This window comes from Zosterops lateralis (assembly GCF_965231275.1).
Source record: "Zosterops lateralis genome assembly, chromosome: 3".
Classification (NCBI taxonomy): domain Eukaryota; kingdom Metazoa; phylum Chordata; class Aves; order Passeriformes; family Zosteropidae; genus Zosterops; species Zosterops lateralis.
This window is the reverse complement of record NC_139764.1, coordinates 59287344-59431522: the sequence shown is the minus strand read 5'-3', so window position 1 is coordinate 59431522 and position 144179 is coordinate 59287344. Positions and strand designations below refer to the sequence as shown.

The window sequence follows — 144179 nt, the reverse complement described above, 5'->3', positions numbered from 1 at the left end:
AATCTAGCAGCAAATGCTAATAAGCAGTGAAAGGATCTCCTACAAGGAGCAGCAGAAGCCAAAATTACCCCAGACAAGTATCCAGTAGTACTGCTGATGACTGTAACAATCAGTTTTGTGTTGCTATTACTAAAAGAGGAGAGAATGTGTTTTGAAGGAAGGCCATGAAAATTCTGTTGTCCTCTTTCTGTTTCCAAATTAAATGTGCGTGTATCAATTTATCACTGTTTTGGTGCAAATTCCCAGCTTCCATGCTAACATGGAAGATGGCAGAGAGCCCACAGAAATGAATATCATTTTGTCCTGAATTTTGTAGCGTTAACTAGGAACACTGTATTCTGTCACCCAGACCATTTACTGTATCTATCTGCACAACTCCATGCCAATCACCTCACTGATGCCCTTCCAACCTCCCAAGATACACCAAGTATCAGAATGGGAAAAAACGTCTTCCATGCTTTCTTTTGCTCTCTGTGAAGATGGTTCTTTCAAAGCAGAAGCCAAAACCCGAGTGAATTTAATTACAGTAAACAACAATTTTGGCATCTAGCACAGCACAATTCAGACACACAAAAAATGGAATGTCAGTAGGAGCTATGTCTGGGTTCTTCCTGGGTAGATACAGAGAATCCATAAAGAGCAGGCAAAGCCCAAAGGAAACCAAACAGACTCCCAAAGAAGCTGCACATGAGTAAATACCATTATACTAAGATGTCTATGGAATGGAAAATACCAGTCTATGGAGAGGCAAGAGTTTCCTTCTTTTAGTGGACAAAATAAATACAGAAAAGGAATTCCTAGATCCTGCTTAAGTCCGTGTATTGACTCATGCATAGGGAATGAAGGGGCTGAATAACCACTCTACACCTGAGGGTGGTATTCCATAAAGAAAACTGACCTGTAAGGTTATGTTTCTTAGTAAAGAATTGATTGTGCAGAAGGCCCAAACTGAGGCAAATCTAAATCATTAGGATTTACCAAACCACATCTGAGGCACTGAAAACCAAAAGCAATACTTAATGACCCACAACATAAAATTCCTAGTAGTATCAATTTATGCTCTTTGAAATATATCTGCAATTTACAAATACCTATCCAAGGAGAAAGATAACACTAAGTCTTTACCTATTGCTATTTGTCAGAGGTAATGGGGGGAACCCATGCAGATAAGTGGATCAGTCTGGCAATAACAGTCGTGTCAGGTCCTGACAGTCTTACGTGCTTTTGGATTTAAACGTCATATAAAAACCAATGCTTGCCTTCCAGTCATGCTCAGTAAAATACATCGCAATGTATGAGACAGTGTTGTGCTGTAGCTTCATGCAGAGACTCTGAAGCAAACCAAGTAGAAAAGAGATGTTACCTTAGTCAGGGTTTTCTTCTGTACACACATTAGCCCTTTTAGGCAGTAATCTATTATGTAACCACAGGTGGGTTGGCTTCGTTTTCAGTGTAGAAGACTGATATCCACTTGTTTTGCATCAGTAGATGTCACATTTTGAGCACTCAAAACTCTGCTTTCAGCAAAAGAGGTCCTATTACCTGTTCCCATGCTAAAGTATAACCAGATTTGTTTTTCCATAGAGAACAGAAAATTGTAAAGTTAGAGAACATTGCCAAATCAACTACAAATCTTGCATTTCTGTGATTTGTTCTTGCAGTGAAGGATTGTTTGTTTTCTGGCATTTCTCTTTTTTGATAACAAGATTTGTTGATCTGGAGATGACTTAGAAATTACAAAAAGGACTGCTTACGAAAAATCTGACAGAAAGCATTGTTCACCTCAGGACTGAATTTATTCAATGGTATTGCTCGAGTTCTCACGAAAATACTGTACAGGTGTATTTAGCTGTAATAAGCTATATAATTTCACAGTACATACAGTTTGATTTACAAGAAAGTAAATAAAGGAAATTCTTGGAAATTCTTTCCAATTACGGATCAGAATATTGTTAGAGGAGGTAGTGTGAAGAGTCAAGACTTCTCTCTGCAGGTGTGCTTTTGTCCTTTTTGTATTTGTATGTATTTTTAGGCTGAATTTTATACACTGATGTTTATTTTCCTTCTTTCAACTACACTGCTTATGAATATATCTTCTTTTTCTTCCTCCAAGTCCATGATGTGTCATTTTCCTCTGTCTCACTGGTATCAAGGATAGATTTTCCTAACTCTTTAAGTCAAAGATCAAAACCTCTGTCTGAGAGAACCAAAATGAAGCTTCTGCAGCCCTTGGAGAGAAAAAGGGAGGGCGAGTTCTGGAGGAGATGCCAGTGGCTTTCAGAGGTCCCCCTGGGATTCCCTGCTCACACACAGAACAGCCCCTGTCCCAGGCAGATTTGTGGGTACTCAAACCACCATTCTAACTGTGCCCAGACCTCTGGCTGGGGGTCACAGTGTGCCCAGTCCATAGGCCAAACTGGAACTGCAGTTTGCTACCCTGCACAGGAGCTTCTGTAGACATGAGCACATTCCCTGCCTCCACCTTGCCTCTCTGGCCCGCTGAGTGGCCCTGATCACATCAGACTTCATCCAGTCAACAACCTTCACACAGGGGCTTTGTTCATTTTAGTAGTGATGTTCCCTGCTCTGTCTTACCATGCAACATTAGGCCCACAGTAAAGTGATTAAAGGAAGGGAAAAAAGAAAACCCACCCAGCAGCCCAGAGAACTATAGCCACTATCATCATCTACTTGCAGACCCCATAACCTAGTCAATTAAAAAGGCAAAGTATAGGCCATTAAATTCCTGCTCTGCTGATGTAATTTGCTATGTTTCATTATGTGGTGTATTATTTTATGTCCCCTCCAGTAAGCCAAATAGATGTGACTCAGATCACATCCCTGAAAAGTAATGTAATTCATCCTCAGTATGATTAAAAGTAGATTCCAATTGCAATCAGATATTAAGGATTAGCCATGTAAAATTCAAGTTTTATTCAGCTCCATAAATCCAGCAGAGAAGCAGAGAAAATGTACGCATTGATTGCATACTTTAGGCTCACTTCTCATAGTTTTACATTTTGTTTGAATTATTGACTGCAGGTCCTTCATAGCATTGATGGCTGCATCAGGAATTTTAAAATGACAGAATCACCTGTTGACCTAGATAATCCAACTTCCAGCTTCAACGTTGGGAAATGCTTTGTCACTGCACAGAAAGGAACGTACTTCGATGGAACAGGCTTTGCCAAAACAGGTAATGAACAACAGTTCTGGTGATAGATAATCAAAGAAGAGAGAAAGAGGAGATTCTACTTCAAAAACTCCTGGTGTTATCTGTGTTATCTAAGTCCTGTTGGCTGGAGGCAAAGTGAGACCAGTACTTGTAACTCTTGCTGATCATTTTTAGTTATCTCACCTGAGGAGAAACTATGTGACTTCCTAGCAAGGCCTTGCAGTAAACACAATTGCCATAAAAGTTATTTACATGATTTCACATGAAATGGAGTGCATTAACAATGCCAAGTTAGTTACTTTGCCTGACTCTCAGTGCAATTTGTGTGATGATTATTAGGAAAAATGTATTTGATGCTTATCTTCATTTTATTGTGCTTCCCCTTTTCTCTCCAAGTTGGTGCATACAGAGTGGGAACAGATCTGCTCGTGGAATTTGAATTCCGTACAACACGAATGAACGGCGTTCTCCTAGGAGTCAGCAGCCAGAAAATGGATGGGCTTGGCATCGAATTAGTAGGTGGAAAAGTGAGTAGCAAAGAAGTTTTGTTTCTTCATAAGCTGGTTTTAGACAGCACAGATAGTTTCAATGCAAGGTTACTGCCACAATCTCAAGATGTCTCAAACAATATCAGGGCTCTCAAAGGAGAGCAACACTTGCACCTTTCCATACATCTAGAGGATCTTACATCTTAAAAAGATAGTTTAAAAGATTCTGTAATACTTGAGTCTCCTAAAACTGCAATCAGGTCTTAAATTAGTGACCATATAAGAAGTTTATAAGAGGAAAGGCTTTGTCAGTACTAATACTAGTTTCTCTTGCATATCTTTTGATTCACAGTCTGGAAAACCAGTCATTATTCTATCAATATAAAGATTTTAGAGGGGTCTAAAACTAAGACCAAAAAATGGGAAAATGACTACCTAGACAGCAATTTTGCATATTTCCACTTGTGTTTAGCTCAGTTATAGAACCCAAATCCCAGGGAGATGGCAATCCACATAGTCTTTGGTGCGTACAGTCAAACCACGTTGACTGCAAACAAAACAAACAAACCAACAAAAACAACTGAACTCTTTTGAACACTTGCTGATGTTCCTGCTGTGCTTTCCAGGTGATGTTTCACGTTGACAATGGTGCAGGGCGATTCTCTGCTGTCTATGAGCCTGATGCAGCAGGCAGTTTGTGTGATGGACAGTGGCACAAGGTTCGTGCAAACAAGATCAAGCACCGCTTGGAGCTGACTGTGGATGGCAGACAGGTGGACACTGACAGCCCAAACAGGGCCTCCACCTCAGCAGACACAAACGACCCTCTCTTTGTCGGAGGCTATCCTGGTGAGCATGCAACAGCTAAATTATGCTTTACTTGGGCTCCAATAGCACTGCCTTGGTAATGCCTTAAATGTAAGTAGGACTAGTATGCTAAAGATGATCGATAAGACAGGCGGAGTTTGTATCAGTTGGCGTGGATGCTCATTTCTGCATTCAGCTGCATTTCAGAACAAGAAGTTCTGCAACAAGGGACTCTCGCAGATACCCCTGCCTCATTTCAAATGTAGGCACTGTCACAGGGGATCAGACAGACTTTCTGCCTTCTGCTGCTCACACACACACAGCCTCTCTCTTAAAACTTTCTGTTTGGTAATAGCATAATAGTTATGTTGCAGTAGTAACAGCATTTGGCATATTTAAAGTTAACTTAGGACCAGCAAATTTTAACCAAAGAATGTATATATGCCTTTGAGGAGGCAGGGCAGTGTGTGTGTAAATCAGCCTGTAAAACCTGAGGAACTGAGGAATAAGAACAACAGCATGCACAGAGAGGGAAGAACACACCCTCTCTTTCTAATTAATGCCTTTGCTTGTGGTCTGCTGGGTTTTAAAGGAAAAAAACGCATAATCTACATTTGCTAATCAGTATTCTGGAAGCCCTCAAGAGAAGTTGTTTTATGCAGACATAATTGAACAGTATTTAGAATTGGGCTGAGCTCTGTAGCTGGCTTCATCTTCCACTAAGCTGATAATGAATGCTAGTATTCATCTCTTCATAGAGAGTTAATACGTTTGCAAAGTACCAATTTTGTTGCATTTGTAATAAATATTCCCTCTAGCTTACAAACCAAAACAAAAAAGTGAAGTGTGTTGGCAGTATGTGTCTGCTCTAGTGCATACTGAGGTCAAAGGCAAGACACCTCTGAGTTAGATAATTCCTAAATTATTTTCTGTAAGATGTTTTCTCACCCATTCTAATGTGTGATACATCTAAAAAGCCTTCTCTCTTGAGCTTCAGAAAAATTGTCCTTGGTACTGACATATGAGAGTTGAACTTTAGTTACAGTTACAATCACTATCAATAAAGACCAATTACTTTGTGCCAGTAGGAATGCAGCTTTGTGGCAGCCTTTTTATAACAAAACAAGATTGTAGCACAGGAGCCAGCACTGAGGGAACATTGCAGATGGAGTTACTATCTCGTTCTGGACTGCACGTCAAGAGGAGAGATGCAAATCACAGTAACACTGCAATCTGTACAAAACAAACCTACACTTACCTCATGTTGAAGGGATATTCATGAGTTCAGCCACATGGCAAGTTATGAAATTATTTAATAAACCTGCTGCATGTGTAAACACTTCACTCTTCTTTTGCTGCCTAGTCTAGCTCATCCAGGATTTAACATTCCCAATACCTAGACAGCTGCATCACAAATTTGAAGCACAGTACCTTGGGATTTTGTAAAATTAGTAAGTATTTGTATTTTCCAGTCCTCTTGAAGCTGCATTAATAGAGCAAAGCAACTGTAAACCAGCTAGAATTAGCTGATGGAGAATTTTCTGTGTAGAGAAAATTTTCACCACCACAGTATGGACAAGAATAGAGATTTTTGGGTACTCTTAAAAGCTGGCATTCATCTGCTGGTATCACTCTTCCCCATGCAAGGAGAGACAGATGGATTCAGCCATCTTATCCTCTGTGAAACAGAATAATGCTGTGGACAGTCTCTACAAGTGTAAAGTTACTTCTGCAACTCACTTGGAAGAAGAACACAGAAACAAGTTGAGCCATGAATTTCAAGCAGTTGAGAGAAATATTTCCAGCTTCCAAATCAAACCACCCTCACTTCCATCCCCTCCTTCATTAGAGATATACTCCAACTCCTGGCTTTACAATCAGCAAGGAAAAAAAAGAATACTTGAAAACTATGAAAACAAGTCTGTAAATGACATCTGAAATCCATCCTGAGAAATTGGCTTCTTTGTGATGTGAGGACTGAGAATTGCATCCATCTTGACCTATTTTTTTCCCCCTCTATTATTCTATGGATAAACACCTCACGAAGCTGAATATCTGCAGAGCATCATGTGTGTATTGTATACACCATTTGCAGGCAGCAAGCTGCATACGTGGGTTACAATGGCAGTTTATGTGTTGGATTCTGCCCCTTTCATAATAGGATAGAAAAAGAAGTCTGGATTGTTATCTAACATAAGCATTCATCACATTTGCTGATAATGTTTGTAATTTTTTAGGAATGAATATATATAGCAAATAAAACATTCATATATTGCTGAGGGCATCTGTTCCTGTGCATGACTCTCAAAGAACAAAACTAAGTATCAACTCAAACTAACATAATTCCTTTCTAATTTTTTTCCTCCCTTCAGATGGTGTGACCCAGTTTGGGCTGACGACTAATATCCGTTTTAAAGGATGTATTCGATTTCTGAAGCTCACCAAGGGTCCTGCAAAACCTCAAGAGATTAACTTTAGCAAAGCTTTGGAGCTTAAGGGTGTCCAGCCACTGTCGTGCCCTGCAGACTGATGGCCACTCAGCCAGTATGGGTCAGTTTATATAAGCACCTCAGATTAAAACAAAAAAAAATCTATATCTTCATTGCATTCATAATAAAATATCTTTGTGCAAGTAGTGTTTGTGGTATCTTCTAATGGCTATTTCAATGTACCTCCCAGGAATGCATGAACTAATCCCTTCCCCCCAGCCCCTTCATTAAGGGAGTAACACAGTAATTTTTATCTATCTCTTTCCTTACAGCTTGAAATGGAAATGTTTCATCATTTTTGTAAATGAGTGAGACCAAAATATTATGCAGGTTGTTCCTTTTCTATGGAACACAAAATCACAAAATATCTCAAGTTGGAAGTGAACCATAAGGATCACTGAGTCCAACTCTTAGAAATGCGCACTAAATGCTTTTGGTGAGATAGATCTCTAAACTTCTATTCCTTTAGAATTCTTAATACAATGGACTTGTGGGCATGCAGAACCTTATCCTTCATTAGCATGTTAACTTGCTTCAAAAAATTATGCTTTGGTCACATCCAAGAGCTTTTACAAAACTTACTGATCATAGTATTTCCCATGAAGTTTCACTGAGAAGTTATATGTGATCTATATGGCTGCTGTCATGCTATGGCTGTGGAACCAAGTGCAGGAAGGAAAATGTTGGTACTTAGTTAATTTATTTGGGATTATTGATGAAAACCTGTTGCACCTAAGATCCCTGCTATATCACTTGGAGAGCATTGAATTTTAACAGAGGTTACATTGTTTGGTGTTGGGACATTGAGTCTCTAATGGTGGGAGTAGAACTGGGTTCTGTTACCTTGAAATAGCTTTAAATGATCCTTAATAAATAAAGTTTGACATTGCTGCTCTCTCCCACATGATACTGAAGTTACACATAGCAAAAAATCACAAAGCAGTTCTTTAAAGGAAGATAAAATTTTGACACTTGGAGCAGAGTAGAGGAGAAGCAAAAGCATTCCAGAGATTATTAGTGCAACATTAATAATGACTACTACTGACCTACTACTGCTGTTATCTATTAATTAAATTCTTACCATAAAAGCAGCTTCCAAAGTTCAACTCTGCTGCTTCTGCCTGATGCTGTCAATTTGGAAAGAATATTGAATGCAGAAGCCACCTCAACTCTTCCTTAAATAAAATTTATAGTGCTATGTGGATAGCAGTTTAAATATAGATGAAGAGAGGAAAGTTGCTTCCTAGAGTCTCACTAAAATGCCAGATCTTAGTGGTTTTCCTTGTGCTTTGTATGTTTTAGAGGACTATGAAACCATCACTGAAGTGTGGGTTGCATTTTCTGTAGATTGTTTCAAGTTGTTAAACTGTAGTTTTGCAAAGGTTGTGATCGGACATGCAGAACAGGTGCTGTAGAAACGTAAAAAAACCTACCTACACAAAAGAAAAAAGAACAACAGAAAAACCTCTGGCAGTAAGGCAGCACAACCATGCAATTAAATGAAAAATGTTTTTTAAATTATTTTCTTCTGCCCACAAAGAACCTTGAATACACATTTTCAGAAATTCTGACATTACTAAAAGAAAGGCAGCTGCAAAATTTGTGCGTAGGCTAGCTGCAAATTTTGTGCTTGCCAGTGAGCACTCCTGCAGGAGTGCTTTGTATTTTTCAAAAGACCTTTTTGGCATACAACATTTCTTTAAAGTGCCATAGGAGGAAAAAATAAAACAAAAACCTTTAGACTGGGAAAGTGCATTAAAGAAATGCTAATAAATGTGTATACTGGCACTCTAACAGTTTGGGGAGTCTACATCAATCAAATACACCTGAAGAAAAAACATCTAACACCCGTGAAGTCTTGAAGTAATTGCCTTCAGCAAGCATTCTAGTTTAAGATGCAACTGGCCTTTAATGTTAAGAAACAGTTAATGGCTGCTCAGTGTTACCCATGTTCAATGTGCTAAGAATTAGTAAAACATGCATTTGTCTCTGAAAAAGCCTAATTATTGGACATGTACTGTCTTCAACATCTTGGTTGTGCTTTTAACAAGCACACTGTAAAATATTCATGCATTTCTGTGTTATCCTTTATGCCTCATCTGTTTACCTATTCTCATGCCTATAATGTTTCAGGATCGTTTGAGCAGCTCAAGAAAAGCAGGCCATAACACTTCAAATACAGTTGAGTATTTCCAAAAGTCTTAAAAAATATAACAAAAGGAAGCCCCAAGACAATGTTATTGTTATGAATGTCTCACAACACACAACAGCCAATTGTTGGCCCACTACACTCCCAGACACATTTCCTAGCCTCTAGATTCTATTCAACATGTTGAATTCTTCTTTAACCCAAACTTGCTTGCAAAGGTTTTGGAGTTGGTTTGGGGGATTTTTTTGTTGTTGTTGTTTTTGGGGTTTTTTTTTGTTGTTTGTTTGTGTTTTTTGTTTGTTTGTTTGGTTTGGTTTGGTTTGGTTTTGGTTTTTTTGGTTTTTTTTTTTTTAGGACAGACTTGAGACACAAGGGAAATTTGAACAACTGAGCCTAGAGTGAGTCAAGCCATGCCCAGCCTCAGAGGAAGGAAATTGTCACTGCTCTGCTCAGTGCTGCATCAGCAATGGTCTTTCACATAAATAGGTCTCTTTGCCTTCAAGACAATTACTGGAGTTTCTATATAAAAGAAGTGGAATGGGAAAAAAAGAAAAAGAGAGGCCTTTATGCTTTTAGCTCTGTTGAATTATTTCTCTTGCGTGACTTTCTGGGAATGTGTGGGACACAGCAAAAACAATGAAACAATGCGCATTATTACATTTCTTGAACTTTCAAGTGGAAAAAAAATCAACCATCTGCTGTATTCTGCTAAAGGAAATACACTCAGTAGGCTGAAACAACAGCTACTTCAGCAAATCAACAAGCTAAAAGGAAACAGAAAAACCTGACCAATTTGTTTTCATAGATCAGTGCGTGGATGCACCCAGTACTGTTAGTAAAGTTTTCTGCCTTTGAAGATTCAGCAGAGCATCTGGGAATGATCCCAGCTCCCTATTACTCCCTTTTGCAATACAAGAGATTAATAAATTGTCAGATTCCAGATAAATATTAAAATTGCCTGAAACCAGCAGGTTGTGAGCTTCAGAGCTGTATGCAGCTGCTGGAGATATGCCACTGCTGACTGTGCTGGGAGCAGTGCAATACCTTTCCAATTCAAGGCTGCAAACCAACACACATTTACAAGACACAAGTATTTAAAACCTTATTTTAGTGGATATTTTGCATTCAGATATCTTTACTGCCATCTTTTCCCATCACTCTTTAAATACTCTACTGCTAAACTTCAAAACAAAAAATCTCACATCCAGGTGTTTTTAAATTGTTCTAAAATTGATCTTGTTGAGCATTGTCACTTTTAGACATTTATTATGAACAGCTACTCTGAACGAGACAAATCCCTCATCATTTAGGCCAATTGCTATGTTGAAAAAGGTTGTGTTTTCAATTTTAAATACAAGCAGTTCTCAAACTCTGTGCAAAGAATAATTTCCCTTTTCATTCTGTTAAATCATACTTTCAGCTCTTTCTATAAACCTTTAAAGAAAATATGTTTCTGGTTTAGTATTTTTATTTAGAATGCACAAGAAAAACTTTTAAAATGCTAAAAAACCCAAAATATTTCTCCCATCTGTCTTTTATTGTAGAAACCACCAGAAATGTCAGTTCTAGGCCTTCCCTTGTTCGGCTTCTGGGCAGTCTGAGATACCTGCTGAAGGGTTTCTCAGTATGTGCAAGTAAAATTTTTCATTTATTTGTTTCTGACCAACAAGAAAAATGTACTTCCTACCTTTCATAAGAACACATTTATCCAAGGACCACCAAAAAGTTCCCAATCCCCACATACACACCAGCTTTTAAACTTTTAAGAGAACCTTGCAGTTTTCAGCTAAGATTTTATGAAAGTAAATAAAACTCTTCTGAAAATATCCTCGATGTATTTTTAACCATTTTTTTCTTTTTATCATCTGCATTTTCTAATGACAAAAGACTACCAGTTCTTCAGTCATCCATCAAGTCATAGAGCTGGGCTGAACTTCTGCTGCAAATGTATAAAAAGGATTATCACTTTCACCATTTCATGCTTCATACCTAGACACAAAACCATACAGACCTTTCTTCAAAATAATTTTTTAAATACACTGCTAAGGTGTCGTGCCATGAAACTGGAACAAGACCCCAGATTATTCAGGTTATATGTTTCTGTGGTGTTATTCTTCACACTCAAAAGTACAAATCATTTCTTTATGAAGTCCCAGATAATTCCCAATATGTTCATCTGTTTCAACTCAAAAAAAAAAAAACCCTTTCCTGTTCAAATTTAGTGGGCAACATAGCATAAAATGACAGCACTTCAGAAACTAAAATATCTAATTTAAGCAAAAAAATAAAGCTGTAGGAAAAATCTCCAGCAGTCAGTGCTCTCATACATGTTTAATGCTCCCACAGGACCAACATCATTCTTTAGCCCAAATCCAACACCCATCTCCCAGTTTTCACTTGACTATGGACTTGACTCTTCACATATTTTGAAGAGAACTGCACAAAACTGTCCTAATGCTAAAGTCTCCTCTTTTTACCCCATCTTTTTTTAAAAGTAAATTTGAGTACAATATTAAACTGATGCTTCCTGCCTGCCCAGCATTTCTCTATTACCCAGTAATGAAAATAATAATGAAAGTAGGTGTCTAGAATTTCAAAGACTATTTTTTATGATATACAGTATTATGAAAAATTCTGCAAGGCTGAATAATCTGCTGTGACATCTCCCCTTTTAAGCATAATTTATTTTGACAACTTTGGTTCTTCTAGTTGGCATGAGCAAGGAAGGCTGACTGGCAGTTGAGGCCCTAGAGTAGCTGCATTTCCTGTGGTTTTCTTCATTATGATTCTGTACCGCAATACAACATGAATTTGATTTAAACAGCCAAAGGCCTCACTTTTCCACTGAGTTCCATGTCAACAGAATGGCTCTCTGGGAGATGAAAAACTGCCCATCTCTCTGAATTGAGGGAATGATGTATATATACTGACATGGAGTCCTATGGTCCCAGAGGCAGAGGGTTTGGTGGAATAAACCAGAGCCCTTTTCTCCACAACTTTGAATTATATGAAGTTGGAGCCATCTTAAGCACTGAAGTGCCTGGAGGTGTAGAGTGGCCTAAGACAGCAGAGAATGATACCCCTACAGTTTGCATCAGTTTAGACCACTTGAAGATCCAGGAAAGATGCAAATATTACAGGTTATTATAGTATTTATTATTTGGCACCTGTTCAAGCAACAGCTCTATTTTATTCCTTATTTAAAGATTCTGGCTTTATGCTGTATTTGCTCCTCTTATTTTTTTTCTTGCCTTGTTCTTCGTCTGCCTTGTGGACAATTATGTTGAGAGGGGAGTAAACCTTCAGTTGTAAAAAAATATTGCTGCTCAGAAACAAATGATGTCATGTCAAACTGTTACTGAGACACCCATCAGACCAGAATTTCTACTTCAAATGACCAGAGGAAACTACAGGCTGTCCTTCACTGTGTCTGAAAACACCACCTCCAGAGCTCTGCTGGCCCATACTGTCCCAGAATCCAAATTATAAGCCTGATCCATCGACTGAACAGCAGGACAGCATGGGCTGACTGTGCCAGCTACAAATAAGCAGCAGATTTTGTTCATTGCAGAAGCTGCAGACAGGCCTGCTGCCACCCTGGGTGTTTTGTTTCACTTAATGCCACTGCTAAAACCTTTCGTCCCAATTAGATGTAGTAGCTCTGCTGTGATCCACTACAGCACACAGCATTAGGGTTACTCTTGATGGAATACAGCACAACTCCAGTTTAGAGAAAAACTTCCAGACTCAGGTAATATCAAACATTGCTAGCTACTTTCCTTTTCCACAAAATGACACACCTAGCACCCGGAGTCACTAAACCCAAGCTACAAGCACAACCTCTTACATCTTTCTCACAGATCTGCAGCATCAAGAATGTGAAAAATAAACCTTGTACATGTGTTCCCTTAAGCCCATTTCTTTCTGTTAATGGCTACATTATTGCTACTATTCAGACCATTTTGACAATTTGAGCAAATCTCCCCATAAAGTAATAGAAGGTTTAACAAAGGAGGTGAAATTAACTTGAATAGCTGATGAGATTGGTTGAGAATCCACTGATACTGAGGCAAATCTAGTAGGAAATCTAGTAGGAAAATCTAATAACTTCTTGACTGCTCTTAAAAAAACCATTGCCTTGTGCAAAGTCTCAAAGGGCCAGGGTATTGTTAATACTCTACTGTACCTCCTCCAGGCCATAGACAGCTGGGCAGAAGAATGAAAACCGCAGACAAAATCTACTTGCAACTGTGGGTTGCCCTAAATTATAAAACTCAACTTTCACCCAATGCTGCATGCAGCTGGTGCACATTGAATAAAAAGGTTGCAACATGCAAAACACTGAAATCACATCTCCATAGAAGAGTAGCATTCGTGCAGCCAAAGGGACCGCAGTGAAATAAGCAGGTCAGGATTATCATGACAGCAGAGCAGAGAAAAAGGTTGCTACAAATAGGCGTAATTCATCTGCAAATCTGCACCAGGGCCAGATACAAACTAGTTCACTGTGGTTTTCTTCTGACTTTTCTTTTAAATAAAGAATGTAAAAAAACCCTACAAAAATTCTACTGATTGTATCTGTATACTTTTGACTGTTTACTCTCCTGAAGATTACAACTATTCAAGAAGCAGTCAATGGTTATGAGCATATATAAGCAGGCTTTCAACAGTGTTTCAAAATTACTGTGGGTCAGAAAATTCAAGGTTGCTTCTTAGGCTATTAAGTTGCTTATTGGCCATCCTACGAAAAGAAAACAGAGGGGAAAAAAAAAACCAAAAAAAAAAAAAAAAAAAAAAAAAAAAAAAAAAAAAACCACCAAAAAAAAACCAAAAAAACCCCAAAAAAACCAACCTGTATCCAGACATTACAGTTGAAAATAGAAAGTAAAGACAGCAGTGTTGCTTTCTAATTTAGTTAAAGAAGAGTTAATCAGTCATCACTGATCAGAATCCAACATACTTACTCTAAACCTGACAAGTAAGGTTCAAGGAGATAGGGTAACCTCAATGTTCATCCACACCAAGGCCAAGTCTGTGAGATGCTAATACATTCAGTGCAAGACTGAAGCAAGCCTGGCCACAATGCACCAGCACACCGTTGTATACATTCTCCATAAGGTATGTTATTTTAAGCTTCAAAGCAGTTTTATAAACTGAACTGCAGCAGGAGTGTGCTTTCAAATACCAGCTGGCAGTGGCATGTTGGGTTGCGAAGTCTCTAAAATGTGATTCCATAAAAGACATTGGATGTTGCTGCTGCTTAGAAACTGTTCAAAGTACTAGAACAGATGGAGAATTAAGTTTACCATTTAGCTGCCTAGTTCATGGAAGGTCTTCTGTTCCCTGTTTTTGAGACTAAATTTTTTTATTGTTTAGTTGGCCTTTCTCTTTTCCATGGTGTTTTTAATAAACCATTTCTCTTTGTAAAATTCTGCTTTTTAGTATATAAAAATTGACAGTTTTGTCTGGTAGTATTTTGCACTGATAATCAGATAATCAGTGACCTTAAGAATATCAACAGGTTTCTTTCTTTACAGATATAGTAAATTTTCAAAATTTAAAAAAATCTTAATTACAAATCAAAAACTGCTTGTCTACCTGATTTTTCTACCATTTATGATGTGGCTGATTTGAGACAATTAAGGAAGCAAAATAATTCTTTTCCTGTACCATAGGGGTTACGGTTGAAAGATGTGTGGTTGGCCCTAGTTCTAGGATAAACCATCTCACAGCAAAAAAAAAAACCCAAACCATCAAAAGCCTCCATCTCTCAGTAGAAAGAGCTTGAAGAGGGTGCCTAGTTCACTCTCTCATATTTGCAGAGCAATGGCCTAGGCAGTAATTCCCCAATTTTACTTGTGCACAATGTTTCTCCTGTGACAATGTCTTTCCCTACAGACATCACTGCCCCATGCCCGTACTTGGCAAGTGTTCCAGTGAGCGGGAGACCAAGGAGCAGAGGAAGAAGAGCTGGGCATGCAAGGATTCTTCTCTCATCTTTTTGTAATTTAGTAATTGCAACTTTGGAGAGATTTCTCTCTCCTGAGCCAGTTCAAGACAGCAGACAGAACAAGCACTTGAGCTCTGTAGCTGGCTAAATGCAAGCACACTTAAGAAAAGGGCAATTTTACAGTCCTGCTTCATTTATCAAACCTGACGTGTGCTGCACATTATGATTTCCATGTAATGGCTTGACTGTAAATTTACCCTCAGCAAGATCCTTTTATACGCGTTCAAACTAATTTACCTCTTGCTGATCGAGTCCTAAGTTGTAATTTGCTTAAATGCAGAGCCCAAATTGACTAAATCAAATGCATTTGCGCAAACTCAATAAGCAGAACCATTATCCACTGAAATAAGCAAGTCTCCTAAGAGCATCAAATGCCTCCTTACAGTGGAAGAGTTGGCTCAGGAGCCAACCACCACTCCAGCTAATAACCATGTTTCTCCCTCTATTTCATTAGCCACTCTGAGGGCTCTAATGTTTTTTCCCCTCTAAACGGAAGGGCAAGAGGCATTCATAGCTTTATCAAGTACTGCAACCAAAGCAACTGAAGCCCATTTTCCAGTGTAATGAAAAGGCACCAGTGAATAAAGACACATTTGAATATCCCTGTTAATGCATATGTTAGCTAGGCCAAAAGTCTCAGCCTCGAAGATCTCAACCACTAAGATCTCAACCACCCAGCATGAGGGATCCATTTGCATAAAATCATTGTGTCACCACATGTTTTATACAGCAGTGCAATTACAGTTGAGCCAAACTAACCTGCCTCTGACTTGGTACTTAGAAAGGAATATTGATTTGCAGTTCCGATATTTAAAAAATTAACACACTGGCATCAGGCAAGAGGGCATTCAGCATCTTTATGAGGGGTGCCCAAACCGGGATCCACCAAAAAGGAATTGAAGGCTCTGATCTACTGCACCAGAGTCTACCTCCAGTATTTCACAAATTTCAATTTATTCAGTGGCTTTGCAATTTAAATATAATAGCGGTGAACATAATGGGCACCAGATCCAGTATTTTTCATCATCTTGAGAATATCTCTCTTGGATTAAAAGTATTTAAAGCTTTGTGGGTATTGGGAATGAGAACTGAGTGGCAGACAGTACCTCACATACTAATGGCTGTTCTGATATGGAGAACTGAGTATTCTCACTGACTGAGTATTCTCACCGGAACTTACTGCCATTATGACACCTTCAAGTTATGATGCAAGGGAAGTTAAACATCCAAGTTCATTCTGAGCTAAAATTCAAACTTCGTGTATCCAGTTGTCATGAAGAAAAAAAGTCCTACCAAAATTAGTAAGACAGTGAAACATTTGTTTGCTGATATGTGTAAAATAAATATATAGCCAAACTGAAAGTCTTAAACATGCAGACTATTTTTGGTAATGACTGCCAAGTTTTTAATACAAAATAATAACAAATCACAGTATTTATACTTGTCTTTAAGATGCTTTAGGAATATTAACTCCTCTTTTTTCTATTAATAACCAAATGTCATAATTTGGGCTTACTGCAAAGATCATATCTATGGCAAGCCCATAAAAACAGGAAATTAGGTTACCCAGTGCAATAACAACACCATTCTATTTTATAGGTTTCTCCTTTGAAACTTCTGCCTTTATTTTCCTGTCTGCTAATTTCCACCAAAGAAGGCAAAAAGACTCTTTTGTGGTTTCCAAGATAACATGTCAAAGAATTATGTAAAGATCTACCAAAGACAGATTTTCCTCAAACATGCTTGAGTAGCTCTGGTGCAGCTGCATATAGATTGGCCCTGAGCAGCAACAGCAATAGTAAAGAGTGTCCTATGACAGAAATTATTCAATGCTGCTTGGGTTATCGACTCGCTCTAGTGCACCTGACAAGAAAATGAAAGCTCGAGGAATTACCAGAGCTTTGTAACTACTATTACTTTTAAAAATATTTCTGTTAAGGATTAATGCACATCCTTCCTTGGTAGTAGAAAAAGTTGCCAAAAGGCAATATAAAAATTTGTTATAATTTCTTCTTTCTTCTTATAAAGATATGTGTATGTGGCCGATCTTTTGTATGACAGGTCCTTGCCCAACAGCTGAGAATAAAAAAAAAAAGGAGGAAAAGGACACTGCAAAGGCAGGTGGGTGAGGGAACAGGAGGTAAGGGTAACTTTGAGTAACAGCAGAGAAAACTTTATGAAAGTATCTCTTCAAACAGCAGCCACTGAGGGAATTCTGTCTGCTGGGCTGAAACCATAGATACCTAAACACTAAAATTAGGAAGTTTGAACACATCTCCTCATTTATTTTGTTTAATAAGCTTGCAGATAATAATTGTCTGTCCTGCTTAAAAAAGGTACATAAATCCCAATCAGGCTACTCAGCAAGATTCTTCCCTGGTAAATGAGGGAGAACAGGATTTCTAAATAATGTGAATAGAAGTTCCTGGGACAAGGTCCTGGTATCTTTAGTCACTTAAGGCTTCTTAGAAAATTGTACTACTTTTCTATACTGAGCTTTCCTCTTTTCATTGTCTTTATATGGAAATCATAGTCCAGTAAATATTATACTATAATACACCCACTGGAATAGATCCAGGTTTAATCACATCTTTCACGGACCCACGTCTCGAAGACTAAATTCTGGATATATGCCATTTGCAATTAGGACAGCTTGGGCACTAGGGGAATTTCATACATTAAGTTGCTATATCCTAAGGAAATAAGTGGTGTAAAGAACCAGCAAAGCCATAAAGAAAGCCACAGCAGTAATTCCTGCTTTGATTCCAGTGCAGCCCGAGGTTTTTCACTGGCAAAATCCATCAGCTGTTGTTCCGTCCTTTATGGAAAACCAGTTACCACTCTCAGAAGTCCCCTGTTCAAAACCAACTCAGCTGAAGCACAAAGGGTGCTATAGGTCTAGAAAACAAAAAAGAGCTGTGGTGTTCTAATCAGTTCCTTTTCTCCTCCAGAGTGTATGCTACCGGCACTACCTTGCCTATTAGAGGCTAAAGTGCCGTGTGATCTACGACTACATCATGAGGCTGGAAATTGTTAAAGGAGCATATAAAGGAGCATCTATTAGACAAGACACTAGAGTACATCTTCAAATATCACCATCTCATCAGAGAGATGATATAGCTGCAGGTTTCAGGAGGTTGAAACCAGGGAGTATGTGTGGGAATGAGGGGGAAAGTGAGGGGTGTGTGGTGTGTGTGTGTATGTGTACTGTTTCTTCCTTCTGGACTGCTGCCAACACTGAAATCACCATGCTGTCATCAGCTGCACAGGCTCTTCAAGCACACAGACATCACATAAAAATGTGACCTCATATGACACAAAAAATTAAATATAACCTCACGGATTCCTCTCCAGTTGTGGGAAGACAGCTGCCAACCAAGTGACTCCAAAGAAGGCTTACATACCCTGCAAACTCTCTTACACTTGTACAGTAAACAGTGATGTGAGCTTAAAAAACAAAATTAATCAAATCCAATTCAGCCCCTCTCTTTCCCCATGTGCCTTTCCACAAAACCAGACATCCGTGTCTACAGCAGCAAACAAGAACAAACTTATTTAGCCATGGTGCATGTTCTTCATTTTTCACAGCAGTTACACATACACACACTGTCAGTCTGTCTATTGCTGATCTGCTTATGGTTAGTGCTGTTTCAAAGTAATAAACAGAATAAATATTCATCACTCACTCCCTTGCCTTGAAGCCCATTTAGTGTGACTGGAGAGGCAAGGGCATGGAGGAGTCAGCCATTGTAGCAATACAGCTACAATCATTCTCTTCACAGCTAATGAGCAATGGCATTAAGGAACTGGTGTTTTTTTCTAGTTGGCTTCTTTCACTGTAAAGGAGACAGCATTTTTTCACATTGTCTCCAGACTCAATTTGAAGGAGCTGATGAAAAACTAGTGTCCCTCCAAGGCAATGATGCAATTAGAGGAAACACTGTGGAATCAAATAAAGAGGCAAATATGTTGGAATTAATTCACTGTGAGCAAGACTCCAGTCAGTAGCAACCATTGTATTATTGCCTTTCTAAATTGTCCTCTTGCAGTTCACTATCAGACACTTTATTCAATCCCCCTATTTTGTTCTAAGAGCTTCTTTAAAGTAATGCCAGCTGACTAAAGCACAATTATTGTATGTACAGCACATGTTAAGCTTGTCACAGTGCTTCTTTCTTTGGAAGCATCAGAGGCTGGATTGGGATGGAACTGTGCAACCAGGCACTGCACTGCACAGCTTGGGTCTTAGTCACCTGCAAGAAGCACACAGTCTGGTTGCTCCCTCCCCTGCCAAGGGAGATTGCTAGATCAATCTCTCCTTCTTAGTTATTAATAAAAAAATCAAACAGAAGGTAATTTATCTTGTGTCTGATACACAGAATGCAAGTCTTGTCTATTTGCCTCTCTGAACTTGCTCAGACTTGGAGGAAGGGAGTAGGCAGAATGCTGGCACTTCTCCAAGTGCACTGCAACAAAGTCAAAGCCACAATAAAGAAGATGGAACTGAAATTTCATTTCCTCCGTTCCACAGATGCTCAGGACCAAGTTTTTTCTTCTAATTTGTAACTGTGTGATACCAGTGTGAGGGGAAGAAAGGCAACAGGTTCTTCTACTGACTTTCCCCCTGCAGAGCCTTTACTGGTGCCACCACTGGCACATTTCTGTCCTTTTCCAAAGCCTGGGACTCCAGGTAAGTCTCCTGGGCTGATCACCTGGAAAGCTATTCTGGTTGGTTAGAAGTGGGGAGAGATAAAAGTGACACAGTGTAGGAGGATCCGTGGATTACAGGGACAGGGAACTCTGCTGACCTGAGATATTCTAGAATATGTGGTTTTATTGCAAGGGTCATGGGTAGAAAGGACCTTGCCTTCAGCAACCAGCCTCAGCTGAAGGGAAGTCCCAAAGAGAGGGAGAAAAAGCAAGAGGGTAAGAGCTAAGAGAGAAGGGAGTGAGAGAGCCAGAGAGAGAAGTGGCAGGGGTCAGAGTGCAGGGAGAAGAGAGCAGAGGTAAGAGAGCAGGGAAAAGAGAGAGAGAGTAGGGGGAAGAGAGCCAGAGAAGAGAGCAAGATCTTTGTTACATTATATCTCTTTTTGTGATGAACATTCTAACTTACAGTGACCAACCAATACAAGACACAAAATCCTATAGAATCTACATACAGCCTATAAGAACTACTACATTACCATACTATGTTATATTTTAAACTCTAAAAACTACTCTTTAGACTTTTTTGTTTTGCTACATTGACCTTTGGATCCCTTTGCCAGCAGAAAGGTATTGTTTAATCAAAAGGGATTCTCCTTCAGCTGGCTAGGCTATTGTCTTTAGGTTATATAGTGACTGAGATTCAGTATCCTACAACTCAAAGTAAGCTTCCATTTCTATTTCGATTGCAGGTTTCATATTTTTAGAATCTTTTGCTAAGCAATCATATTTATAAGGTTTCCCTGATTCATCTTCCCCAACAACACAGGAGTGGTTCAGTGTTCTGGGTACATTAAACTTCTTTATTCCAGCATGTTATGGAGAAGATTCATCTTTCAGCATGAAAATGATTGACATTTCTGTTTCCACCTTCTCTGTCACCAAAGAAACACAATTCAGCACATCTACAGTGGTTTCATTCATGGATCCAAGACTTCATAAGGCTTTTCATAAACAACTACTGACTGTGACTGCCTCTACATCCTTAGTTTGAGACATAGCAAGAGGTGTCAATTAAAAACAGTGAAAAACACATTCATCTGGGCCCTGCTCTACTGAAAACCCAAGTCCTGAGGTGCCCTGCTTTGGGGACCAAGTGCCCAACTTTAATTACCACTCACACTTTGCAAATTCAGCCAGTTTGAAAGATAGATTTGCTTGCCATATAACCATACAGCAAGGTCCCTTGCTTCATTTTTCTGACATAAATTTCTGTGCATGTCAGTTTGCATTAATATCATCATATTAGCTATATTTCTCCAATATTTCTGCAGACTGCCAAAATAAACTCACAAGCCCAGTGGAAGGGGTACTTAGAACCAAGAAAATAATAGTGGAAAATAAGAAATTATTTTCTGGATTATAAATGTGCAGGAGTGAAAATTTTGAACAATTCATTAGTCCTCACACTCAGTTATTTTAGGTAAAAGAGAATTAAATTATTTTCTAACAAGAAAGAAAGTTGTTCTGCTTGACAAGGTAGTAATGAGTAGTGGCTTTTTTATTGCTGCTGCTGCTGCTGCTGCTAAAAGCAATATAAATGCATTTTAAAAGAACAAGTAAGATCCATCTCTTTCACCAGCAGAAAGCAAACTAGCAAGTCATCTGCAAGCAGTATCTTCTCAATGCTTCTTTTATATATTTTAATAGTCTTTGTCTAAAAGTGACTATGAGTAAGTGAAAATAAATTTTTAATACATTGCAAACTTCATTTGAATGGCGGAAAGAAGACAAAACCTTCTTGCCATCTTACTGTGAAAGCACGTAAGGGTATTGTGGAGAGAGTTGCATTAAAAAGCATGCGAAAAATCAGAGTGGTCAGACACTGCTGAAATAAAACTCACTTCAGTATACCTTATATTTCTAACTACAAAAATAACGATGTGACAGGATAAGAAGGACAGGAACACTTTTGTGGAGTAAAAAAAGATTAAATGCTCCAGATGTACAAACATTTTGATTATACTCTTTTCCAACTGTCTCCCTACCCAATTTTTGGAAACTGCCAGATGCTACTAGAAATCTTTTTATACTTGTACACTGCATATTTCATTGCTAAAATAGAATTAACATATAGAGCAGCAAATTGGGTTATCTGCCTCTCTTCAGTGTTGTACCATAAACATACCAGATTGTCAATTGGAAGTAAGAATTATGACAAAATTCTCTACAGATCCACACCCACAGAGACTGAGAGGATAGCACTGACTACATCAAGAAGAAAGGGAAAACAATTTGAATTCTATAGTGCCCCCTCAACGTCTTTGACTTACAGTATATTTTTAAAATTAAGTAATTCCACTTAATATTATATCGGAAACACCTTTTACTGACACTCCTTCTTTAAGATGCTCCATGGTTAATTTTCAGCCTGGTGTTCAGTGGTATCAGATGAGAACCTCCGTATTAACAAAAAAATTGGAACTATGGTCTCTATGTTCCCTGCTGCAAGTCAGGGCATCTCAGATGCAGAATTAAAGGCTAGCACAGCTTTCATCTCTTTAAAGCAATGGCAAATCCTTTTGTGAATGGTTTCCAAATACTTGAATAGAATTTTTTTTCTTACTTTCCTAAGCAAACCTTTTTTTCCTAAGGATCTGAAAGGTCCATGAAGGGTGCAGAGTTGGCAGACATTGGCAAATATGGAATTCATGAGAGAAATGTTAAAGGCCTGAATAAATGTACCTCTCTAAATCTTTTGTATTCATTTTTAAGCAGGCTGATGTCTCTGAATCTTTGCAGAGAGGTTTTGGGTCTCAATCTACATCTTAACATGAGAAATATCATAGTAATTCAACTCACCCTGAACTACAATTGCTGCAAGACCATGTGTCACTGATAGAAAGGGCGTTATTGATGGCATCATCTATATTATTGCTGCTTGATCCAGCCTAATGATGAAAATCTGGAAGTGTTACTAATATGTAACATAGTTCTATAAGAGTGTGCATTTCATAAATCTCCCTTCTTTCATGCATATTGCTGCTACTGTCTGCAGAAGTAAGAACTGACTGATTATGTTGTTACAAGATACTTTTGTTATTGGAGGGCTTGAATGATTTTCCCTACTGAGATATTCAGATAAATAGCACTGCTCCACCATTGGTGGAGCAGGGGATGGGGAGCAGAACGTTTCCCCCTAAGCTGCAAGTCCTACAATGTGCTGAGTAGTAGATGCTGACTCCATCTCTACCATAATTGTGAGAGTTTGGCAGTTCATGTCTCCACCAGCCCTCTGCTACTCCTCCAAGACCATCAGCTCAAGAGCCCAACAAAGGCTGTGACTAGGTCATGTTACTCCAAAAGGTCTAATCTTTCCCCTGTCACCACTGCCAATACAGTTTATCATTTCTGTCAGTCCCTTGGCCTGTGAGCCATCAGCAGCTCATTAGGACACAGAAATTGTCACTTCCAGTGAAGTCCCATCTACAGGCAGACACAGAAGGCAGCCACTGACACATCCGTGTTAGGTTTAAGGACACTGCACAAAGCTGACAAGAACTCGTGGGTCCCCACGGATGACCCGACTCAGCCATGCCTCTGGCAACTGCACAGTGGCCCATATCAATTGAGCAAGGAGAAGGAGCTCTCTTCTGAAGCTTCGACACAGCACACTTTCAACACAGCAGAATTTCTCACAGACTTGCTCCCACTTTTTTCTGAGATATGGAAATTATGTTAAAAAAAAAATAAAATCTTTGTCTTTCAGGAAAAGGATTGTTCCCACTGGGACACACGTATAACACAAGAGAGTTTATAAAAACAGAGGAAAACATATATGCACCTTTCCCAACTGTTTTCATCATGACCAAAGCTTTTATCCAAAACCACTTCATTCTTAGTTGTTTCTGCCAGCACCTTGTATATCTGTGGGGCCCAGAGAGAGCAGGGAGAGCCCCTTCTCAACAGAACAAACTACACCAAACCTCCACCTCCTCTTCAGAGATGTGCAGAGAAGCTGGTCTTGTTCAGCTCAAAGCAAACAATGTCCAATGTCAGCCTGCTGTCACTTCCAGCTGAACAAACCAACATTCAGTCCAAACCACGTAATAAGCAAGTTCAAATTTTCCTTTCCTTGTTACATCTTCAGAGCCTTGTTATTTTATATAAATGTTCAAATTCTCATTTTGATTGACATTGATTTCACAGTGTTCAGTTTCCCTGAATGTCCCCTTCTGCCCATGTAATAAAAACAGGAATAGGGTTAGTTCATTGTGGATTACATTTCATAGCACAAATCTTTGTTTAAATCTTTTTTGGACTTACAGAACTGAGACATAATCTCATTTTCTGTAATGGTGAGCAAAGAAAATGAGAAGCTCGCTCTGCCAAGCATGTTATTCAAACTGCACATTTTGGGACTGCAGAGTACATTGATATTTGTTTAATACAGGTGGTGGGGGGGGGTGGTTGATTTGCTTTTAATAGGTTCTGCTAGAATATGGAATCCAAACAAGGGCATTGAAATTTTGAAAAAATAACCATTTAAAAATGTGCCTAAGTGTCTATGTTTGGAAATTGCTTGACCAGTTAGTTGCCTCCAGCTCCCAAAGACACTCCAGTACAATCCAAAAAGGAAGTATTTTCCACATGAAAACTATAAAAGCAAATTAATAAAAGGTTTGAATTTTTTTCATGAAGACTTCATAGAAAATTATGCCAAGTAATTTGCTAAATAAAAGGAGAGAAAAAGAAAAGGTGCTATTTACCATATGTTAATTGCTACAAAGAATAATAATTGACTGGTTGCCAACCAGTCTCTCAGTGTTTAGATGTCACTGTTTAATGAGTGTGTGGGATCACAGTTTTGGGGAAAACAGGGACAAACCACATACTCAGAACCAAGTTTCCAGTGTGATACATCCAGTATTAAAAAGACAGCTAGTAATATACTAAATTTTTAGAAAATCCGACTCATAAAAGTTACAACTGGCCCTTCTCTTCCTTAATAAACCCCAGTGAGGCCCCAGAGACAACTAGATTGAATAATGCTGCTTACTTCATGTTCTTTGTTCTTCTGATATAAGATTAGTCAACTTTTTCTGGTTTGTGTTTTTTGGTTTGGTTTTCTTTTTCACAGGCAGCTGGCTGGCTGTGCTCTGAGGACATTCTGAAGGGGAGTAGGAACAATCTATTCCCCGGATAAGGGACACAAGGATTTGCTCTATTAGGGCAAATTTGCAGAGGTCTCTACTATAAAAAGAGTATTTTAAATAGATTTATTAGTTATCTTTGAACTTTGTATCAAATTGCCCTAGTCTTCTGGAATTGCTGCACATCAAAAGAAACCACATTTCTACACTAAACCAAAGGGTAAAACCAGGGCTTTGTATTGAAGACGTGGCCATTACCATAACTTCTGAAATTAGTATCTGTATCCAACACTAAAAACTATTTTTTCCTTGTTCTGACACGCCCTTGCTAGAGGGTAGACAGGAGGTGCATTGATAGGGGACCAATTAAACTAAACGGAGCCAAAAGCAGATAAAAGCTACACTGAAACCAGTGAGCCAAGGCATTCCTGACACCGTAAATACTCACAAGTGCTACAGAAGGTCAGAGGAGAAATAAATTAATAGCTCAAGAGCAGATAATTTGTGCCTATGCTACTTCATTCAGAAATGAATGGCATCTGTGGGAAGTGCAACACAGAGGGAAAAGGATTTAAGAAAGACTGGGTAATTACGCAGTTGTTTAACATTTCTAAGCAGCTCTTTGGATGATCATTTAAGAGAATGAAGAGACAAAGCTTAAAGGCAAAGGACTGCTGATGGTTTGCAGTCTCTGAGTATACTGAATATCTGTAGCAGCTTAACTGAGGAATTACAGCAGCTGCCCTTCCTCCTTTCACATAGTGTGGCTGCCTTCAGGGTCACTGGGATGCTGAAACAGCACGGATAGACTGGAATAAAAAAAGGGGTGGAAAGAGAGAAAACAGAATCAGGTGGGAAAGAAAATACCGTTTCTAAATGGGAGGGAAACAAAGAAATACTACATGACGCTTCAAACAGTTCAAGAGAGAGCGCTGCATTCCATTTATACAGGGTTTTTAAAGTAGGAATTAATAATTATATTGTGAAGAAGCAAAGGAGCCGTGTCAGAGCAAAACCTTGGCAGGAGGTTTGTCAATGACAATAAGACTCAGCTTCTCAAATGCTGCCCTGAGGTACCCCATCAAAACACACACACCCTCGAGGTCCTGACCCTCCTGGGCACACCACTGACCCTCCAGAGACACTCACTCTTCTTAAAAATCGGTCAGAAAACAGGCATTTACTTCACTCACGCACATTTGGATCTTAAGCAAGAGCCCTTGGGGCAAGCTCTTGGTAGGGGAAGGGATGGTGGGAAGCTGTTCTGCAGTTTCAAATGTGACCTGGGGCTCTGAATGAGTGAGAGGAGTCAGTGCTTCAAAACACACAGGCTCTTCCAATACAGCCTTTAAGCCAGAAAATCCTCTACTTCCAGAGTCACAGTAACTGCACAGCTGGGGGGAGGGAAATAAAACCAAAAAAAATGTACTTTGCTAACCATGATAAATGGTTATAAAATGCTATCTAGAGAGCACAGATGCTCCTGCCTTGGTTTACCAAAGCACATTAAACTGTCAGGTTGCAATGGTGTCAGAGCCCCAGATACTTTCTCTTTACCTAAATTCCAGGAGAGGATTGATGTTCTTTTGTGAAGTGGGAGCTACTCCATCAAGGAGCCCAACAGAGATTGTCAGCAAAGCTAAAAAGCAAAATAGTTAAAAGGTAAAGAAAAGCAGAGATGCCCACATGTGGCAATCAGATCCTTCGAGTAGCACAGTACAGGGAAGGTATTAGAAGAGAACAGAAGGGTCTTAAAGCTGCACTGATACTGCTGAAGCAAATTTACATATATATCTATTTAGTAGCAGTAGAGGCATTTGCGTTCAAAGGCAAACTTGACAGAAATCTGGATATTCTTTAACTTACTCCCTTCACTATGTGTTATGTACTATAGCAGTGCAAAGGAACAGGCCAAATCTGCTGATACTACAAACAATATCCAAAATGCCAATCACGGCATCAGCCTCAAAACAAACACCCCATATACTGGAAAAGAGATAAAAGCAGATGAGACACAGCTCAGAGGCCTGAGATAAGAGTGGTTCCTCAAGAACACCAGGACTCTGTTGGGGCTGGGCTGGGCATGAAGCTTCGCTCCAACGCAATCCAACAGTGTCAGCAGCAGCGACTTCCCTGGCTCAACTTGCTCAAGACCAAAAAATTTAGATAAGCAGCAGCAGCCTGTGTGTCACAGCAGCTCTATCCACGTGCTCGAAACTGAGAACCCATCTGAAGGGTCTAAGAGTTCTTCAGCTGAATGCTAACAAGAATACATGAAGTCACCACGATTGCAGCCTGGAACACTGCATCCAGCTCTGGGGTGCTCAGCAGAAGGACACGGACCTGTTGGACTGAGTCCAGTGGAGTGACACAAATGATCAGGGGGCTAGAGCACCTCTGTGATGAAGACAGGCTGAGAGAGCTGGGGCTGTTCTGCTTGAAGAGGGGGCTCCAGGGAGACCTTATTGATACCTTGCAATACCTAAGGGGGCTTACAAAAAGGAGGTAGAGGAACTTTTTATATGCATAGATAGTGATAGGAAAAAGGATAGTGGCTTTAAATGGAAAGAGGTCAGCTTTACATCAGCTGTTAGTAAGATATTCTTTACTGTGAGGGTGGTGATGCACTGGAACAGGTTGGCCAGAGAAGTCAGAGATGCCCCATCCCTGGAAATGTTCAAGACCAGGTTGGACTCAGAGCAAGCTGGTACAATGAGCGACATCCCTGCCCTTGACAGGAGTGTTGGAACTAGATGATCTTTAAGGTTCCTTCTGACCAAAGCTATTCTGTGATTATACCCTCTTTAGGATTTACACAAGTGACTTTAGAGGGGTTATGTCACACTGAATTTCAATAAAACATCGTAACACAAATTTAGACAAATAACACTGGCTAATTACCAGCACCAGATGGTCTTTACCCACAAATTAAACAGAGCTCAAGAATGACACAGCTGAATTGTTAAATGTAGTAACCCTCACAGAAGATAACACAATTCTTTTATAAAGTAATGACTCATGAACCTATTGGAGAGTTTTTGAGGACTTTTGTAAGCATGTGCATAAGGAAGATACAAAAAAAAAACATCGAATTGCTTAATTAACTTGTTGTGGGAAAGAAAAAAAAAAGAAAGAATTTAAAAACGTGTCCATGTGGATAAACAAGTTTAAAAGACAAGAAAAAAAGGAAAGAATGCAGTCTCATTCCAGGCAGGTCACTAGTGAAGCACTTAGAGCCCATGCTGTTCAACATACACCTGATCTCAAGTGATCTCAAAGAGCTGATAAGGTAGGTTACTGACACTGAATTATTGAAGACTTTAAAGAAACAAACTGCAGAGAGCTTCAGATGGAGCTCATCATACTGGTGACCTTATGACTGGTGAAAAAACAGCAGATGAAATTCAGTGTTAAGTACACAGCAACTGAGAAAATGAGAAAGTCTTACTGCATTCACAGTCACTGAATCTGAACCACCACTGGACATGAAAGATCACTGCATTAATAACTGTGAAAATGTCGACCTAGTAATTAAAACTGGAGAAAAACAAAACAAAAACAAATGAACAAAGCCGACCAAACAAAACCACCAAGTAAACAAAGAAAAAAACCCACAAAAAAAAAATAGAAAAAGAAACAAAGAAAAGGAACAAACAAGTATCAGAAGTCATCAAGGTACAGAGAAAAACAAAATTACTGTCACACAGATATATTTCTGATTTCCCCTTACCTGAGAAGACAGAACGGAGTAAGAAAAGGTTTAAGAAGGGCAACAAAACTAAAGTTCAGCAATGACTTTCAAATACAGGACAAGAAAAAGAGCTGCTACTCTTCAACCAGAGGCGAGGACAATCAAGAAGATTTTTGAAACCATAAGCAGCATGGCAAAGGTAAACATGTAGGGTTGTTCCTTGAGCAAAGGAATCCCTGCCAAAGAGACAATTCAGTTACACTGTGAAACCTACTCCCAGATAAAGTTGTGAATGCCATGAGTTTACAGGGATCCAAAAGCAATTCAGAAAATTAGTGGAAGTAAATCTCATTAACCCTCAGGCACATGGTGTGATTCCTGGGGCTGTCCTGTGCAGTGCTAGGAGTTGGATTTTGATGATCCCAATGGATCCCTTCCAAGTCAGGATTTTCTGTGATTCTGTGATGGCTATGGAACACAGGGAAGGGACAAGCTAACCAAGAAAGTGTACTAGGGAATTACAATCATGTTCTTGTTCTATTCTTCAGTCCTTCCTCAAGCATTCACTGTTGACCACCATCACAGTGACACGGGTAACAAAACTAATCAGACCAAAGGCAGTCTTTCTCACAGCCTACACGTTTTGCTGAAAAACTCCAGCTTTGATCAGAGATGAGGGTGAGATGGCAAGTCAAAGTGCATGCCTACACACAAGTTGAAACTTCAACAAAGCTTTCCAAGTCCAATGACATCATGCTGAAGCAGCCAGCATTGATTGCTCTGCCAATTCTGCTAATGGCATGGATGAGGTCATTTCTCTCCAAAAATTGGCAGTCCCTTCACACTCACTCAGCAATGCTGGAGAAGCAGTGGGTCATTCTTCAACACAGTTTAAGGACACACTTCCAGCAGCAAACGCTCCTACACACAGACCAAGATTCCTCGTGCTCAGGAATGCCATTTGGAGCTTCCCTTGAGAACATCAGCTCCTCTTTAAAACATACTTGTCTGGAACAGCTATGCTTTCTGGGGTTACAAGGATGAATATTATTTCTGGCCTTCTCCTCGTTATAGAATGTAGGTGGAGCAAACTGGCACAGATGGAAACACCATAAGGGTGGACTTTTTAACTGACTGCTCAAATAATTCTAAAGAGCTTTATAAAAGAGTAGGAGGGCTAAAGTTACCTAAAAGTAAGAGTACAGACAAGTTAAGAATAGCTACTCTAAACAGGATTGCTCACACTCTGTAAGGAATCTTCAGGAAGTTATTTTGTAAGCTTAAGGACATCTCACCAGGACACAGATTTGTAAGACAGTGCCTAATAGACGGACCTGGGATCCCTGTCCTGTCACCATCAGCATATCTAATTATGCAGTTTAGTAGTACAGTTTGTGCACTAATTACTTTTTCCTAGAACCAAGTGTTTTTAGAATTTACTGTGCCACAGCCACAGGTGCATTGGCAGAAAAGAAAAAAAAAAAACAGTTTGTTCCTAGCATTACCAATGGTTTATCACTGGTTGAGCAAGTATTTTTGTACTTGCTAAATTCCTCTTCATAATGATCCAAGAGGATTTGTTATAAGCAACCTAGAAATTCTTTGGAAAAAAATCAGAGCAGAGTATTGCAATCCTGTGTATTCTATTTATAAACCCCTAACACCCACATTGTGGTTGTATAGAAAAAAAAACCTATTTATGCTGAGCTTTCACAATAATTTTCATTATTCCCAACAACAGCAGCATTCAAAGAGAAAAATTAGCCAATTTAAAAAGAAAGAAAAAGAGAAAAAAACTCGCTCAGCCTCCCTGCCTTTAAGTGCCGGCAACACCACCTACAGGAGATTATCTCTTCATTCCAGGGTGGGGAATGTAGGTATTTTCTCTTGATTCTTCCTAGAAGACCTGTGGTAAACAGGAATGGAATGGAATGGAATGGAATGGAATGGAATGGAATGGAATGGAATGACAGATATATTTGGTCTACAGATTTGGCTGACACATCTTCTCAACTTGTAGGGAACTGGAATAAATAAAAATCCTCTTCTGAAGGACTCAATCTCATGTTCACGTAGTGGCCTATCATTATCTTAACAATACTTTAACAATAAGACTTTTATTAAGTAAAAACCGCAAATATCAGCAGAGTAATTCTCTCACATTTCCTTCTACCATCTAGCCAAGGCAAAAATGTAAGGAAAACCAGGATAACCTTTCAGCAAAGATCTATAAAAAATGAAAACACATCATCTTGGTGGAAAAATTTGAACCATTTAAAAGGTATCTGCATAGTATGTCTTCTGATCTACTTTTTTTTCAAAAACATAACTGAACTGCTAACTATGCCAGAATTGCCTGTTCTCTCTTTGCTAAGCACCATGAGAAGATTTGTTTGTTTGTTTGTTTGTTTGTTTTTGGGTTTTTGTTTGTTTGTTTTTTGTTTTGGTTTTGTTTTTAGTTCACAATGGCACATTAAAAGCACCAGCAGACATTTTTGCCAGTACTCCAAGTTTGCACAATAAGGTTTCAGCGTTACCATAACCCAAAAAATGCTGCTTATTTAGAGATCAACAGTATTCCAAACGGGTATCACCTGGCTGCATTGTAAGATTTTGCTGCCACGGAAGCAAAATGCTGCACTGAATGAGGCCAGTGCACAGCAGGAAAGGAAAACTGCAATGGACACCTCTCTGCTGTGTCTTTCACAGCCATGCAAAACCGCACAACAGCCTTAGCACTACTTCACCTACTCAGCTTCCTGCTGGAAGAAACTCTCTTTGTGCAGGCAAAAGGAGAGTTATGAATAAAGACAGCTTCTGGCAGACTGTAGCAGAGGAGGAACCTCCAGAACAAGGGCTCAGAAGCTCATTTACCTCACAACTAACAGAGCACAATGTGGGAACGAACATATTAGAATATAATCAAGACAACTAAATTAGTTAATATAAACTATAAATTTTAACTAAGCCAAAAATCAGAAGGCCGCGAGATTTAAACCAAAAAATTTTTCTGAGACTAGGGGGAAAAGTGAATAAGCAAGAAACAAGTTTCCAGTTGCTAATCCAACACAGCTCAGGGTTTGGGACCTCAGATTTCCAAGAAATTATGTGTTCCTTCATTTACTCTGGATCATTTGGAGTGTGTTGTACATCTGAGCCTTGATAACCAGTAAGGGATATCCAGTCATACACTCAAGCCTGTGATTTTCTGCTGTGCAAAGCTTTGTCTGCTCTCAAAGAACTGGACATCAAAGCTGTCCCTGCCTGACGCACCACCTCAGTTACATGAGTTATGTACAGCACCACCAGCCATTGGACATGAGAAAAAATGCATTAAACTAAACACATGATGCATTGCAGCTGCCAGGATGGGCGGCATGAACCCGGACAGGCACAAAGCTGACCACTTCTCCAAACGCCCCGACACCAAAATCCCGCCGGCTGGCTGCGACCTCCAAGCACGGCTTTCCTCCCCAGGAGCATGTGTACATTCTCTCTCACTGTGTACAGTCTCTTCTGTTCCAGCTCAGGCTGTCACCTGCGGGCAGAGCGGAGCGCGGCCCCGCACCGCCACCTGCCGCCGCCCCGCCCCGGGCACGGAAACACGGATAAAGCTCGGTGGGGGACACCGAGCCTGCTTGTCCAGGCAGGCGGTGAATGAGAGCGGAGGGCGAACGCGCATCCCCGCATGTGCATAACCAGGTGGCGGTGTCACCGCTCGGAAGGCAGAGGGACTCCCTCGGGAAAGAACAGGACTGGCTGCCCTACAGGACCTGATCCAGCGACACAGCGTGTGAGCTGACTTGTTCGCGGGAACCGAGACAATTTGTTTTCAAGAGTAACCGCATTTACAGAGGTACCATGGTAACACAGAGGGCAAAGCTCATTCGATAGGTGGAATACAAAGACTATGGCTCTCAATGCAAATGAGTATTAGTTATTGGTTTTACAGTACCACAGGGGGAAGGAAGGATCTTTTCAGTCATCCCAAAATGGACTATCAAGGAGTGATAATATCTGCGGAGCTTTTGAACCATCACCACTTCCTCTGATTCATGAATGGCAAGTTGTATTCCCACGGTGGTTTAAAACCTGCAAAGGATGTCCTTTGACACCCCCCAGTTTTTCATTTGATTAGTCCCCAGGGTGAAAGTAATTCCCAACAACCCTACAAGCAGAGAAAGGAGAGGTGTTTCTACCCACCTCCTCACCTGCATCAATCCCTTCAGCTGTCTCTGAAAAGGTGCTCAGTCCACAGAGAGGGAACAGGCACGAATTGTACTAACCAGGAGCTGCAGAGAGGCTGCACCCCAAAAGCCAGCCCAGGAGAACAACTGCAGCTTCAGCAACAATCACCCACATCATGTCAACAAAGAAGATTCAGAAAGAAGGCAGCAACACAAGCGCTTTCTCAGGCCCCCAAAGGCCTGATCCCAAATCCCACTGCCTGGCTGTGAGCTCCAAGCACAGCCTTCCTCCATGGCCAGAGCATGTGTATGGTTTCTCCCACACTTCTGTTCTGGTGCCTTAATAAAAGTGGAGCTTATGTTGTCATCTCCCCATTGAACAAAAGACTCCTAGTTTTATGAAGCTCTTAGAAGCTTAATTATTTTTTGACACACGCCTTCCCTCCCACTTCATTTGCCAAAAATCACTAAAGTCTGCCAACAGACTCAAAAGTAATTAGGGGAAGACACATACAAGGTAGCAAGATTACCCCAGACAAATTTCCTTTGGAAATCAGGCTAAAAATTACAGCATTGTATTTATTAAAAGAACCCCCAGAAGCCATACTTGTGATTGCTATACTGCTGTTACTGGCAATACAGCAGGTTTTTAAAGCAATTGTTGGAGGATCATATTTGGTTTCTAGAAATCAGATTAATTTTACCCCTTCTAGCCAGAAGCCAGCCATTTATGTATACTTTTCCCATCTGTTAAATGGCCATGATAGGTACTTACCTACTTCAGATGTGGTCTGTGTGCAAACACAAACAGTAGTATGAATATCTTTCAAGCATCGCTCTACATAAAAAATACTATTATAAATACTGCTGTAAGATTACCACATACACATTTTATACTTTTTTGAATGGCTGTAACCTTTTAAAGATAAAGGCACAGCAGAGAACTAATCCTAAGATTCATTTAAGTGTGATACCACAGAAATAATTTCTTTAGCAATCTTTTGCCAAGTTAACTTGCTGCTGCAATTTAACTCAATACTTAGGAAGAGAGTGTTTTATTTGAAAGTTACATTGCTTTTAAGAATGTCTGACAAAGAAATAATGGGCTGGGAAAAGTTTCAAGCAGGCTTTTCTCAAATATTTCCTTCTTTGTTGGTGCTCGCTGCCAAAAACTGCATCTCCTTATCCTTGAATTCATCTCAGTCTCGCCACTGCTCAGTAAAAGGCCTGACAGAAATTCAGCCAGTATTTCCAACACATCCATATCCATTCATCTTCCTGCTCCCTACTGTCTCCTTGAAATCTCAGTGGAACGCTCAGAGATGCTGCTTGTCGACTTGCAACGTGAGACAAACCTGTCTCACTGCTGCTCACACAGGGGGCAGTTGGCTGGGATGACACCTTTCCTCCTGGCACCCATGGATATCCAGGGATAGTGCATGAGCTTTGCACAAGGCAGGGAAGAACAGGAGGCTATGGAAAATGAGTGCAAACCCTGCAGTCTTTGAAGAAGAGGAAGCAGTGTGAGAAAGGTGTCTACACCTCATACAAGCACTGGGGATGTTTCCCCTCCTCCACCAGAGGGTTTTTAAGCACAAAACCATCCTTATGTGCTCTACAATATCCAGGCAGTGGTAAGAGGGACCATCACCTGCTTCCCCAGTCCTTCCTCTCCCCAGTCCCTTCTGCTGTGCCTGCACAGGGTTGCAACACAGCATTAATCTATCAGCTGGGTGAAAAAACTCCTGCATACGCATTTCCCAAGTTATCAGTCAAACAAAGGTGGCCTGCCAAATCACCCCAAATAAGCAACTAATGCAGCACTGTCTTTTTAATTATAAAAGATCCTTATCAGCTTACCTGAATTCGTTTTGGACTTCCCATTTGTGCCCTAATTTAATTATGAGGAATTAAGAGCCAGTATTTTCAATGAGCACTGAGAAGTCTCCTGTTCCTTTGCATGTACCCAGTAATTGTTATATTACAGATTTAGCAAAGGTGTATTGCAATTGCACCAAAGTTCTAAACTTCTAGTCAGTTATTTCTTTTTCCAGCAGGCATTTGTTTTGCATGACTTATCAATGTCTCTTGTCATACACAATGCTACAAGCTCTCTACAAAGATGTGAAGGGTGAAGTCACAAAATAATCATTGCTTGGTGTCATTTGGGTATGTTTTATGCACAAATATAAGAACTTGAATGAGAAAAGACATCAGAAAAAAACAACATTTAATTACAAAAGAACTTTTTTAAATTAAAAAAAAACCAAACAATGGCACTAAACCAAAAACAAAGTTATTTAAGAGATCATAACCACAGGTTGGTCACAATTTCATATTGAAACTGTTAGGAACAGCTGTTCCTATCATCTGCACTTTGCTCCTGATTAAAATACCACCTAGAGTTCCAGTAACAAGTAATCTTTTACACAACTATAATGTATTAAGAAAACACACATTATTTTTGTATTACATGCCAAAAAAAACCCCTTAAATTTATTACATTAGGTTCATAAATGTTTACCTAAGCATTGTACTGTTTTGCTACTCTATTCCTTACAGTTGAAGAACAGGGAGTTTGTTCTACAGACAAAAGTAATTTGTCTTAGAGGATTTGCCCATAGTGGCAAAGTGCTATACCATGTGGGAATACCCAGCTAGACTGAGCATCGAGGGCAGTACAGTCACATCAGAATAATTTCCTCTTTTACTCATCCTGCTTTTCAGAACCAACCAGTGCAGTGCTTTCTCTTCATATGAAGACAGCCTTTAAGAAACAACAAATACACATGGCCCCAAAATTGTTCATATGCTGTGGATAACTAATCAGATGTCTGATTTTTCTATGACCTTTCAGAGTTCTATTTCACTGCTTGTATATAAAATGGAGAGTTCCAGTGGTTACTTTGTCAACACAGGGCTCATGTCCAAAGCTCAGCAGAAACGTCCTTTATTCCTTTAATCAGCTTTGATCATGTAAAAAAAATGCATTGCAGTCCTTGATTGTTTGTAGAATACTCTCTATGAGGTCAATATAAATCTCTGTGTGCATTGAAAGAAAGTATTTCATTCCAAGGACACAATTTCACAGTAGTTACTTCAGGTAGTCAGCACGCAGGTGTAAGCACTTGAGGGCAGCTGAGCTAGTTTACAAATAAATTGTGAAGTGAGCACACAACTAGTGAGCCCAAAGTGTTGCTGTGGGACTGGGGCTCTGGAGCTCCAGGCCACAGCACTTTGTGTTGCAACAAGCCTCCTCAGTCTGTAATTCATTATCAGTGAATTCCATGGGGAGCTTTTAGTCCTTCCCTGAAAAGGGATGGATTTGCAATAGTTCTCCATTGGACTAATTTTTGAAGTGGTTTAGACAGCATCTATTAGTATCAGGGAAATCAGAATTTGATTTCTAGCCTTGTCCAGGACAGACCAGATATATAGCTGATGGTAAGTAATACCCACAACAGACCTTTACACGGTTTTTGAGTGAAAGGTTTAGTGGTTTCTACCTATGAAATTGAGACTACACTTTCCTTCCACAATTATTTTAGTTTTCCTGAAAGTTTTTATTATGCTAGTAATAGAGAAGTTTTGGCAGTTCATAAAACTCAGTCTATCAGATGTCCAAAAAACCTAAAATCAGTGTGTGTAACGTGGCTACATATCACTGCTGAAAAACCTAAAAGGTTTTTCTAGGGCATGACAATATGCCAGAAACGCCAATGCCAAGAGCTGTGAGATTTAAAAAGACTCACCTTGTCATGTGATCTTTTCTTTGTTTTTTCTTTCCTTTTTTTTTTTGTAATAATCTCAAGAGCACAATCAACCAGAGTAAAAATAAAATTACTTAAAAGATCTAGCAAAAAAGCTGCATAGAAAGCATTTTCACAGTGTTTTTAAATAGTTTTCATCAAACTTTAAATTAGGACTTCCAAAGATACTGCATTGCAGTTTTTTCCTGTGAAATTCACACTTATTTGGGAAATTCCTATGACCAGGTTAGGTATTTTTAATACTGTACCATTCAGAAGTGCTGATCAGGATTTGGTTCTCTACTGCACTAGCACTGAAAATACGAACACAAAATGCTACACAAACAAATTGTAAATATCTAATATAAAGAATTTAAACACCTGTTTGAAAAATAAATTCTTCTTAAACAAGACCTACCAGATGGGAGGTAGCTTAGTGCCATTAAAATATTTAAGGTACTTATATATAAAATATATAAGGTACTTATGCTTGTTTCAAACTTAAGTGGGAAAACTGTGCTATGTCCAAAATTTTGCTGCAAGTAAAACAGAAAGTTTACTGGTTATAACTGTTGGGTCACCATTGGTTTTTTGTTTGTTTGTTTTTTTTTTAAATTCTATTAATATACATAATGGTTGAATGTTGAAAGGACACACTATGCCTTTGAAACATTCAGCCATACAATGTAAGTCCACAGGTTGGAGGTTTTGCCATTAGCTCTGATCTTAGCTCAGCCTGGGTTTTATAACCCACTCAGCATTTGGGTTTAGCTGGTATAGGTCCTTCATGTAGGTATCATCATCAAGGCAGCGTTCTCCTAGAAACAGAGAAGACATGTGGTTACACCAGTACCAAAAGAGAAAGGAAACAACTTCCAAAGTTCCTGTTACTCTTTTACTCCATGTACATTTTCAAAGTCTTGCTGTGGTGTTTAATAAAGGACAATGCACATAAGAGTTGGAGGTGCTCTTACTCTTCCTATCAGCCTTGAGGAGGAAGGGGACAAGAGGAAGAAGGAAGAAGGGGCTTTTCTACCTCTGTGACACATTCTAGGTCAGATTCTTCACACAAACCATGCAGATGGGAACACCCATCTGCAAGTAAAAATGGAGCAATGTCCTGATCCCCTCATGATTATATCCAAAAACTATATTCACATTTGCATAGAAGTCCATTAAAATTTCAGGTTATTTCCCCCTTTTTAAATGTTAAGTTTGTGCAAGGTTTTTTCCTGCTAAGAAGATGTTACTCCTCATCCTCCTCCTCTTAAGTCAGCTGTTCTGCATAGCACTTGTAATAGTTGCTGTCCTAGGAGGGGAAAGTAGTACACTGTTCTTGGTGCACTACGGGCAATTAATTTATGTCTAGTAGCTATGATGAAAATAGCATATGCTGATCCATCAAGATCTGCATTCTTCCCATTCCCCTACAGGCAAAGCATTATCTTATGCATTTGCAGCTCTACATCACAGCTCCTCTTCTACTCTGCTATGCAACTGTTTGGGGTGGATGGCTTGTGCCAGACAGACGTTTCCAGTACTTGCATTGCTGACACAGGAGGCAAACACAGCTGGAACGTTGCCGAGTTTGTCTGTCAGCTCTTTGGACTCCCTGCACAGAGCAGGCAAGAAGACAAGACTCCCTGCTCAATCAGGTGCAGTCTCCATCTGCTCTCTCTAGGATTTTAATCCCAACCTCTGTGACCCATGTTGCTGAACTAGATCTTCTCTGCACAGTGCAGCATGTTCAGGCAGTGAGAGCATGGGGACAGTACTTTCCCATGGCTCTATCCAGCCAGTCCTGGGCACAAAGCAGTGGCAGAAGTCCCATTCAGTGCCCTGAAGTCCTACAGTGTATTGACTACTAAAGAAATGTCTGCAGACTTCAGCAGCTGCATCTGCTGGGGGACAAGATCACAGCATTGTGCTTGTTACAATTATGAGCGTAAGTGTAAGGATATGAGTGTGTGATGAGCCCCTTGGGTCTTCTTGTTTTGGGCTCCCTCCACATGAGTCAGGCACATTGGGAAGAGAGACAGATGGCAAAGGTCAGGACAGCTGGTTTACCTAAACCTGTATGGCAGGTTAAAGGCAGGGAGTTTCTCTTACGTCAACTGAGAGTATTAATAAGGACTGATTAAAGTTGAAATTCTCTGGAAGTAAACAATTCAGACAGAGAAAACATCTAAGCTTTCTAACATACGTCAAAACAAAACAAATCTGCACTTCCTCTAAGAGAAACACAATTTCTATCATATGTGGAAGAGTAAGTTGTTGCAGTTTCACTGGAATTCTGTTACAAAACCTTTTTTCATGCAATGACTACACCTCTGTAGAATAAACAAGATATTGCTCTCCTTTACGAAAGTCTTATGTCTGGGATTGCAACCCACTTTAACAGGCATAGGAAATGTATGAAGATACTGGATTTGCAAAAGAACATATAATACATTCATCTGGCACCCAACTATCTTGGTAACTTATTTACCAGACATAGTAAAAACACTAAAACATACCTGTTGCAGGAAACATAGGTAAGTGCTATTTAATTAAGTCTTTTAGTTTAGCCAAACATGAAAAAAAATTGATATATAATAGTGATTAGAATAAAAGAAAAATGGTAGAAGTAGTAATTGACATATGGAATTGAAACTTGCAAAGGAAAGAAGTAGTGCATGTAATTTGATAATGCCAAATAAGTTTAACAGGTCACAGTTAAGGAAAAAAGTAAATGTAAGTCCAATCTACTACTGCTTTCTAGTTCGCCTTTTGTTTTCCTGAGCATATGAAAGATACTGTGATTAGAAATTGATTTCTAATGCAAAAATACTCTTGCATTCATGGAAGAAAACTTTAGAACTGTGTTCGAAATTATCCTTGGTATTAACTTTGCTAATCTACTATTTACTTTAACCAAAAGGGTCTGAAATAAGCAGAGCAGGAAAGATTAACTGTTGGAAAATTTTATCACATGGCCATCTTTTTGCCTGAGCATTTTCCTCTCCCCAAAAGAACCTGCAAGTAATACTCAAATGCAGAACATGAAGGACTGTAAGTTCTCTTATTATGCTTCAATACAAAGAGATGAAAAAGATGAACTTCAAGCACCTTTGTATTCAACCTTTCTGTGCTTATTCACTGTACATATATATCAGGAACATCTGTTACAGCTGCCAACTTCCTCTGGGACAGATAATAAGATACTACTAATATAATGATCACACCAACATCTCTGCTGCCTTCCTCACAAGGTTAACTGTCTGCCTTAGTGTCAGGGAGAATGAGGGACATGAATAAAAATGCAACCACAGTGAAGCCCATGGACAATGTGCCAAGGAATCTTATTCTAGCAAAACAAGTTCTTCAGAAGCCATTCTTACCAATATTTCCTCCTATTTCATAGAGAAAGATCTCTTCTCTCTTGAGTGTTTGGACATTTCCACTGTGGGGAACAGAACACAATGAATGATGACATTAGAAAGGTGCTTGTGGATCAGCCACCTACACATGTCTGGGAGAAGTTACGCTAATTAAGATCAGCACTGCACCCATCACAAATCCTTTGTGTGTACACTTACTGACACAATCAGTGAACAAGAATACCCTTGCATGTTAGTGCAAATGAACAGTCCTGCAAGTGAGCAATATATGAGAAAAGGTAAAATAAGATAAATATGAAGAAACTGCAGGTTTTAGGAAAGAATTTAATTGTTATTAGCAAGTAGCTTGATACTTAATCTCTGATTTATCTTTTACTGCTGCTGCAAAAATAAGTATTTCCCTCAAATACGTCATATTTCAGAAAAAACCTTATAGTTGGGTGGGACAAACCACATTCTTGCTGGACTTAATTGTACTGCAACTAAAAGAAGTAAAGGACAACGAAGAATAAAGTCCCTGTTTTACAAAGGGATTCTATTATTCTCACTGCTTAATTGTAATAATACATGCTAAAGCCCAGCCAGAAAATAACTCTCTGACAATGGTGCAAAACTCTAAAAACAGCATTTAGGAAAAATCAGCTTCTTAATCTCAACTAGTGTACCATATTATTGCTTTATCTGAATAATTAGATATGATGAACACATGTTAATCGTTTTTTCCAAAAGATTGATTAAAATTTCTCTTTCTAAATGGATTTGAATAACTAAAACACTGCTTTTGTTTTAAATCATTTCATGTACATGACATTTGCACACCATTATACTCCAATACCTATTATGCTGTTATATATAAATGCATTATTTTAAAAAATATTTTTTTTTCTTTCCTCATTCCTCTGGTTTTTTGGAGTTCCCTTCTGACTTGTCCCCAGAAAATTACAAAAGTATTCCTGAGACATCAGATTAAATAGCAATTAATTTTTTACTAACAGTACTCATGTATTCCTGAAGGCTTTCTGAGCTTTAATGACATTTAAAAGCATTAACTCCTGAAGTGTGTATTTTGATGGCTAAATTCAGCCAAAAAGTTCATGGACCGACCTGGACTCTGAGTATTTTAGAACTTTTTTCCAACATAATAAATGAAGAGACACCTCTCCCAACACGATAACAAAACAAAGATGTGTTTATACCTTTTCTGGCTGAGAAACCTGGCTACTATATCACCGGCTTTCAGTTCTTCTGTCAGCTGTATTGCCATGGAAACTTTGGAAAGATGAGGCGCTTGCACCCGTATCACTCCCTGAGGAACATCAGTCTGCAAAGCAATAAGAGTGTTGGAACAAAGCTGCTAGCAGCTGGCTTTGATGAGCTTCTCAAAATACAGTATGGAATAAGTAAGTAAGTACAGTGCTCTGCACTTCACTATCTGCTACACTTCACTACAAACATACAATAACTATGCAGCAGTTCAGTAAATTACATCCGACCTTCAAAGCCGTTTTTAACAACAGGGAGAACTTCAGAACAAAGAAACAGTACAGTTTAATTATTTTTCAAAGATGTTAAGAGTAACAATAACAATTATGCGGTATTAAGAACACACTTTGGTATGATAAGAAGCATGTGAAACTGATATAGAAAATTCTTGCTGCAGGCATGAAAACCAGGCAACGCCCCCACACTGACCCTCTGCTAAAACTTCTGGAAGAAACCTGTCCAGTTCCATTTAATCTGAACTTCCTGACAAAAAAACCCAAAAAACCACAAAGTACTCATGGATCAGTCTACTTTAAAGGATTCTTCTTTCCTTTTTGTAAATTTAATTTTCCAAAAACTGATATTCACTACTGCAGGTTTTTCTCCCTATTTCTTATTGTCCAGAACATATTCAGCTAGCCAACCTGCTCTATAGTCTGACTATATAATGGATTTGTGTTTCATTTCAACCCACAAGTCCTTGATGATGAATATTAATCATATTAGCTACAGAGAAGGAGGACAAAGGACAGCTTTTCTGTTCAACTTGCAGGTACATGACATGTGAAGTTAAAAAAGGCATAATTTATTTCTGAATAACCTCCTAATTTCTGTTCCTGGAAATTTTTCTATTCCTATTATATTATCATTTACCCAAACATACTAATTTTGATAGGAGAATAAAGTAAGAGTCTCTGTACTCAAGATCGATGATGACAGTTCACTCTCTCCCACCCCACAGCCCTCCATTTACCCAATGCAAGGTTGAACATTTTTTCTTCAATAATCAATGAATAAATCTGGGCACCTGTGAATCTAGAATAGCTTCTCTGAAACCATCAGAGTTACATGAGTATAAAAAAAGTACAGATGTGAGCAGAATCAGAAGAACAGCTTCCAGAAAAAGCTGAATGCTCATTACTATATAAATGATGAGTTATAGTAAGCAATTGTAACCAAACAATCCTTTTGTGTTCAGTCTTATTATTTATCAATTTAAAAATACTAGACGTAACTATTTTTGTCTAAAGCAGTAAGAATCATTATATTGAGAATTTGCTATGTAATAATTGTGGAATCAAAGATTCATAAAATTGCAAGAGATCTCTATGAGACTTCCCCTAGATTTATCTCTAAATTTGTCAAATCTGTTCTTTAAGGCCTCCACCTAATGAAACAGTGTCTGTAGCCATCTGCTAGGTAGTAAATCCTGCTAAATTTTTTTTGCCTCCTTCCAAACTTTTAGGATCCTGGTGAAAAGAAAATAAATTACTTATAGATGTCTCTCCAACTGGTCTTCCATCAAATTCAAATTGGTAAACTTAAACTAGCTTTCATTTTTGTATACAGTTCTTTATCATTTTGTCTCAGTTGATTTTAGTGGAGTTTCTCCAACTTTCAGCTGGATAACTTTTTTTTGCTACACAGCAGGCATATGATAAATTATTTAAAAAGCAGTCTGCTTTGAGTATATTAGAGAAAGAACAAGAAATGTCCACAGAGCTGCAACATTATGGTCACGGATCAAACAGAATAATTACTTTGTTTATTCACAGAGAAACATTATTAGCTCAGCTAATTAATGCATTTTGCCACTCTCACCACCTGCATTTCCAGGAGAAACCATGCTCAGCTGCACAACATGTTCATGCTGCTAAACAATAGAGAACAGAACCAGAGCAACCCCTAGCCCATATATTGTGCAAGTTGGTGGGAAAGAAAATGTGGCCTAAAACCTCTAAGAGCTGAATGACAGAAGGACTTATTCTCTGCACAGCACAGTCCAAAATACCCAAGTGAGGGGCTCCATACTAACATATTAAGCTATGAACCTATGAGAGGATTGACAACACACTGAAGAGTTGGGTCACCTATGCTACTCAGTTTGCAAGTTTCCTCCCTTGCCTCACAAGCCCTCTCAACACTGCAACCCCTGGCTGAATTAGGCACTTGTATTATTCAAAAATCTGAAGATGGTACATCCTTACTTGATGGAAAATACATTGGCCTACAACATTTAGTCTGCAGCAGGCACAGCAGTCATCTGTGAGGTACTAAACTTCAAACCCCTCCTTTTCAGAGGGCCTGGCTATAGGATCTGGGGTGGGTCTCTCCCAGTTTTTTCTAATCCATTTTTCATGACCCACTTAAATATTTTTCACTGTAGGTGCGGAGAGAAACGTGACTACGCAATATTTTCACTAATGAAGGAATAGTATACCTACTTATTAAAGGTGCAAAGTATACCAAGCATATATGGAACACGAACATTATGAAGAACAAAACTGATTTTCAAAAGGTTCTTGCTACATGGAAGGCAAAGTCTGAAAGAAATGCAAAGCAGTTGTTCTCTTTGGGCTGCAAAACATTGCACTTAGTTTGGGACAAAAAAACCTATATACATATACAGAGACCATATACAGAGAAATGGGACAAAAAAACCTATATACATACAGAGAAATGATTAACCAGGTAGCAATTTTTTTAGTAAATAATCTGGCACTGCAGTGACTGACATATTCAGCAGGAATAGCAGAAAGGTTACTCTGTGTAAACTCAAACAGATCATACAAACAGAAGGGCCATGGGATACAATGGTTTTTATAACCTGCAGTAGCTCAGCCCCGTGCATTGCCTTGTGCTGCTCACGTGACAACTCCCTTTTTGGAACAACTGCACCATACAGAGGAATACAATGAGAGATGGCATAAATGTGGCTAAAGACAGTAGGTAAATTTCCAGTCCTGAGGGAATCTTTCTTTGCCTATCTAGAGCATTATTCAGCCCAACACCAACATAAAGACTTAATCCCCAATGCTTATAACTTGGGGCAATAGGTATGCATAGGTATCCCAAAAGGCAACTAACCCTCACAAGCCCTCTAAAATTAACCACACTTGACACTGTACACAGATCTCACCTGAAGCTTTCAGTAAATGCTTTTTAACCTCTGTCTCAAAAGAGGAAATGTGATTCATGGAGAGGCCTCATCAGAGCTAAGATGAAATTTTATCCAAATGAGATGCAAATACTGAGTTATTCCTGGAGAATATGGAAGTGACTCAGGTTCTGTCCATCTATGTTTAATCATGTAGGGTGCCACAGCAAGTGTTAGAAAATAGAAACTTATCCTCAGTTTTTATTCAGCAGCACACAAGATAATTAGGTATTGAAAGTTTCACGAAGGTTTCACTGGAGTGGGAAATTCACCACAAGTCTGGGTGCCTCACTTGCCACCTGATAGTGTAAAACAGTTCAAGTACTGCACAGGAAAAGTCACATCATTTTTAAATTAAAGCAGTATAAATTGAAAACTGAGGAGAAGGAAAACCCAAATCAATAAATTTTCCTGAAAGACACTAATTTTTACTTGAAAAATGTATAGAATTGTCATTCACAATGAAGCCTTATTAATTAGTGAATATGATTCTAGGATTTGTAAAAAATTGTACCATTTAATCTCTACAGAATTCTAGAGCTTAAAGGAATTTATTGAATAGTAACTTTACATTTACATTTGAGTAAGAATATTACACGAGGCTTCAGGTCTATCTCCCCAGTGGATTAGAAAGGCATAATTTACTCTAAAAGACCTCAGTCCTAACCCCCCAGTGGATTAAGAAGACATATCTTTGCACTGAATTATAAAAAAAGTCTAATATCTGAACTTGAAACAGCATTTACTTTTCCAGCGCATTTGCTGTTATTTCGGTGTTGAACACAGGATGGCAGCATTAAGCATCATCACATCAACTCAAGTGAATTGAATTCAAAGAATTCTTTTCTTATTAGATCAAGAAAAACAAATCCCAGTGTTTAATTAGCTTTATTTTAAAATCATATGTAAGTCACTCTATGTAAAGATTCCTTCATATAGATACGTATAGATATGAAAGTAAGGTGAAGCGATGCCTGGGGACTTAATTAATTTTGGACATTAAGATTTGTGTCAAATACTGCATACAAAATGAGGTAGGAACACTGAAATATAAGTCTCCAGCAGATTCTGGATATATGGCATATCCATTTGCCACATTCTATTTGCTTTGGCTTAAAAAATGCATTTATAAGAATGTAAAAGCCCTTATTTTGATGACTGACATACACACACTTGGTAAGAAAACCAGAATGCTCAGAGCACTGCATTTCTACCAGCGACCACAAGATGACTCTGCCTCATCAGAATCTTCACTGTGACTCCAAACCACAAGGGGGAACTTTCATACCACCCAAATATGAAAATCTCACACCACCCAAATCTGATACGTTTTCATCACGGTATCAGAATACACATATTTGGTATTACTTATTTGTGTATTTAAAGTAACTTTCAGAATACACATATTTGGTATTACTTATTTGTGTATTTAAAGTAACTTTGGAATAATATATTCCAATGCTTTATAATTAAGGTATTATATTGTATAGGCAAAAAAGTTTCAAAAAATTGTAATTCTAAGAATTATCAAAAATGTCAACATACACGAGATGTATTTTTAAAGTTTTGATGTCAGTGGAAACAGCTCAACTAAAATCTTTCTGAACTGCAGGGAAAAATTAACACTTTAATTGCCACAGGATTTTTGTATTTTAGAGAATGTGTGAAGGGTGTTATGCTGAAACTTATGCCTTGACATCACTGATGGGTATGGCAGAAGCCAATTACCTAAAGGAGAAATAGTGAACTGTGGGCTCACTAGGGTAAGCTGGCAGTAGCCACTTGGACAATAGCTGCATAAGAAGCAGTTCATCAGTTTTTTGCGTTCGTGAAACCTTTGGGGGTTCTTGGGTTGGGCAGGTTGTGCATGTTCTAGCTAAAGATTGGGACCAAGAGTTCAGTGGTTTTGGAGTTCCTGTAGATGGAAGAAGAATTAAATGCCAGGTTTGTTTCTGAACACTTTTAAATATCAAGTAGGAAAATCCAGATATATTGTTTTTAAGTAAACACATGGTCTACTGTGACTTCCACTGGGCAACAACATATCTGAATGTGGGTTCAGTAATACTGAGTCTTGTCACAACACTTGCTCTCGCTACAGATACAGACCTAATGTATATTTATTTCAGGTGCCCAGATTGAAACAACCTGTGGGGTATCATTTTTCAGAACAGAAATACTTTGAAAAATGTGTGAAAACAAACAAAAAACAGTATAATCCTCTAAATGTGTCATGCCAGCAACCCACAAACTGTGAAATCCACACTAACATGCTATCTATTGATATTCTTAGTTAAAAGAAAATGTATATATACCCTCGGCTATACCCAGTTTTCATTAAAAATTACAATCTTATTAATAAAGCATTTCAGATGTATGTTTCCTTACATCATTAGGAATCTTCTCCTGTTTCTCATGCTTTTCACGGTCATGTGCCATCTTTTTCAGAAATTTCTTCATAGCTTTGTCCTTCTTCTCCTTTTTCTGGCTTTCAGTTTGTTTTCTCACTTGGTTAACAATAAACTTCGGAATCTAGATAAATATAGCATAAGCATTAATAACTACATAATGTTCTTACCAAAACTTTTTAATGGCCGGATTGTAAGTTAGAACTCAAAAACAGTGTTTATTTCCAGTAATAACTAAAGATTCAAATAATATAAAACTGTGAAACTATTTTTAAACCACTCCATTTGTGATAAAATATTCCATTCAGTGACCTCTCAGGGGAAGAGAGGTGCAATCATACAGAGTTTTTACTTTTGTCAGCCAAAAACATTCACTTGACACTTAGTGTGTGAAATCATGACGATTACTTTTCCTCACATGCAGCAAAGGTCAAAATTGTTTCAAGTTGCTGATGGACAACACCTCCAACTTGTCCAGTTTGTCTAAGCTAGAGTTTTGCTCATGACCATGACACAACCTCATGCTTTATCAAAACATGTTTTATATAATATTAAGTTTGGCCCAAAAGAGCAATGAGTTCAAACACTGTGTTTCCTGCTAATATCTCTAAGCCAAAAAGAATTGCCCACAGCAATGCATACTGATAGACGAAATACACATATCCCTCAAGGACTTATTTTTGAGTTCACCTGTAGTACATATAATATTAAAACTCTGACCACTAGAGCTTAACATCAGAGGTAATGTTTTGTTTTGCTCCCATAAGAGTTACCTATGAGCAAGAAACCAGCTGGATCGGTCTGATCCTTTTCTAAATCATGGATGTAACTTCACAGGACTTCTCTATTAAGATATCCTGTTGTGAAATTTATCACCCTCCACCCCCCCTTAAAAACCCACTTACTGTCCAGAGAAGTTTTTGGTACTGAATCATAAAGCGCATGACATTTGCTGTCCCAGCTGCCATAACAAACTCGCTTTGTTCAATAGTCTTTGAGCCAAACCCATGAAATGTGAAAAGGTTTGGGGCCATCACCATCGCAACATTCTTCAATGTCATCTTATTTTTGTCTCGGTGATCAATTACCCTTTGGAGGAATTCAAGCAGTACCTGAAATAAGAGCAGAACTTTCAGCTCAACTCTGTATGTAAAAAGTGAAGCATGTGCAGAGTTGAAAATGAACATATGAGTGAAATATGATGTTACACATTTTTTTGAAAAAGGTCTTAATTCCTAATAAAACTACATTTAAAGCAATGAATAATAGAAGCATGAATATATTTATTCACAGAACGGTAATACAAGTTTTGTTTCCTTCAAGTAACAAAGTAAAACATTCTTGTTGTTTTCAAGGGTAATGTTTTCAAAAGCATTCATGTGACTTTGAGGCCCTGCACAGTAAGATTTGTTTCAAAACCTTTGTTATGTAGGTGCACAAGCAGCATCCCACAGATGCTTGTGAAGACATTACTGTTGGCATTTGTTAAACTGAAAGTGAACACAGGAGTGCCAGCTGTCATGGCTATGAAAATATGGAGCAGCTAATTCTGTAAGGTAATCAATTCACGAGTAAAGCACTCCATTGTGAATGACAGGTAGCCAGTTAGAAACCGGTGATTTTCCATTAATTCGGTTCTAGATATTTGTAGCTCAACTCAGCAGCCTTCTTGACTGCCTCCACACAATAAACAAACTCAAAAAGAATGTCTTGTTCGAACAATAAGATCTAGTAGGATTTTTTTTGCCTGTAATAGATGATGTTCTGCATCCTACACAAATCCTGCATTCATTCTTGATTGCAACAGCTTTAAGAGTAAGTATATTCTGAAAAAAAAACCATTAATAGTTTTGCTACAAAGAGACAAGCACAAATTAGAAGAATCCATGTAACATGCTACAAATAGGAACAGGAAGTGTAAATTTTTGTTTATTTAGAGTAGAAAAAACAGCACAGAGAAAAGCAAGAAATAAAAATGAAGAGCTAAACCCACTTCATAAAAGGAAACTCATATTCATTGTATTCTAACATTGTTTATTTTTTTGCATTGGAAATAATGACTGATGAAAAAAAAAGGAGCAAAACTTCTAAGAGAAAAGGTTGCTCACTGGGAGATTACTATTACAATCCTGGAAAGACGTCAAGTCACATTCTTAAAAGTCATTTGGGAGGAATTAGGGTCCTAAGTTTTTTTGTTTTTTTCTCCCAAAGTTATGTGAAAAACGAGGGAATAAAAAGAATCACTAGTTTCATCATTAACTTTGAACTGAAAAAAAAAGAATGTTAAAAAGACAACAGCCTTCATTACAGTGCATTCACAAAAACAGAAAAAATATTTATGCAGAAAAATAGTATTAACAATTCTAACCTTCAGGGTGTCTCTGTTTGCTTCAGGTAGAAGTAGAACCAAAAGATTCAAAGCTTGGAGTTGCTGTTTTTTCGTTGGGAGATCTGCCAATAAAGCACACAGACCTCAGTATTTTGAAATTGTTATTTATACTCTTCAAAAAGCATGATTTCTAAGTTGAAACTTCTTGCAAAATGCTGAATGCATACACATGGCTAATTATCATAGTATGACAGAGTACTGGCAGATCCTGGTTTTCTGATACTCATTTCCAAATGTTCTTTTAGGATTCAGTTGGTGTGTGACTCAGCAGTCTTTTGGAAATGTTTTCTAGATCCCTTGTGATTCCTTTATTTTGCAGTGCTACAAGAAGGAATAGCTAACGGTTCTTCCCTTTCTGAGCCTGTGCCCCAAATACCAAAGGGTATATTCAACACAGCTTTCACAGCTTCTCTGGTTGCCTTCACAGTTGCACGATCTCTCAAGTCACCCACACAGAATGAATACCACATGTAACTGAGTAAGGCAGGTCTCCAGGAACATAACCAACAGCAGCTGCCATGGCAAAGCAGCAGGATAAAACCAAAAGCAGAGGAGCTTGACACGCATCTACAGAAGAGAGTGCTGTACCAAATAAGGCAAGCTGTAATTAAAGAAAAGCAACGTTGCTTCTGCCTTTTACCAATTGCTCAGTGGTGTATCATTCATCCAAGCTGCACAATGAATGTATCCCTCCACTCCTCCATCTCCTAGAAGAACTCCTACATTCTGGCAGTGCAGAAAGCCCCAGCTCTCTCACATTTGTCACTTGTGATAAACTTCCTCCTGTCATTCTTTAGAGAACATGCTCTGGCAAGTCTTTTTAGGAGATGCCTAATTAATCAGGCCATACGTAAAACAAGTGAAGAAGGAAGTACCTGCACAACATAGTTTTGTCACACTATCTCAAAATTCAACAGAGCTGTTCTCATGCGCTCTGCTGGGATTCCAACTGAATTGGTATTTCAAATACATTTCATCCAAATCAACTGAGACACCACTGAAAAAAAATAAAAGTTCATTGACGAAATAAATAAAAACCCCACCTTGCTGACTACTTTCTACCATACTAAAAATTAAGGATTTTAATAAAGGAGTGGCAAATTATATAGCTATTTAAAACATCAAGTAGTGAGAGCAATGTATCTACCTGCTTTAGAAAGACACACATTAAAATAAGGCTTAAATTCAGTTTCAAAACACCATATGTCACAATGTTCAAAAAGCAATGAGAATCAATCTTTTCCTAGGAAAGTAAGCAAAAAATACAATTGCAAAACAATTAAAATTCATTACTTAAATAAAGATTTTCTGTCTGCTCACCTAAGTAACAACTGAATTTTAGTTGCTTACATTACTTAAATTAGCAAATTATATTGTTCAAATTATGTTCTTTAAATATTTAATGATAACCACACTACTTAGTCACAGTATCATGAAAAACAGATTACTGTCACAAGGATGGTCCTTTTTCTCTACCACCTAATCTTATTACATGTAACCAACAAGACAAATTATTTAAATAATGGGAGTCTATGAAGTGCTATGTCTGTTTTGAAGCAAGTCCTTTGGTTCAATACAGAAAGTGGTTTGAATCCTGGCCCCTGAGTATTTCTAGGTAAGTAAAACCACATAAGCCTTCAGACAGCTCCAGAGCACAAGCAGAAACCCTCCTGGCCCCAATCATCATCCAGTAAAAGAAACAACCTTGTGGAGCTCTTTGCTGCCAGCATCATCTAAAAGTGTTCTGGCCAGTTTTAACTTGACACTCAGTACTGCAAAATCAACAACACTATGTAGCAGGCCAAAGCACCAGCCCCCTACTCCAACCAACCTGACGGCATTGAAAGGCAGCTCAGACCTGGGAGATTGACATAGCATTGACATAGCCCAACCTTTTTAAGAATATTTGTCAGCCAGCCTTGTCCATGTGAACTCTCTGACCCTGAGTTTAGCTCAGTTGGTTGGAGCATAGTGCTAATTATGCCAAGGTTGATAGCTTGATCCCTATACGGACCATTCAAAAAGTTGGACTTGATAATCCTTGTGGATTCCTTCCAACCCAGAATATTCTGTGATTCTATGAAAGCCCCTCTTAGAAATGAGCCATTGCTCTGCCTGCAGACAAGAGAAGTAAAATAGTTAACTCCCCATGTTGACTGGGGAGTTAATGTATGTGGGTTCTCACTCTGGATTCATTATCACCAAGCCACTCTCTTCCAGTTACATCCAGGATGTTTGCTGTCTTGGTGACCAGTTGGCAAAGAGGACATTTTCACAAGAACTTGCACATCTCAAGGGACTACAGATGACCAGCAGTTCTGCTGCTCTAATTTCTCCTCTTATAAATGGATAAAAGACCCTAAACAGTATAAATTATCATTTGCTGTTATTTCCTGAAGAACTGGTTATCTTTGTTGTGGTTTTTTTTTGAAGCAAACACTATTTATAAACAGATACTGTAATATACATTTTCTGTATAACCCTTGTACACCTCATAACTACTATCAGGAACATTAGGAAGTGAAAATGTGGTTTCATTGTATGTGTAAGCTATTAAAATAGCTGTTACATGAAAGATGTTATTTGCACAGTAGCAAAATTATGCCCATCTTTTCTCAGGAGAACTCATTTTGTTGTTATTCAATTTGTTTCTCGGCAAAGAGGCACTTCTCTGCACTGGTATCAATTTTTTCAGCAGAGACAGAAAGGACACTACTCACTCTGCACATCTTGGAAAGCTTTGAGATATTCTACAGTGAGGAGTGGCTGAGGCAGTTCACGGATGAAGAGTTTTAAAAGACTTGCTGCATCATGTTGCTTTACGTTTTCCCAGTTGAAAGTCCCTTCATAAAATTTTGCTTCCAGTTCTTGGCAAAGACCCTGAAATGCAATGGATGAGAGCATCAGTAATATTTGGCTGCTGGAAGTTACGGGTTATACATAGCAATACTTTCCACACGTTGAAATGGGGGGAAAGGATATCTGAAATATCACTTAACTCCAGTTGCTGCTGGTCTTTTGCTACAAAACAGATAAATGTGGGATCAGAAGTACTGCAAGCAAACACACATTTATATGCAGCAGTCAAATCATATGGGAAAAAAATCCCATGGGCCTGAGTCAGGGCCCTATGGAATAAATATACAATAAGAAACAGATATCATACTCAAGCACATAAGGGTCATGACTTCCCCTCCGCCCAAATATTAAGACTTCTCTGATATACAGAGCAATTCTGAAATTGCTGCCCAAGGGTGTTGCTGCAACGCATACACGACCATTTTCATGAACAAATAAGGCAATTATGTGTGTTGACACACAGCTTCTTATCAAAATATACACTAAGGAGAGGCTGGTTCTCTTTTTAAAACACAGGGAATGATTTGTGTAACTGAATAGCTGAATGTCTTGCCACCTACAGGGAATTCCATGTTGCTGGGCACATACAGACAGCTTTGCCTAGCATGGGTGTCAAACGTGCCCTGCGTGGAAGCAGACTGTTCTGCAAATCATGAGGTTATGCAGCAGAGCAAAGAGCTCTGAAAGTCTCAGTGGAAGGTCATAACTCTGGGGCTGGAAAAGGATGAGATACCGTTGGCAGCAGACATTATCATGTCCCTGCCCTGCTGCCATGGCAGTGCTACTACTGGGCTTTCAAAGACACACAAATGGGAACAAACTGCAAAGACCAAGTCCTTCTTATTCTACTGCTAAGTATCAGTCCTGATCTCACACCTACTTCATTTATTGCCTAGTCTGGCAGAGTGAGAAGTAACCTCAGTATAGGGCCAGGGGCCCTGAGGCACCTCTCACAGGTCCCTCTCTCCTTCTAGCTCAGTTATTCTGCACAGAAAAGGAGGACAGAGACACTGGCTTGTTTTGTAAAATATGTGCTGTGGAAAAGTATGGCCATAATTATTTATTTGGACAAGAAGGGCACACTGAACAGAGGATATTAGATACATTTTTAAGATACTCTTCTCATTAAATTTAACTTTGTCCAAATGGAAAATGGATCTATTTAAAAAGAAACTGTGGACACTTAGTTTGATATAAAAGTTGGACATTCTCAACCATCCTCCAGAGAGATCTTCTGTCTCCTCTGACTGTACTGGAGGTTCAAATGTGCAATGGTCATAATTCAGATGCCTAAAGTCAAGTGATTTCCTGATCATCAAAAATAGCAAGCTTTAGAAATAGAGATGAAAATTCTCCCGAGACTCATCACCTTCTCCATCCACATTCAGACCAAGTAACTGCAGTAAATCCAAGATTAAACATACAGATACAATTATTCTATATGAGAGGCAAAGGCAGAATTTTCAACTATGTCCTAGTGCTCCAATGCCTACATTTTAAGTAAATGCATTTAAATGCAATGCATTTTTAATAATAACAACTCTAAAGTCTATAGACTATGATAGCAAAGTATTTTTGTCTTTCTATAAAACTATATAATGAGGAAAAATACTTTTTTTTCTGTTTAAGAAAATTAGGAAAATTAAACTTCACTCCTATAGTATGACAAAGTCCTTGTGTTTTTTTTAGACATTCTTCTAGAATAAGTAAAAGAACTTAATATATTTGCTAACAAAACTACTGTTTAATTTAAAGATGTAGTTCCTGCAAACAGAGAGGTTAAAAATAAATGAAAGCCGAATAGTGAATGATCCACTGTCAGTGAAATTGTATTAAGCTAATAAAATCAAAGAACAAACAAATAGACAAAACCACTAAGAAATCACTCCAGTTTGCATAACTGATGTGAAATGGAAAATAAAGAATGGAGGAAAAACTGAAAAAAAATTAGTATCTTAGTTACCAGTAAATAAACAAACCCAATTTCCATAATATTCCCTTCTTTTAGTTGTTTCTAATGAACCAGCAGCTGGACCAAGTTCTACACAACAGAGGCTGGCAGACGTCTTTGGACAGCTGAATCCACTTAAATGGCCCTTTCTGTTTAGAATCTAAGGCCAGTTCAGACCGTCTTTTTAACACATTGAGTCTTGGCGTGAATCACAGTGTGTATTTAGCTCCCTGCATTAAGGCAAATACCAGGGAAGAGTCTGCATGTAATTGGCACTCACCCTGCGAAGTGCCCGTGTGCACAGACGTGCCTAACAAGATTGAGCTCAGCCAGCCGAGCAGTTATATTGCCGTTCATAAAAATAAATGTGAGAGGTTCTTCAGTGCATGCTGCCTGCCTTGCCCTGCAACACAGGTTAAGTCTAGCTATTAAAAAAGGCTCACAATGCCAGAGAAAAGCTTCCTCCTGGGGTAGAAAGACCGTGTATGAACTGTTCAGATGATTAAACTGGTTCGGGGAAAAAGCAAAAGGCTGGAAAGCTCATGCCAAGAATTAATGAGATTTTGGCACAACTGAATTTGAAACGTAGCTTTGACTCTCCTTCAAACTTGAACTCCAAAACTACAAAACTTTCCCCAAAAACTACACTGCATGAAAGCGTAATTTCTCTCGCTAATTTAATTAGCCAGTTTTTCTTTGCAAAGAGATTTTGTTTTCTGTTTTTGAAGATTTTAGTAACAATGGGATGCTAAAATATAGATATATGACAAAATAAATTCAGCAAGCACACATGCATTTTGACGAATATTAATAGCCTGTGCAATGTTTTACCTTTACTCTTGTTGCAACTCCTGGTATTCTAAGAAGTCCCTCTGTTTCCAGAGTTGTCTCTTCTATCTGGGCAATCAGCTGTCAAACACAAACCAAATTGGCATGAACAAAGATGACAATTAAAAATTACTGACAGACAGTTCTGATATATTGAAACCTTTATGCTTGTATCTCTCTCTGTGCATATGCATTTGTGCACACAGATTTGTAACAAGCAAAGGTTCAAACACAGTTTGAAAATGGATTACAGTTGTTATAGAAAAAAACTTTAATGTGGTTCTTACCCTTTTTTAAGAATATTATTAAAGAAGAGTTTGTTTATTTTATTAAAAAAGAAAACTTTATGGGTTTTTTTACTTCCTTCAAGCCTCCTCTGAAGACTGAAGAATTCTTTTCAAAAATTACTGTGGCTTCGAAATTATATCCCAATTAGTTACTAACCTTGTTAAAATGTCTCCAAATCAAAACAATTAAGGTAACATTCTCACAAATATGCTAGGACTTTACAAGAGGAGAACAAAGAACTTCCAGGCTTTGAGGAAGCCTCTGATTTGTAAATTCTGATATTCTCCTAACAAACCCTCTGATTTGCAAATTCTGATATTCTCCTAACAGACTCAAAGTTTGCACCCCTTCACATGGATAAATTTGCAGAAACTCCATAAAAGTACTTAAAACTCATATAATATTTTTTCTCTAAATAATATGCCTAGAAATATTCACTGAAGAGTATTCACTGATTTAAGAGTATTTAAAACAAATCCGTAAATGTCAAAAGCTGATAACATAATTTTAGCACAAACAGTTCCCACGATGTTTAACTAGGGCAGTGCCTTTGTTAAATGCCTTCCTGCACCAGTGCTTGAGTAAGAAAAATTATGCAACAGAGTTATGCTTTTACCAGTTACAGAAATTAAAGGGAGTTTACCTACCACTGCATTTATGTAACAGATAAATGCCATAAAGAAGACTGGACAGAAAATCCCACAAAGTTAGAAAACTGCACTAGAAAAGTCACCCTAGTGCATTATCCATGGTTAAAAAAAAAATGCTAACTAGTCCCATTCAACTCACCCTGTACCTGGCTGACACCAGATCAATCAGTGCCTGCCACTCACATCTGCTGGGCACGAAGTGCTGTGGGCAGTGTGTGACACTTCTGAGGAAGGCAAGGTCTGGTGGCACAACTGGTGGCCACAACTCCTTCAGAACACTCACTCAAAAGTGCCACCTTGGCACACAGGTGCCACAGCAGGTGGCCCTGCTGGCAACCACCAGCCTCCTGCCTGTGGGAAATCCACTCTTCATCTCTAACAGGGCTGCTCTGCATGGCTTTATTAGAAGGCCAGAGACTGAATTACTGTCAGCAGAAACTTCTGATGATGACACGTGAATTGGTATTACTGTCAGAATTTCCAGTTGGAAAACCCCTGACAAAATTACGTCATTATTTTTAATTTAAATTCCTCAGTGAAATAAAAACTAGATGTATTTTTATTTTTAATTAAGCAGTCTTCGTGCTAGCTTGCTTTCCTTCATTTCAGTGATAAACAAAATGCATTTAAAAAGTAGAATGAACAAAATTCTCTCTTACACTTTATATAAATTCCCCATTCTTGGAAAGCACGTGCTGCAGAGAACAAGCAGAAGAAATGGGAAACTTTTTATTTCATACTCTCTTTTGAAGTAGAATTGTATTCCAAATGATGTCTGCACCTTGCAAAACAAATCACATCTATAAGATACTAATGTTTATGTAGAATTTTCAGTGTTGCTAGGATAGCAGAGTGATCAATCACTGTTTGCAATTTGATTTCTCAGTTTATAGATAGCATCTTTTCCAGAAACATGTTTTTATGATCCTGAGGAAGTAATTGCTGGCATGAATGACACAGCAGTAGTTTTCAGACCGTGAGGCAAAACTATTTTGAGGTTTCTGTTTCTCAAAAAGTAACAAGCACATCTACAAACAAACTGAAATGGTGACAAGAGAGCAGTGAGTTTCTGTCAGTGTTAGGACAGGTCCATACAAACTGGTTTCTTTTCTTCTCATGAAATGAGACATGCTATGTGTGGGAAGCAAATCCAAGGTCTGCATCTCATTTCCACTTATCTTCCCCATTACCATGACAAAATATGGGCCAAAGCATACCCCTTCCTACCAAAGCAACAAGTCTTTTGGAAAAGCACCTGCCTTGTGAGTTTATTTCTTCAATTCGAAATATGTCTGATACAATGCAAAATACCACATTTACCGAATTAGCAAGTAAAGTTGCAAATGAAAGTTACACTAACTTGCATAGATTAGAGTACTATACTAATTACTGCTACAGAAAGCAAATAAATCCAGAACAAAATGTTATGTTTTTGTCATTTTGCTTGTATGTAAAAAGTTAACTTCTTTATGCCTATTTACCTTCTGAAAAATCAGTGGGATTCTGGTTCCTGGGACCCTCTTCTGATCCTGTTCCAGTAAAAGTGACAGTGGGACACCAAACAAGCCAGAATCTGAATAATAAAGCAAAAGAAACGAAGATATTATCTACATCTTCTCCAGTACATGTGATACTGGCATAAACCCACATTTCTGAAGCAGTAAGTCTATTCAATGTGTTCAGAGCTATTGACCTTTTATTTAAAGCATTTTGATGTCTTTGCCAATCAAGTTATTTTACAATACATTCTGGCTAAAAGGATTCATCATTTTTTCCTCTGAGTCTTCTGTTTTAACTTCAAATTTCCACCCACATGTTCTGCAACACAGTAAAGCAAATTGCATAAATGAAAGCAAACTTTGTAGTTCTGGTTTGCAGAACGGATGTGATGACCCTGCAATTCAGATCTTCACCATTCAATGCAAGTTATTATAGTTGAGATGGAAATGGCATGAGTAAAATATCCAGAACTTGGTCACTAAAATTAGACAAATACAATTATCACCCAGAGTTGCTCTGAACACTTCTCTCTACGAGGGTTTGGAAATAACAGCTTTTCAACTCCTGTGCTTTTGAATTATACAGCACCAGTAGAATAGCAAGATAGCCAACTCACTAAAGGTTCATTTTTTAAAAAAGCAAAAGCACAGTTACTTCTTGGTTAGAAAATAACTTTTACAATAGGGTTAAGGCTATTCTAAGGCTAAGGCTAAATCTTTTTTTTTTTTTTTTAAAGGAATTCAGTTGCAGTTAATTTAGCCCTGATAAAAAACTAATCTTAGTCTTCATGTAAATGGGACTTTCATATGTTATGGCCCAGTTGAATACAAGTGAATAACCATTTAAAGAGAGCTATGCTAATAATGACTAACCCAAAGTTTGCTGACACAGAACTTCTCTGTCAGAAGTATTGATAATTGCTGCATGTGCAAGTTTTCTGGAGCAGCATATAACAATAGATGTAGTTAAAAACTGCTGCTTGGTATGATGCCATGCCAGTATCGAACACAGAACAGATGTAATTACTAAAAAAACCTGTCAGCCCTTGAGAAAATATGATCTGTATCAAAGAAAGATCAATTTCAGTGCCAAACCAGAAGTTCTTGTATCTCTCTCAGCATAAAAAGTCTACCTATAAAATACAAGGGAGTCACACATACAGGCAATATCTATACCCCATAGCTTTATTATCTTGATGTTCTTGTCAATAATAAAACTTTCCATAGAAATGTAGTTGAAAAAACAAACTCCAGGAGATCAATAAAAAGGCAGTGCTGGGCACAGCAAAGCATTCCCCAGAAGAATGATGCTTTCATCATCTTTCCACACTCAAGCACAAAGGAGAAAGCGAATAGAACCCGCACTGTATGAATCAATTGGCCCAACAACACTTAAGGAGTGAAGAGGTAAGGGTCAGACAGAGCAACAAGGTACTGAAAGCAGTACATTGCAAAAGCAGATTAGCTTGGCAGAAAAGGTGATGTCATTGTCCATTTCCTACACATTGCCATGAGACTAGCCTATCTTTTTTACCTTTTAAAAATTTTTTTAATCAAGTCAATATTTTATGAATGCCTGCCATTTAGATAATAATGCTGAGAATGAAATTCAGTTAACAATTAAATTTTAAGAAGAAGTAGTTATAACTAAGACTCAAAATACAAAAGAAGAAAGTGCTTTGTCTCTGTTTATTAGTGACAGCACAAGTACTTCTGCAAGAAGAAAATGTATTCAAGCAATCAAGGTCTTGTTGATGTTTCTGTGCATGCCTTTTGCATTAAAAAAGCTGTTTACTACTACTGTAAAGTAAAGTGAAAAACATATTCTGAAGAATCTATTGTACCTTGTTGTGTATCTCTCTATGCTCTCTGTTGCTTTCAATTATTTAAAGTGAGCTATTGCACTGTCACATTCACTTAACCTTGACAATAGAGTTTTGGCCAAAGCAGGCTTGTGATTAACTGGTAACACATCTCAAGCTCTTGCACAGCATTTAGCAGAAGTCAAAAATACAAAAACTGAACAAAGCACTGAAAAGCTCTGTATCAAGAAACTGGCTTCCATGCTTTCCATGCTCCCAAGAAAAGCACTGTGATTGCACATATGCTCTGATGGTTTGCAGAGGAAAGTGACATGTTGCAGCTGTCTCTGCCTCCTCTGCAACAGTTTAAATCTTCTATTTTATATGATGCCATTCAGCATAACAACTGCATCATAGCCTAAGTAAATACTGAATGGACAAGGCCTATATGACACAGGAACATTTGTACCAGACAGAACAGGAAACAGGTGACAAAGGCTTCCAGCATCTCCCACCAATGGCAACAAAAGCACAAAAGTCACGTAGCTCCACCTGAATGACAGAATTGTAAAGGCTGAAAAAGACCTTTGAGATCATTGAGTCCAATTTCAAAAGTAGACCAGTACCTACCTTCAGGAAATCAGGAAAAGAATACCACAAAGAGCACATGCTCATGTTCTTTGGGAATAAATCAGCACATACAAACTTCTGTGAAGCAATTCTTGCTGCACAGCATGAGATTGTTAACCTTCACTCCTTAGATTATCAGCTCAGTGACTGTCTTGAGTTTTAATATTAGACAAAGAGCTGGAGATATTATGTCAGTGAACCTGTTTAAAGCTTACCTTGAGTTAAGGGGCAAAATTAAATGTTGCTCAGAACCTATGTTACTATATTATATTTATATAATATATTATATATAATATATTTATATTATATATAAATTTTCTGCTGGAAGATCACAAAGAAATGGGTACATTTGTTTCATTGGATTAAACAGATGCAATTGGTTCAGAATACAAAACAGCTTACCTTTGGTTTTGATTTTTACAGCTTTTTGCTGCTTGAATTCTGTCCCAAGTATGTCATAGAGAGCAGTTAATTCAATCAGTGCTAAAGAATAGACTTTCTTCATGTCCTGAGGGGCTAGGTCACCAATCTTTGTGGTACCTGTTTTGTCCTTCGGCAGTCTGAAATTCTAAAAGCAGAGATTTGCAGCAGGGTGAATAATCCAAGTCATGACAAATTACTTAGCTCAAAGGCTGTGCTTCCTTCAGGGTACAACCTTTCATCATGAAGCCTGCTGTTACTGACTAAATCAAGGGAGAATCCCACAAATAGGTTAAAAAGCAGATGATCTTAGAATGATAGGAAGATTTAGGTTCCCAATGACTTCTGGAGGTCATCTAATTCAAATGCTGCTCAAAGCAAGGCTAAATTCAAAGTCTGATTGGATTGCTTGTTGTTGCTGTTCAAACGAATTTTGAAAATTCCCAATAATCCCTGTGGGGACTTGTTTCAGTGTGGAATGCTCTCATGGGGACTTTCTTTACTATGCAAAACAAAATTTCACCATTAGTCACTTGTGTCCAGTAACTCTTGTCCTTTTACTTGGCACCTCCAAGAGGAGTCTGGATTTGTCCTGCTAGCAACCATACGCTCCCTCCCCACCTTCTGCGTCCTTTTCCAGTTTGTAGTGGTGGAAATGGCTGTCCATGAACAATCCTATGCACATACAACTGAGATAGAAATTGTTCTGCACTTGTGCGCATAAAATAAAATATTCAGCTGCCATATAAATAATAATAAAGGAGTTCTCTTCTTAGGGAAGGGGGATACTTAAAATGGCTCCTTCCTACTGCACTAGATACTCAGAGGCTGCAGTCAGAGATCAATATAAGGAATTTAGTTGGAAGGGTGAGGGACTTCCCAACTCATTAAACCATCTAACTGCATCTCTCACCAGCAGACTTCTAAGTATGCATGACTCAGAGCAGGAAGCTTGACAAGACTTTCTTCCACTTGGAAAGACTTATTATACTCATGAATTATTTTCTTACCCTGTACAAACCCAGCAATAGCAGAGATGAATTGCTGGTTATGGTACATAACTATGAGGGCACATACCAAAACATAAACATAATTTACAAAAGGTAGATACATAGCCTGTTCCCCACCTTGAGGTTCCCTTGACTTGCACAAACAAGTCTGTTTAAAAATAGCTGCCGATGATGAAGGTGCAACCAATATATTGTAGATTTAAATAGGTAACTCCCTTCCTTTTCCTAGAATTTTGCAGCTCCTTTTGTAACTGAAGAAGAAATTCCATAGCCATGTCTTTGAGCAATCCTTCACAAGCCTGGCCAGAAGTATAACTCATGTATGTATTATGCATAAATATATATATACAGAAGTTAGAGCACAGCTTTTATCTCGTTACAGGCTGCATTAGAGAAACATGACTCAAACACTTGAGAATCCATCTCTAAATATCCATTAGTGTCTGGTTTATAATGTTTGAACTAGGATACATGGGGTAATTACTACTTGAAGAACTGCACATGTCCTTATCTAAATTAAGTGTTTGAAGAACTGGGAAACAATATTTCAGAAACTGTTTACTCAGACATGTTTGCATGAAGTGTTAGAAAAAAACCCAAAACAAGACAATTTTCACACCAGTCATTAGTTTACAGGTTATAAGTAACTGCATGTTCATGAACTGTTAGGCAGAAAGAGATCCTGAGAGAGATTTCTGAGGATCGACAACAAAATCCCTTGAAAGATTTTCTTCTGATTTTATATCCATTCATTCAGAAAGAACCTTTTTTATTAAGAGTTGGAAAGAAAAAGTGAGTTCAAATTAATCTTTAATTTCCTGCCATTTGACTTCAGATCTCTAACTTCAATAGACAATTCTGTTCTTCATTCTCATCCCTCACCTACCTGCATCAGACAACTGTATAAGGTTTCTACAGGCATCCACCAACCATTTTAGTATTACAGCAGAGCTTTTTATTAGAGGTAAAGCATCTCACCTCAGATAACAGAAAAAGGGGCTGTAAACAAATGAAGCAAGGATAGAGAGGTACAATTACCACTAAGCCACTATTCCAGCTTAATATTAGAAGTTCATTTTTGCTTACATATGGAGTGTATTTTTCTAGACACACAAGTACATAAACAGGCATCATTGTATTTTCGTATTATTGAGCATACTATTCCCAAAATTTAGTTACCTTAAGAACCTCTATCTCTACAAAGCTAAATCTGACAATGTTCTAAATCTAATTCATTCAGTTTCAGATAAATATCACCCAAACAGTACCTCTAGCTAAAAACAAAGAGGAATAAATTAGAAACACCTACCGGGAGAAGAGTGTCACCCCCTCCACCTTTGTACATTTTGCCTACTGAGCTGTCTTTGAGATTAGCTGCCTGTTCTGCAAATGATATCTCCAAATTGATGTCAGTGTCTGAAGATGGCATGTCTTCAGGCAGGTTCTTCTGCTCATCTGTTCCAAGACTGAACTTTGGACCTGAAAACACCATTTAAAAAAAAAAGCTAAAAATCACAGCAGCACAACTGAGCACCACTCAATGCATGAGAGAAAGTTTTAAACCAAGTAGAAATTAATGCTGTGCAAGCAATGAACTTTCTGATTGCAAAGTAACCGTTCCTGTATTTTTTATGTCAGTTAAGAATCTAGGTAGTGACAACACTTCAACTTTTGTAGGTTTTCTTTAATAATTTTGCCAAGGCATGGGGTTTTCTCCCCTACTTTTCTATTATGAAAAGATAGAACAATCCGCCTCAAACAAACAACAGACTCCCAGAATCTTGCAAAGCCAAAGAACTTTGGCATCAGAAGTTTCTTGCCGTCAAACACTTTCCAGCCTCAAAGACTGTAACATCCTGCAAACAAATCATCAAATGTTTCTGCTGTTAAAATTTCAAAAGCAATAGAGAATGTGTCCTCTATGATGGAAAGCATTAACATCTGAGAATAACAGTGAGTACACAGACCCTATCTTTGTTCCACCATTTCTGTTTTAACCTCAGTTTGATTCCTCAAAACAGTTTGGGCATGTTTCCATGATACAGGGAAGGACTAAGTACACAACAATGGCCTTACTTCTCTTTCTTTGTTCCTTAAAGGAATCAAATACTAGACAAATTTAGAACATTTTTTGCTAAAGGAATAAAGAATCAAAAAATGGAGAAACAGTTCTGCTTTTAGAAAAAGAAGTTTCCTGATTTCACAGTAAATCAACCACTGCTTTTGTTCTGAAGTTAAAATATATTGTGAAAGAAGCAATGAGAAAATTATACAGTAAGAACCGCTATTTAATACAAAGCATAGAAGTCTAAGAAAGCTTTCAGTCTCTTCACCATCCTTCTTATGATCTATCTAAAAGGATACATCAAGGAATAGGTTCCTTTTACAAGACATTACAGAATCACAAAATCACAGAAGGTTTCCAGGTACTACAAAAGAGTAGAGTCACAGAATAAATAAGGTTAGAAAAGACCTTTGAGATCACGGAGTCCAACCTATGACCAAACACTACCAATGTCAACTATATCATGGCACTAAGTGGTGTGTCCAGTCTTTCCTTAAACACCTCCAGGGACTCCACAACCTCCTTGGGCAGTCCACTCCAAGATCTTATCAGCCCTTCTGTGAAGAACTTCTCCCTGTCTAACCTAAACCTCTCCTGGCACAGCTTGAGGCTGTGTCCTCTTGTCCTGTTCCTGCCTGGGAGAAAAGACCAACTCCCACCTGGCTACAGCCTCCTGTCAGGCAGTTGTAGAGAGATATTAGATGCCCCTGAGCCTCCTTTTCTCCAGGCTTAACACTCCCAGCTCCCTCAACCTCTCCCCTTAAGACTTGTGCTCCAGACCCTTAAATAGCTTCATTGCCCTTCTCTGGGCATGTTCCAGCCCCTCAATGTTCTTTCTGAATTGAGGGGTTCAGAACTGGACACAGAACTTGATGTGAGCCTCTCCAGTGCTGAATACAGAGGAAGAATCACCATGATTCTGCCACTGCCTCCTACTCACATGAGACTGCAGCCTGTTCAAAGCTAATATACCGTAAGTGTAGAAAAACTGGATGGCAATGGGCATGAGTTGTGAAGGAGAACCACGAGCAATGCATATGTTTTGGTGTAAGAATGTTGAGTAACATAATACAGTAATTTTTATACACTGCTGTGGGAAATTTTTGTATGGCCGAGAGAAACTACCCTAAGCCAAGACAGAAAAAGGTTCCCAGAAAACAGTTATGGGTACAGCAAAAGGTGATTCTGAAGCAGGGGAAAGCCTGCAGATAGGCTGATTAAGAGGAGTCAGGGAAGTGCTGCTCTACACTGATGGTATCAGTGGTCTGTAAAAGAGCTGAGCTGCAAGCACATAAACCAAACTACGTATGAAGCAGGAAGTTTTAAAAAAAAAAATTACAGTACCTTGACAATTTTTCTAAATTTTACCTGCATCTTATTGAAAACACAGAACTATTCTCTGACATTATTTAGAGGAAGTCCTGAAAATAACCTCAGTCAGGCAGGGCCAGACTCAGGGGACCTGACAGGCACATGGCTGAAGCCACCAGAGCCACTTTTTTGCAAGGCACAGTGCTTTACACAACCATTCCCATGTTAAAGTACTTACCTAAGCTGGGACACTTTCAGGGAGAGAAGGTGGATTTAAGTTAATACTTTGACTCTACTTACAACCAAGCAATGCTGTGAGAAGTAGAATAGAACATTTTCATATTCTGCTGGTTGTGTGTGTTACTCATCACTTGTTTTTTCCAGAGTGGCTTCTGCTCACTTTCCACAGACCCCAAAATGCCTAGGGCATACGCTAAAGATTAAGCTGATCTTGAAACTAGAGCTGCCCATTTTGGTGAAGAGATATCTGAGTCCTCAGCAAGCAAACATATCCAAGGTCAAATTCATCCCTGACTCTGATCTTTGGCATCCCTGTGTGTGTATCCGTACACATCATATAAACTGTTTAATGCATCTGAACAGAATTAAAGCAGTTTCCTGTTCCCCCAAAACTTTTGTCATGCTAATGTGGCCTATATCTGACCTACATACTTCCTACCAGCCTAGGAGGGATCTGATGTTAACAAACAAAAAAGCAGTAGCTCCTATTTCAGTTCTCTGGTCATACCAAGGTGTCACATAAAGCAGATGTCTCAGTAATGCTCTGCACATTTTAAAGATCTGGAAGTGCTGCTGTTGTGGGGAGTCTCTTCTCAGCTGTATAGCCTTGCTCCCATTGTTGTACATTCCTGAACTAGGCAGCAGCTGTAAGAGGAAGTAGCCTTGGTGTTCTGCCAACGTGCCAACCACATGTGATATTTAATGAGAGAAACTGCAAGTGTGATACAGAAAAATGTAAATATTGTCTATGAGGATGTGGAAACCATATTTTACATGAGTTCTGTACCCTTTCCTTAGTTCACAGAGCTATTTAAAGATTACATAAAATCATGTGAATTCTTCAGGAATAAAACAAGGAAACACTGTAAGTGTCAACTGTGCTATATGCCAGTTTTGCTAGGGAATCTTGAGTATACACCAATGGAGCTAAGCTGACAGATCTTAATTTAAGACTGGAAAGATAGAATGATATTTTCTTTGACTGACAAAGCATTTTCCAAAAATGCTAGTTCATAGATGGTTATAAATTGAAAATAAAAAAAAAAAAACTTGTAATCATTTCACTGACAGTATTACTTTGGCTATAGGATTCTCATTTATCATGTAAAATGAAAAGCAAAACCAAACTCTTTAATTAAAAACCACCAGATTTCACATTTTTTCCCTACCAAGAAGCAAACATTACTGCTCTTTACCCTGCATGTGCAGTTCTTCATTACTGCTCTTTACCCATGTATTACACACAGTACACACAATTCACCCATTCTCTAGATTGTTATGCCTTGAAGCTGCAGAGGTTTTATCTATTATTCCTCCCCTGTAGCTAATCCTGAGTTGAGAGACACAACTGCAGTCACAGTAAACTGACTTTTGCTGCTCCGCTATTTAAGCTAATAAGTATTTAGCTATTCATATGTTTTATTATTTCCTTTTTATTTCTTGAGAGGTCTCAAGCAACACAGTTATTTACTCCTTTTCAAACGACTCCAAAGAAAATTGCTTCTTTTCTTTTGTATCTATTGAACATAATGCTAGCTTTGCAGGCCTTTAGTGAGAGTTATGCATTGTTAAAATGATAATGCCTTTTGAGAGCTTAATACAGGACTCTGAATTTTCTTTTTGTTTCCTGTAGATACACTCCTTACCTACAAGAAGCAAAGGCACTTCTTATTCTTTGAGTTTGCATATATTATTTAGTCAAGAAACAAGGTATGTTGGACTGGTAAGAAACGAGAACAGGTTCACATAGCCCAGGTGTGCTTAAGGGCAAAGCACTCACAACTTCAGTCTGGCAAAAGCACTTGGGAATGCAGCATTCAAATATCCCATTAGGAACAGTCATCACTTTTGAAGTATGGCAAATAAGAATTTTTTACCATAACAATTTTAAGATGTCTCAGTTTAGGCTCTTTTTTATGATGTCTAAGATGATGTTCATATTTTTTCAGGTAAAACTGGGACTACTTCTGGGTCAAAGAAGGTTTCCATTTTAAAAGGATGTCCTTGGATTTGGATTTCATAAATATTTAGTATCTCTGAACTATCAGGCACTGTTTACTTTTTGCCTCAAATTCATTCACTGTTTGTATAACACATATTTGCTCATCATTCTGGAGGAAAGATCAAGCCCTGAACCAGGTGCATGCTTTTAACACCACCAAACTTCCATGGTTTGACTGCAGATTGAACTGATTTTTCCTTCCTGCTCCAATCTTGGGAGCAGAGCCCATTGTAGCATGTTGATTAGAGCAGGAGTGTATCAGACTGCATTTGCCATCCACATCACAATCTGTGCTGAGGAGAGCTAGCATATGGGATTTGCCTTTCAAAACTTCCCATTTCTCAAGGGTTCATCAGGGCCACAGGGAAAAAAAAGAACCAGATGTGATAAAAACTCTGTAATAATTGCTTGGTAATTTTCCAGCTCTGAATCCTACTGTAAAGTTTATTGACACAAGCACCATGCATCTCTTCCTTCCCTTGTGCTGAACCAGCACCCTGGCAGTCCTCCCATTTTTTTTACTGTTCTTATTGGAGTGAGGTTTGCTGAGAGGGCGAGAGGGAAACACACGCTTCTGGAAACACACAGATTCAGTGTTATTGTGGTTTATATTCATGTCTCCAACTTCAAGTGCCATGCACATTCTGTATTGTCCATTGCTGTCTTCCAAGCCTACTTCTAAAGTAACAATTTTTCCAAAATGCTACTGGTCAGTATTCTAGAACTGAAGCAGAACTTTATTTGGTGGCTTAATTACAGCTTACTAATTTGCAATAGGTAACTTGATCTGCCTGCTTAGTGTGGGTATAGGGTTCGGTGTAACATCTATGTGGTATCCAGTCCTCCAGAAGAAGCAAAAATCCCAACAAATAAACAAAGCAGAATAACAGTGCAGCATCTTAAAACTTAAATAGCTGCCAGTAAAAAAACTGATCTCTACAGGGGTGGGTAGGGTGGTGTAACAGACACAGCGCAACCCTTATTTTGAAGAAACCTAACATGATGCAGGACAGCCAGCCTTTTACTATTGGACCAGAACAGCAGAAAGCTCTGTCAAAGTCTTTCATCAGAATTTGTACTCTCAAAACAGAACTATGGAGTCAGCTAAGGACCCTGAGAGGAAAGTCTTCCATGGGTACTGTGATCACATGCCGCTGAACAAAACCTAGGTACACAGAACACTGTTTCATTTCCATTTTCCTTGAAAAGGTAAACAAGCTTTTTTCTTTCAGCACTGTTTTTCCTTTAATTTGAGCTACAGGTATATAGCCAGTAATCACATTTTTTTTGATGCTGGAGTCTGGCCAGTTCTCATTTTTTTGCTTATAATCCATTTGGTTTTATTCTTTCGTATGCACTGATGAGTTTATGCATAGACCTTCACTTCCTGTACTGTACAGCAGAGACAGGCCAGAAGTGATAAATTAAGGATCAAAAGCAACCTGAGCATAAGCTACGAGAGAAGGCTTCTCCCAGATAGCTTGATTATCAGCTGATCCCTGATAATAAACAGGGTTTCTCAAGTGGCTTGAAGGACAAGACCTGCAGGCACATTTTTAGTGCAAATTGTAAAATTTTACACACCAACAGTGCAGTCCCGAACAGGCTTCTCATTATAATTTAATTTTATTATTTTGAAAAGTTAATTAAAATATGGACCCATGTACTATCCTGTGTAGTTGAACACCTACAAACCAAAAGAAAAATAAAATAGAGAGTAATTTGACATTACCTTTTGTTCCATCGTGTGTTTCATTTTTGTTTTCACTTGTTCTCACAGTCGAAGGTTCACTTCCATCACAGACCTAAGAAAGGAACAATAAATATGCATGCCTATAAAAACCTAGTGTATGGCTGTTGAAACTCCTTTGACTCTGTCCAGGACTAAAACACATACTCCTGCAATTCAGGTGTATGCAAAAGCACATCTCTGTGTTCCATCAGAAAACCCCTTGCCAAAGTCTAAGGGGATCTGAAATTTAGGTAATTAAAAAAGAAGTAATTAAGTAAATTTCTCTTCTTCCTAGAAGGCTACATGGGTGAATGACTTTATTTTCCAGAGTGGCAAAGAGTAAGAAAATGCAGTCTGACATGAAGCTGTAGTTTTCACTGGAAAGGATATGGAAAGGGAATCTGGAGGAGATATTTTGACTGACTCCGACCAAATTTCTTTCTCTTGAAAAAGCTTAATGGTTGTCTCCCCTAGAAAGCAATCCCATCCCTTTTGCAGGGCAGGTTGAGGTTAATATCTTACAGCTTACAGCTTAGATTTCCAACAGCAAATCCAGGACACTTCAAAGAGATGAAGAACAGGAAAGGATATGAACCATCCTCTCCTTTCTGTAATGCTGCCCTACCCAGTCTCAAGATGTGACACTTTTTAACCTGGATGACACCAAATATAGACAAAATATTTCAGAACATGTAGCAAATCTATGCCCATATATGTGGGTATACATAGACTCATATATCTTTTTACCCACATATCATTTTCACTTTTTGGCACCTCAAATTAACAATGAATGTTTAGCACACTGTATTTCTAATTGCATTTTACTCACGCAATTTATAACTCCATACTTACTGAGAAGACAAATGCAAGTTTTAAAGATTTATCCTACTGGCACAATCTGTATTTTCACTTGTTTTATATATATTTTTAATCAGGTATCTTGAGAGGAGGAAGAAGTTAGCACGACTGCCCAGAAAACTATCTCTGTCTCACAAAGCAGTAGCAGCAGACTGGGAAGCTGTTAATGTAACAAATGTCTAGCTTCTCTCTGGGAATATGGCAGGAAATTTAAGACAAACGTTAACACCATTGTTGTGTTGATGAAAAACATCAACACTATTGTTTTACCTTTCCTCCTGCTTTCCCCTGATGAAGGGAGGCTACAGGATCCTCAGAGGCTATTATAAAACAGAAATGACTTCATGCAGCTGCAGGTGGCTTCAGTCCTCTTTTGTTATATAAAAAGCTTTCTAATGATGGGTGAGTAACAAAGCAGTGAGACAAGTTACCTAGGGAGGTAGTGGAAGCCACTTCACTACAGGCTTTCGGTGACAGATTTGGTGAATAACCATAAGCAATGATTTCTGAACAATTATCTTCCTTTGGAGAAAGGAATGAAGTACAAGTTTGAGGACCTATATTTCTATTACTTTATTTCTGTCAAGGAGACAAGTTAGAAGGATTTTTCCCCCCAATATTTCTGTATTTAAAAACAGCCATTTGTTTTAGACATCTTAAATGCCTGAAGTCATTTGTCTTCTCAGTGGTGTCTTCAATATCAAAACATGTAGTTTAAGAGAAGCAAAAAATCTATCAAACACTGTGATATAGGATTTTCAAACATTACAGTATGTAGCTTACATACAGGAACATAAGTATTTCTTGTGCCTTACTGAAATAGAAGAAGAAAAGAGAAATTATACTGCTTTAAGCTACATGATATTTTACCTAAATTGCTCTGCTATTAGATCTTGTAATTTTTAGGTAGAGTCAATTACAAACCAGACCCCAGAGAGCTTTTAGGGAAGTAATATCTCTTCTGCAACCACAGGCAAAGCAGAACAGTGAAAGGGAAGTTGTGACTCCAGAATATACCACTTCCCCCACTACACTTCAAGTGAGTTTAGAGGGAGTTGCTGAAGGAGAGGAAGCTGTTGAGGGAAGGAGGAAATTAAATCCCTTCAAAATTCACTGTGCTTTCCATCACCACAACCACTGCACTAAAAAGCAGTGCCAGCAGTGAGAACAAGGGACAGAGTTGAGGTCAGGTAAACCAGTCATGCCATAAGGTCTCATTCTTATGGCTGAAGATCTCAGTGCTCTCAGGGAGCAGAGAGGACACACACCCCTCTCCAAGGAAAAGGAATTCTAATCATAGTTTCCATTTCCCTCCTTCCCTTTTCCTGTATTTGGGAAAGGAATTCTCTTCAATATCCCATGACAGGAAACTGGGATCCTTTCAAGGCCTGTCAGAGCAATTTCCCATACACAGTTTAACACGGACAGGCCCTGGGAGTTAGTATGGGGTTTACACCCCCAGCTGATAGGCATAAAGACCTAGCCAAACCAAGGAGGTTAGGCTAATGCCCCATTTTTTCCTTTTTTTAATAAACAAGCAAATAAACAAATAAACAAAAGCACCAGTAAGTAAGAGGTAACCAGTCAAAGGTAAAAGTAGGCTTGTGGTAGCTCTTTGGATGATTGTTGTGATGAGTTTCTTTGACATCCTGCTCTCCCCCTCTTTCTTCTGCCAGAATCAAACAGAACAACCGACAGGAACTCACGTTTCCCTTTGAGTCATTTTGTAGCCTGAAGATATCTCTGACATCAGGAATCTGGTGCTGTTTGTTTTTTTTCCTCATGGTTTGTGTGACAGTCTCTACTCGCTTTTCCACTGCAGCTTTCTGGGTTCGAGTCAGTGTGGATAAGAACACCATGCTTTCCAGGGAGTCGCCAGAGCTCTCTCCAAACAGGTTTGACAAACCTGCCTCCTTCAGCCATTCTTCTTCCAGTTCTCCCTCTGAGCAATTTGAAGAGAAAAAGGCATAAACATTGGCTTTTGAATGCTGCCAAGCACATTGGATTTTAATGACATAACACAGTTAATACAATTCACAGAAAAGTACCAAGGGAATACACAATTAAGAATTACTTACACTGTCCTGACTTGGAAAAAAGCGATTGTTTCTAAAGAGCCTCAAAAGGTTTAATATATGATATAAAAGCTTTTTAAATGGTTAATCCAATACAGATTGCTACGTGGCAATCTTCATAATAATCTACAGCACTTCCATTAAAATCATATACCATTTTATAAATGTACCTAAATAAAAATGTGCATGGGGAGCCTGAAAGCCAGATCATTGCTGCTTCACTGGTTTTTAGTTCAATACTCAATCTTTTTAGCTCTCTTACTGACATGGTTCTGCCCACTTTTCTTGATACATTAATCCTACAGCCTTCCACTAGCTCAATTTAATGAAGGACAAACCAGCCTACACAAGTCACCTTAATGCTATTTTGTCATCAGTTCTTATGACATGATCTCCAGCCTGCTGACAGCCCACAGAACAATTTTTGCTTTAGTCTTAGAGCTGATAAGGTATCCTTTATTGACAGATCACTGCACATGAAAGAAGAGAAGACTATTAAATATTGTCACTGATGGCAAAACTTCTACTCCTGAAATCTGTATCTCCTTAATTATATTTTCTATAAAGCATTAAGTTCTGTCTGTAGCAGGTAAGGTTGTGCTGAATGCCAACAATTCTCTCAAATGTTCAAGCAGTATTTCCATTTATCAGATATCTAAAAATACTCCAAAGCTTGCATGTCAACTTCACTATTGATTGCATTTTACCACTGTGCCCAGAGCACATCCAAGTGGGCGCCTTAATATTAACAGCATCCAGAAAACAGACACCAAGGTTTAAGTATGAATTTTGCTACAGCTGTGCAGCCACATCCTGAGCCTCTGATGAAACTCTCAGGTTTTGTTATCAGGGCTGGAAAGAAAGGCTACATCCATGCTCTAGAGCAGCTGTGAGCAAGCTCTCTCCCCTGCCTTGCCTTTCCCTGGCTGAGTTTCAGGCAGGTCCATCAGCCACCCCAAGAGCTCAGGATTACTCATGCCCAAGAGAAGTGCTGCATGTTAGGCAAGGTGTGGGGCACAGCAACATGTGCTTGACCTGATGATTCAACTGTGCTGACTCACTCAGGGCTCAGGCCAGAGTCAGCTGCAGTAACCGGGGAGAGGAAGGCTACATACAAACCCAATGGGAATGGTGGGGCTGGGGGTGCAGAGCCTAAAGGCACAGCCACATCAGTGAGCTGAGGTAAGAGAAGAGGATCATTCATGTACTGCAGAATGATGGGCTCTGCTGCTCTGCAGAAAGCCCCATGGCTCTGTCAGAAAGCTCCCTGGTCACAAGGGTTGAGAGCCTTGCTGCTTTCTCCAGGGGCCACATTGTTATGCTCCTCAGAGCAGTGACGTTTCAAAGTGCTTAGGGAGGCAGAAATGCAAATCCCTGTGAAAGCTCATGGAGCACATTCTTCTCACTCATGTGGAGACCATACCAAAATGCAAAATTCACCATTTTAGTTTACTGAGACTGTGAGTCTCATAAGAACTGGGAGAGAGGCAGCTACTGCATTGTTAAAAAATAATTTTTAAGAGAAAACTGGAATTAAGGACATTACTCCTCTTTTATCTGAGAGGACATAAAAGCAAAAACAAAAACCAAAACTGCCCAGCCTCTAAGACCATGCCCAAGGAGTGGCCCATAATTTATGCTTCTGAGAAACAAAAATAGTACAACTGAACAATCACAATAGTTACAAGCATAGAAAGTTACTCACTAAACTTAAACCGGTTAATCATTGGCTTGTCTTCTAAAGCGTGAGGTTTCTATCCACAATAGCTACAATAACAAACAACATACACAAAGAGTGAAAGGGTAAGTTAGTTCAACAGTAAACTGCAAATAGTTCAGTTGTGATTTGCAAGTACAGGCACCTTTCATCAGAAAGGTGATGCTATTCTTGATACACTTGATATTCTGCAAATACCACTCAAAGGAAAACCAGCCTTTTCCTTGTTTCTGACAAAACTCTTTCAGGGCATTGCCTGTTTCTGGTGATATGCATCAGAGGCAACAAAATTTTCAAAGCAGATGTTCAGCAAAGTGACCTCCTTTTCTGATCTGTATTAGGTGGGTGCCATCTCTTGAAATAAGACTTGAAGAAAAATCCCTAAATCAGCAAACTGACGAACATTGACAGAACAGATTTCATTACCATCTGGCTCTTTCACTACAAGTGCTACTCGTTCCTCGTGGTTATTTCCTCTGGTTTCATGGATGTTTTCAAGTTCTTTCCAGTAGTCATCCATAGACAGTTCATCCAAGGAGTCCTGGGATCCTGAGCGGTCAAATGATGCTCCATCGGGGATCTTCTTGGAATGGTCATGGTTCATTGTATATTGTCCAGACCGACGGCTACAAGCATAAATCAAAAAGAAATTTTCAGTTAATGTCTTAAGATACAGGATGTATTAATATGTGTGAAGGCAGCATGAATTGTGTCGAAGTATCAAAGCACACCGCTGTCAACAGGCAAACCAAGATATTAAAAATTACTTTTAGTAGCTGGAATATATTTTCAGTTTAATATTTCTGCTCTATGTATCTCCCAGTCTGGAACAGCATGGGAGTCATTCTTAAAAGGGAAAAAATGAATCCAAGTTCTAATAATCCTCTTCACACACACCTTTAATTCAACTTTCAACAATCAAGTCCACAAAATTCATGGCACATGTCTTCCTAGAACCACCACTTAAAGAATTTTTCAAGAGTGCCTTTCTCCCTGAGTAAATTCTTACAGCTTGACAGTACTATTGCTGTTTCCCTTCGCTATTCTGCTTTTTTGTTTTAATTAATATTTACTCTGGTATCTATGACCTTAATTGCAGCTGGGAAAGGACAATGTAGAATTATGGCAGTCACAGTTTGTGAAGTAAACTGGCAAGTCCAAATGTTTAATGAAGACCATAGAAACTATTTGTTTCTATCTTGCTGCCTCTTTGACTGAAAGCTTACCATTTTTATAGTTTGACATTACTGGTTTGTGGTTCACCCTGCCAAAGGTATATTGCTAAGGCTTCCAAAAGGATCTTTCATCTTAAGTATAGCTGCATCTACAAAAGAAGAAACCAACAAGCTGAAACCTCTAGGTCTCAGTTTGACCTCATTAAGTCGCTGGCAAAAGCGACCACTGACCTAGTAAAGAATTCAGTTTAAAAAGGACACAGGTTGCAATGATGTCATTGAAGTTACAGGTCACCCTTACAGTCAAATATACCAAATCAAAAGCCACAAACTGATTCAAATTATCTGTTGATTACATGAGTAGTATCTGATTCAACTTCAGAGTTATCCCTACTTTTTGTAGACAAAGACTGGACATAATCATTTTCAGTAATCTTTTTCTAAACTACTGCTGTAACAGTGTAGCGAAGTTCTTCCTTATATTAAAAAATAGCAACTTCTTTGTACTTCAGGAAGAGCTTCAGGGTCCTATATATCTGAATTTGTCTCCATATTCTAAAAAAGAAGACACAGTTTGGTCTTAAGTAATAAATATCAGTCATTCCTAGAGAAAAAAAAACATATCAGAGACCAACATTGTGGATTTATCACAGTGTAAACACAGTAAATTAAATCCTACCTTCCTATCTAGCTGACTTGGCAAATTTCTATAGCATTAAAACTAAAGTCTCTTGTCCTTACATTTTATCTCAGGACAACTGACGCTTGTTAGCCGCCCCTAGGTAAAAAAGCCATGCCTTTCTCTCTGAAGATAAGCTCCTTGCCTGTCCAAGTCACAAATCCTTTCACACCAGACATGCCTGATTCTCTGATAAGAAATACTAACCATATGGACTTTGCCTTTAAAAGTAAAGAGCCTTATGGAACGACTCTGAGTTTCTATCCACCCTGTCTCTCTGCTCCAAGTGCAAGTTAATAAATGACAATTAATCACCAAGCTAATGTGCACCTCAACACCATTGCTTAACCTGCCCTTACTTGAAAGCTCAAGGAAAAAAAAAAAGAAAACAAATAAGGGGAAATTAAGGATGGTTAATTAATTGTAATTAATTAAGGATTGCTCAGCCTTTGTATCAATGGCAATAACACCATCATGCTCATAGTGCATCTAACCAAATAAATACAACTTTTCTGTGTAGCTACCTCAGTTCTTAAACTTCTCCTGACAAGTATGTCCCATGTGTGACCAGTGCTGCTTGCGAATTCAACTCTTATCACTGCAGAAAGATGCTCATGGAGTCACAGAAGTGTCCCAGCAGGCAGCTGGGGTGCTGAGTGTGGTCAAAACAGGTCAGACTTCCCAGCCCCTTGACCAGCCTTCCCTCTTCCTTCAGCTGCAGGTGCTCAGAGCAGACTGGGTCTTCTCTCACAAATACACTCCGGACACTTGAACTGCTGCCTGAAGGAGGTCAAACTTCAGCTTATCGTCCCTCAGTTTAACCCTGTGGAGCTGCTCAGCAGCTCTTGGGTGGCCTTTTACCTTTGGAACAATCTGCTCTCACTGATCCACCTCAGCTGAAATTTAACCACCACCACACACCATGAAAAATAAAATTAACAGACTGAATACATTACAAGCATGCACTTTGAGGACCTCTGGCAGGCTGAGGCGGGATAGGCTCCAACATGCTGTGGCTCTGTGCCACACTGACAGGGTAGAGCTACTCCAATCCTTCTATAAAAGTCAGGCTTGTCACCTTCTCCAGACTAAGTTCTGTCTCTGAGAAGAGAAGCCTGTGTCATGAAATGCAGAGCTGACACTCAGCACAGAGCACTCAAGGCCATTTTTAGGGTCCTATGAGTGTTTGGTGTACATCACCAACACTCCATTAACTCTCAAAGACAGTGCCCTGCCCTTCAGTCTCTGGGCTGCTCCGCTCTACCAAATAAGCAGATTTTCTTGCAAGGTTCCTCCTGGCCTGACCTTTCCACACCCCTCATTAACAAACCAATACAGCAACTCCTAATTTTGAGCAGGCCTACTGCCATGCCTTGCTGTGAAAGCTCTATGAAACAGACCAACATCAATGATCCTGATGAGAAATATTCATACAAAAACCTCACCACTCCGCCGTGAATCTTTGAATCTCTCCTTCAATATCTGTGTTGCTTTAGGCCCATTCTCAGCTGCCAGCCCCAACCCCAGCCCCAGCAATGCTTGAGCTCTTCACGAGCCAAGTGCCACACCACTCCCGCTCCACTCACTGATTCCTTGTCCTCCCTCAGCAGACTCAATCTATCCCCAGTTTCTGTGCAGACTGCAAACCCTTTTAAAGCCATCTGCATTTGTTCATAGCCACAATTCACGTTTCTGTGGGCTAGGACAGACCCCTAGCTCAGGCTAGGAGAGAACAACTGCTAAAGCTCCAGCTGACAGATCAGATCTTTTTTTCACTTCACTTGGTTCACGGTTTCCTGCCTTGCACACTCCACCAGAGAAAGATATTGGTGAAGCAGCATTTGGTGCATAATCTGCACAGCAATGGCTCCAGGCATCTTCATTTCTGCCTCTCCTATGAACCTTCCCCTGGGTACAAAAAGGCACAAACAGGACCTTTTGAAGATAATGAGGACAGTCTTCATACCATAGGTTTGGTGCAGATGAGAAGAGAAAAAGTTTTAAAATTTCATAGCATATGGAAAAACAGCCTGCCAATTAAGATTTTTATTTTTAGATATCTGTTGACAAGAGCAAGAACATGGGTTTTCTGCTGTGACCTTCTACAAAATTCAATCTTTCTCCAAACTTATCCTTATATAACAAGTACTTGTATATTGCACAATAGAAATACTGAGGTGGAAACATTAAGGCCAAGAACAACAGAGAGAAGGGGAAAAGTAATCAATCTTAGTAATAATATTATAAGGAATCCAAGAGATCTTTTAAAAAATTATTAATGTCACATTTATAGATTCATTAAAAATTATTTAGAAGTATTTCAAATGCCCCATGTTACAAACTTTGAAATTTTGTAAAAAACGGCTTTCCAAAAAACTACCAGTAGGAAATAAATATGTCTCATAAAAATAAAAAAAAAACCAACCAAACAACCACTGCAGTTGCAGAAAATAGGTTACTTCTCCAGTACCTTGTTGTTTTCAGGTGTCCAGTTTATGTATTTAAAATCTGAAAAATCCAGCTGCTTTTCTCAAGGATCTTAAAAGAGATCTCTTTTTTTTTCCCTAGAAAATGTAAGGTACTGCTAACATACACAGTCACTTGAAGCAATTTTCAAGCATTTCAGATTACTAAATAGCAAGCTTACTCACCAGCAATTTCTTCACCCCCAGAAAATACATATTTTCAAAAAGGTCTTCACTAACAATGCACTCAAACGTCATTAAAATCTTATTAACATTTGTATTTCCACTTACTTGTAAGTAATTTACTCTTCAAATAGCTTTACAGGGAGCAGTGCAATATTCTTATTTCCAGATGGCACAGTCAGTTCTGACCTCTGATACTCAGATACTGACCTTTGCAGCCGATGAGATTTTTGCCTGTTTATCTCAGTGCAAAACAGAGCCCCTCAGGTATAAAACTCATTCTTCAATACAGTTATTGCCACATTTAATCTTCTTGTCCCACCCACCAAAGATACTTTTTTTTATTGGAAACATCAAGGATGCAAGACGAAGCACTCCAGGTCTTCCAGAAGGGAGCCATTAAAAACAATTCTTGTAATGAACACCATTCATTACATTTACAAGGGAAAAAAGAGATTTGGATTACTTTGCTAAGTACTGATGTGCTTTATGTTGTGGCAAGTACTTCAAGGAGAAGAATTGTGCAAATTGATGCCTATGTAACTTAGATCAAAGTTACAAGGTGCTTATATAGCTTGAGTTATAAGATATCAATATAACCTAATATATCTATATAACCTGATATCAATATAGCCTAAACTATGACTTTTTATGTATCTATATATCCTGATATATCCTGATACCTATGTAATCTGAATCATTTATACCTGTAAAACCTGATACAAATAACTTTTTATACAATGTAATGGCTAGTATATGGTTAACTAATTGCTTAATGCTGAATACACAAGAAGAAAAAAACTCTCCAGTGGATAGCTTTAGAGATAGATAAGTATAGTACCAATCAAAAATTGGCAAGTGCAAAGCCAATTAGCCACAAAACAAAGAATCCAGACCAGTTAGGACAAGACAGGCCAAGGAACACCATAACTGCACAGGCTCCAAAGACTAAGTTGAAAAGTTCAGATGCGAAGACTACCTCGGAAGCCTTCATCAAAGACCCCCAATGACCCCTGAACTGGGGAGGCACAAGCACAGTGTAAAAGAACTATCTAATAACCATGAGCTCATACCACGTGAATTAGCTCTGGTGCATATGTGATGATGTTGTACTGATATAGTGATACTCAGCAATACCTACTGTAGAAATAGACCACAGCACTTGACAAGGGTGGCTGAGGTAGGAGGAGAAATCCCCCTCACCACCAGTGCTGCAATAAACAAATACCTGCTCTACAGACATCAGTCCACGGGGATTTATTTCCAGCCTGTCTTTCAGGTATCAAAATGTTTTCTTCACAGCCTTTCCTTTCATGACCAACTGTGTCCTTTCTCAGCCTTTAAGAAAATATGACTCTTTAAATTAATCATGGATTTATGCTATAATAAAAACATGTGCTTTTTTCCACTTCTGTCACCCTGGTTTTGATTTCATCAAGAGTCATTTTATAACAGTGCAGCTGTCTTTATTCCTTATCTTCTTCCCTGCGAAAACTAAATCTCCCATCTGTTCCACTGCCTTTTTAGCAGTTCATAACTGATATTTGTCATGTGTAAACTACAACAGCTAGAGATGAATCAGTTTGTAAGTGCACTTCCACTGGCATTTCAGATAAATTCACTTTGCAGAAAGCTAATTTTGTGCTTAATCCCATTTTTCTCACTTTAGCATGAAGGACTATGTTGTGTTCTAAAACAGTGAGTGATGAGAAAAAATATAATTTTTGTCATTTTTTCTAGAGCTAACCACTAATTTTGGATCTGAATATAACCTTTCAACATCACAAAAAACATAATTGCATAGTCACCAAAACTGTATGGTATTCTTACATACTCAACATATGCCTATGCATGTATTAAGTGTGTAAATATACTGAAAGGCAGAAATACTGAATGCAAGGATACTCATGGTCATAAAAACTAGGGAATACAAATGTACTGTTGAACCAAACATAAAAGATTAACACTGCTAAAAGGGATGTGTAGTTCCTCTAAAAGGATTATTGCAGGAATGGTCACTGACTCTAGGAAAGGACAAAGTCCAGCTACTAAATACTGTACAAGTATGAAGCAAAAAGACACCAGTTTCTAGACTGTTACTTTCTTCTTGGAAAGAAATACTACGATGGATGAAAAACAAGTAAAAGGGGGGGGAGGGAAACACCTTTTCAGCCCACAGTTTAGGAATTTCTCTCCAGGGTCCATTTTTCTACGTGCTTTTGCCAAATTCTGGTATTCAAAATTCAGGCCTGGATCTTTCCTGCATAAAAATTTTCATACCTATAAAAAGTGTCATGAGGGCAACAAGGGAAAAGGCCATCAACACAATTACTGGGTCTAATTTAAATTTGGATTCAACTCTTCAGGGTTAAACAAATATGGTCCTTTTCCACAGCTACCAAACAATATTTATGAGAGTTTTAAACACTGTCTTTAATTCAATGTTCTACAAGACTAAGAGTTTCCTAAACATTTGCTTTTATCAGCCAATTTCCAATACTGGTAAAGGTAAAGAAAATTGCATTATTAAGTGTGCTGGGTTTGGGGTAGTTAATTTTCTTCAATTATGGCTAGGATGGGGCTGTGTTTTGAATTTGTGCTGAACACAGGGTTGATAATATAGAGTGGCTTGTCATTGCTATTTTGTTATTGTCTTTGTGTTATGGCCTTTTCTGCTTTTCACACTCCCATGCTAGCAGGGATGTCAGGACAGTCAGGACAGCTGACCCAGACCAAAGAGATATTCCAGACCATATCACATCATGCTCAGTATATAAAGTGGGGGGGGGGAAAGGAGGAAGGGGGGGATGTCTTTGGAGTTTGTATTTGGAGTGATGTCTTTGTCTTTCCAAGTAACCATTGCATGTGATGGGGCCCTGCTCTCCTGAAGAGGGATGAACACCTGCATGCCAATGGGAAACAGAGAATTGTTTTCTTTTGCTTGTGTGCATGGCTTTTGCCTTCCTCATTAAACTGCCTCTATCTCAAACCCATGAGTTTTCTAGCTTTTACCCTTCTGATTCTCTCCCTAGTCCTGTTGGTGAGGGAGTGACTGAGAGGCGATTGCTGGTTGGGCTTAAACCACAAGAAGTGATATAATTATTTGTCAAACTGAACTATTACATATCCTTAAGCTGTACACTGAAAATACAATGTTTGGTCTTAAAAGTGTCGTTAAATCCTAGCCATTAACCATGGCTGTTGGAATTCTTGTACAAGCAATGTCTTGAGCACTTCTGCCCTTCAGATGCATTTTCTGGCACTGCAATAAACTAGCACTTTACTTAAGAGGTACACAAACCAACAAAAACATATCTGACTACAGCTACATCACAGCAGCAACTTCTGAAATGTCCACACAAAAAGAGTCATAAAAGCTATTCAGCAGTATCACTGCAGCCATACACTGAGCTGATAAAGAGGCTCACTGATTCTGGACATCACACCAGCACATGCTTAGATGTTTTAACCTGATAAACAAGACACACAAAGAGAGAGGGGAGAAAAAAAAGAGTGGGTACTTAGCTCAGAGAGGTGAAGCCTGCTATTCAAACTCATGGTGTAAATCAGTGACAGAAACAAGAACAATTCTCAGATCTCTGGAGTCTTTCACAACTGGACCACTGAGTGCTAAAGATTGAGATCTGACCCCATGGCATACTGCAAGAGAGATAAAAGGAAGCTTTGCTGCTGTGGGTTTGTGATCGACTCCAGCACTGTGGCTATAAATAAAACAGCACTCTCAAAGAACAACTATCTGGCTGACATAGGAGTTACAAAGTACAGTAATCTATGTGAGTAATTTAAAGTTCTGTTAGTACAAAGGCTAGCTAGATTGGAACAACCAAAAAAAATGCCTATGAGTACTAGTACTGGTTCATGATGAAAACTATTTACTGAGCAACCACATGTATGAGACACTGTGCCCTTAAACATAAATACAGGACTTCTTGTCCCGTCTAAACAGTGTGATCTCCTGTCCCACTTCTTATCCTGAATGCTGAGCTACAAGAAGTGTGGGAATAAGTCAAGCTCCTAAACCCAAAGCTCTCCCCATCCCTCCCCTTCTTTCAAGAACCCAAGCAGTACCACAAGACACAAAAACTTCTTAACTGAATTAATCAAGAAAGCTCTAATCCAACGGCTACAGCAGTCGCATGGCTTCAGCTCCCCATTTTTGGCTGGATCACTGGCCTGGGAAGTGACTGCCAAACTTTCCTACAGCCATGGTGCCTACCAGAAGGGCATCCTGATTTTTCATGATTTCTAGGAAAAGCTGCAGAGTTTTTTTATTACCCAATCACTTATTCTAATGGTTTCAACTCTATGTTTGACACAGTTTTAACACACCACCCCTTCACACAGTATCCAGAATTTTGCAGGGGAGTTTTGAGTATTTTTCAAAGTCTTCTTCTGTTAAAAAAAAAAAATCAAACTGGAATTGATGTGGCCATCAAAGCAGGTTGTCATAAAATAACTGAATTTTACACAAAGCCATAGAGTAGTGACACTACCTAAATGAAGATGAATTGGTTTTTGAAAATGAAAATGCCATCTTTTTACAAGACTTAATATATTAAAAAGAGAGTGGGGTTTTTTTATTATTTAATTGACATTTAAATCTCCCATCAAACAAAAGCCAGTATCACAACCTTTCATAAGGAACAGGTAATCCTTGAGCAAGACCAAGTATGGACGTTTTGTGTCCAGAACAATCCAAAAAAAATTCTTACTGCCCTTTAAGTGTTTCATAGCTTTTACAAGGCATTAGAGAAACTTCAGTCTGGCTTGTATGGCTGCTTTTCATTCTATCCCCTAAATCTTGTCACCTGCTGTAACAGCTGCATCCTTCCTCTTCTACTTTTTGTGACATTTGCTCTTTCTGTGACTGACTGCAAACTCTTCTGCAATTCAGTCTTTTCAAGAGAATCATACAGAACATGGAAAAATAACAGTAAGGAAGCAACATAATTTACAGTATTTTTCATGAAGTGATACTTAGCATTCCTTCTCTCACAGTAAATAGTTTCATTTTGGCTACTCTGTAACCTTATGGAACATGTTGAATGTCAAATGAAATCAAACATCCTCAAAATCCCCCTTAAGCTCCAATGAAAAGCCAGTGAAGTAGGAACTGAGGCAAAGCTCTGTTTTCTTTCCAAAGAGTACAAAGTGATTGCAGAAAAGGTAAAAACCAGTACTCACTTTCTAAATGAGCATAAAAAAGGCTGAGCAAAGAGAATCAGGTCTCTCAGGATTTTTTGTAATACCATCAGCTGCTGTTAATACCTGCTCAAAACTGTTCTGGAGATTAACAACAACAACAAAATAAAAAAAAAAACCAACAAAGAAAACTGAAACCCAACAAAATCAAAAATCCAGAAAATGCCACCAACTGGCATTTTAAACCCCTCCATGAATAATAAATACAAAACAGGCCAAAGTTAGGGTTGCCAGACTCTTAAGTTTAAAAAGCTACATATATATATCCACTGTATTGCTTCCAGCCACATCCTCATTACTATTTAGATTTTTTTTTTACCTTCATGCATATTAACTTCACTACTTTCCCAACCCCAGACTGTCACTGAAGGAAACAAGAAAGAAATTATGGCAATGGCACAGGCTATTACACATAACATTTTAATCCACTGCACCAGAAATGGCAGATTCCAGATACGATGCCAAAACTTAATCTGCCTGAAGTATATGCAGCACTTCTAAGAAGATTAAAATATTTCACAACATTTCCTTTGACAGGATTTCATTCTCCTACACAGCCATTTGGACTCTGTTTTCCACTTCTGATGGCATAAATTATAATTATGGTAAGTGAACAAATGTACATACTCTATCTAAAATTAATAATAAACTCACCTTGAATATTATGTGAAGTTTTGGTCACAGCAATATAAGAATGACATTAAACTATTAGAGACCATCCAAAGGAGGGCAACAAAGACGGTGAAGGGCCTTGAGGGGAAGCTGTATGAGAAGCAGCTGAGGACACTAGGTCTGCCCAGACTGGAGGAGACCATGGCACCCCATGTATGATGATGCATGATGTGAAATTATTTATTAACAAAGGAGGTGCTAGAACTATAACATATATACTTTTGAACAGTTGCCAAAGGAGTTATTTGCTGTTCCATCTCAGGTTGTTTCAGGAAAAACATGACCTTGTTCCACACCACACAAAGTGAGAAAGAATTCAGGACTGACAAGTACAGCCATAAAGCCTCTCCCCACAAAATAACTGCACCAGCTCCATTTCATCGTTTTTGGGGGTACTGCTGCATTCCAGCATCCAAGCTGTTACACTCAGTGCATGCTTTAATCTTTATTCTACAACCATAATATGCAGAAGCCTGCTTGTTTCTTTTAGAAAAAGGTGATTCTTGAGGACTCAGATTTGGAGATTATTTAAAAGCCAAAAACATCACGACATAATACATCAGACTTGCAATGAAATTATCACAACCTAGCTAAACTGAGATGTATGAGAAGAAAAATCAGTTTTGGTTTTACTCCTGTACTGACAGAATTAGATCAACCGCATTGTCTCAAGCCCTGACATTCTGACCCTCTTCATTCTAATTTGAATGAAGACCCTTAGAGGTTTAGGATTCACATTCCTATTTTTTTGCATATACATATCAATTTCTGTTCCAAATCACACATTTCAGAAAATCAGCTATTCCTGGGAGAGCAAAATCCACCATAAGGGAAAACAAGGGGACAATGGAATTTGGGTGACCTGTATAGGGGAAAACCACAAAAGTGGCATCACATTAGGAACTCACATCACATTGGTTTGCAAGTCATGCATACCTTTGGAAAAGCTGGGATACAGCTCACCCTGTCCCAACTCCCACTGAATGAAAACAGAAGTCAATTTCCAAACTCAACAAACACTCAGTTTATTTCCCTTATATTCAACCCTAATTGTGTTTAAAGTTGTAGTTAAAAAAAAAGAAAAATTGCCTACAGGTAGAAAAATAAGAAAAGGAAGGGCTTCACTTGAATCTCCTTTGTCACATTTCTGGCTCTGTCCCATAGTCAACTGACCTACCTTTCTCATTCCTTCCTAATGCTTTCTATATCACCTGGCTTCATACGGGCACAGATGTTTCCCTTTGCAATTTTGATCCTTTTCATTCTCTACAACTCATATAAATGACAAAAATGTACGCAAAATATGTTCCCTGTAACTACCCTCATGCTGCTTATTGGGAAAATACTCAAGCATATAACACACATTTTAAAAGTACACTTTTTCTGTAATCTTCCAAGAGAACCACTGGAACTAATCTTATCCCAAAGAAGAGAATAAAGCCTGTGTGAGAGCACTTCAGGCTCCACAAATATCAAAGAGAATAAACCAGGAAGTGAAACAGATACAGTATTTGTAATTCCATTATAGAGAGGCAGAGAGGAAAGATTTAAATAATTTATTTTTCTTTTCACACTGGAAAAAATAAGCATGGCAACAAAGCCCGATTTAAGATATCCTGACAAATACGAGGACCATTTAGTGAAGTACTGTTATAACCATGAAATGATACTGGAGTTACTTTTGTGCTTTTAAAAGCAATTAGTTCTTTAAAATCATTAGCTCTTACCATTTTAAAGGACCTCTTAGTTCAGCCTATAACCCTGTTACTTGCAAATATAAGGCTTACAGCACAATTTAGTAATTTTGTTTATGCTTGAAGGGAATTGGCACACATTCATAGGAAATTTATTACAATATAATCCTTACATTCAGAATAAATTGTAAATGAATTTTTATGAGCATTCCCAAACAAGGAAATTCATGCAGGAATCTAAAGATGCTTTGTAAGGAAACCGCTTTCATTGTCCAAACAAACCACCAACAAAGACCCAGTAAGACTAAGCAAATAAAACTGGTCTCAGAGAAGCTGGACAAGAGAAGGAGAGGAGGAAGCAGGAAGGGCTGAGGAGAGCAGCATGTGCAAGGAGGGCCAGCACTAAAGGATTCTGAGGGATACAGGTCTGTTCAGAAGCAAAACATCAGAGAGATGCTTAACAGCAGGGGACAGAAGAGAGGGAGATCTCAAGGATGCTGCAAGGAAAGGACCATCTGGGTTTAGCTCAGGCTCAGCATAAGGGAAATGGTGTTTGCAAGCAGCTTCAAAATCGGTGGCTGGGATTTCACTCATGCCAGAAGAGCTACCACACAACACTGCACACACCTCTGCACAGGAGGCAAACCTGCTCTGAGAAATTCCTTTTAACAGGAGGCAGGCCGGGCGCCCCACAGCAGGAGCAAAGGACGATGCAGATGTGCCCTGATCCAGCTGTTTCCTCCATGCCCCCTCCCTACAGACCCACTGCACAAAGAGGGCAGTGGAGAAGCCCATTCCCACCTCAGCAAAAGAAAAGAGGCTGAAAAGTGCACCCAGTTGCAATCCTAACATTTTATCTTTCAGAGCAACCACTAAAGCTGTGAGCCTTTGCCTCCTTCCCTATCAAATTTCTTCTTCTAAGCAAATACCCATACCTAATAGGAAATACCTATTCCTGGGGTGCAACAGCTGAACTGCCTGCAGTAAGAGCATTGCAGACCCATGCCAACCTGTGCTCTGTTACCTATGCCAACGAGCACCTCCAAAGGCTTCTCATCCAATGACCACTGAACAAAACATAATTAGATTAATATACTCCTTCCCTACTCATTTTTCTTGGGTAGTTTTCAAACTTCAATAGGAAAACAAGCAAGCAGGAAGCAGCTCAGGATTACAGATTTTCTCTTTCACCCTTTGTTGCCACATCTGTTTTCTGAACATCAGCAGAAAAGGCATAAAAACATGTTGTTTTTTTTTCAACCAAGGCCCCTGCAAAGCTTTGCTAGTACTTGTGTGCATAGGTATGTCCCTTCACCTTCAAATTAAAAATACAGATGTAGAGCAACCAGTCTGAATATACAGATGTGTTCATGTCCAAGTTTGGAAGGGTTACCAAACCTCCCTACCACAGGGTTCACTACTGTGCTACCTGTCCACAAGTTAGGAGTACTAGGGCTTGAATACAAAACCAAAACTTCAACAGAAAGGATTTGAAAGAGCTTTTGCTTTGTTCCAGGAGAGGGAGAGGAAAAAAGATAACATTATACAAACAAAAAAACAGAGGGAAAACAGACATGAAACGAACACTGGAAATTAAGAAAAAAAAATAAACAAAACATGCAAATTAAATATCAATCATTTAACAGAAACAATCATTCAAAATGAAAAATAAACCCTTAAAAAAATCTCATATGTATTTTATTATTATTTGATTGCAGTTTCACACATATAGTCCTTGTTTCTCATTTCCACTACCAACATTCAATTTTTTTGTTCTTTACTCTTAAATGTGATTTTTTTGGTGTAACCAGCCTCCATTCCAGGTGGATATCTAAGTAGTGAGTGCATGAAAACTTTAAATGGTCAGGGGAGACTGCTGACATATTTTAAGGCGGCAAGAGGGATTGTACAAGTCTGGTCAGAAAGGGAAATGTGACAGTCACTTGCTCTGCAGTTGAAAAGAGAAAGTGCTACTACTAAAGTGAGAACAAAAGAAAGAAAAAACCAAAAGAGCTCTTACCAACTTTAGTTTAAATTACTCTCATCAAAGAGGATGCAGATGGGGGTCTTCAAAAATACTACTATTTCTATATTAAATACAGGTAGTTTAAAAAAGTGTGGTTTTACACTTGCAAAGTATCTAGTTGATGTCTTTTAATACAAATTATTTAGGAAAATTCTTTGTTTTCCTTCCTAACCAACATCCCTTTATTTACCAACATCTTAAAAACATGAAAGATACTGGTTTCTAAGTTAACATGCAGTGCTCTCTGTGGTTTTTCAGCTGATAACATTCTCCATAATTGTTCTAAAAAGATAATAGTCTATTTCAAAATAGACTGATAAGCTATATGAAACAACATAAATCTGGCTTTTCAACATCATTGCATCATTAATATTAGCTGTAACTCTTACTCTGCATTCCCAAACAAAATACTTCAGTGGAGAGCTAACTGCTAGCAAAAAATGCAAGTAAAAATGACATTGTACTCTTAACTTTCCCCATTAATCTAGAGGTTCTTTCCCCACCTTCAACTTCAGACATGCTCCTTTGCATAAACAGGGCAAAAATAGCACCTATTTGTAATACTAAGTAGCTACAATTACAGATCCCAGTAATAATTGAGGAAAATGAAATACAATACTTCACATGTTACACATTAAACCTGAAGTAAGGCACAATCCATATGCAGATGCTTCTATAAATATGAATTCGTATTTTCATCTGCCATGTGTACACACACTGTGTACAGAAAAACAAGAGCAAGGTTAAAGCTCTCATGGGTATTGCTATCTGTGATTTTTAGTTACAGGACCAAGCTCCTCATGCTAGACAGCTGTACTTCCCATTATGAGAACATCTACAAATGAATACCAGATGTTCTTATATGATATAATATGTACACAGGGAAATAAAAAACATTTGCTGCATGCAATATTAAGTCATATACGAAAACTCCATTTCAATTAAATTGAAAACATCATATTATGACAGTGACCTAAGCCTGCAGTTTGGGAGGAAAGGGCAGGGAGTGGGTGGGTGGAGGAAGGGAAGGCACCCTGAAGAGGCCTGACCTTGGTGCACAGAGCAGAGACATTTCCAGGCAGAGAAGGGAACCAGGTGGGAGGCAAACCAGAGCAGAAGCTGCACTAGTGCAGTGCCCTACGAGCCCTCCATTCACCACTTCCCAGCTGCAGTGCCTGAGCACTCCGTCCTGTCCTCAGCCCTCATGACACCCCATTCACCACACTGGGCAGCACCCTGCTGGCTTTCCAGCACTGAAGTGAGCACCCGTACACCCTGAAAACTAAGGAATCAGTACACAGCAACAGTGAAGGGAGGTGATGAGGCGACTGAACATCTCTGGGCCAGAACTGGGTGACAAATACATCCTCTGAGCTCAGGCAGGGTGACACAGTCAAGTCCCTTCCTACCAGAGGTATTAAAGTAAACTCCTTTTAATACTGTCTGCACTGAAAATGCACACTTGCAATCTTAGAAGTTTATGTGGATACAAGAAATATTTGATCATATAAGTAGCCAATTCTATCTCAGAGGATAAAGAACAATTCCTTTGCCAAAATAAAGCACCTGGACAAAGTCATTTGTAAAGAACTACAGAAGTGCTGACAGACTAACACAGAAATGGAATCACACACTTGTCAGCATGAAAAGGGTTTAAAACCTACGGTGAAAGTCAACAGAGCAATAGCAATTGATGTAGGAACTCTGTAACAGGAAATTTACAACACATTTTAACATAAAGAAGAAAAGGAGACTTTCAAAGAAGGACAAATGCCCATACAGATAAATTTATACTATTTTCTCAATTCTCAGTTCTCTAAATGCAAAACCAGCGTGTGTAACTTTAAAGCTTCTGCCACCCTTGTTGAGTGTTTGCACCAGACGTGCACGAATCTCCTTTAAAAGTCAGGAAGGTCCAGTGAAGAGTTTAGGGATATTTTCATTGACCTCTAGGCAACTGACTTAATTTTCCCTTTTTTGTTGTCTCACGGCACCTCACTTGGAAGTAAACCAGTTAGAATTATTTGTACAATGCCCTCTCAGAATAAATATGACCTTTACTACCAGTATATACACTATTGTTCGAAACAAAGAGGTAATCAAGCTGCCTCTTCACCAAGAGTGCCAAAACAGTGCTTTAGCTCCAGTTCCCTCTTTGCTCACACAAGTTTCACTCCTGTTCAACCACAGAATGCCCCAGGGGGTGCCCCCAAGCACGACACCTCCAGGCCACCTCACCTCATGTAAGGGCAACACTTCTCGGAGCAGCCTAAACCCACACCCCGAAACAACCATGTGCCCGACCCTGGGATCTCCCCATCCTCACCAGCACACTCCACCAAGTCAGCACGAGCAGTAAGGCAGCTAGCCTGTTGTACATCCAGCCCAATGCAGGGCAAGGGCAAAGGTGTCTCTTTACAAGGAGAGATTAAATGAGAAATTGCTATCAGGACTCTCAGAAGATCATGTGATAACACTGAGACAGCCAATTGAAAGTACAACTGAATCATGCCGCCAGCCCAGGGCAAAAGTTAACTCTCTGAGCAGAGAATAATTCTTTATTCAGAAATAGTGATGGGTCTACATCCATGGAAAGAGCATCAGGACCACCTCAGCACTGCACCTCCAGCCAACAGGTAAGTTTTCTTCCACCAGTAGACATCCAAAGTAACAGAGTCATCTTTTGAGCAGCTAAGCCACTTCAAAAAATATTGCTCATTAATCTTGACACAGGAGAAGAGTTGAATTCCCAGAACGGTACATAAGACTTGGGATGGATCTTGTAATTAGCTTTTCCTTAATCCCATTTAATCCCAGAGGTAATTAGTATCCTAATGCATCCTATTGCAAGGCATCCTTTAAGGGAACCACAGTATACAGGGTCACATCTGTCCAGCCTGCCATAACTGGATATGCCAGGCACCTTGCCCTTCTTCCAAACTATCAAGCCAGAGAACTAGAGGCCAGCAGACCCTGGTGCACCTGGCTGAAAGAACATGCAAGACGTGTTCCTCAGATCTCGTTAACTTCAACAATTTCCTCAGTGTTATGAAGAGCTCACTCAGGCAGATAACAAGCAGGCAAACTCTCACCTGTACAGCAGCAGCAGGTTGGTGACAAACATGTAAAGCAGATACTCTGAGAAGGCAAAACCTGTGGCCTGGGGGATCCTCCATAATGAAAAAAAAACAAAGCAATATCCTCTTTTGCTCTTAGGGTCACACACTTCTTCCTTAAGAAACTAAATGGATACGAATCTCTTGTTAGCAGCCTGGCACAGCTGAACATCCCATGACATCTCACTGTAGTCCCACTCTCATATTCTTCTCTGATGGCAACCAGCTGGAAGCAAACTGGATGACACATGGATTCCCAAAACTTGAAAAGCTTTTGGTGATGGTGGACTTCCTGAGGTACAATTGCCAAGCTATTGTTTGACCTTAGAGGACTGCTATCAGTGATGCATACACTGTACTAAGGGATCAGGAAAAATACCTGGGAAACTCATGCTCTACACCTACAGAGTTAGTGAGGTAGCTACAGGACAGCTCACATATCACTAAAGTCTCTTTCTTGAAGATGACAAGGAACACTGGGAGTTATATTTAGTAATTTCCTTGTTTAAAGTACTAGCAGCAATGGTTTCTTGTGAGAGCAGCAGCTTGAAATGGGACAAAGGTTCGTCTCTGGCTAGCTAACAACAAGCCACACAACAAAGTAATAGTTAACAATAAAAATCAAAGCTTTAAAATACTACAATTCCCTCACTAGTTAGAGTGCAAAGTATTCATTCTACTTGCAAAAGTATCTTATGCTTTTAGGATATGTTTACCTGAAGAATTTTAATTTTCCACTTTAAGTAAAAAAAAAATCTAACTTCATACTAATATTTTGACTCAGATCGATTTCATCAGTCTTCAGAACAATCTTGCTATAACTTAAACTACAGGCAAGTGACTAAAAGTTCTTAACACCAGACAGAAAATCATCCTATAATGCTGCAAAGACTATACTGGCATAAATGTATCTTTCGAATAAAAAATAAGTAATGAATTTAAAAGAAAAGGATAAGTACAAAACATTTTTAGCAATTCCAGAGTCCTTCAAAAGTAAGGTAATGTCAAATGAAATAGAAACAGAGAATACCTTTTCCTGTCAACAGTGTGGTGGTATAATGGGAGTAAAACCACAATGGAAAACACAAGTGATGCACAATACAGTTGATCACCACCCACTGACAATGCCCAGCCCACGCCTGAGCAGTGATCAGGCCAACCCCTCCCAGTTTATACACTGAACGTGACACTCTGTTGTATGGAAAATCCCTTTTGTTCAGTTCAGGTCAGCTGTCCTGCCCTTGCTCTCTCCTGGCTTCTTACTCACCTGCTCGCTGGCAGAGCACAGGGAACTGAAAAGTCCTTGACTTACAGTAAGCACTACTGAACAACAACTAAAACATCAGTGTGTTATTGACATTATTCTTGTACTGATTCTAAAACACAGCACTGTGCCAGCCACTAAGAAGAAAATTAACTCTCTCCCAGCTGAAACCCGGACAGCAGATGTAACCTTGATTCTTCTATTTAGTAAGAACAGTATTTCTTCCTAGTGATTAGGTCAAGATAGCCTACCTGGAGAATTATTTCTTAACTATTAAAGCTCTTTTGGGTCAAAACTGAATTATATTTTTATGCTTTTTATATTTTTAATACTTTATACATATTTATATTTATGTGAAAAAACATGGAGGCTGAGAAAGAAATAGGGGCTCAAAAAACCTCAGGAGACTAACATAACAGAGCATGATATAAAAGGCACCAACCTTGTCCAGAATCAGAGATTGTGCACCTGTGTCCACACCCTGCCCCACACAGGGGGGAAAAATGAAATCAGAAAGCTAAAGACCAAGATAGGATGAAGGGAAGGTTTCTCAGCCTAGCCTCAAACTCACATGAATTCAGCTACACAGCTGTCTGATGGGGTGAGGCTGGTGCTGGGCTACAGTCTGAGCACAGCAGAGATGTCCCACCACTCAGCACAGCCCAGGAACCTGTTTTCCAGGAGGAAAACCAGCATGCATACAGGAAGAAACACTCCTGTTGCTAAAAGGCAGCCAAGAACCTGGCTCCAGGCTCCTACAAACTTTTACACACAAGCTGAGATTGCAGTACTCAGTTTGAAAGGTTTGAAAACACTGTTATTTAAGGCTGCTTATGCTGGGTGCTTTGTCACCCTATTTCATCTCATCCCATCCTGTCCCATGTCCTACTTCTCACTGGCACAGCCCTGTGCTGACCAATCTGGCTCCAGATGCATTTCTTCACCCCAGCTAAGTCTCACCTGCTATGATCTCACTTAGCAACTTCTGCAAAATCATACAACCAAAACTCAATTTATACCTAATCTGAATGTCAGAGATTAAGTTTACACATATATTTGAAATTAAAATAAATTTTAACAACCTGTACTGAGTTCTGTGTTTACTGAGATCTATATCAAATAGTTCTGCAAACACACATGAGCAAAAATATGTAAGTTAATGTTTTCCCTATACTCCCTAATACAGGATGACAAACCTTTCCAAACAATCTCTTCAAAAACTCAAGCAAGACCAAAAAAGCCTAAACACTGTGACAAATCACAAATTTTAATACCGCAGATCTTCATAAGCTGTTTTCTAACTTCAAGTCCAAAGTGCCAAATACCACTTTCACAGCATGAAGCTCATCATTTCCCATAAACTTTCATAAGCAGCTCCTACTTACTAGAAGAAAAAAAGATTCTGTGTTGGTCTTGTATGGTCTTACATCCACAGTAAGGAGTTCAAACAAATACAGCCCCTTTCTTAGTTTTCACCTCAAAGGAGAACAAGCATCACAGTGTCAATACCCTTTTCAGAAAAGGGAAGACAGGCACTAGACAGATGCTTGGACATTTTTATTTGTACATAATATTATCAATTATTTGTATTTGTAAAATGTCCTGGATATTTAATATTTTAGTCATTTTTTTCTCTAAAACCAGAAAATAGTACTGAAATTCAAAGTTAGGTTGTGTTTCCTATAGGAAATCATGCAAGCTATTCTGATTATACTTCTCATTCCCAATACTGATTTCATGCACTACCTTGGGCACTAAGAAACCAAAGCAATCTCTCTAGTGCAAAGTTCAGAGCAAAGAAAGGTGTGTTTAAACAAAGCACAGATCAGCAAGCTTTCAAGAGCTTATCAGTGGATGACCAACCATAATTTAGAAACTGCACTTTTATTTACCTTATTAAAGTCTGTGGGAATCCAAGCTGGGCTTTTGTTTCTTTTGGTGAGGCAGGCTGCACGGTGACACGTGCAGACAGTGAGGTAAAGGCAGGTTATCAGCAGCTCTGCAGGAGTGCAGGTGTTCCCTGCAGTGCAATGCACCTGCATTCCAAGGATCTCTTCTCACATCACAACCTGCCTTTTGCAGGCAAAGACTGTGCACATGACTGAATCACTGAACAGCATGAGTCAGGACTAAATGAGCTGGAGATGAAGCTTACACACGAGCTTTAGAGCGGTCCTTGAAGGACAAGTTGTACCTGAACTGACTAAAGAGCTGCCAGTACAAAGTTAAGCCATCAAATACTATTTCAACAAAACTGAACCAATGGAGCTGAATTATTTCAGAAGAGCCTCTCACAGGATGTGGCCACGGCCACCACTAGGACTTATAAAAATGAGTTAACTTCTCATATCACAGCCCCACAGCAATCACATAAAGTTGGCACAGATGTAGGCTACTGCCAGAGGATTCTGTCAAACCCCCTTTCCTGCGAGCTTCCTTCACACTCCTTGTGCCAACACCATCATTGATGTAGTAACTTGCTCAGTTAGATTAAGGAACTAATCTGCCCAAAAACAACACTTGCAAAAAATATTGCTTTCACTTGAATTTTTTGTTAATCCAGTTCGACCTACTTCAGTCAACTCAGAAATGCCAATGTCAGGGTAATAAAAATATTAGGAAAGTGTAAGTGGGAGAAGGAAAGAAACTCTACTTTCAGTGGTGTTCCCCACTCTTTTCAGCACCCATTTATCTCAAGCTACTTAACCATGACCTGCACATCAAAACTTCTGCTGGTTCAGAACAAGCCTTAGGAGGGAGACACTCTGAGAGGAAAGAAGTTGTTTCATCAAAGATCATCTATTTTCAACAGAACATGAAGACAATTCCTCAAGTATAGCTGAAATACAGGCTTCTCAGGAGAAGGTAACAGGCAAGCCACCCCAATGAGTTAAGCAGGACATTAAATCCCACACTCTGGATGGAGTTATAATGATGCTGATGACCACTCCCACAATGATAACACCATTATCAGCATTCTCTTATCTAGCTGTGGCAAAGACAAGCAGGCTGAGAAGTTTCAGAAGGTACACTATGGATCTGTAGGACCTCTCATTCTCTTAACAGCTGCTGAGAAAGAAAGCATCTTCCACTGCTTGTGGTAACCATGGCTCTGGTGTCCTGCTGTGACTGGCCACCGAGCCACAGCTCTGTGTGTGTGTCAGCAGTGACAGGGCTTCCTCTCTGTTCAGTAGCCAAAGCTTCTTGTTCCAAGCCTCTTCCTTTGTATTTGGAATCACAGACTCATAACTACAGCTATAAACACAACTGTTACATGAATTCTTGGGCTAGCTCAAGCCTACAAGAACTTTTTGCTTTATTTGTGCAGCTAAAATTTAACTTTGTCCTTTTTTAATCTGGAACAAAGCTCCCTGTTATCTCTGGATACAGTATACTCCTGGACCTTGCTGTTGCATTTTATCAAAGGCAAAGAATTTCTGATAGAGGCGATACTTCATCAGTGCCCTTGAGTCCCACCATTGTTCTATTACATAAAAATCTGCTAGGAACCATCAACTAATTAAAAACACTAAAAATTGAGCAATGTACCTTACTAAGCACATATTGCTTAACCAAACAATTCCACATTTAATCCTAATTACAATTCCACATTTCATCCTAATTATTTTCCTGATTTTCAGGGATATGAATTCAAACATTTGGCTTCCCAAAGCCAGAGTAAAACCTCTCGGGGTGGTTTAGGGACTGCTGGACTGGAAGACAAAAAGGAGTTGGAGGAGTGATAAATTGAAGATTAGTACTGATGCTAAATCAAGCAAAATGTGCTAACTGTTCTGCTGCAGTTGGGCACTGAGTATGCATGACAAGGTACTTCTTTATTAAAGACAATGCTATTCTTATTTTGTTGCTTTCTCATGTATGCTATACCTTCAACCACTATTCTAGGTATGCTATAAACAGTCAGATTTGCTCCTCCTTCAAATACTTCACCGCAAATACTCCACCCCAAACCATTTAAAGTTCCCCAAGCATAATGGGGGCCCTGTGGAGGAAACATTTTAACACATTTTTATTGTTATCTTCTGGCCTAAGAAGCCTCCCTAGGAAAGAAGGCTGTTGGAGCAAGATGACAGATAAAACATCTGAAATTATCAAGAAAGCCCTTCTAGTCTAACAGGATTGGAATGCTGTATCAAGAAGGGCAGGGAAAAGTCACGGAACAAGAGAGAATACTGAGCAGCTAACCCTCACATGAAAATATGACCAGGTACATAACTACATCTGTGCATGCTTTTATTCTGCTGTAATACAAGAGAACCAAAATAATAACCAAAGAATAAGGTCATAGCTTCAACTTTTTTGGGAGTGCAGAGGTGCTCATCCCATATGCTGCTCATGATATCATCAGAAATATACCTCAGAAATGATGGCTAAAATTGTACTTTACTTGTACCAAGTCTGTCTATTTTTTACACATCCAAATACTAAGAAACAATACCTCCCTCCTTTTTTTGTTTTTGCCTATTTATTTGGCTGTAAGTATTTAAATTCCCTGCCTGAACATTATTATTTTGAAACCACAACTCCAAGGCAGAGGCAGAGGGCTCATTGCAAAACCAGCAGCACTCACAAAATAGCCTGCTGGCACATTGCAAGCACTCAAAGCTTATGAGCAGGGTATTTTTCTTCCCCTGGCAAAGCAGATTTACTGAGGAGTCAGGAATGACAGTCAGTGAGTCATGCATAGCCAAATCTGCAACACCACTCACAGCAGGGACCTCGCTGTATCACTTACTGTAATTACGGCCTCCCTTCAGCTGTAGCGTTCCAGAGACAAAATTAAAAAGAAGGTGCACTTTTAGTAACTCCAGTGAAAAAAAGCACCAACAATAGAGAAGGGTGCAGGCACTGCAAACGTTACCCAAACGTGTATGAGTAATCTTTTAAAGCCTTACAGATTTCAGCTTCTGCTTTACTAGTAACAGCTACAAAACCAGAATAAAATAATGGCAATAATAATAGTTTATAACTTTTTTAATCTAGTGCCAGTATCAGCAGACTCAAAATGCCATTAATTTTACTCAAAAACAAATTTAGCAATTCTGCTCATCAAAGAGAAAGAAATTAGAGAAACAATTAACTATTCCACTATGCCACATTTAAAACACTGGAGTTCAGATTTATACAGCTCTTCTGGCACTTTGCTGACCAGTTCTATTCAAGTTTTGCATAAAGTCTACAAGTTTATAACAGCACATCTAGTAATACATTGCATTATGCTCAGTATCATCCTGATTTGTATACACTCAAGCAAAACAAAAAAAGAAAGCCCATAATTAAAATGAAGTCTTTAAGTCTCCCTAATAGTTGGACAATCATAACATCTCATACTCTCTACGTTATTAAAATAAAAAAGTCTATATAGAGTCCATGATTTTCTGATTTTCCTCTTTTATGATATGTCTCTCTATTGACTGAGCAGAGTTACTCTTGTTTTTATCTATTTAAGGGTCTGTCTGACACAAAACAGAACTCGATAGATCAATTGCCCTGATAGCGAAGGACATTAAATCAAATCTACACCCACAACATAAAATAATCTAAGTCACCTACTGAACTGGGCTTGTTGAAATAATGTTGTTTTATCATCTTGATGCTGAATGGATGTCTAAGTGCAAGAAACAGTGACCATGTCTGCACAATGAGGACTGCACTGAAAGAACTTCAGCAGATCTAGGGCTCAAAAATGACACGCAAAACAAAGGGAGTTCCACCAAGATTCTTAGAAAAACAAGATGACACGACTGCAGTATACACAATTGGCTAAAGTGGGAATCTATCGTTAGGATTCAGGACAGCTCACGTAACGACACATAGAACTCCGATTTCTTCAGAGGGCTCATAGCAAAGTTTATTGAAAGACAGATTCTTTTCATACAGTGTTTCGGTACAATGAATAGGATTGGTCCTTTAGGGCACCACCTTTTAGTAAACATCTTTACCAGTAAACAAGCTGGAAAAACACCAGGTGTCAGGAGGATGCTATTCTACAGGGATTGTTTTGGGTTCCTCCTCACGATTTTCCAGGCCAGACTGAGAGAGTTTTGTCCTTGGCTTTCCCACAGGGTTCAAGGCACTGCCTGGAGCCTAAGAATCAATGTTCTGACCACTGTCAGTTCCCACAGGAATCAGCAGCAAGGAAGTGATCTTGCCGGTTTTGGTGACACTCACAAGATTGACACTGAAGCATGTAATTCATGATGGGGGCAAAAGGAGAAGCAAAGCAGGAGAGCAAATGTAAAGACAGATGCCAAATTGCTGAAGAAAAGTGTCAAAAAAAGAATTTTCAGACTGAAGAAACAAAGGCTCAAGGAGAATCATTTGCTCCACCCACCAAGATAAAATCGAGCGGAAAGCTGACCATAGGGAACAGGCACTAGGAGGGCTTTTTAACGGGATGGCAAGACATAGCAAGAACCAAAGGCAGGAGCAAGATAAATTCAAAGGAGAAATAAGGTGCAAACTGGAAGATGGGGAGCCCCACGAAGCAGGAATCCAGAATCAAGGAAGCAGGAAATGTTGGGATACCACATCTTGCTGTCAATAGATCAAGTTACTGGGATTAATACATCAGTAACCAAGCAACACATTAAGGGTCTGCCATATACTCCATATTTATGCATCCATGAAGTACAAAAGACACAAAAGCAATTCTAAATAAAGCAACTTTGTGCCCTGTTGCCTGTCAGCTCTACCTGAAGATGTTGATAAGCACTGGACAACGAACTTAGTTCAAACTAGCAGGCAAACCCAAGGCACGAAAGATTTTTCTAATGCATTCAGATGAAGATTGTGTTCAAAGTCAGCTGCAGTGGGATAGAACTTTGTTTGCTCTGCAGATAGTTCTTTCTGCTTTTACAGAAGCAAAGGAACACATGGAAGTTACTGTGTTGAGCCATCCACATACTGGCATCATGAAAGATTATAAGAGTTGGGAACAAGTGCTGTCATGATGGGGGCAGAGACCTGGAATCCCTTCTGCACAAGCAGATTGCAAATGAAATTGCAAAATTCCCCACGAACTTAAGGCAGTTGTGAGTAATCAGCTTGTGAGTTTGCTGCTTGTACACTGAGCATTATATGTACTCCTCATAGTACTTTACTCCTTTATACTGGATTTCACTGGTTTTCAGTTCCAAGAGTGAGTCACTGGTAGGAAAAGAAGGGGAAAGAAATGAGAACTTTTCTCTCTGAAAAAAAGGAGATGGAAAATGACCTTGAAAAAAAGCCATGATTTCAGATTACTACTAGATTTCTTCATGGCTTAAGAAGAAGAATACAAGCTATTAAGACTTTGGATTAAACTGAGCAAACATTTGAACAAAGAACGAGGCAGATTATTCCAGTAAGGAAAGAATAAACTCCACTTGTATGTGTGATCTGTAATGTCTATTACGGTCAATGTTCAAAAAAATCGTAACTTGTGGGCAATTCACAGCAGAAATCTTTATTATTTCTCCATGCTCAAAGGACATCTGTAATTCGGGTTTCTCACTAAGAGATCACACAGTGAGTGAGTGATTTAGACCACAGCTGTCTGTAGAAAACACCAAATATTTTCTGTCCCTCACTTTTCCCCCGAGTGAACGCATGCTATCACTGTAAAGTGGTAAAGTCTGTAAAGTCTATTTTTACAAAGATAGATAAAATTAAATACTTTTGTTTATGCAGACTTACACAGTAACTCACAAAAAGGGGCACTTCTCTACAACAAACCCCAACTGAGACTGCCAAGCTTCAGCTGGCATCTCTCAGAGTCAGGTGGATTCAGTAACAAACCAGGATGATGAAGCTCACTGGCTGCAGGCCCTGAACAGCAAGTGTCACTCAAAAGAGGAGACCTGAGGTGGCAGCAATCCTCTCTCTTATAACACTCTTTTCCAGAACTGGCCACGGGTTTAGTTCTATCTCAGGGAAACTCAACTCATTGTTCTCATTTTGCAAGCGAGTATCAGCAAACCAAATGCAAGATTTAAAAAAGGCAATGAAGGGAGAATGCACAGAACAGCAGAGCCTCTGAGGAGGAAGAGCCATGTCCTAGGCTCTGTGAAACTTGGGAGTCTTTCTTAAATTATCAGCAATACGAAGATTTACAGGCTCTTTGGGAGTATACAAAGCTAAACAGGCACTGGTTTGCAAAGCTTCAAAACTGAAATTTGTCTTCCAATGTAAGTTAACGCAGGGCACTGAACTGGCAGCAAATGTGCACATGCTGGTGAGCAAGCACAGTGACTCACTGGAAACAGATACAGGGAGGCTGTCACATGACAAGCTAGCGCAGCACAGGAGACAACATGGAACAGCAGCATCCCAAATAGGAGAGAGGTATGGAAAGGAAAGCAAATCTTACCTCCCGTGGCCAACACATTCAGAATCATTTATCTGTTACTCAGTTTGCAGTTTAGGCTTGGCTCGTGAAAACGCCATGCAGCAGAAATTTATTTGCCTCATGCACTGATGTGTTGGTGCAGTTCAGTTACTTCTGTATGCACACAGCATGCATTCACTTGTTATAAATCTATTCCTCATGCATTGAATACTCCAGGCTTGGTCTCAACCTTATAATCAAATTCAAAAAACATTTGCAAACATTTGCAAATACAAAAACATTTTTAAAAATTGCAAATATATGCAAACATACATATGTTTGTGTACACACACACACTCACTCACTTCAGGACAGAAACAGTCCTGTAGAAGACTCTCTGGATGGCATTTGATTGCCTGAGGGTAAGCCCACACAGCCATATGAGGAGAATGTTGTTATCTGAAACACCTACGTGTGGCTGGCAAATAGGACACAGGACCTGTGGTGCTTTCTGCCAAAGTAGATGGGGTAAAATTCCTGAGGAACCTAAATGGCATGGAAAGCCTATGCTTACAGGTTTGGATTTCACATGTATGAGGGTGATATATCCTACGGTCATTCACCGAAACAGTTTTGGACTGAAACCTACCTGACTCACTCCTGGTTTCCCCAGCCCACATAATAACAAATGGTTCCACAGAAAGACATAAATAATATAAAATTTTGTGCATGGATATCATGAAGAAAAGGAGATTACACCAAAATGCAAGTGGCATGACAGTCAAAAGGTCATTACTGAATCTAACAGGTTGAAACTTGAAAGTAAGCGAATTAAGCCAATATGGAAAAGAAAATTAAAATTCAAATTAAAATTGAATTTGTGCATCCTCCCTTCCTGATTTCTCCAATAAAGTTTTTAAGATAAATATTTAGGTAGACCACAAAAATCACTCACAACCAATATCTACACCATATTAACATAATCTTTTAACTGCAACTTTAAAGCAAAATGCAAAATAAAATTTTCTATGGCAAAGACAGCAGCTCGGATGCTATTTTATGCATCACTACTGTTAAGGCAATATTCCTAAATTGGCAAACTTGAAAGTAATCACACTGAGGCTGTTGTAGATTTTAGCCTCCTGAACCAATGGTAAGGCAAGCCTTTCCAAAAAGGAGTATTTCACAGACTCATTGTGCCTTTAAAGGGCCAAAACCCCCTAGAATATACAAGTAGCTCAACAATCTATTAGATCATTAAACTTTTAAGTGTTATGAAGCTAGAGTTCTTACATGCCTGAAGGAAAAAAAAATTGGGTAGAATGTATAGCTCTTTCTTTCCTACGATGTCACTTTGTTTGGAGCACAGCCAACATATTGCTTTTTCCAGGATGTACCAGTGTCACACTTCTTTCAAAAGATAAGGCAATTTCTAACATGCAGAGTTTTGAATGCCTACGAAAAAAATAATTCAATATAATTTCTCTACTCATCTTCCCAAAAGGGCTCCTTCATTACAGCTGGTACCATATTACATTGGCTTCCTAATATTCTGATCCCTGTTAAAATTTACATAGTTTTCAAATTAGTAGCAAGATGCTAACCTAGATTTTCAGAGTTGTTCTAATTTTGTTATTTTATTAAAAGGCAAAAATAAGCACAATTTCACAGCAGCAAAAAAATACAAAATCTGGACTGCAGAACTGGTCCACTTGCACACACCGAAGAGCCTAATGAAAGAACTTATTTCTATAAAATATCTCAGAATTATATGGGCTTGGGCATTATTAGTATCATGCAGCTCTGCACATCTTGGGAATGTTGACAAAGAAAGAAAGTAGTTAGAATAATGGGAGGAGGGAGGGAAGTGAATGGGAGAGAAATCCCACAGAAATGTTACATTTCAGGAAAGTTTTGTTTGTTTGTTTCTAAAAAGACCAGAAGAGAACCAAAAGTGGCCACTCCCCTCCCTCTCTGTTCTCATGAAAATACTCCCAACCTCTCTCACTTCAAAAGTGGGAAGACACTCAGGATGCACAGCAGGAGGGAGTGGGTCAACCAGGACCACAGAGTTGAGATGCTGGTTAATAAAAACTGGTTCAAATTTAGAGTGGGACAATAGAAAGGCAGAGAGGAATCCTTTAGGATTCTAGTTTAATGAGCTAAGTGGCAAATGTACATGGCCTGGAAAGCTGTACTACTGCTGTGGTGGAATTCAGGCAAGCTAACTGAGGGAATCCTCTGTTCTGCACAGCTGAAATATGCACATTTGTTTGCTGTAATTACGGAAATGAGACCACTTTTCCCATTTATTTCCCCTTCTCTTCATCTCAAACCAGAAAAAAACGTGAAGGACTGCTATTACTTGCTTGGCAACGTCCCAGTTTACCCAGGAGGCTGTCCACAGAAGCAGCTGCACAGGAGCTGGAATCTCATGAGACTGCTGCTCCTAATGGTGTGGCATTAGCACAGGAGACAGGTTTGTTAAAACACGGAGAGGGACTGTGCTGTGTCCCGGGCCTCTAGGGGCTAAGAGTGCTGCTTAGAGCCATGTATCCAGACAGCTACATGTAAAAAAAGGGGAACCTGTCATAACAGTCTACAGATACACAGATCCTTACTCAGAAGTTATCCCAAGGAGCAAGGAAAGCATTTTTTAACTTATCCTTCCACCTCCATGGGGAGTCTGAGAGGAGTTATGAGGCAAAGAAACACCACAAACAATAACAGACAAGTTTTTGGATTTTGTGAATTCTTGAAAAAATATACATATTTTGTATACCATTGGAAATGGCCAGGTCTGCAGAGCCCTTACAGATGTAGCTAAGATGATATTGAGACTTGGAGTGAGGCTGACAAATAACATTAGTCATGGAGAAGGAAGTACTTCAATAAAAAGAGAACTTTGTGGTTCTAACACGGGATAGAAGGTATTTCTCAGTTCAGTTTTTGCTTTTGTCATGGACTCTTGGTGTGATAGGTCTCAGTGCATCTGTCATGTTTTGTCCTGGGTGACCCACTGCATTGCCTTCCATCTTCCTTTAATCAGACTCTAATCCCTTTGACCATACACGCTCTCCCTATGCACACATGGGAACAGTATGCCAGTTTCAATACCTTCCCAGTTTCAGCTGGCTTCTCAGCATTATTAAAAGTCCCATCTTTATCAATGGGACCTTTGTTGAAAATTTCAGCAAGGAAGAGGGGAGACTGAATGTGGCATGAAGACACAAGTCAGCCCTTTAGACAGCAGTCCCTCTGGTCATTGCTATGGCAAGGCCAGCAGTGACTTCTGCCCGTATCAAACGTGCTGTGAGGCACCAGGAGCTCCTCAGCACCCATGCATGTGAAACAGGCCTCTTGCCCCTTTATCAGTTTCAATGACAAATGAAATATCAATGCTCTAAAAAGTTTGTCTCTTTATTCCTTACACCTTCCTCCCGTTCACCACAACTAAAAATAAAATAAATTTTAAAAAAAATTTAAAAAGGGGCAAATTACAAAGATACAAAGCAGCAAAGCACAAGATTACAGGCAAATCTACGCACAGCGCCCCACGGACAGCCTGGTCCCGCAAACCCTGAGGGGCAGCGCCCCTGGGGCCAGGGAGAGCCCTCACGGGTGTGAGCCCCAAGCGCTCCCGGCCCCGAGCCCCGGGGCCAGCACAGCCCGTGTGTGACCGGGAACACACGGGACCGCTCCTGGATACAGCACCTTAACCACAGCCCACAGGCGGCGGCTTTCGGCTCCCGGCTCCCGCCGGACCAGCAAAACGCCTGGAGAGTATTGCAGAGAGGGGTGGGAAAAACCCCCAAACCACCCAACCAACCAAGGAAAAACCGTTTGGGACACAGCGCAAAAAAAAACGGGCAAAGCCTTTAGCCCTGGGGTCGGAGAAAACACTTTCTCCCGTGCAACAGGTTCCCGCTGAGGCGGCTGCGCTCCTCCTCCGCCGGGCGCACCTGCCGCGGGCAGCGCCCTCCTTCCCTCCTTCCCTCCTTCCCGCCCGCGCCGCCACTCACCCGCCGGGAGCGGGAGCGCCGCCGGCCCCGCCGCTGGGGTGGTAGGCGGTGAGGACCACGCCGGGGGAGCCGGACCGCCAGCTCATGGCGCTGCCCGCCGCATCCCTTCTGGAGACGCCGAGGCGGAGCGGGGCGGCCCGGCCACGGCCCGGCCTCCTGCCGGCGGCGCTCCCGGCGGGGCAGGGCCTGGGTGACGGCAGCGCTTCCTGCGGCCGGCGGGGCCTGCCCCTCCTCCCGCCTGGGCAGCCCCGCGGGCGAGGGCGGCGGGGCCGGGCGGGGCCGGGAGCCGGGCCCGCCTCGTTCCGTGCCCCCGTTACAGCTCCGGGCGCTCCCTCACGCCGCAGGGTGCGGGACACCCGCGGCCTCCGGGCAGGCCGCACTGTGTGTGACGGTGTCGCTGAGAAATCCGTCAGTTCAAGAAAAGTCGCTGCCCTTTGGGCCCCCAGTTAGCTGCCACGGGCGAATTGCCGGGCCCCGAGGCTGCCGTGTGGCAAGTGCGGCGCGGCAATAAGAAGAAAAAAGAATACCTTATCCATTTCACCGAATAGCAGAAGTATTCCGTGATGGCTTTAACTTTTCATGCGCATTAAAAAAAAAAAAAAAAAAAAAAAAAAAAAAAAAAAAAAAAAAAAAAAAAAAAAGTTCTTTAAAATTACAAGCTCTGATAACAAAAATCACAACCAGGGATAATGTCAAGCAAGGAGAGTGCTGGCTGAGCTGCCTCAGAGGTGCTGGGCCCTGAACAGGCTGCCAGTGGCTCCATCAGCCACCCACAGCCAGAGGAGTTGGGGCGGCCTTTTTGGTGGGCACACTGCCTTGGTATCACTTTTGAATTGGTAGGCAACACCTGTAACACAACACCCAAACCTATTTGTTTTTTTTTTTTTCCATGGCAACATGTAAATGCACATACTCTATTTATGTTTGTAATTTGTTCACATATGCATGTGATTTGTATGAATTATTATCTGTTTGTTCCGTAAGTGAATGGATCGACTTCAGTTGAGATGAGTGTGATTTGCGTTGTGTTTACTTTTTTCATTTTAAAACAAATCATGCTTGCAGTTGAACTCTGCGAAGTTTGGCGCGGGGTCTGTGAGGTGTTCTGAAGCACATGGGTATCAAGTTCTGAACCTTCACTCTTTCAGTACCTGAATTGGAATGCTGCATGCAGGGTTGTGGATGGACCACGCAGTTTTCTGTGCAGCTGTTCCGCAGTGCAGAGCTGCCCTGCAGGAGCAGCACAGAAATCTTGTCCTACGGCCACTATGAAGTGGGTCCCAGCAGAGAAGCAAACAGGCAGAACTTCTGGTCGTGTTTGAGCAAGATCAGTTTGTCCTCTAAAGACCTCGATACTTACAGCTGGTGACTTTGGAGGGATCATAGTCAGAATAACTGAATTTTTCCATTGATGATAGACTTCTACGGAATGCTAAACAGGAAGTCCCGATTTCTTTGAAAGGGGTAAAGTTGCCATTAAATTTTGAGAAGACTGCCAACATTACAAGCACAGGGAAACTTGGATGTTGTTCTGTAGGCCAACCATCAGAGTTGCCTTTTCATTTCTCACACACCTGAGGATCACATACTGCCTTAGTTTGCAATTCATATAAACTATTGAAAGGGAGTGGGTTCTGATAAAGCCTGCCTCTTCCATGGTTTCTTGGATGTTTTATCTCTAGGCAGCTAGCCAAGATGTTTTGGTTAAAATATTTTTTCTATTGTTATTTTTTAATCAAAATTTTCCCATGAAATTTTGAAAACTCAATTTATTGAAAAGACATTATTTCCAACAGATACACTATGCATATAAATTAGAAAAGGAACAGGTCAATTTTTAACTGTGTGATTCTTTAATTTTTAATATTTACAATGCCAGGAAAGGCTGTCTCACCTCCACAGATGTTCTCCTTCTGCAAAGAGAATGGGTAAAAGAGAAGGCACAGCTTCAGTGCAGCTTCAGCAATAGCTTACTACTATGGTTACAACACTTTAACCAGCAGTATGCACCAAAAGCACTGAGACAAATTGGCTGCATGTACCTACACACTCGCAAAAACAAGGACATGAAGCCACTGCAAAACTTAGGACTGTGACAAGATTTCCCTGTACTCTCTCGGCAAAGGTATTGCATTCTCTCTACATCTCAGACTATGTCCCAAAGGCAAAAATTAGCCTAACTTCTCACACAAGCAATGCAAACAAGGCTCTTCTGTTTTCACAGCTCACATTGAAATACATCAGCCTGAGGTGAGAAAACATCTTATTAACGTATGTTAGCACTCCTATCTGCTGGTGCATTTGGCTCTTTAAATGCACATGTGGTTAATTGTTTAACAGCATATGCAGAATGCAAAATTATCCTCCGAAGGACACATTTTTTTTCCTGTTAAACTAAACCAGAAGAACTAAATGTAAATACCAGGGTCCTTAGGACCTGGCCTTGTCTAAAGCTTCAGCTAACTGGTTGCATGCCAAATACCCCACTTAGTTATGAAACTTCCTTTAAAAAAATAACTAAAATAAAACAGAAATAAAAGTAAAACATTTAGAGCATTCCATGTCTAATGAGTGCTTTCCAAAGCTCTTTGCCCAAACTAAATATATATTAGGTGCTATAAGAACAAAAATGTAAACTGCTTTTTCTTTGATAAGCATCTTAAAACACATCATAATTAAGGCACTCCACAGCATGCTGCAGCCTCTCTGTAAAAAGAAGAATGGAGAAACAAGATGTAGTCAATGTGGCATCACTAGGGGCTGCTCAAAAGACAATTTTACTGCAAATGGAGAAGGGGAAGAACCTGCCTTGTTTGGGGTGGTGGAGATTATGAAAGGCAAAACCCTGAATGAGTTTTTACCAGTCAACTGGAGAGTAAGAAGTAAGAAAGCTTAAGAAAGCTTTTATAAGCCTGTAACAAGGAAAGTGAGAAAAGGAGCTAGAAAGAAAAAAAGTCCTATTGAAAATGAGACTAAGAATTAAATTAGTGATAAAACCACAAGAGATCTTGATTCCCTTCTTACATCTGTCTTTATTATGATGCACTTCAAACATAGAAGTGAATTTAGGAGCTAACTCTAGACACACTTTTTTGTCTACTTGATAAGATCAAACCCAGTCCTGTTCTGACAGCATAACACCAGCAAGGTTTTCTTTGATTAAGTGATTCCTAATCTGCAGTAGACACAGATAGATAATTTTCACTTACAGATGTATTATTGCTGTAAACTGACAGAAATATCACTACTCTCTTTCACTGGTATGTCTTCTGCCTTACTCTGACTAAATAGTCATTAATTCCTGAGTTTGCAGTTAATATTTTTATTCTTGATAAGCTCCAGGCATACTTACTTGGAAAGTAAGAGAGAATAGAGAAGAGAAAGCTTTGGGGAGACTTCATTGAGGCCTTGCAGTACCTTAAAGAGGCTTTAAAAAAATAGAGAGAGGGATTTTTCATATAGGCAGATAGAGACAAGACAAGGGACAATAGTTTTAAAGAGAAAGCAGGCAGGTTTTGATTAGATGTTAAGAAGAAAATCATTACTCAGGGTGGTGAAGCACTGAACAGATTGCCCACAGAGCTTGTAGCTGCCCCATCTCTGGAAATGTTCAAGGCCAGGTTGGATGGGCCCTGAGGGACTTGATCTAGTGAGTTGATGGCAGGAGGTTTGGAATTACATCATCTTTAAGGTCACTTCTAACTCAAACTGTTTTATGATTCTATAATCAGCTAGGTAAGAATCCACATTTGAGGCTTATAGGTTTATGTGCTAAAATGAGGATATCATTGAGAAAGGAGATTACAAAACAGTCTGTCTTGCTACAGAATCCAAGACTCCTTCAAAGAGTTGAAATATTTAGATTAAGATGTCATGTACTGCCTTTACACTCAATAAAGTCAGTCACCAAAGCCAAGCAGACCATGCAGGGTTCTCATGCTTAGTGCTCTCTTTACAAAACAACTGTTAAAAAGAGAACTTCTCAGTAGTGCCATCCTTCATCGCTGCTCTACAGGGTTTGAATATGCATGTGTTCAACTCTTCACTGCAGAGTGATTTATTTTCATTTTTAAAATTTTCCCAAATAATAAATCACACTGGTTTTCATATTTTGCATAAATATATGATTATTCTTTTAAAATATGTTCTAGGTGATTTTTCACACTCCAGTTCCTAATGATATGTTAATCAGCAAGTAAAAATGCAACCCACTGAGAAGAATTGGCTAGAGGAAATAGTAACAGGTCAGCTGACAAATTTAAATTCACAGGCTGACTTCAGTGGTGGTAGATGGATTTGTTTCTGCTGAGGTCTAGAAATCCCCCTGTCCAAGAGCATTTTGACAACCACTGAAGTGCTAAGGTAAAAGTACAATTGGACTTTCAAAGCATATTTTTAATGCAGGAGAGTCTCAACCTTTCCCTTCTGTTATCTATTCCAGCATTTGTTCAGATAGGTTTTAAACTGAGCAGAAAATGTCTCACCAGCTCACTCACCTAATTCACATTGAAATAAAATGGCAGCACTTCCATTGTCCAAACTATATTTCCAGGGTTCCAGCCAGCAGCCAGGAAATACATGAAATGGAATGTTGTTTGTGTACTGTAAGATGAAATCTAACCCTTATTAAGCTTTGCATTTTATGTATTGCTGCACTCCACTCCTAAAGAATTACTTACATGAAGAGTGTTCTGCAGCTGTTAATAATCAATTCTAGGAATAATACAAAAATGTGGATTATAGGTACTTAACTCTTGATGTCTAGAGCTATGCAATTGATTTTATATTCCATTGGAAATCCGTGAAAGAAATGGTCTTTTAGAGGGTAAAATCCTCTTTCCTCTGTTAGACCTCCACTTCAGCACATAGACTAGTCCTGTGCCAGAATTGTCCATTTATTTCCACTGACTAGAAAGGCTGACTACATGAGTAGGTCACATGCAGATGTGCTCATCTGTCTGGTAAACTTCACCTTTAATGCTTTTATGCTGCCCTTCAAAATACGGAAGATGCGATGCTCAGTTACAATGTGGACCACGTGGCATACACAATGTGGAGTAGCCAGTATTTCAAAATGTATAGTACTGGTATGTAGGAGGTGTTTCAGATGATCTTACACATCCCCGAATGGCAAAGGTGGGGATGAAGTCACACGTGTACACAGAGAGCAGTGACACCTTCCTAGCCTTCTGAGTCTTGACCTTCTTCCTCACTGCCCTCCGCACACATATTTACAGAGCTGATTCATTTCCCATAACAGAAACAAAAGAAAACCGCAAGAAAAGGGAGTAACAGTTCTTAGCTTGTTCGCTTTTCTTGCGAGTTGCTCTAAAATGTATCTGGTGCACTCTGGTGGCTGCCTCGGTAATCTTTAATTCCATGACCGCAGAAGGTGAAACAGTAACTACCAGTGTTCCTTTTGAGATTATCTACATGAAGACTAATGAGCATTTGAATTTATTCTGTTTTATCCTGTTTGGTTTTTCTTGAATGCTTTCTCTGGAGAAATTCAGATCTTGCCCATTGCTGCCCATCTGCTTCCCTTATGTAAATCACAGCGCAGGGATTGAGAGGCTGAGGTTCTCATCTGCCTTATGTTTTTGCTCATGGTCAGACAGCTGCTGAATTTTACCCAGAGAGGTATATCTGTTTCTGTAGAAGTGATTTATCCACGTCTATTTGTAGTGTGACCTTGCACAAGCCCTCATATCAATTCTTGCTTCCCTTTTCCTGCAACAGGGAATCCATATAACAGGGCTAATAATATCTAGCTACTTATAAGGATTATTCACCATATGTTCAATTACATTGAAAGGTACCAAAAAATGCAGAAAATTATTTCCTGTTACATCACTAGATTTACTTTCATTTGGTGCATGATTTAATAGGGATAAAATGGCTTTCTGGATTTCTGCATCCAGAGGCATAGAGAACAGATGACAAATCTAGTGCACTTTATAGCATCTCCACATGAGGTATAGGACTTTTGGGGAATACTGAATACCACAACTGATGCTTCATACCACTTTGGGAAAGGGGAAGTCAGCATGAGTGTTGGAGACTAAAGGATTTTCATTGGTAACTCTGAATGAACCCTTTTTCTTGAACTACCTCTGATACAACTTTGATTTTATAAGCCATTACTTCACATATGCCACTAATTATGAAAAGATATTTTCATAATACCTTTATTTTTAAATATATTTTAATATTTTTTTATAATATCTTCATTATTTTCAGAATATTGCCCCTTCTTAATTCCCCCAAAGAATTAGCTATATGTGGTGCACACTGAATGGATTCACTGCAGAGGTAAATACACTCTACTAGCATATGAAAATGAAACAAACATAGATAAAATAAAAAGTTTGGAGAACTTTCTATTTTCATTTTTATATTCAATCATGTTTTACATTAATACAAGGCAGCTGTATAACCCTTAAAAAAAGATTTCTTTCTGGGTTAAACAGACTTTTGGTTTTCTTTCAGAGGGAGATCTTCCATCCTCCTGACTCCTTGTCTCTTTCTGCATCTGTTTCAATCTTAACTGATCGTTCATGAACTGAGCATGAGAACTGAACTCTGTAGAGCAACTGAGACCTTGTACATCACAGATGACAAATGACACAGACCTTGAGTACATCACAGACACAGTATTGTGGAAAACATCAGCTTTTCACATGGCTGCTTCTCACATTGGTGAGACTGATCTGAACATCATGCATTTGGAGCAGACCTGCTGACCAGCTTGCACATCAAAGCACACAGAGGAAGCTCCTTCTGAAATGTCTTCTCAGGGATATGTACTATGCTTCTGAATGGAAGGGGGCATTTACTCTGTTGTTGAGAGGCTGCTGTCACAAAGGCCAGAAATCCTGGGTTTGTCTCTTGGACATTGCAACCAACACCAAACGCACTGAAGAGGCAGGAGTGGAGAAGAGTCCAGTAGCTAACAGCCCCTCCCTCTCTTCTTCTTTAGGTCACGAAATAGACCCCTCTATCCACTATTTGGGATGTAACAATTGATGAACTCATCAGCTGTAGTTTCATCAAGAAAGATGGAGGGGGTGCTAGCAAGTGCAGAGAACATACCTGGAAATAAATGTATGATTTGCTGCTTTACAGACAGGCTGTATCCATCGCTTGGGTTCAAGGTCTGTGTCATTTGCCACCATCCCCAGCCCCCACCTCAGATCAGGCTTCAGTAGGGTCTGGGATAGTTTTTTTCAGTCTGCATCTGACTAGGAAGTTGAAACCATGCTCTCTCCCACACGTGTTAACTAAGTCAGTCGGCACATTGACTGGGAGCTCTTCTCTTCCTTACCCTTCTAATTTTGCTGTTGCCTGCAGATTTGATCACAGCTGAAGTTGTAGCACAAAAACATCTGGTGAAATAAAACAGAGCAGCCACAAAGGAGGAGAGTTTAGTCAGTCAGAAAAGCTCATGAAAATTATGACACAATCCTAAACTGAGCAAGCCAGAGCTATCCAGAAATGTCATTATGTGCTGAGGAGAAATGCTTCAGAACAAAAAAAGGAACAATTGCATGAGTCATGGTCTGTGAGAAAGAAAACCACTTGTCTTTAAGGGTTGAAGAATACCACTAAAACTTCAAGTTAACACAATGCAAAATATTCTTAGTTCTTTCTCACTGACAAAAATATTCATTTTGCATCATCTTCTTTCATCCCAAACAAATATTAGAAAAGTGTTTCTTTCTCTCACATTTTACACTGCAATCAAATTCAGCCACTGAATATTTACAGAATATTTCTGTAAATTTCCACTAAATAATAGAGAATATTTCAAGATGTCAGTCTTATTTTTGTATTTTGAATGGAAACAATCTTCTGAATTCAATATGGATTGAAAAAATGGTTCATATCAACTCAGAACAGCATTTTCCAGAAATTTAAAATCCAAAAGAAGGCCACCGTACTTTAACCATTTGTGAGGTCCCAACTACAGTGTAAGATATACCATCTTAATGGGACAATATCTTTTAAAACCATGTTTGCAAGTATCATAGACAAATCAGAAAGAAGGAACGGAAGTTCTCACATTCTTGCTTGTCTTGCCTATTTCATGAGCTTACCAGGCTCATTTCATACAACCAATTGTATTTTTGACATCTTGTGTGTGAAATACCTCTGACATTTGGGACAGTCACAAGTGACTAGGTTTAATAAATTTGCACTAATTTGCTCATCTTTGATTGCAAAGAAATTGTGATAGGTTTGTAAAGCAAGGTTCAGACAGAGCTGCAGAATTACAAGGCAAGAATATACTACCACTGCTGTGTATTTTGGAAGCAATTGCTGGAGTTACAGAAGGCTAAACTTGAACATTTGCCTACATCAAGATATTATAGTGTAGTTTCTGCAGGAAAAACATAACATTTGCAGTTCACTTGGAAAACATTCACCCCTTAAAACAGTATTTATGTTATAGTTAGGTTTACTTTCATTTACTGTAGTATCTTACTATTTAATAACTCATGCTATGTACAATACTGTTCACCATATGTCCAGAAATTGGAAAAAAAAAAAAAAAAAAGAGAAGCTGAAGCAACGTTTAAATGAGGACGCATATGTGGAAAGCAATGCAAATTTACATATATGTAAACATAAATATTATGGGGACATCTATGACCAAGTCTCCTGAAATTTAGGTCTACCAAAGACAATTATAGGTTCACTGGGAGAAATTAATATGGTCACAAGCAAAATCAGAACAGTAGTGATGAAACAAAACCATCCGGGGAAGTGGGGGTGGTTTGCAGAGTAGGATGAATGCACATGTGTGTCCTGCAAGAGGGAAGAGTACCCAGGGAATGGTTCCAAGCCATATGGCTGCCATAGGGGAGTGGGGTCAGAGTGAGCAGTAACAATGTACAGCTGCATTGGTGTTTTGTCTTTGATGAGAAAGACCATCTGCAGCTCTTGGCTGCCCCGGTTACATCTTGGCACTTGAGAATCAATGGGAGCAGTGCTACTGACCTGCATCAGTGGAAGAATGCATTTCTCTCAGGGACAGAAAGCAATTCCGAGAATCAGGGAACACTATCCCTTATACACTATCTTCCCCTTTCGCTGGGGAGCCTGTTTAGTGCTCAACCATCCTCTGGATGAAAAACCTTTTTCTGATACCTAACCTAAACCTCCCCTGACACAGCTTCAGGCCATTCCCTCTGGTCCTGTCACTGATCATCACAGAGAAAAGATCAGTGCCTGCCCCTCCTCTTCCCCTCATGAAGACATTGCAGACCACAATGAGGTCTTCCCTCAGTCTCCTCCAGACTGAACAGAGGAACAGAGCAAGTGACTTCAGCCGTCCTCATATAGTTTCCCCTCAGGGCCCTTTTCACCATCCTCGTGGTTCTCCTTTGGATGCTCTCTAATAGCTCAATATCTTTTTTTTTTTTTTTTTTTTTTTTTTTTTTTTAATATATTATAGTGCCCCAAACTGCACACAGTGTTCAAGGTGTGGCCTCACCAGTGCAGAGCACAGTGGGACAATTGCCTCCTTTGACAGAGTATTTTTTATTAAATAAAAAAACAATTTGGCAGAAGGCACTATAATCTGGTCAGTAATATTCCCATCTCAGAATTTAGATGACTCCATCTATCTCTTATCATGGAACAAATTATTTAAAATATAAAGGAATCATCAGCATCTCTTTTCTATCCTTTCTTGACCATTAAAGACAGTGCAGTACTACTTTATATGCTGTGAATGAGAGATAGGCAGAGGCAGAGATGAGGATTGCATTTTGTGTTAATGAAAAGTAAAATTTCTGAATTTCCAGCCAGACTAACATCTCTTTATCAGTAATTTAACATTTTAACAATCCCAGTATAGTAAATCAGCTGCATAAAGTTCTGGTTTCACCAAACTGTGCTTTTTTCAAGCACATTTTCTACCATCTTTAAAACTGAAATACAAGAAATGAGCACTTTCAGTAATTCAAGTATTTCACAAATTCTCATTGAGAAGGGAACTCAACTTGTGAGCATGAATGACAATGAAATTTGGTAGAAAGTTTTACAAAGAAGATACCTCTAATACCATGAGTTCTTATATTCTTGAGGGGATTTAGAACCTAATTATTTTCCCTGTGTTTTGGAACATCTTAAAGAAGTACAAGGGGATAATCATCTGAAGGATTTTTTATCACCTGCTGGCTGATGTACAAAAGCTTCAACTAAACACAAGTACCTCCACTCCAGAAGTCTTTACAATTTTCTCAGAATTATAAGTGTTATTGATAAGTATAATAAAATCACATTTCTGTTAGCTTAGCTGGTTAGGAGCAATCAGGTAGTACTCATATGAAAATCCTATTGTTTGTGTTTTGCTTTTCTCAAGCTGCAAGGTGAAGGACAAACCAGAAGCACGGCAAAACCAGCACACAGGCCACAAACAAGCAAACTTCAACTATTATACAAATGTTTTTTTCTCCCTCATTGCCCATATATGCAGATATACAATGATCAGCACTCCAAATTTTCTACTTGCCTAATAGGCATTACCATAGTTTGTTTGAGGTTCACTTCTTAAGGCAACTGATGAAAAGGATTGAGGAGTAGACAAAAGGCAAATTGATAAATTATAAGGTAAATGCCTACATTATAGAAGAAGTTGTCATTCCATAGCAGAGATCATCAGTGTTTGTGAAGAAGGTACCCTTACTTCATCAAAGGCTGAAAAAGATTTGGGAAATGGGGTTATAAATGTCAGGGCAGTAGAATACTGCAGCTTTTCTGCTGCCAGAGCATGTGAAGCAAAACGATGACCCCACCAGAGTCAGAGACTAAGTCTCTTCTGATTTTCCTGGACTAATATTTCAGGCCCTAGTTCCTGTCCTGTGAGCTCAGCATCTGCTGCAACACTTGGGCTTCTTTACACTCATCTCTGAGGTGATGCAGGAGAGATGGGCACCAGGATAGCTCCTACCGAGACTTCAGTCCCCTGGCCTGGTGCTGCTGGAGCTAGATGGTCCACCAGCCTGGAATGCTCTTCTGAGGAACAAATAAATAGATCCATTAGTGAATTGTTTGCTGTCTCGGTTTTGGGTTCATAAGAGATTTTCAATTTTAAATATTTAAATTGCTTTTTCCTTGTGGTTCAGTTGTTTGTTGGGTTTTTTTTCCACTAGGGGATAATTATAGGACAACAAATGTTTCCTCATTCTGCTTTTTTTTTTTTTTTTTGCATTTTTTGCTTAGATCACTTTCTGATTTATTTCAACATCATTCTTATTACCAGAGAGGTCTTTTAAGAGATAGCACTATGGTAAAAAATTAGAACACTCTTTCTTTCAGGTAAAAAACCCCAGAAGAGACAGGAGAATGGAACAAACTCCACAAGAGTTTGTCTACAATTATTTCATGCACAGCTCCCACCAAAATGATGGGACCATCGGGTGTCAGCTCCCTCTCCCTTTCATATTCAGAAAGATATTTACAGCTCAGGCTGGGCACTTGTCGATAGCACCCAAGTTTTGAGCACATCCCAAAGGAATTAGGAGAATTTTGGAATGGAAGCTTTCTCACTACGGCCTTCTACACTTTCATTTTGCCAGTTGGACTCTTCTAGAATGGGTGTAGAGAAAATATACCAGAGAAGACAAATTTTACCAATATAAGAGTACTTATATTTACTACCCATATTTAAAACCTGTTCAGGTATTTAGGTGGCTGTAGTAGTGTAAAGTGCTTTTCTATTGCAGCCACATTAGGGCTTTTTCTAGTATAGCTATCGTTCCTAAAAATCCACATTTCTTACTGAAATAGGCTAGTTTTCAAGAGCTCAAAACCCCAAAAAGCACTTCCAGAAATTAGAAAAATTAGTCTTCAGCTACTGAGCCTTCAGACATCTCTTAGTTTTAGTTTTACCAAAGCAACAGCACAAACACCACATGTCTCTATGATGATTTTGGGGATCCTGGCCATAATAATAATTAAGGGGAATAAATAGTTATGGGGAAATATGAATAAGATAAATATGAATAAATAGTTAAGGGGAAAAAAGCTGCATGCCTGCCAAAATAATTTTTTTTCTTATCCTGTTTTTTTGTTGTTTTTTTTTTCCCTTCAGTTACTTTAGATCTTCTAAAAAAATTAAGACAAGATTGCTATAAAATATTATTGCTACTCTAAGCGCAGATGCTCACAGGAACAGTTTTCAGACTGAAGATTTTACTTTTTCCTAGCCCCAGTTTCAGAGTTATCTATTTGTGGAAGCATCGGGTTATTATCTATCCAAAGTGCATTTCATTACAGTAATCACAGGAAGATTTTTTTACAAGGAATCAGCCCAATGTATAATGTGTGCTGCAACATTTAAATATATATTATATATATATATTACAATATATAACCATAATAGTTAAAAATGTCTTAAGTGCTGCCTAATGTATTATTCACATGGGCAAAACTGGAATATTTTTTTTCCCCTTGAAGCAGGTACATAATTTTTTAGCTGCCAACAAGCTGTGAAATAGTTACAACTTTGGGATGTTGCCATGTTTCAAGTACCCGGCTTCAATCAGTAGAATTCCCTACTTTTAACTATTCAGTTCAGACTATTGTAGCTATTTTAGTCAACCTAATTTCCTATTCTCTTGGCTGCAGATAAGTACTTCAATGAAAAGCATGGCCAAAATTTTAAAATAAAGCTTCATCACAGTTGTTTTGCAAGGACCTCCTACACGTACTGGATTTTGCATTATTCACGTTTAGGGTCTGAAACTACAGAAGTGTTGGAATAGATGATTAAGTACCATTCTTAAATTATAGACATATTGCAAAGTACAGAAGAATACTGGGAATATATTTACATATCTCCCAACAGCATTTACTGTACTATGCTTGGTGTATGTCAGAAAGACATTTAAGTCATAAAAGTACACGGCAAACTCTTTTGGCATAGCATATTCTTACTGAAGCAAACAATGTGCATTAATAATAAAATAAGTATTGGCCTAAATTGTACAGTCAGATCAGAATTTCTGTTAGGAGGCTGATTGTCCCAAACATCCAAACACAATATAATGGAAGCTGTATTTATTTTTAAACAATATTCAGATTTAAATTATATTAAATACCATTTATAATTCAGGACTTAGTTGAATTGGCCTTGCTCATAGAAATAATCCCAGTGATTTGACTGCAGGCTAATGTAATTATAGGATCAATATTTAATAGCCACCACTCATAGAGAGCAGAGAAGGGGGTCTACAGGTGAAGACAGGGAACTAAATTGTTGAGATGCAAACCTCAAAGGAGAAGAAAAGAGTTGTATGGATGGATTGTTCACTGTCTGTTCCAGCAGCAGCACTAGGGGAATTAACAGTAACTACAATGAAGAAACTGATTCAAGACAAACTGAAGGGGGTGGCATTTCACATACTGTATCATTACACAATGTTATTCCTTGCCACAAGATGCTGGTGAAGATAAAAGCTTACACAAGTTCTCGGCAAGACCGGACATGTTTGTGGAAAATATATCCATGGACTATTGCTAAATACACAGAAAGAACATCTGGCTCAGGAACTGCCTGGCAGCATATGGCTGCAAGCTGGTGAAAGCATTGGGAATATTGCCCCTTCTTTAGAACTCTTCTATGGGTGTCTTTTAAACAAGTAGGATACCAGGGAGATGGACTTTCTGTCCAAACCTGTTGAGCTACTTTTATGTTCAAATAGGCCATAATTCAAAATAATTCTTGTTCCTTGCAAAAATGGAAGTAATGGAAATGTATGTGAATGACAAAAAATAGAAATTATTATTCAGTATATAGGACACTAGAAAAAGTATCTTTTTTATACTGCTTTTTTTTTTTTTTTTTTAGTAACAGTTCCTATTTAATTAATTATTGAATTTATTGAACTTTCTGAGGATACAATTTCCTGATTAGATTTAAAACCATCACCTTTCAAGGAAATCTGGATCACATTTAACATGCAATTGTCACAAGTAATTCTCAGGAACTCATTCCCAACCATGGATCTTGGGATGTACAGGTTAGCCTACTCCAGCTTTGCAGAAATGAAGCAATTCTTCAACTCTAACCCCTGTAGCTGAAACATTTCAAACACAAAGTACCACTGACAGTGTACTTATCTGCAGAACGCAGGCCCCTTTCTAAATGGCAAGCCATGTTCCCTGCTCATAGTGGATGCTCAGTGTTATCTTAATTCAGTGAATTATGTATTCACAAAATAAACATGCATTTAAATTTTAACAGTGCACTTTAGTCAGGGAAACTGTTGTGTTTATGCCTTGATTGAAAATGTAAATATCAATAATGTCAGTGGACAAACAGAAAGACATCTGCATCACTCTGAAGTTCTGAGTGATATTCTGAGTAGTGAATAAAAACTGTCAAATGCATTTTCCTACAGCAAAAAGTAAAAATATTTAGAACATCTCTGGATTAGAAGACTTCCTAAAAAAAAGATGTGTTCTCACTGTAAAATGTCAGTATATAGTATCAGGTCCTATGTCCTTCGCAAAATTACATTCACAGGCACTGCCAGAGCTCATAATCCAGCTCATACTGATGCCCAAAGACTGTGCTGCTGATTGGTTGGTTTTGGTGTTATGTTTGAGTCAGTAGGACTGAAACCTGAGAACGAATTTTAAATAAATTTTATTTACTTCAGATTAAACCAAGATAGATGGAGCAAATAAAACAAATCCTCTTGAGAATACTCCCAAGAACTCATCTGTTTAAAGACGGTATTAAATACAGCTTACACAGCAGATCTTTATTATTAGCAGAGAATTCCATATTTTGTTTCCTTTCATTTCATTCCTAAACACATGATCATTATTCATACATTTTGCAGTGTCATGAAAATACCTGCAATATTTAATTTTATCCATTAGGGCCTAAGGTTTTTTATTTTGCTCCAACTATTTATATTTTAATGCAAAGTCTCATTACTGAAGCAGCTAACACAATGGAGAAGTGCAGAATCAAGTGATTTGCTAAGATAACAATCTCAGCATGGCTCTTAGCTAGAACAAGAGTAGGTTCAAAGATCCTCTGAATTGCAAATTAATAGTTGCACAAATTCCAGAGCATGATTCCAGAAATGAGTGAGAAGTTCAGTCTCTGTGCAACCAGTTCATGGGGTGGGTGTTCCAGCCTGAGGAACCATCGAGCACAAACATTAAAAAATTTTGTTTCTCAGAGTGCATATCTGATAGGAAGTACGACCATTTTTCCTTTCTATCCTGCTATTCCCAATATTTTGTGTTCAGTAAAAGAGAGCAGCTTTGCTTTCACTTCCCTCAGCAGCTACTGGGCTAGAGAAGGTGCATTTTAGGAGACTTTGGACATAAGTCCATTTTCCCTAGAAGCTGAGATTTCTGCTGCTGGACATTCTGAGATGACTTTAAGTATTTCTGCCATCAATAATTAGAATTAGCAAAGCAAAATAGTTCCTAATCTGACACTCATATAATCCTTCCTCCTTCTCCTGTGTATTAGAGAGATTTGTACCCTTGGGGGTTACCTTTGATTTACAGCATACATACACACAGTGCTGGGTAATGGTGGGTGCAAACCAGCTGCCTTCTGTCGCCTCCATTGTTCTTGTAAATATTGACATCTGTGTTTTCTATTCAAAGGATTTCACCTGAGATTATAATAAAGTTTATAATCTTGAAAGGTACAGAATTATTTCCCTGATTTTAAATGTGCCTCTTTTTTTCCTCTTCTTTATCCATGTCTGAATTTCATTGTGTTCCCAAGTTAAACTCAGAAAACACACGTAAAGGACAGGATCTTCAGTTAAATTCTCCAGCTTCACAACCAACAGAGGTCACTATTTGTGCATCACCAACTCAAAAGGAGATTTTTGTGTTAAAAAAATATACAATTTCTCAGTCTTCTGCTTTCAAGGAGTACTTTGTCATTTAGCAAGTTTTTATGCCCAATACCAAATGTATTCAATACATGTGGGCATACCAGTAGCTATCAGTCAAACCAGCACCTATAATGGGACTGTGACCCAGCAGTGTTCAAACCAGATTCTCATGGACGAGTTTTGGAACTCGAAGATTCACCTAAGTACTCCCATAATTTGAAACTCAGGGAATAGGTGAAGCAAATGCATTTTTGTGTCTTGAAAGTAGCAACTGTCCAGAAATGCAGAGATGTCAGCCTGATATCCAGTTCCAAGGCAGCACTCTCCAGCTCCAGTAGCTTCAAAAGACTCTACTAACTACATGCTTGGCCTTCTGCCAAGAGTGGTGATTACAAAGTGTCATGACATGCAATACTTATTCATTTTTCTTATGTGCCCCAAATGCCTGGGTTTTTTCCTCATGGCAGGTTTTGGAACCTGCGGTTCCTAACTACAGAACTAAAAATAAAATGCCGGTGAAGAACAATGTCTGTTGGCTCTTTGGGTACCTACTAAAGCAGAGGACAAAAAAAAAATAACAATTCTATACTATATGTAACACATGGATACATTAAAGAAGGTTTTATTATGAAACACTGTTCATATTTACTAAAACAAAAAATGGAAGGACTGAGCTTGTAATGGTGCGAGAAACAATCTACCACCTTTTTTTTTTTTTCCCTGTTAGATTAAGAAGGAAACAGCTGTTGTCAGATGGCAGCATGATGCCAGTAGTCGAACAGGAAGGATTACAGCATTCAAGTCATCTTAATCCTAGTGCATAAGCATTAATAGAGGCTTTTCTCTCACCACAAATGGCTAATGTAGCTAAGCTCTGACACTGGTCTGAACTTCTCACTTACCTAGGGAAACTAAACGCTCTTGTTAGCAGCATAGTACATGAAGTAATATTTCCTTTAATAAAAATGTCATGAAGGATTTACAAATCTGATGTAAACCATTAAATTGACAACACCATGAAGCCCAGAACATTAAAATGGTTTCTCTACGCTAGCTCTAAAGACACCTTGAAAGAAAACATAACATCCTGTACCACACTTAAATCTATTGTAAACATCTCATTATGATTTCCTATTTATCAAATTGATCTGGACCTTATACTCTGCTGTGTGAGAGAGTTCAAGGGAAATTGCTAAGGGCACAGAGTGCAGGGGGAGTCTGTAAATACCAGGCAGCTCACTGCATGGAAACTGCTTTTGTTTAGGAGCAGAAACAGAGTTCTGAAAGACTAAGACATTTCAAAGTGATATTTACTTAAACACCTCTGTTCCAGCTTCATTTCATGTCTGTCCCATAACACTGAAGCCCTTTGTTGATCCCATTTCTAGTGAGTACATGTACACAAGCATGCATTCATAATTCTTATTTTTAAATGAATCTTAAAAACATCTAGTTACCTCATATCACTACTACATATTTTAATGCTCTTTTTTTATTATCATCTATATTTTGATGAGTTTTACTGCTCTTATTAATATTACAACAGCAGTAGTTTTAAAATTCTTTTTTTTATTTACCTTACTGGGTAAATCACCTTTGCCTCACTTACCAGAAAGCTGAGAGCCAATGTGGCACTGTGGGGAAGAAAAGCTAAGGATGAATTTGCTCCTGCAGGTAGTTCAAAGGATTATCACACAGTCCAATCCTTCAATTTTATTAGAAATTGATCTCTTAACTGAATTAACTACTCAAGCAGGTTTTTATCCAAATTAAGTTTCCTTCTTAAGTTTGTTTGGAGGCAGATGGTACCCTTTAAAGATTATTGGAGATATAGACCATTCTATCTTATATTTGTAATTATAAATCAATACCATGTCCCTAATTCATAGAGAATATGTGCTTTTCTCTGGCTATGAAATCTCTTGTCTCATTATGCCCAGGTCTAATAGCATTTACTGTCATAATAGCAAAATGTAGCATTTATGGGAGATGTTAATCTGTTGCTAGTGCTGGCCACCCAATGTAGGATCATATGTTTCTCTGCTGGGGAGAACAGAGAAGACTAAAATTCTTTTTACAGAATTAAAATTTCCTACAGGAAAAACACATCATAGATCAGTTCTCCTCTTGCACCTACCTTTTGCTGTAATGTCCCCAAACCTGGAATTTGGAAAAAACTTTAAAAATTGGATAGTATTATAGATGGGACTATAGGGGTTGGTTTGCTGCTGTAGAGAAGGGGAGGAATTCTCTCATTTTTGCTAGAGGAAAAGTCAATTCTGCAGAAAGGAAATGAAGGTAAAGATACCTCTAAACAAAGGAATGTAGGTCTGGCTCTCATTACTTTGTGTAAATCCCTAGCCCATTTGATTTTGTCTCAGAAATTATGATAAAGTCCACAACGTCAATGCATGCCCTTGCCATGAGCATGAGGATCCCCACTTCACTACTGAGAGCAGAATCAAATACAATAGGAAAGGATGCCTTTGTCCAGACTTGATGCAAGGAAGAAATAAACAGAATTTTTAGCTCCATAAATCATATTTGTCTTGACTTTAAGCTTATTTTTCAGCAGACATGAAGTATTAGCATTTCTGTTCTTAAAAACATTAAATTTTTTGAACGCCTATGACTACTTCATTTATGCTGGACATCTTTGTGTTGAGTTTGCCTCCAAATGTCATTCTTGACTCTTTTATTGCTTTTTCTTGTATTCTGCTTTTTAATCTGAGTGGACATTTTGAATGGCATTGGCATGCATTTCTTTGCTGTCACTATTTGTTACTATGCTCCCTAAGAAGAACATTCTTTTGCAAATGCAATCATATACAGTTTTTTCTCCAAGTCACCAAGTTCTTGCCATGACATTGCTTGACTTACATATCAGTAAGACCACAATATGTCTTGATTTCTAACTCCTCTATCAGTTAACTCTTCAAATTTCTGTAGCAAAGTGGGACTCATAGTGCCTAAGAGCTCTTTCTGGGATGCTGGCTTCTAGTAAGTAAAATGTGCTTGTCTATATTATTTTCTTGTGTTGACTTTCTATTAATTTTCACTGCTCCTGCTTTAAATCTCTTACTTTATACAGCACTGTTTCTTATTTTGATCTTTGTGATACAGAAAGAAAAATTGAAGTGATACAACCTTCCCCTCCAAACTGATGGACTCTGATGGCCACACTGGCTTCTGTCTTATTAATCCAGAGATTATTAAGTTAGTTTTGAAAGTACAATCAAGGAATGAGGCTGATAAAAAAACATACTTATTACATGATAGAAATAGAGTATCCATTGATTCCATTGATCCCTCTTTCAGGAAAAAAAAAATAAAAAGGTAATATTAGGCTTTGCCAAGATGGTATGTCAGGAAGGACTGAAGAAAATAAGTATCTGAACAGGAAGACTGAGGGAATGAAGGTCTATGTGTATGTCACCCACACTGTTACTCCCTAAGAGAAGGAGGAGAACAAGCTCACAGTTACTGCAGCCATCTCCTTTCCAGTGCTGGAAAAGCTCCCACATGGGCTACCCAGCCAAGGCCACACCTGGTTTGACACGTGGTATCAGAGACAGGAGATGCTGTCTGGGTGATACCTGCCCACCATCCTCTTCCTTGGTGGCAAAGGTCACCTTCCATCTCCAAACAGGACAAGCTTCTCTTGGTGAGAAGCTGAAATGGTGAGTGTCCCAGGGCACGCTCCTTGGGCTCTGATAGTCCTCCTGCCTTTGTATGGTTTCCAGGAAGTATCCCGTGGAGCAGAATGGTGAGAAATTGAATGATAACAAAACATCAACTACGGCCTTTAGTCAAAGATCTAATTAAGTTCAATTGAGGGAAAACTGCTGGGTTGAGACTCCTAATTAACTCTGAGAATTTTTTTGTCATTTATCATAGATTGGTCAGAAAGTGGTTTAAGCCATTTCAAAGCAGTGATGAACAAATATCCTTTTCTTGAGCCAAAAGTGCTGATGGAAGAGGGTGACTTCTTTTCAGAACTGGAAATACAATCATTTAGTAATCCTTTTTAGTCAAAATGAGCTGAATTGACAACTTTAAATAGCATGTAGTTACTAACAGCATTTTGCTGAGTGCATGCTTTTTTCTTTGCATGTCAGTTTTAAATAAAATAAGAGTTCAGGCTTACACACAGATGATTCCCAAGCCTAAAGACCTTGAGTTCTCTGTTCCATACCCTCACCACAAGCTTCTCAGATGTTCAGTATATTATGAAGAAAAAGGTTTGGGAGTTCCATAAAGATCACTGACAAGTGTGCAGCATCTTAAGTTGAGAAAATAAATGGATTTATCTAAACACTATATCAAGTATGAGCAAAAAGTCTACAAGAAAGAAGGGGGGGAGGGAGGAATGGCAAGGGATGGCAAGAAAATTCTGTCGTAAAAGTCAAAAATGTAGGGATAAAGCAAAAATTGCCAAAAGTGAAGCAGGCTCCTAGCAGTTGACAGGTCTTGACACCTAACAATATAAATTAAATTATGTATAGTAATTTATGTATTCTTTGACAGTACAGAGAAAAAGAATGAAAATTAAATGGCAATGAAATTGCTGCACAGTGAGAATAAAGTTGAGATGAAAGATGACGTTGGCATGGCCATCCCAACACTTCCTAACTCAATAATACTCTATCAGGGTAATGACAGCAAAAGCCAGACTAGTCCTGAAAATCTGTGGATAACACTACATTGTATTTGAGCAAAAAGCAAAGCTTTTAAGGTTTGGTAAAATTAAGGCGGGCAGAACAGATAATCATCTGTCCCAGATACTGAAATAATTTCCCTTAGAATTCAGTAGTGAGTGATTACAATAATCTATCAGCTCGAGTGATGCCATATTACCAGAGAATGTCAACATAACATAACAAATATAATTCAGAAAGAGAAAAACTGGCAACTTAACAGCTGTTACTCTGAGGTTGACAGTGGGCAAGTCTTTTTTAAGAGCCTCAAAGGAACCATATTTTGAGACACAGCAGTAAATGGAAAACTGGGATAAAATAGAAGGCATTCCTTACTTTTACCAAGGTAAATACAGATTTTAATAGTAAAATAACTTGTATTAAGGAGCAGGGGCTGCAGGAGACCTATTCTATATGGTGTCACTATAAGACATGAAAAGAATGACATGCATGCAGTTGGGTCATCAGGGCAAAAAGAGAGGCATTTATTTTTCAACCTCGATTTATATAGGTTTTGGACAATGACTACGGATTGGACAAACGAGATTGACACCTCTCCAACCACACTGATCAAACTAGAAGTCCATCAATTGTCTCTCCTCAAGAGAGGGACGATAAACAAGAACAGTTTACAAAACATTACTTTTGTTTACATGAAAATCTGTGAGAAACTCCACTACAAAAATACAAACATCAGAAGGCTGAAAAAGATCAGGGTGACAATATGGCCTTCCCGTTGGATTTAATACTGGAACACATAAGGACTATAACTACATACAGAGTTAAACAAATAGGAAAATAAGGACTATAGCTACATACAGAGTTAAACAAACAGGAAAGTGGGAACAGCACAAGTTCATAGTTGAGGAAAAGGCTTATCTGAAATGAGACAGCAATACATCACACTGAAAAACAAACCAGTGAATTGGGGGAGTATTCCTATTAAATTTCTCTGTGTTCCCTCCTCCTAATGATCTTATCATTTGATATTTTCATTTGTAACTTTGGCACAGAAAAAAAAATGTGAAATTTACTGATATTATAAAATTAAAGGCATCAATTTAGAGAAAGTCCAGGATATTATACAGAAAAAAGGATTAATGAAAGGACTGAAAAAAAAATCATACACAAGTGCATGAATTTAATAGACTTATTAACTACATTTTATGCTATAAGCCAGGGGGCTCATCAGCTTGAAATGACAGATACTAATTGGTCATAAGGCAACCATCAAACACAGTGTTGTACAGCAATAAAAAGGTATGGGCAATTCTGTGTACATTTAGCTATATCAAGCTAGATAGCAGACTTTTAATATCACAGGCACTGATCACACATTAAGTAAAATTATAGTGTTGCTTCCAATCACTCATGATCAAGAAAGATGTGGTCAAATGTGGACAATCATGTGGAAAAGAGTAGAGTCTACTCAGCATGGGCAGCTAAGAAACAACAGTAAAATTCCTGTTTGTGAATACCCATGAATGTGTATCTTTGGTAGGAAAATCAATTTCATTTTAAGGACAATGTCAACACAAAAGAAATATGTAGAAACTTTCCACTGGCAACTGCAGGTAGAAAATTAGAAATTCTTTTCTAAATTTCAATAGGAGCATGATTCCAGCACACGCATCAAGAAGGACAAACAGCCTAATCTTTAAAAAATCTTGGTATGTTTATGAGGTGGATTAAAGACAGTAGCTCTTTTATAAGGTAGCACTCAGAGAGATAGAAGGTTCTTTTCAACCTGGCATCCTTATGTCTTGTGTTCTTACACAAGGGTATAAGGAACAGTAGAGAATGGCTACATTAGATATATTTTTTAAAAATTACATTAAGGACACATTGAGCTTCTAAAAGAGAATTAATTCAAGAACTTCAGAAGTCAACAACATCACTTTGGATCTGTGTGTCCCAATATGAACATTGTTTTAATGTATACTTTTACAAATCAAACAAAATCATTCACAAGTATACCTTTGGCTTGAGGGGAGAGGAGGGGCTGGTAAGAATAAAAGACCAGCCAATGGTCCATGCAGACCATTTGTATGCTACTGCAAGAGCATAAGGAGCCATAAAATAGTGCCTGTGACCTCACCTGCAGCACTCAGCAGAACCCTGTGTCCTGCACTTGACCATCAGAGATGGCCACACTAGTACCAAGCCCAGAAATCATCATAGTTCCCTGGGATGCTCTAAGAGAAACGTGAAACTTCTGAAACTATTTCAGAGGGAAACCCTTTGCCCCAGTATGGTAGCCAGAGATGCTGAACCAAGAGGTCCAGACTGTGTTTTTGTGACAGCAGCTTCATCCTGTGCTGGACCTCTAAGCACGAGGTGGCTGTGTTCCCTCCTCTGCTTCTTCATCCTCTCAGGAGAGAGGATAAGGAAAGATGCTCCTTCCTCAAGATAACCATGCACCACATGCTGAGGTGTTGGAATGGTATCAGTACAGCGTCTTGTTCAAACTTCTTGAACCAAAGTGCAGTTGAGAAAAATGTGCCAGGCTAGTCAGGAACATTGCCCAGGCAGGATTCAGTCCATCAGCCTCATCTTAAACCATGGAGACCCAAACCATGCATTTTTAAGAAGCAGATTGTTAAGTTCACACACATTCCAAAGCTGCACAACCTAAGTGAGATATTCCAGTGAGTGTAAAGGTGCTGGAATCAGAGGGATGAAATACGATGTAACTGACAGTGTTAGCAGAAGTTTTTTTATTTGCTGGACAACTTTCCAAAGATGCAAAAAATTCATATAAAAAAGCAGGGATCTCATGACAGCTCCAAAATAGTCTTATTAGTTGCTGCTTCAACTATAAATCTTATTGTATTTCATGTGACTACTTTCAGACACAGGTAGTGAAAACTAATAATTAATTGATATAAGAAATTGAACTTCCAAAATAGCATTTCAAGCCTGGGACAGCACTTTTCCATATGTGTAGCTTCAGAATTTGCACTTCCTTAAATGAACTACACCAGCCACACTTCTGTTTGAATTTCTGCAATGCAATTTACTGTGGAAATCTCCTTGGTAGCATCAAATGTTCACTCTTCTCATGAATGTCTTACATTCATAAGTGTACATCTTTGTCTTCAGTTTGCTTGTGTTGCCTGGTGTTGTCATTGTGAACTGCTCTTTCTGCTGCCATCTCCTTTGTTTGTTGTTCTCAAGAATCACTGCACATTTCTTTTTTTCTTTTTTTTTAATGCACTGCTTTGCTCTCGCTTGGTGCACGATCTTTACTTATACAGAGATAATTACATTATGTATATTTATATGAAAGCATCCTTGCCTTGCTGAGAACCTAATTTAGTATTTTTGCAATTAGTTTCTTGGCTGAACCATTCCCATTATGCTTTTTGTCTGACTGAAACTAATCAGAAGTTTATGACTCAGCAGAATGGGGTTTAAATGGTACAGAACCAAGCTCTATGAGAGTTAATTAGCTGAGGTAAGTATAAGAGACCAAGTAATGCTACATGACTTCTTCTAGCATCATGAGCATTGCATTTCAGTGTATTTACTTCTGATTTTCAGAAAGGGAACTTTTTAGAACAGTTGTATAGTGCCTAAGATTTTAATATTATTCCTATAGCTTCAGGATCCTGTGTTTTGCAAGGGGTCAAATTCAAAGACGGGTTCCTATAATGTCCATGTTTCTGCTAACTGTGCAAGTCCTAAAATGATTTGAATTAACTATCTACTTCTTGGTAAGACCTGAATTAAGGGCATAGTTACTATTCTTTAAGGATCTGATTATAGTAATTATTTGGGCTGCCCAGTGTACTATTTTACTGTCATAGTCTAATCTTGTCACAAACTCTATTCTTAGAAATTGATGAAGTACAATAATATTTCAATATATTTTTCTTGATATGTATTAGTATAGTATTTATTCACTTAACTGTGGTAGAACCTTAAAATTAAATTCATGGACTGGGACTCAATGGTTAAGAATTTATACAGAATACAGGAGTTACAACTTACCCTTAGCATTTCTGCCTGGGGTGAGAAAAAGGCATAACTCTGATGAGAAGCATTTTTCCCATCATGCCAGCTGCCTAACTATTCTTAACTCAGTCTGACAGCTAATTTTTTGGGGTTCCTCCTTGTTAATTGGTTTTCAACTACTTCCATTCTAATGAATAGTAAAAAAAAATATTATGGCATGGCTATCCAGAAGTCTACTAAAATTATTTAACCTATTAATAAGTTATTTAAGTCTATTACAATTATTTAATATTATTTAAAATTATTAAAAATCATTGTATTTCAATAATATGTTAGACAATTTAATTTGTATGCATTTGTTTCTACATTACTGTTTTCTGGATTCATTTTTATATTGCTGGTCACCTACTAAAGGAGGCAAATAATAAGCATCCGGTAATACCTAATAACAGTTGTTTATGTCTGACTGATATTGACTGAAACATCCATCCCCTATTTATCATGATTTTGTGACATGAATGGGAAAAAAAAATTATGTGATCCTACTAAAATTAATCCACACTTTAAGCCTGACTGACTTAAAGATGACCAAACATGCAAATCTTCCCTGTCCTGCTGATGGGTACTGGTTTTAGAGAACATCTTTTGCTCATTTATATCCTGATAGATACTTCCACTATTTACCACTCCAGCAATCCTCAGTGAAGTATCTGTCCTCTTGTTTAGCACTGACAAATGGAAATTTATCCTTACTCATGTTCACTTAGGACTAATAACCTTCAGTTTTTCAAATGCTGCATTTACTGCATCCCTTTTCAGCCATATCTCCAACAGCTCTACTTCTCATATAAAAGAAAAATTATTGACTTCCTAACATCTTCCCTAATTTTATTGACTTCTTTTACCCAGTACTAAACTACTCCAATTCTGCCTTCTGCCAGGGCACTGACCAGGCATTTATTAAACTTTCAGACTTTCTTTTCATTCCTTCGCAATGCTTTGATGCTCATCCAGCATGAGAAGAGCATTCTTAAAGTTTATTGAACTTGTTGGCCTTTTTGCATCTTTTCTCATGGTATCTACAAAATACTTGACAGTGATCAGGTTGTCACTGGACATAACTTTTTTGCTTTGCTGCATTCATTCAGCTGTCTGCACTAATTGCTGTTTCCTAATTCCCTTTATATTATAAAGTCTTTGAGGCTGAGATTTTTTTAGTCCGATGTTTATAAAGCAAATAGAGCCATGAAGCTCTGGTTCAAAACCAGCAGGAATATTCCTTTAAACAAATAACCACTGTTGGAAGAGAACAACAGATGAGAGGCAGGAGTAAGGAACTGGCAGGGGTTTTTCCTTCTTGACTTCTTTCTCTATTTGCCCAGCAAAGTAACACAGTATAAAACCACATAAATTTACAAAATCAGAGCTGCGATTCTGGTCAGACTTACAGAATAAGTTTAACAATTGTAGCAGTTAAATCAGTGAAAAAAAGGTAAAACTGGTGATATTACATACTTCTCATTCAATTCATGTCAAAGTATTGTTATTTCAATAATTATTAAAAAATATCTATAGACTGCAGATATTCTAATAATCAAGTCTTAAATTATACCAATAAAAAGTTACACTACAATTGAGTGCCTTTTTTTCTACTCATTCCTATGGTTAACTTGAAAAAAATTAGGTAATAAAATCAACTCTCAGAGCAGCCTTATGTGAAAATGACACTCTAAAATATCATTACACTCAGAAAATAATTTCTGTTTGCTATTCTTGATACATGTTATTTAAGTTTTCTATCAACTCTTTTGATGTACATCAAGTGTTCATACACAGGGGAGAAACAGTGATTCAACACAACACAAGTGGAACATCACCAGGAGTTTGCGCCTTTTTGCCTTCCCTCCACTCAGAGCAAAAATATTTGTATTTGCCGGCTAAATCCTAATTAGAATAGAAGACACTGGGAAAAACCAATTAGTAATGCATCCTGACAGAAGTGGCGTGGAAAAAAAAAAAAAGAACTAAATACGCAATTTGTCTAATCCATGCCCCTACAATCACACTACACAATACTGTAGGGACACCGACTTTTCAGACTTTAGACAGACAAACGGGCGTTTTCCATAAACCCGCCTTGCCGCCCGGCGGTGCCGCAGGACGCTCCGGGAGCAGCGGGGACAGCCGGACACGGAGGGGACGGAGGGGACAGCCGGACACGGAGGGGACGGAGGGGACGGAGGGGAGCAGAGAGCGCCGGCCAGGGTGGACACGCTCCCAGCGCGGTGACAGCCCCGCCGCCGCCTCTCGCCCCCGCACCGCTGTTCCCTCCCGGTGCCGCGCCCGCCTGCCTTACCTCAGGTGCAGGTAGTGCACCAGCTTCGTCACCACGGTCACCATCTTCCCGGGTCACCTTCCCGCCGCCGCCTCGGGGCGGGAGGGACAGGCGATGAGGGGGAGGCTCCTCGCTGCTGCTGCTCCGCCGCTCTGGCCCCTCGGGAGCGGGCAGCTTCGCCCCTCGCCGTCCCCTCCCTGCCCTGCCCCCGCTGCGGACACTCGGGCACCGCCGCCCCGCCCGGACAGAGGCGGGGCCGGGCCCCAAAGGCACCGCCCGACCTCGCCCTGCTCCGGCCCGGGGCAGCTCCGGGCCCGGGGGGCGGCGGGACCGCGGCCGGAGCATCCTCGCCAGGGGGAGCGCGGGGAGCCCCCTTCGCTCCGCTCCGCTCAGCGCCGGCAGCGGGGACACCGTGACCGGGCTGGGTCCGGCCAGGGGCGAGGGAAAGGTCTCCCCCTTCCCTCTGCGGAAACACGGACGGGGTGCCCCGCGGGAGGGGAAGGCAGTCCCGTCCCAGCCTAAGGCAGGGCTGAGACACGCACGGGGCCTCTGAAACGCCGCTCAGCCCGGGAGAGTTAAACCAGGGCCAAGGGGGTGATTGCTGGCCTGGGCAACCCGCCTACCGTAGGAACCGCTGTCTGCGCTCCACACCGCTCTGCAGAGCACGGCAAGGAGAGGTGGTTTGATTATGGCGACTCAGGAGGATTTGTCATAGTTCTTTAATCTACCAGTAAGAACCAAAAGGAGTGAAGCAGAAAGCAGCCAAATTCGGGCTGGGAGCAATAAGACATCATTGTGTTACCGTGAGGGTACTGAAACACTGGTATTACTTATATAAAGCCCTGCTGGATCTTGCATCTCTTGAAATTTCATCCCTACAGTGGATGACTTCCTCATGTAAACCACATACAAGTAATTTCTACATCTGTTCGGTTTGGGTTAAGGAGAAAATTCTGAGGTCTTTATTGCTGTGAAGATCAACCTAAATGATCACAGAGCAAGTGATTAGAACAGTAGAGCCGTGTTTTCAAATGTATGAATATTAATTAATTGGTTTCTGGTGCACTCCAGATTAAGAGTATCCCTTCAGCCTTATTCTCCCCTTTGTGCATCCACTGTGGGCACTGAACAAGACAAGACTCTTTTAAAAGTTGTATTTGTTAAGTGTAATTCAAAGGTGTTCATAATGCACACATTACCTTCTATAAAGAAAACTTGCACAGGAAATTGTATTATATTTTCTGACTAAAAATGCTTGATTAAATTACAGAATCACTTGGTTGGAAGAGACCTTCACTTATCAAGTCCAGCCCATGCCCTAACACCTCAACTAAACCATGGCATCCAGTCTTTTTTTAAACACATCCAGGGATGGTGACTCCACCACCTCCCCAGGCAGACAATTCCAATACTTTATCACTCTTTCCATAAAAAACTTTTTCCTGACATCCAACCTATATTTCCCTTGGCACAGCTTGAGACTGTGTCCTCTTGTTCTGTCAGTTGCTGCCTGGAGAAAGAGACCAACTCCACCTGGCTACAGCCACCTTCCAGGGAGTCGTAGAGAGGGATAAGGTCACCTCTGAGTCTCCTTTTCTCCAGGCTAAACAACCCCAGCTCCCTCAGTCATTCCTCACAGGGTTTGTGTTCCAAGCCCCTCACCAGCCTCGTTGCCTCCTCTGGATGTGCTCAAGTGTCTCAACGTCCTTCCTAAACTGAGGGGCCAGAACTGGGCACAGCACTCAAGGTGTGGCCTCACCAGTGCCCAGGACAAGGGAAGAATGCCCTCTCTGCTCCTGCTGGCCACACCATTCCTGATACAGGCCAGGATGCCTTTGGCCTCCTTGGCCACCTGGGCACACACTGGCTCATGTTCAGCTGCTGTCACCAGAACCCCCAGGTCCCTTTCCACCTGGTCACTGTCCAGCCACACCATCCCCAGCCTATAACACTGCAGGGGGTTATTGTGGCCAAAATGCAGGACTTGGCACTTGGACTTATGAAACTTCATCCTATTGGACTCTGCCCATCCATTCAACCATTCCACGTCTCTCTGCAGAGCCCTCCCATCTTCCAGCAGATCAACACACACTCCCAGCTTAGTGTCGTCTACAAGTTTACTCATGAAAGATTCAATACCCTCATCCATGTCATCAATAAAAATATTGAACAGAACTGGCCCCAGCACAGACCCCTGAGGGACACCACTGGTGACTGTCCCCAGCTGGATGCAGCACTGCTCACCACCACTCTCTGGGCCCAGCCATGCAGCCAGTTCCTGACCCAGCAAAGAGTGCTCCTGTCCAAGCCATGGGCTGCCAGCTTTTCCAGGAGTGTGCTGTGGGAAACAGTGTCAAAGGCCTTGCTGAAATCCAAACAGACATCCACAGCCCTTCCTGCATCCACCAGGTGGGTCACCTGGTCATAAAAGGAGACCAGGTTGGTCAAACACCACCTACCCCTCCTAAGGCCATGCTGGCTGGGTCTGATCCCCTGGCCGTCCTGTGAGTGCTGTGTGATGACACTCAGTATAAACTGTTCCATTACCTTACTGGGTACTGAGGTCAGGCTGACTGGCCTAGAATTACCAGCACCCTCCTTCCCACCCATTGTGTGAATGGACATCACATTGGCCAGCTTCCAGTCATCTGGAACCTCACCAGTGAGCCAGGACTGTTGGGAAATGATGGAGAGCAGCTTCACAAGCTCATCTGCCAGCCCCCTCATCACCCTGGGATCCCAGGGGGAGGGATCCCATCTGGTCCTATAGATTTGTGAACATTCAAGCAGCTCAGCAGTTCTCTGACTGCCTCCTCCTGGATAGCAGGGGGACCATTCTGCTTTCTGACACCATCTACCAGTCCAGGAGGACAGTCGTCCTGAGGACAAGCCACATTCCCACTAAAGACTGAGGCAAGGAAGGTGTTGAGCACTTCCTCCTTCTCATCTGCAATACTAAGTTCCCTCCTGCATCCAATAGAGAACAAAGGTTGGTTTTACTCTTCCTTTTGCCATTAATACATTTGTAAAAACATTTTTTATTATTCTTTACAAAAGTTGCCAAATTAAGTTTGAACCAAGTTTTGGCCTCCCTATTTTTTTTTTCCTACATGCCCTAGCAGCCCCTTTAAATACTTCCTGAGAGACCTGACCCTCCTTCCAAAGATGATACATCTTCTTTCTGTTTTTAAGTTCTTTCAAAACCTTGTTGCTCATCCATGCTGGACATTTGCCTCATTGACTCATCTTTTGGCACACAGGGACAGTCTGTTCCTTTGCCCTCAAGATCTCTGTTTTGAAGCATGCTCACCTTTCCCAGACTCCTTTGTTTTTAAGGGCTGCTTCCCAAGGAACTCTCTGAGTAAGTCTCCTAAACAGGCCAAAGTCTGCCCTCTGGAAGTCCAATGTGAAAGTCTTATTGATGTTCCTCCTGATTTCACCAGATATCGAGAACTCGATAAACCCATGGTCACTGTGCTCCAAGCAGCCTCCAACCATCACATCTCCCACCAGCCCATCTCTATTTGCAAACAACAGACCTAACATAGTCCCTCCCCTGGCGGGCTCACTCACCAGCTGTGACAAGAAGTTGTCCTCCCCACACTCTAAAAACTTCCTGGACTGCTTTTTTTCTGCTGTTTTAAGTTCCCAGCAGATGTCTGATCGGTTAAAGTCACCTACAAGAACAAGGGCTGGTGATCCTTAAGCATTCTCCAGCTGCTTATAGACTAAGTTGTCCACTTCTTCTTCTTGGCTGGGTGGATGATAACAGACCCCCAGTAGGATGTCAGCCTTGTTGGCTTTCCCCTTAATTCTTACCCATAGACATTCAACTTCATCATTACTAGTTCCAATACCTAGGGCATCAAAAGTCTCCCTAATATACTTACTTACATACTCTAATGAAGGATTTCACTTGTAGATAACAGTCAAACTACTGAAACTTCTAAAAAAATATAAGCCACAGTACACGAAATATTTCCAGTCCACCAGGAGATATTTGGGGTCTGCGGACAGCTTTGAAGTAAGTTTAGTGCCACAAAGATACAATTAAAATGTTTGCTATAAATTAGAAGTTTGTACCTGTAAGCTATTATTGGTTCATATAATTATATACATATATATATTCATATGAATATATATATACACATATTCTCTCTCTCTCTCTCTCTCTCTCTCTCTCTATATATATATATCTATATCTATATATAGATATATATCTATATCTATATCTATATATAGATATAGATATATACGCACACATCTTGAAGTAAGTTGGCAACAGTAAATTTAGTAAATTTTATTTCAGTTTTTCTAGAGAGAACTCCCTGGAAATCTCCATAGAGAGTAGGAATTTTAATGCAGTTGGTGGTTTCCTCTAGTCTTTAGTCCCTTCTGTCTGTGCATTCTTGACAGTATCAGATTTGTAAGAAGCGTGTATTTAGTTTTGGGGGGTTTGATGAATCAGACAGAATACAGAATACAGATTCTGTAAACATAGGAGACGAGGGAGATAGTTAAAATAGGTTTGGGAGGTTTTTTGGTAGTGGGTAAATACTGCAACTTGTCTCATTATATATATATACACTTGTCTTGTATATATGTTTTTATATCCCACATCCTCAAGTTTGTTGTTTCATCAAAGCCATTATTTTACTCTCCATAAATTGTTTCTGTACTTCCTGTATTTCTCCGGTCATGTCAATTAGAGCTCCAAAATATTTGCCCTTCACTTGCTGGCTTGTTCTCATCCTCTGTGCTGCTCTCTACATCATTTACAGCAGAGTGGATCAGAGGCATTGTTTCATCTGTAGCAGCTTTAGCATAGTAGGCTTATAGTTTTCATACTTAATGATCCCCCTTTCATATTTCTTCTTAAAATTGGTTGTCTTTCAGTTGTGTTCCTTAAGTAATACTTACTTGCTAATTCCATGTTTGTATTTTCCCATATGACATTTTTTTTCTTTCAGAAAGATCAACAATCTGATGTAGCTTAAAAATTCTATTAAAATTCAAACTGTTTGTTCCCTAAAATGTTTAAATCATCTTGCTAGACTAAAAATTCAACTCAGATATTAATTTTTCCTTTTTTTTTCCCTGCAAGAATTTAAACTTTCCATGAAAAAATTCTCATAAGTCTGTTTTGCAATTTTTAAAAAGACCTCCCTAAATGTTTGAAATAAAACATACACTTCAGGAGTTTTATTTCAATATTGTTTCACTTTATTCCATTTTTAACTTAATTTTATTTTGCATCGTGTTCAGTTGTATTTCAGCAGTCAAGAGGGTAACACATGTATTTTGATTATATTCTGTCTAAGAATTTCTACAAAAAGATCTTTTAGATTTTGAGTAATCAGCATTTTCTAGCAGAAAGCTACCCATCAGAAAACTTTCAATGATTCAAAGGACTAAAAATTTTGCCCACTATTTTCACCATATTAAGGATGAAAGCAAAGCTTTTCAGGATAAAGTATTTGGTCACCCATACTGGACAAGCTGTTGGAAGGGGGAAATAAATTCCTAATCCTATTAGCTAATAGATGGCTTATTCCCAGCAGATCATCGTGTGTTCTTTTTACAGTATCTAGTGGATTTAATGCAATTCTTGAGGGGTTTTTCCCATTCTTACATTTTCCACTTGCAATTCTCATTGGGATGTGTACAAATTGGCAAACCTCAGTGTGCCAGATGAATGTCAGGGTAATGAGGTTGAAATAGAAGAGCAGTGTATTAGGTGTGATTATGGGCAAAGAATCTGAAAAAGAGCTACCACCGTTTGAAGTCAGAGCTTTGCCTGCAGAGGAAATCCTTGGGAAAGGATTCAAGTAAGCTCCATGGAATGAAGAGGTACAGTCCGTATAAATACAGACTCCATCAAAATGCACTTTGAGTATTGTCAGAAGAGTTCACTGACTCTAAAATGGATCAGGTGATTATGATGAAGTGTCAGGAGAATATAGGAGCTCTCAGATGTCTTGAGCATATAATATTCTGATACATAAAAGCATCCAGTCCCACCTGGAGAATGAAGTGTTCATAATTTAACACAATCTGCAGGCAGAACTTCAGAGAAGAAGCGAAAGAAGATTCTGGTGACAAAATTGAGTTGCATTTGGTAGCCTGAGACAATTTGCCATTGTGAGGCTGGTGTGCTACAGCAGCAATTGTCACTATGAGCCCTAGAATTTATGTGAGACGTAGTTTGGATAATTTTGATTTTTTAAAATGGAAAACGTAGGGTTGAGAACAGAAATGCATTGTGAGCTATTAACATCAGCAAGGTTCTCTCTGCAGGCTCAGAAAGAGCATTTGTGATTGCAGTAGAATTGTAAATACATGGCATTTGTACTGTTGGTATGATCTAGTAATCTCATAGATACATAATCTAATAAAAGCAGCAAAAATTTAATGTCATGTTTTTAATATCTTCATCAGATGGTCTGTATCATGGACAATACACACACTTTATCATAAACAGAACTCAAATATGCTTTATAATTCACTTTCCTTAACTAAACAATAATATATTTCAAAGTTAAAAATGAAATTATAGATGTGCTCCCCTAAAATTCCTGCACACTATACGTGTTTATTAGGAATATATGGAAAAAAAATTCCTATACTCTTCCTTTAAAAAATAGTGTGGTTTGAATTTCTTCATCTGCTATTAGTTGGTTGTCAGGTGTAATTTTTTACCTTATTTTCCTTCAAAGCCAACCTGAATCACTCTGAAAAGGATACTCAAGCACTTAGCTGCACCATTAATTTTCATGGAAAAATGCACTTTAAGAAAAAAAAAAAAAAGGTGAAGCTTCAAGGTAACAGCAAGACATCAATTTTCTGTGTTTGAAATTAACATAATGTTTTACATAATGATCCGCTCTGCTGATCATTAAAATAACATAGTTACCTCGGCAACTGGAACAGTCTGCAAATGTTATCTACTGATACATAACACATTCTAAAAATACATACAACAAATAAGGTCTGAAACATTATCATTTGGGGGAAAAGATGGGTTTTTTTCAATAAAATTACCTTCTGGTCTAAGCAGATTTTTGTGAGAAAATTTCAGTTCAATAGAACTTTATTTTTATTCAAAACTGACTTTATTTGCTCAAAACTTGAAGACCTGATGTTGTTTCATTTTCTGACAATGGAAAAACTGTAGTTGCTTTTCAATTACAATTTTCATTTTTCTATAAATGTTTCAATGGAAAATGTTCAGGAAACAAAATTTATTCCTAAAGCAAGGGTTGGATGCTTAAAAAACTGTTGTAAAACATAGCATACCAAATAACTGGACTGATGAATTCATGGGATCTAGGGAGTTCACTGCTTTAGATCTGAATGTCTCCACTGTCATTGCTTGTACCCTTGTGGGTCTGTCCTGAACAACTGAGATCTAATGGGACTGAAATGAACCAACATTGACATCCTTCACCTTTTTTTCCTTTTTCAAGCAAAACTCAGTCAGCTGTGTTCACTGATAGCTTTGGGTGTCTTAAAATGAATTTTTTGTATCATTGATTTACTGAAAAGTTTTGCCAGTACCAGCACATATCCCAGTAGAATGGAAAATTGCTCTGAGGTAGGTAACTTGGCTCATCGCCTTTAAGTTCTCTTTCATTCTTCCTCAGCATTGAAACTGCTACATTCTTGAAACACCTTCTTCCCTCTGCCTTTGCCACTCACTGCTTGCCTTTCTCTCTCCTGGGAGTGTACTAAGGAATACTCTGACTTTTGTAGGATTTGCTATAATTTTACAGAGCAGTTGTGTTAAAACAATCCCTGTTAATTCAGGTTATTTTTAAATGCTAAATTTGAATTAATGTCAATATAATTTGCTGGTGAATTTGCTTGTGTAATTTGGCTAGAATCTACAATTTTCCGTTCATGCCATATGGGATATCAAACACATTGATCTTTTCTGTCAATTTTAATGGTACTTCTTTGAGTGGAACCCCATTAAGGTTTACAAAGTGTATCAAAGCACGTTTTTCAGTATATTTCAAAAGCTATTGATCTAGAGGTAATTTGAATTGAGAAGTTTCTGAAGAGTGCTAGGACATTGGTAATTCTTAATGTATTCGAGCATTCTGCCATAACCCATGGGTTTTTTTAAACACTCCTCCTTTGGGTGTTGAAAATCTTTTGACAAGATTGCTCTAAGAGAGCATCTGGATACTGTGGTCTTTTTAAAAGTAATGTTCCAATAGAGATAACAGGATCTTTGCTTTGGAAGCAAGAGTCAGACCTTTGTTTACATACACTTTTTTGCAAATGCACAGCAAATAATCTCCTATTAGGATTTATTTTCACTGGAAGGTAAGGAATAAAAATGGCTGCAACTATCTTGATTTTAAGACAGTGACAGCAAGGATGTAACATAATTTGCATCTTCCTAAAAGGATCCAGTTTCAACCATTCATCCTTCCATCTGAGTGCAACTGTTCTCTAGGGGTTGGCCACCTGAAAAGATTGGGGCCAAGGCCTTTCCTCAGGTTTACATTGTGGAATTTGGTGCTAATAATGTTGCTTCCCAAATCTCCAGTCCAAGACCATGCCATGCTACATCTCAGGACAACACCCAGGCATATATCTTTCTCTTCTTTCACCCTTGTTGGCAGAAGAAACCTGAGTGTACAAACTGGGAGAGGACTCAGAGGTATTCCTTTTGTCCCCTGAGTTGATGGATGGATGGAGTAGGACCTAAGTCTATCACAGAGTAAGCTTGCCCTACAAAACAGGCAAAATTAGCCTGGTGCAACTGAAAAGCAACTGTAAAGGCATCCATATCAATCTCCTTGAGCAAGGAAAGGTTGGAACATAGCCTCACACTAAAAGTTTTAAAGCCAATAATAAAGGCATTAATTACACCATCAAATTTTATAACCATTCCTAAGACCTTTATCCTCTCTGACATCTAATGAGAGTGTGCATGCTGTCTGGGGCCATGATTAGCTCAGAAAAAAGAAGAGATTAGAGTATTAGACATTACTGAGCAGATGGATGATTACACAGGATCTTAAGCCAAGAAATAAATATTCCAAATACCTCACATTTGGAAAATAAAAAATATTTAGATAAATCTTTAAATACCTGTGGAGATTGACAAGGATCTATCTTTATGGTGTGTTAACATACGTACCAGATGATGAAATAAAGAATGTGTTAGGCTTTCACATCTTTTCTCAGTTTAACAAAGCTCACTTGGTCAAAAGGCTGTGGGCCACAGGAATCCTGTGCATGTATATCCAATGCAGGAAACTGCAGGTGACTCATCTACACTGCTGGTAATCCAGTATTACTCATACTATGTTTTCTTATATTTATTGGTGCCCAAGTTGTTGGTATTTTTAGGAATACAGAAATAATGAGTAGTGTAAGGTTTTGTTTTGCTTGCTTTTTAAAGTTTGCATACAAAAAAAGATGGAAATGTTGATCAAGTGATTTACAGAGCTGGAAAAATGACAGGCTTAGTTTGTAATAAGCAACCTTTTACTCCAGTAGGAAATTATAGGTAGATAACTTATATTTTTGCAAAAAATCCACCAAAAATCATTATGTTTCCTGTACTCTGTAGTTTGATATTTGGTTGTTTTTATGTGATTGAGTTAGTGTGTTGGTCCTAGAGCAATGTTTGGAAGTGGGTTGGCATTAGACGTTTTCTTAGGCATTAGCCTAAGGATACATGCTAAGAGTCTCAACTTCCCCCCTCTCTCCTCCCCCACTTCACTCACATTCTTTGTTACAAGAAAGACACTGCACTATTTGGAGCAAAGATGAATGCAGAGCCCTTTAGAGAGAGGGCTGAACCAAGAAAAACTATAATCTGTCTCAGTAGGTGGTTGGACATGATGAAAAGGAGTTTCTTGCCTCTGAAAAGAAATCTTAAAATTACTCTAAGTATGGTGTTATTAAGGTATGCTATTTGTGTACTCTTCCATTGATTTCTGTTTGCAACTTCTAATCTTCTTCCCTGCAGACTCTGCCTGGAAGTGGGTGAGGTCTCCTTCTTCTTGTAATGTTTTCTAGATCGATTACACCCCCACTGATACCTGGGTATGTGCGAACTTGTGACTTCTAGATTGTGTCACAAGGGGTTAAACAACACTAAACTCATAACTACATTAGACAGTATTCCTATGACTGGCTGAGTCAGGGAGCAAAAAATTCTGAAAATCCTGGGGCAGGAGCCACAAGGATAACATCACAGATTATGCTTGTAACTATGGACGTGGAGACCACCTTTTCTAGAATCATGTGTACATCAGCAGAGAAACAGATTGCTACTTACAAGTGGCATATGAGACTCCATGGTCATGAGACTCCAGTGCTAAAGTTTAATCTGAAGATTTTTTTTCTTCTTTCATCCATCTTGTCTGTTTCTGTCTTCTGATTTTTTGCTTTCACATGCCTTTTTTCCAAACACATAGGCCCTGTTGACGTTTTCTCTCTTTTTCTTCTGCTTCCTGCAGCTCTCTTTTCTTGCTGTCTTCAGCAGGTGTGCTGGGAAGCATATACAGTGCCCTTGGGCTCTTCCAGCAGCTCTTCCTTGCCACCTTGACTGCCTTGACTGTTATGAATTAGTCACATGCAAATTGCTCAACTGGGACACTTTATTTTTGTTCCAGAAACAGCCAGGTTTGTCATATACAAAAGTACTCTTTTGGTACCTCAGTTAGAAATCACACAGTATTAGATACTATATCTGAAGGCTTTTAACCAGGTAATGGCCACACAGATACAGCTCATGTTGTTCATATGTTAATATTTATTTGCACAATATGAAATATGCCTACACTTTAACATTAGGTGTAATATTTATCATTAGACGCAACATAGAAGTGATGGAAAAGATGCAATAAATAATATTGAAATTGTCTCACAATTCCTGAAAGTAAAGCAAAAGCCTAATGACCCTTTAGTAGCTGGACTAATGCTTTTAATCCTTGACAGAGGTCTTGTTGTGACTGATTTTCTACCACTGCCTTAGTTGTATGTGCTTTGAAGAAATACTGAGACTAAAGCACTCTTTTTATCAGTCTGAAGGTATTTTTTGCTGGTGATTTAAAATTTTAAATAGAAAAACAGAGTTTAAAACGTTAAGACTGGGCAGCAGAGCTACTAAAAGCTACAGCTGGGCTGACACACATAGAGGAAAATCCTGTCAGGTTAAAAACAGAAACATGTTCCACCCATGGATTAACTTTATATCTAATCCACTCATGTTCTGCCACATGGCACACTACCTACACACACAAACTGTGAGGAAGAGAACACGGGTACAAATTTACGGTAGACCTTACTTCCTTCCCATCAACTTCTATAGTTCTGAAATGAAACAAACCTAGAAGAAGTGCCCAAACATTTTTCCAAATGATAGTATCAGTTATCTACACAGTCATGTTTCTGATGATTTGCAAGTCAGCTTATTCACTCTCCAGAATTATCTTTTCTGACTTCCGTATGCAGCATATTATGCTGAAAAACTTCTAAAGTGTGCATCTGTTCAGTGCTTTGGATTTACAGATTTGGTTTGACTCTAAAGTGACTTACATATCTATCATTCATGAGAAATAAACTTCTTCTTTTGGTAGTCTCTGAATGGTACTTCTCACTGTACATGCACTTTCAGTGCTGAAACTTAATTGAAAATTTCAAAACTTGCAACAAATTTTGAGATGTTTGATTAGATCAACAGGGGACTGATTCTTCAGAGGCATTATCTGTTGAGTGAGATTAAGGCAAATACAACTTCTAGCACTCCTGTGCAAACAGCAATTTAGTCATCCTCTTCCGAGCAAACTGCAATTGAAATCCAATCACTGGATTTCATATTTAAGACTAAGTTGCCTTCTCACTATTTTTCTGTCACAACTTCATTATGATTAAAGACATAAAGAATAAATTGAAGCCTCTACTATGGTTTTTTGTTGTTCTTAATTACCACTACCCATAACCCCCTGCTTTGGCCACTGGTAGCTGGGGGTAGAAAGAAGGATATGAAGAAAAGTGTTGGTCAGTAGCATTTGCCTTTCTTCCTTTCAGCATAGCCAGACTATAAATGGGTCATTAGTGGAAGCAAGAATAGCCTGAAGCTTTTGTGGAAAACATTTGCCTGTAGCACACCTGGCAGCAAGATGGTCAACCCAACATTAGGGAATGTACCTCTGCCTCCCAATGACTTGGGCAGCTTCTAAGTGAAAGCCTTAAGATGGAATGAGGTGCAGACATACGTGCTGTCCGACGATTCTTCTTTGCCAGGAGTTTATTGGTAAAGACTGCTTTAAACCTACACTGATTTGTGCCAGATAAGGTGACTTTAAAGTTCTTCAGTGCTTGTGAGAGGTCAGAGAGCAGCCTAAATTAGAGTCAGCATTTCATGAAATACAACAGATAACAGGCACCCTGAAAGCATTACATTCAAATAAATGTTTTCCTTCCACTTGTAGGATTTTGCAGGAATGTTGCACCATTGCTCTAATCCTCCTTATGGCTTCTTGGTTTTTAAAAAAGACACAATGTATCTAATTACTTGATTAATGAAAAATGTACATACAAAAGCTGAAAGTGATGAAATTGCCAAAAAACTTAAGGTACAAGAGGTCTGGTAAGCTAAATATTAACCTTACAATTAGACAGTTGCTAACTCTAATTCATTTTAATTACATTGATTAATGAAACAATAGAATTCACATAGATATAAAGGCAAGCTCTAACATTCCTTTTCAAAAGTCATCTAGAATTGGATAAATGAAGTTGTCTTTGAACAAGCAATATGCCAAAATCTGTCCTCCACAAATCATTGAAATTACTCCAGATCCTGAAAGAGAAGACATGGTTGTTTTGTATTAGTTTTTATAGTGGAATACAAATTTTTATCATAAAACTTTATATTGACATTCTTTTTATCTTCAATTAAAAAAACAAAAAAAAACAAAAAAAAAACCAAAAAAAAAACAAAAAAAAAAAAAAAAAAAAAAAAAAAAAAAAAAAAAAAAACAAAAAAAAAAAAAACCAACCCAGCCTTCCTATTTAAACATTTTACCGAAGGCTTTAACTACTTACAAAGATATCAGCCTCCACAACTGCTAATGCAAAATCAGTTGTAGGACAGGGAATTTATTTATCTCTCCCCATCATTTAGGAATTTATTGCAGCTGTTGATCCCTGTTATCCATAACATAAGAAAGAAGAACAGAAGCCAGTCCTTTTCCCTTAACTACTGTTTTTCAAGATAATCTAATTTTCATGTAAAAATCTATGCTTCTAATTTTATAGAAAATTAAAAATTCAGAAATGTAGTTTTGCCATTCTCTTTGAGGAAACATGATGACTGAAATTCATCTCATCTGTCGTAAGTACTTGTACAT

At 39.0% G+C, this 144179-nt stretch overlaps 3 protein-coding genes across 9 annotated transcripts in view; 1 reads left to right on the top strand and 2 right to left on the bottom strand.

Moving 5' to 3' along the window:
* The window catches only part of LAMA2 (laminin subunit alpha 2), a 267187-nt gene extending 259142 nt beyond the window's left edge, over nucleotides 1–8045 (top strand). The window contains exons 60-63 of one of the 2 annotated variants that reach the window (XM_083855998.1): nucleotides 3043–3196; nucleotides 3572–3702; nucleotides 4290–4512; nucleotides 6843–8045. In XM_083855998.1, coding sequence (XP_083712124.1) covers nucleotides 3043–3196; nucleotides 3572–3702; nucleotides 4290–4512; nucleotides 6843–7000 — 666 coding nt within the window. In that variant the 3' untranslated portion in view covers nucleotides 7001–8045. The remainder of the gene's footprint in view (nucleotides 1–3042; nucleotides 3197–3571; nucleotides 3703–4289; nucleotides 4513–6842) is intronic. The other variant, XM_083855999.1, reaches the window with a different exon arrangement.
* A 28514-nt stretch (nucleotides 8046–36559) lies between these two features.
* On the bottom strand, nucleotides 36560–130880 carry ARHGAP18 (Rho GTPase activating protein 18). 6 transcript variants are annotated; one of them, XM_083856142.1, is made up of 16 exons: nucleotides 77687–77831; nucleotides 74303–74400; nucleotides 73503–73702; nucleotides 70991–71226; nucleotides 68427–68499; nucleotides 62386–62555; nucleotides 60049–60214; nucleotides 57197–57288; nucleotides 54781–54858; nucleotides 51860–52019; nucleotides 49119–49201; nucleotides 47656–47862; nucleotides 46731–46874; nucleotides 41119–41243; nucleotides 39923–39984; nucleotides 36560–37360 (listed from the first exon to the last, which is right to left on the bottom strand). In XM_083856142.1, the coding sequence occupies exons 3-16, from the start codon at nucleotides 73678–73680 to the stop codon at nucleotides 37269–37271; spliced, it is 1866 nt and encodes a 621-aa protein (XP_083712268.1). In that variant the 5' UTR covers nucleotides 73681–73702; nucleotides 74303–74400; nucleotides 77687–77831; the 3' UTR covers nucleotides 36560–37268. The 6 variants fall into 6 exon arrangements, with proteins under 6 accessions (XP_083712268.1, XP_083712267.1, XP_083712266.1 ...); XM_083856141.1 differs by lacking the exons at nucleotides 74303–74400; nucleotides 77687–77831 and adding an exon at nucleotides 130819–130880; XM_083856140.1 differs by lacking the exons at nucleotides 74303–74400; nucleotides 77687–77831 and adding an exon at nucleotides 103925–104015.
* Nucleotides 130881–143433: 12553 nt separating this feature from the next.
* The window catches only part of TMEM244 (transmembrane protein 244), a gene marked incomplete at its 5' end in the record, with an annotated part of 7976 nt that continues 7230 nt past the window's right edge, over nucleotides 143434–144179 (bottom strand). The window contains one exon of the mRNA XM_083856111.1: nucleotides 143434–143629. Within this exon, the coding sequence (XP_083712237.1) occupies nucleotides 143535–143629 (95 nt within the window). The 3' untranslated portion in view covers nucleotides 143434–143534. The remainder of the gene's footprint in view (nucleotides 143630–144179) is intronic.

Coding starts and splice junctions, on each gene's coding strand:
- ARHGAP18 (XM_083856140.1), bottom strand. CDS start 104,010: ATGAGCTGGCGGTCCGGCTCCCCCGGCGTGGTCCTCACCGCCTACCAC. Junction 57,289..60,048: donor TGTAAAAATCAAAACCAAAG/GTAAGCTGTTTT, acceptor TTTATTATTCAG/ATTCTGGCTTGTTTGGTGTC. Junction 52,020..54,780: donor GAGTTGCAACAAGAGTAAAG/GTAAAACATTGC, acceptor ATTGCATTTCAG/GGTCTTTGCCAAGAACTGGA.